Genomic DNA, 144,179 nt, shown 5'->3' on the forward strand with positions numbered 1-144,179 from the left:
TGAAGCATTTTTAATTCAGGAACTACTTTACTATCCTTACTATTTTGACCTTCCACCCACCACAAAATCCCAAGTGGCAAGTTTTTTATTTCCATTTTGCAGCCGGGAGACAGTCGCACTTGACCACAGCCACAGAATGAGCCCATGAAGAGTGGATTCGAACTCGGATTTCCCAGCTCCAATTCTTTAACCCCAAGGCTGTGCTTAAAACCAGGCATAGGCAAACTCGGCCCTCCAGATGTTTTTGGGACTACAATTCCCATCATCCCTGACCATTGGTCCTGTTAGCTAGGGATGATGGGAGTTGTAGTCCCAAAACATATGGAGGGCCAAGTTTGCCTATGCCTGCTTAAAAACAGAGTATTTTTAGTTTCATATAAAATAGCAAACACTACATGAATTTGTCAAGATAGCCGCAGAAAGGAGTTTGGAGCAACCCGCTAGCACAGTCGGTGCTAAGCTACTATCTGCTACAACTATCTGCAGCCAAGGACCCTTGAAAAGGAAGGTTCCAACTTGCCAAACCTGGAATATTCACGACTACTTTATCTGCTTGTATGTAGGCACTCACCTTCTACTTCATGGGTAGGCAACCTAAGGCCTGGGGGCCGGATCCGGCCCAATCGCCTTCTCAATCCGGCCCGCGGAAGGTCCAGTAATCAGCGTGTTTTTACATGAGTAGAATGTGTCCTTTTATTAAAAATGCATCTCAGGCTTATTTGTGGGGCCTGCCTGGTGTTTTTACATGAGTAGAATGTGTGCTTATATTTAAAATGCATCTCTGGGTTATTTGTGGGGCATATTTTTTTTTCTTCAAAATATATTCCGGCCCCCCACAAGGTCTGAGGGACAGTGGACCGGCTCCCTGCTGAAAAGGTTTGCTGACCCCTGTTCTACTTGATACAGCACTGGGCATTTGATGGAGTTCATTCCTCCCCCCCCCCAAGCTGTGAGTCATTGCTATGTCTTAAAAAGCAATGACGACAAAGTGCACTAATTCATGTACTCTGTGAAAGGAGGCGGGAGCACTTATGTGGATAGTAGCCTTGCATTTTCATAAACTACCTGTCTCCACCAGCAAAATAGGCCCCAAATTGTTCAAACTACTGCCAATATATATTTATGCAAGCCTGGGTTAACTACAGATATCACTGTGTGTTACATAACGCACCATGTACAAATTAAGAGCGGGTATTGGGGTAATGGAGTCCAGCTATCTGGAAACCTCCTGTTTTGAACCAAGCCCACATTCCAGTCAACCTGGGGATGGTCATGATCGTTAGCTACTGTTTTATGAGCTGCGTTCCAACCTTATCTGGTTGTTCTCTAGGGTCAAAATCCACGAGGTCACATTTTCTTAGATAGGCAATCCTAGCTAAGTTAGATACCTGACCCATAATTTCCTGCTGTTTCAAGCTTTCAAAAGCCCCCTCAGGAAGCCTTGGTGCAAACAGGATTCCAGGGTTTCATTTCACCCATTTTGCTCTGTGACTCACAAGAAAGGAAGGCGTTTTCAGTTCTGTACTGGTCTACCACTTTAACTTACAGGGATACACTCCCGACTCACCACCCCCACAAGAATTGTCTTCAGTGAAATTATATCAGAATATCCCAGACCTCTCTCTCCTGCCTTCTGAAGAGAAAATAGACCTTTAGCAATGACACTCTGGGAGGGGGGTTAATGTCTGTCTTTGTAACAACGCAAGCAGCATTTCTTGGCTCTCTGAATTAAAGCACCAACCATGTGTATTTGATGCATTTTCTGTAACTTGTATACATTTATATTTTTGAATGTTTAACATATTAATTCATTTTTTTTAAAAAATCATTTCTTAAAAAGGAGTAGTCGCCCTGCAGTCCACAAAGACATGGTGTTGATTGCTCAGTTTGAAAAGTGTACAACTGTCACAGTGGCATTTTTAGACTTTGGTCCTTTAGATGATTAATGTCCCGCATAAAACATACTCCATCCTTGTGTGGAAGCAATCTAAGCAATAGCCCTGTGTGTGGTCTATAAGTCACCCAAAGGAAGAAGTCCATTCAGTCAGAAACAACACAGAAGACTTACTTAAATAATCTTTAATGATGGATCATGCTCATGTTTGATAGGATTTCTAACATCACATTTCAGCACAGACAAGCAGATAGTTTATCCAAACTACGTCGAAATTATCAAGAGTGTGTGATAGGAGGATGCAGTGCTTGCCAGGGGGATACGGGTTTCATCTCCATCTGACAACAAAGCAAAAACTAACATGGTGTGTGCCGCACCAGATACCAAAGAGAAGCAAGGCAGGTTGCGGCAAGGAAGGAAGGAAGGAAGGAGGGAGGGATCTGTGGGGAGGGGAGAACCCTCTTGACATAGACCAAGGTACATTCAACTCCCTGAGTCGAGATTCCATTATCTTCACAAAGATACAGACCAAAATGCTGTGGCTCCGATCCGCAAGGCTAGCTGAATCCAAGGCAAAACACCTCCACTGCCCTCTCTGGGTACCCAAACAAAAGCACAGAGGTAGGGGAGGAAAGGGAAAAAAGGTTTCCCCCTTTCAGGCCATGGAGGTGAGATGCCAGTCATACAAAGAAAACATTTTGACCCTTTAAGAATTCTCCCTGTCCCTCTTGTACACACACAAACACACGGACACGAAGGAGGGCAAGTGCCTGTTTCAGAGGTAGAAGCTCAAGGGGAAATCTACCCAGTCTTGGCACACTCCATGTACTACTTTAAGCAAGGCACTGGCTGCAGCATGGATCTTCAGATTTTGGTCCACAGCAGCCTAGAGGGAGGGCTCCGCAAGCTCCCTGCCCAACCTTATAAAAAATAAAAACCCCATTTCTATTGCTGCTGCCCATCTAATGTTTAGCAAACACATTTTTCCATTGAATCAAAGCTGCTTGCAACTACAAGGTCAAAGGTGCCTTGGCAACAGCAAGGGAGAGGTGGCGCCGTGCAATCGACTCACCACCGAGAAGCCTTTTTTCGTGAGCAATGCAGACTTTGCCCGAGAGTCTGAAAGGAGTGAGCACTGTCTGAGACTGGTCTTCTACTCCAAGCGGCTGTGCTCACGAGGAATTCCTTACTGCGACTAGTTGCACACAGACTGCTAAGGGGGCCACAGAGGCCCAATATGTCAAGGATGGTGAGCTGCACACAAGCAAGATTCAGAAGCTATGTGATGGTGAACAGCTTGGGCCAGAGATCTGTGGAGGGGACCCTTCTAACCGTTATGAACCTTTCACAGGGCGGGACTCAAAATGGAGAGCTGGGAAAGGCACGGATCCATGTTCCTCTGGGCGTTTCCATTTTGAGTCACATGGCTTCAGCAGGAAGTATAAGTTACTGCCTGTTGCCTCCTTGAGATTCATTACCCATTCGCAATAAGCAGGAGGCATCAAAGTCAGTTCCCAGAACAGCAGCAACTTTGCTGGTGAGAAAGCTAATTCTAATTCTATTTCTATGGCATGTTTCCTTGCCAAATGTAGAAAGAAGATCTTGACATACATATGCATTATTGCAAGGGCAGACACAAGAGGCTGTTCTCCTCAACCCAATGCAGAGGACACAGGAGGTTGCCCACGTGGTCTATGCCCAAGCGTGGCAAGGCGTACTGAGAGCTAACGGCTCTCCCCAAGCTCAAGCAATTGGCAAGAAACCGCTCTTTGACCCAACAGGGTGGGGTTTAAAAACAACAACACTATTCTAGAGCAGGGAGGAGGAGTCAGATTTTGTTTGGAACAGTGATACTGAAGTGGGCACCATTTTACTGATCCAGTCCCCAAACAGCAGAAATGTTCCAAGAAAATAATACAAATATGATGCAGATACTGTTTTTTGCCCTGCTCCTGGGCTAAGGGCGGCTTGTGGGGTGAGGGGAGGGCACCAGTTTAGATCGGATAAATGGATTAACACATGCACTCTCAGTGACACTGATCCAACCAAAAACAGATGTTTAAGGTGTATTTTTTGGTGTTTTTTTGTTTCAAAAGGACATAAATAAAGGAATACTCAAGATGGCTGATCACAGAACACCCATGTCACATCCATTTCAACCTTAAGGCAAAAGCCCCTGCTAGGATGGGTGTTACGGCTCCTCTTGTTACACTTAGATAAAGACATCTTTGTTACATGATTGTAGAGAAGGATAGACAAATGCTAAATATGCCAGTTACCCGGCAGGCTACTTTCTCTTTATCCTGCTGGGCTAGACTCGAAGGCCCACTATTCCCCAGCCACTCACAGTATTTTGCCTCCCAAGGCAGGGGGGTTGAGAACTGGCGCTTTCCCCAAGCAAAAGACACCAGAGTTTAAGGGCTTGAGACAGAAAAGACTCTCACCACGTGGCCACGCTGCACTGGAGGCTGCAGCACGGGAGAGCTGCGCCAACATGCTGCTCTGATAATAAAAGGCAGGGCTGCCTAACCAAAGAGAAATAGAGATAGAGAGGATGTTTTATTGGCCAATGAGAAACTCCAGCTGCCAGCAGCCAAACAGAGGACAAACAAAAATCCAACGTAGCAGAAGGCACCACCACTCTGCTCTATCCCTTCGCAGAGCCACACAAACACTCACAGCATCTCATTCCAAATACAACTGGGACACATGCTTCCATGCTGGTGCTTCATTTGGCCTCCATGCAACTGTCGCCAGGCGTCTCTAAGGTCCACTCAGCAGGTCTCTGCCACAGCCTTACTCTTTGCTGTCCAGCCTCTGCTCAAAAACAGCACTGCCAACATCTGCAGGATGCTCTTCCCCCTTTCTGGAACTCATTCTAGAGACCCCAAAAGGAATTTCTCTGACACCCCCGCCTCCATTGCCCCAGCAGGTTACCAAGTGCAAAAAAATCCCAACCCATTAATGCCTTTCCAGGAGATAACAGAAGATAACAAGATGCTTAAAAACCAAAACACAACAGGAAATTAAAACGGTCCATGGGGCCGGGATCAGGTGGGTGGGTTGGTCAGGGTCTCTTCATGCTTGTAGGACAGCCCCACCTTGGCAGGCCAAGAAGGGGACGGAGGGGAGATTGTGAGCCGGCCATCCTTCAGCGAGCATCCAGGCTGGAGCTCATGGTCAGAAGGTCTTCCTCCTGGATGGTCTCCAGTTCCTCCGTCTGCACAGCCTGCGTGATGAGGGTCAGTTCCTGGGAAAGTGTCTCATAGCGGTAGGCCACCCGGATGTCTGGCACGTTGGTGCGCCGGATGTCGTTGCCCTCAGGACCCTCCTTGTGGTAGTTGTGCCCAAGCCACTGGCTCTTCACCTGGGCAAAGAAGAAAGAGACCAATCCATTGTTAGGACAAGCAACAACTTATGCTTTTCCACTGTGCCATTCAACTGCATGGTAAGATCCTGTGCCCATGAGCACTTTAATCAAGGCTAGCACCAAGCATAAAATCCCAGGATACCTTTGTCTGTCTTTAAGCAATCTGTAAAAAAGAAACCTTAGAAAACAAAGCCCTGTGGAAGCTGTAAAGAGCTGGCGACAAAACTGAGCATACGTCTGGGCTGCTAGGATAATGGGCCACATCTCTATAGTTTCTCATCAAGGCTACAATGCATCTTTTGCAAAAGAAAAGAAAGGCAGCTACATTTATGGTTCTCTATACCCTAAGAGAGAACTTGTCCTCTGAGTGCCATTCCTTATGAGGCCAAAATGGCACCTTCCACATACCAAAGACAGGTTATCAGCAGACCTGGGGGTGAAATGTCAATGCTTTGCAGAAGTACAAACCCGAATGGGTAATGCAAGAATAGAAACAGCTGATTAAGGACTGAACATGCTCAATGAGCGCAGAATAGCGACTGACTACTGGGTGGATGGGCAGAACTTGAAAATCGGGGGGAAATGGAATGGAGCACCCTTGAAAATGGCAGGAACCATGAACTGGAACACTCCAAGGTGCAACAATTCCTTATATTGCAAAAGTAGGACATCTTTGTGCAGACATCTCAAAACCTAACAAGGGCAGAGGAGGAGACAGATTAGAACCACTCTGATTCCCACCTCCTCAAATCCCACAGGGGCAGAAAATGTGAGCTGCTCTCCGCTGGCCTGGCCTGGAAGAAGAATCCTTTTGGTAAGGAGGGGGACTTCTTTCACATAAAAGGACTGCAGTGGTATTGAGTTGGGAGAAATTGGGCTCAAGAGGCCACAGGGACAGCATTATCCAAAATCAATTCCCTCTCCCATCCACCAGGGTCATATTGACAACCAGGAGGACAGATCCTTCATTACTTAAACTTAAAGGGTCACAAAGTCCGGAGAGGAGCAGGGAGGTTACAGAATACCCACCTCATGACACAACTCACAGCTCAATTTCTGAGCTCAATCTTTTCCCCTTTCAGAAGTGGTCATGCTGCAGAAAAGGCCAGAGAGTGGAAGGAATTGGGCTGAGAAGAGACGCTCTGGGCCTGATCCCAGCCACTGCCTTTCACAGAGCCCAGCTGTCACAGGACAAATACAAAGATCTTCAGCTGGAGCATGTTCATGTTTGTGTAAAGGCAGAGTTGGGCAGGAGACAGTTCTAAACTGATCTTAAATTTCCAAAGCTGGAGACATCAGGCCATGAACCGATACGGAAGGGAGTTGCTGGGGTATTCTTGTGTACTGTATTCTCTGAGAGGTTAGGGAACAAAGGCAACCTCTTTTCAGGGGGGGGGGGGAGATGTAGCATTACCTTGTGGGAGAAGCCACTCATGAGCACACTGTTGCGTGCAAGTTCGCACATATCACAGGAGCTGAGCTTCCAAACCTGTGTGGCGATGCTGTACTCTTCCATCAGGGGTTCCTGTAAGAGATGGTTTTGTCAGTCAGGCTGCATCATGGACTATATTGCAGATGAGAACATACAGTGGCCCCATCAGGTGTCTAGGGTCCCACTCAGAAGAACAAGCAGGAGGGTCCCCCAATGAAGCAGGGCTGTCTGACCACATTTTGAAAGCAGCGAAGTTATACACATTGTCTTCAAAAAAGGGCACCTCCACATAAACTCCAAAGTCTAAAGTAACCTACTTGCACCCTCTGTTTGTATATAAAGAGCATTAAGACATGCCACTGAGCTCGGTTTGGAGATTCTGGTGCACACTGGACCGGATGGGTAGGAGTGTGAGATTTATGAGATCATGGGGCATATTCTAGCTACCCCTACCGCAATTTCTCTGTACTAGACAATTAGGAGAACAGCATGTACTAGGAAAATCAGGACAACGGCATGCGGCGAACATAGCTGAAAAGATGAAGACAGCTGAAGCAATATCTCCTGTAAATAAAGTTCGGTTGTAACCCTGGCCTGGCTTTCCACTACTATCCCTCCAGGCTGAATCAAGCTCAACACTACAGGCTGACTACTACGTTCTTGCTCTGACAGCTGTAGTGGACAGGCATCTGTCCAGACAACTGAACAGCCACTAGGTGGCAGCATTCATGCTGACTTGTTGAGAGGAACTTACTCTGTGCTTGCACAAGCAGAAAAGGAATTAAAAGGAAAATCTGCCTACAAAGTGGAACCCAAGAAATGTACATATATGACCAAAATGGAGACAGAATATGATTCCCGCCCCCACTCCAACCAAGAACAGTTGCTAAAGTTACTTCTGAAGTCTTCCACAAGGTCCCAGCCCTCAGATCTAAGTTCTATAAGCGTCTGTCATGCAGAAAAGACATTTAACTGACAGCTATCAATACATCTGGCTAGGTAGGAAGGTAAAATGTAGGGCTTCTCCAAGGTAGCTTGCTCTGAAATGCTACCCATTCCATATGTAGGTGAGGTGGCAGGTGAAGTGGAGGAGATTCAGTGAATGAATGAAGTATTTGGAGAAGAGCTTTGGAACTTCTTAGGCACTAGGGAATGTCTTGGGGCATGCCAGACCTCTGCAAAAAGGCCTAGGCTCTATGTGAACTGAGATGTAACTTATCAGAAACATTCCAAGCAGATTTTAAACTGATGCTCCTAGGGAAAAGCCAACAGGAGCTGGGAAGCATCTGCTTCAGGGCGAGGGTGAAAATGTTTCTGAGCATCCAAGTTAGTAGAATTAGGCAACAAGAACAGAGCAGGATGGGAGAAGCAGCCAAAGGACCTCAGGGGGAAACGGAAGAAATGTGATAATACTGTGAGAGCTTCCAAGCCAAGTTGGGGGTTGCGGTGGGGGAAGGAACTGGAATGCTTGCCGCTAAAAGGAGAAGACTGCTATAGTGGGCATAACAGAAGCTTAGTGGAATGGAAAGAACCCAACCAATGGATTAAAGGTACAAGAAAGGAGATTCCAATTAGGAAGGACATTCTGACACTAATTGCTGTTCGACAGTAGAGCACACTGCCCTGGAAGGTGGCACTCTCTCCTTTAACAGAGGCTTTAAAGCAGAAATTGGATGGCCATCTGTCAGGGATGCTTTCATTGTGATTTCTGCATTGAAGGGGGTTGGACTGGGGGTACCTTCCAACTCTAGAATTCTTTGAAAAGAACCAGTGGAATACATATTCATACAAACTTTACAAGAAGGAAAGGCTTGTCAAAAAAGCATTTTGCTTGGAGTGGGTAGTGGTTTTTTGTGGGGTTGTTTTTTTTGCAAGGTCAGAAGTTACATGAGACAGGTAAATGGATGCCATCTGCCACAGGGTCACGGCCTCACTTGGCCTCCGCGACATCACACTCACCTTAGTGAAGTGGAACTGCAGTGGGTCATCTGTAGACAGGGAGACCATGAGGCCCCGAGAGAGGTACTCTGGCAGAGGGTTTCGATGGTAGCTTAAGAAGAGGCTGTTATTGCTGAGTGGGGACATGGCAATGCCAATCTGGGCCAGGTAGTAGAGGTACTGCAGCACAGGTGCCTATGGAAGAAATGCAGGTTTAGGAGCTGGGCAGCACATCTGGGGAGTGTTGAGCTTCGTCAAATCCTTGGCTCAGAAGTGAATAGCAGCAATACCCAGGATGTGCCTCCTTCAACAAGTTCAGAAGGCTCATGAGATGCCAGGAACTGAACCTGGAAGCTTCTGCATGTGCTCTGCCACCGAGTTTGCACATGGGCGCACACGCTCTTGTTTTCCAAGTGTGCCCCCCTCCCCTTCTTACTCTCACCTTGCGGAGCAGGAGGCCATGTGATATGTTCTCAGACAGCATGAAACCAGATACCAGATGGTGGATGGGCCCTGCCTCTCCACAATGGGGGCGCAGCACAAAGGTGTGAAAGCCTCTCTTCCTAGAGAACCAGCGGCAAAACACACAGTTCAGTGTCACTGTATAGTGCCTTCATTTTATCTGCCTATTTATTACATTTATATCCTCCCCAGGGAGCCCAGGGTGACAAACAACAAGTGATAAAACAATAAAAGCATCTTAAAAACTATTCTAACACAGATGCAGGTTAGGACCAATCTCAGCTTAAAAGGCTTTTTGAAGGAGGATGGTCTTCAATAGATGCCTAAAAAGACAACGGAAATGGAACCTGTTCAGTGTACATGGGGAGGGAATTCCAAAGTGTAGCTGCAACAACACGAAAGTTCCGATTCCTATATTGAGCAGACTTCCTGATAAAATGGCATCTTGCAGAAGGCCCTCAGCTGCGGAACAAATTGATTGACTGGGTATATAAGGGTTGAGGTGATCTTTCAGGTATCCTGCTCCCAAGCTGTAAAGGGCTTTATGTACCAAGACCGGCATCTTGAACTTGGTAGCTAACTGGCAGCAGTGTCTTTCTTTTCTTTTTTATCCAAATTTTTAAAATTGATTTTCCAAGATTTTTAAACAAACAAAAACAAACAAACAAACAAACAAACAAACACCTTAACTGTACTTAATCCAATCTTAGTAACATTGTTAAGTGACTTTCTCAAATCCCCCTAGCTGAATTTCAGTGTATTTCATTGTAACAGTTTTCCAAAACCAATTTTCTCATAAAATTAACTTAATCACTTAACATCTTTCTTTCTTTTCATTTTAACTTTAAACATATTATTCTCTAACATCACATATTTCAATCCTAGGCCTATCTGATATTTGCAAGTTTTTCCAATTAAGTTATCTTAGCATATTTAACTAGTCTTTGAATTTCATCCATTACTGGCAGCAGTGTCTTTCTGTGGGAGGAGTAGGCGATGAGCCGTTAGAATGAGAAGTGGAATGGGAACTGGGACCCAAGCAACAACATGAAAGGTGTGAAGCTAAGGCAAAACCCAGCAGCCACCTCCAAGGGCTCTGTGCACCTGCTTATCTAATAGGGCACAGTGCTGCGTGCTCAGTCAGCAGGCACCCAAGGAGACTTGGCCCAGGAGGTTGCGCAAAGAGCCTTAAAGGAACAGGACTGGGGAACCTCAGGCCTCTAGACCTCTCTGTCTGGCTCTGGGGGCTCTCCTCAGGTCACACTGCTTACTGGCCCTCTTTGACGTAGGCAGAAATGGATGCTTCTCTGGATGGAGAACAGAGACGGGCATGCAGGGGCAGAAGCTGTACAAAGGCAAAACCCGCTTTTGCCTCTGGTCTCACCCACCACAAACAAGTGGCTGCCAAAAAAGAATGTGGCCCTTGGGCTGTAAAGGTTCCCCACTTTTGCCTTTGAAGCTAGCAGGGACAGGAGTACCGTTCTGGAGTCTCATCCATGTATACTGGGGGGGAGGGAGGGAAGAAGAGAGCCTCCTACCTGCGCAGGTGATTCAGAACCACCATGTTAGCATATGTGTAGTAAAGGTAGTAGGAATAGGGCGGGTTGTCCTCCTCCACCCAGTTCCCAGGCAAGGGGCTGTCTAAGTTGAAGATGTGGTGCTCTGGCTTTGATTCGTCATCCACGCTGTCAAATCCATCCACCTGCCCATCAAGAAGCCGAGGGAAAGGAAGGAGAGAGAGAGACAGAGAGTGAGGATGAGATGGTCCCACTTATCTAAGGATTTTCCGCCCCATGCAGAAAACTAAGGATTTTTCTGAATCCTCTTGCTCCATGCAGAAAACCTGCTATACAGGTGCTGAAGGAGATGCTCATCCTCAAGAGCCTTCTCTGAGAAAGCAGAGGCAAGTCTGTTTCTTAGCTAAGACCGAAATGCTAAGACTGAAGGTTCAAATGGCTTAAGATCTGGCATAAAGCCATTTCCAACCAAGCCAAAGTCAGTCCCCCAGGACTGAGTGCCCAAGACAAGGGGCACCCAAGCCCCACATATAAAAACATAATCCAAAGGTATAGCTATCCCTTTAGCCTGTTCCAAGTCTAGAGACCTCGCCAGTCTTCCCCTTAGGAAGCCACACCAGATCAGCCAAGCTTTTTTTGGTGGCAGAACTTACGTGCTCCAAGAAGAGGTGCAGCTCCGGGTGGCTGGCAGGGTGGATCGTAGCTTCGAAGAGGGGCAAGAAGATGTTCTCCAGCATCTCCTGGAAGTTGGCCAGCTGCTTCTTTGTCTTGTACACATCGCTGTCGGAAGCAGAGATACACGGAGGGCACAGTTGTCATTCATAGAAGCTTAAGACACAGGCCTTTGCAGAAATCTCCATATTCTGCAGTTCACCAGAGGGTTATCACTTGCAGGGGTTGCGTGAGCCACTCCACATGCCATTTGGCCAGAGTAAGACCTAAGCCAGTATTGTGACCCTGGTTCAAATCTCATCTCTGCCATAAATCTGCTAGGTGGCCTTAGGTGAGCCACACCCTCTTAGCCCAAACCACACCACACCTTCCCCATTTGCAATATGGGGATCACAATTCTGAGCTCCACTGATTAGAATGGCATATTAAGAAAAGAAATGACATTTGAAAAAACGGCTATAAATTTATGACTGTGGAACTAGTCTAGATGGTTTTGATACTACAATAAACCACTTAGAAAAATCCAAAGCAATTGCTGGAAGCTACTTAGAAGAGGGATTTAAAATCACTGGAGTTAGCAGAAAATTTAAAACAACAGAGCCATTTGAATATTCAGATAGTAACATTTGACCTAAAGAATTTGACTGTTTGGGACATAAAGAAGCATGTTGTGGCCTGGACACACAAGATGATCTCTTACCACATCTGTCCTGTAATCGAGTGCTGAGCAAGCTAGGACTGAAACAGTATAATTAACAGCTACATTCTCAGAGTTTGCCAACAGCTTCAGGGACTGTTAGGCAATGGTCTTAAGAATGTGATCCAAAACACAAGCTTGCAAAAACTTGATCCAAAATATATCCTTGCAAACAAAGTGGGGGGCATGACCATAAGCATTAGTGTATCTCCCCCCCAATTCATTGCTTTGGTTAAAACATGATGGTACACTATGTATCTTCTCCTTTCTTTGCTGAGGCAGGCTGCTTGTTAAATATTGTAACGGATTTCTTCTCTTTTCTTCCTTGTGGACAACAACTCTTTTTTAGGACAATAACATTATGTATTAGGATAATAACATTATTTATTTATGTATACATTGATGTATGGAATTGAAACTGATTACAGTTAGTGATCTATATTATATCTTTTTATTAAACTTTCAATCGAAACTCTCTTAATATATATTTTTAAATAAAAATGAAAAACAAAACAACTATTTTTTAGGAACAAGTGTTTGCTGACTGCCCCCCCCCCCGTATTTCAAGAATAAAGGTAAAGGTAAAGGTACCCCTGCCCTTACGGGCCAGTCTTGACAGACTCTGGGGTTGTGCGCCCATCTCACTTAAGAGGCCGGGGGCCAGCGCTGTCCGGAGACACTTCCGGGTCACGTGGCCAGCGTGACAAAGCTGCATCTGGCGAGCCAGCGCAGCACACGGAAACGCCGTTTACCTTCCCACCAGTAAGCGGTCCCTATTTATCTACTTGCACCTGGGGGTGCTTTCGAACTGCTAGGTTGGCAGGCGCTGGGACCGAGCAACGGGAGCGCACCCCGCCGCGGGGATTCGAACCGCCGACCTTTTGATCGGCAAGCCCTAGGCGCTGAGGCTTTTACCCACAGCGCCACCCGCGTCCCTATTTCAAGAATACCTCATTACAAAATGCCGAATTTTCTCCTGCCCCAATATCAACTTAAAATACGGACTCTACTAAACAGGGTTGTAGGGATAACCAAGATAATGTATGTGAAATACTTTGGGCACCCTACAGCACTACACAAATTCTAAGTATCATCATCGACTTCCAAAGCAGCATTTGCATGGCTTCCTGTTATCTTTAATCCATAAGAACACAGGGAACGTCTTTATAATACATCAGACTAGTTGCCCATCTAGCCCATTACTATATCCTCTGATCAGCAGCTGCAGCGCTCCAGAGCAGAGAGTGGCCTGCTACCTAATCATTTCATTTAGAGGTGCTGGGGGTTGAAGCTGCCTTATTCCAAGCCAGACCCTTGGTCCATCTAGCTCAGTACTGTCTACACCGACTGGCAGCAGCTCCCCAGGGTTTCACACAGGGATTTCTCTCAGCTCTACCTGGAGATACTGTAGATTTAACCCTGGCCCTTCTACATGGCAAAGCAGTTGCTCTACCACTGAGCCCCAAGAATGTTAGGCTTGCTTCCCTTTCATAGCTTTCTTTTTAGAAAATCCCAGTTTACTCTAGTCTCTGCACAATTTAAGAAACTCAGCATGTTGCACTCCTCAGGTGCCCACCAGGCCCCTGTTCTTTGCATTGTCACCTGAAAGATCGCTGGCACACTCACTCTGTTGCTCTGTTCAGACAGGGAGGCTTTTCATTCACTTCCCCCAGCCAGCGAAACAGGTGTTCAGCTTAGAACGTGCAACCCTATCTGAAGGTCTTGCAAGCTGTGTTGATAGTGTAGCTGAGCAGCTAAGCTTCGAGTGCGCTCTCCTGCTAAGCTAGGATTACAAGCAAGCACAGCTAAAGCCCCAAGCACAGATCCATCAAAACAAAGTCCTCCGAGTTCCTCATCAATTTAGCTTTATCCATCAGTCAAACATGCAAAAAAGAAAATTATGGGCACCAGCTAAGGAATAAATGGACGTGGTTATATGATGCGTAGCCCACTTTTCCTCCATTAAAGCAGCTTGGCAGCTTTGTTTACTTTGTCTTAAACCATAAATTAAGAGGGTTGGAGGGAGCAGAAAATACTAACACCATATCAGAGAAGCAACAGGAAAGCAATGGTAAGAGCAGCTGCAATGTAAGGTACGTTTGCAGGCCAATCACATCCGTGGCTACACAGTGTTAAGGAAGGACCTGGCGGGGGCTGCAAGAAGAGAGCAAGCTGGGAACCAAGGGAAAGGCGGCAGAGAGGGAAGGAGCTGAAGGGAGAGACCTAACTGAGCAGGGAAGGAAGCAGACAGAGGAGGGGAGAACAGGAAGCAAAGTGGACTTTGATAAGCTGGGAGAACAAAGGCAGAAACTGCCACCTGCATGAGAGCAGTTAACTGACATTATTGATTTATTCATTCAAGAAATTTGCTGTTGCCAGGCAACTGGTGGCAGCTTGTTCATTTACTGGCGTTGTTAAGTAATCTGCTAATTTTATGAGCTGGTGTTTTTGTTTTTTTTAATAAGTCCTACTGAATTCCATGCAAGTAAGCGCATGTAAGATTGCTGCTTTGGAGACCTTGCCTAAAGAATACCTGCTCAGGCAGCACAGTTTTCACCATTCTTTTATAAATGCAAAATAAAAGGAGCAAGATGTGTCGCTTTATAAGGAGGCTACTTCACAATCCGGGTGCCAAAACAGCAGAGGAAAAGAACCTCATGCAGGTGCCTATGAGAGATCAGGGTTTTTCTGCTGTTGTTTTGGTACCCAGATTGCTTTGCGGGTGAGGGAAAGGTGCAGAAACAAGAGCCGAAGGAGCAAGATACTGCTTATGGAAGAAACTTTTCCATTTCAGATTCCACCTTAACTACTGGGGTAGCTATTGCCTAGTTCGCAATACAACAGCTGCAGGGGTGTCCAAACCCCCCATCCCGCCAGCACAACAGATTCTACCCCTCTAGCCCTCGCAAAACCCTTTCTAATAATTCTAGCAGCTTGCTACACTTTGCTAAAATAGTTTCTCCTCCATATGACTAGGAGAAAATACTGTGATCAATTCAAGCCACACAAGGCAGCACAGTGGAGTACCCGTCGCTTGGAGGCTGTTTCCCCTGCCCAAGGTTGGCTCCCCTTCCTGGAATAACACAGGGGGAGTGGCACTCACAAGAGGCGAGGCACCTGCACCAGCCAGCGCACGTTGTTGGAGTGCACTTTGTGAGCCACAGCCCACTTGGCCAGCTTGTCCCACTCGTCACGGGCTCGGCCATAGATGGAGAGCCGCAGCTCCGCATTCTGATACTTGCTCTCTTCCAGATCAGACATCACCTCCTGCCAAGAGAGAGAGAGAGAGAGAGAGAGAGAGAAAGGGCTTGTCAGCAAAGGAGCCTCATCAAAGACATCCCTCCTTTGCTACAGAAACACTCTCCTGTTTTTGCAGGATGAAACGCATTACAAAGGCAATCCAGCACTTGGACACCTTATACCTTCTTTGCATGCAGGGTAGAATAATTTATCTGCCTGCAATTGATTGCTTGGGCTTCACATGTGCTCTTTGAGACAGCCCCTACTGTCTGAAAATTGACTGCTTTCTTTGCCCTATTTTTTATCCCCAGACAGGTGTGTTGTTATTCCTAATATTCTAGAAAGCAGGCAGAGTGAAGAAGATCTTGAAACTTAGAATCTTGACTGCCTTTCATTATTCTCCTGGGAAACCTGCAAGCCCAAATTGAGATGAATAGAAGAAATCATACTGTGCCTTCCCCTTACTTCCTCAAGTATGGAAGCTGGCACCAGACAGATTTTGACAGCCTAAGAATGTATGCTCTCCTTCAAAAGCTACATTGCAAGACCTCAAGTCTGAGGGCAAAGTTTGCAAAAAAGCAATACTTAATCTGGGAAAAACTCAGAAACCAGGAGGGATGAAGTGGGCTGCTAGTAGTCAAGAAATCTTAACTGCCCAGCATGGTTCCCTTTCTCTGCCCCATCTCCTGGTTCACTAGATGCCCTAACTCAATTTGAATGCTCCTCCCAAGTTTTAAAACCACACACAACGCAAGAATAGGGATACAGAGTTTGGATAGCTTATTCAGCACTCTGGCAATAAGTAGAAGCTCCTGGGTACAAACTAAGGACAGATCTGCTTACCTTGATGATATGGGCAAAATATTTTCCAGAGACTCTGTTGTCTGTCTTGATGAAAATCTCCCGCAGCACAGACTCGCCTATGGGGTTATATTTGGCATTGAACTTGTCAAAGCGATGGAAGGTGTTACGATCCTATTAGAAAAGGCAGCAACAAAGATTGTTGTAATTAAGTAACCATGAAGACAAAAGACTGCAATTCTCTTCGTCCCCATTTGGCAAACTGCAAATGACTATATAAGGCCTATATAGGACGTTGTTAAGGCTCTTATTTGACATACCGCATGGACATCAAGCGTGTCTACGCTGAGATCATAAGCTGTGAGATTCATGGTCTCAAAGACCTCCTTTAGAGTTTGCTCCTTGCCCTTCTCCACATGCACAATCTCCTCCAGGTGCTTCTTCATAGCCCGCTTGATGAAGCGCAACAGATGCTTCTGGTTCATGCAGGATGATGCATGGATATGCGTGTCCACCTGCTCAAGAGATCAGTGGTTAAGAATGTGGGCCAGGAAGTCCAGAGCTCAAGTCTGACCTTGGCCATTGACCCACCAGCTGGCTTTAGGGAAATCTATTATCTCTAAGCTCCAATCCCTAACCTTAAAACACGGGCAGAGAACCTGCTGCCGGACTACAACTCCCATCAGCCCTCATCACTGGCAACACTGGCTGGGATTGAAAGGAACATGAGTCCAAACTATCTGGATGGTCATAGGCTTCCCACCCGTTTTAAGGACTGAAATAAAATTTAAAAATATATCTGTATATAAATGCTTATTATTCAGCCACCATGACACTTCTTTCCACTATGGTTGCCTGGAAGACCCTCAAATGGGCAGGGAACCATTTGCCAGGCCATCTAAGGAAGCAGGGTGCAAAAACAAGCCTTTGAAAGAGACTGCCTGTTTATTAAGAGGTACCAATGGAGAGGGGCCCACGTCTCCATCAGACTTGCTGTTCCTTCCTTTGGCATTGCAGAGGCCAGGCAGTTTGGGCTGTAGCGACTGAGCATTCTGCAGTAACTGCTGGGGTTCCCCAGTTACAAGCATTCTTTGTAATGAAAACTACAGGCACATACTCCTGAAACACAGAATGTCAGTACCTTCCGGATATTGTAGAAATCGCGGTGCGGAACCCTCTTCTGAGCTGCCAGTTCTTTCATCTCATTGAGCAGGACATGCATCTGGAACTTGGAACTCAGGTACTGCAAGCGTCTGTAGCAGAAGGATTTTCTGGCCAAACATTAGAAAGGAGGTTTAGTTCACCACACCAAAGTCAGACCTTCACCTTCTCAACATAGTAGCCAGCACTGTAAATCATGAAAACCTAATTCGGGGTTTAAATCTATGCTTGCAGAAGGCTCAGGCTAGTGCATTTGTCAAGTAACAGCCAGCATTTCTAATGTGGTCTGGGTGGGTGGGTAATTACCAAAGACATAAGGGAGCGAATTGTAAGGAATTCCATAACATCAGAATACATCGCCATGCGAGGTCAGCTCAAGAATGATCAGACATATACTGCAGAGAAATTCCAAAGCAAGCCATGTTGATCCTTACTGTAAGTTCCTGGCATCTCGTAATCAAAAGTGTCTCAGTTTGACCATGAAGTTTGTACTTCAGGTTATCATGGCAAGTAGCAATCACCAGAACTACCCCTCATGAATTTACTCAGGCCTTTTCATTGAAAAAAGGGGTTTGCTGCTAGTTTTCCATGATAGTTACCAGATAGGCTCACATCCACCCTGCTTGGATGTGAGCCTAACCACATTTAACTGAATTGTCATTTGGAAGAAGGAGCTTGCTCCTGCACGTAAAGATGAAAGAAATAAAAGAATGGCATCACTTACATTGGACCATTGATGATCAGAGCCATTAGGACATTCATGTCAGCAATGAACTCCTGCAGGTCAGGGTAAGGCAAGTCTAGTTCTGTGGTCCTTTAAAAAAAAAAAGAGGCAAAAGATGAAACAAGATCACAGACACAAGTAAACAAGAATCAAGAGAGCTATGTTGTCCAGATGTGTATTTTGCATAGTTCTATGTGTAAAATGAGAGGAAAAGCCAAGATCAGCACTGGCAATAGCACAAAACGAAGATCTTTCTCTAAAATCATTAGTTAGAACTAAAGGGGAGGAAGCTACTAAAGAAAGATAAAACTGGCAAACAAGATGCTCAAAATATAGAATTTGGTAGTTATTACTACTGCTTCAAATTGAAATTGCCAGAATATCCACCAACTCTGTTAAATCAGGTTAATTGATATTTCCATACGGAGTAGAAAATTAAGATTCCTGAGAATTTTAAGGCATTAGCAGTTACTATTATAGAAATGCATTGAGGAAAAACACAGATTGTTTCTGGGACAGACTCCTGTTCTTTATTGTATGTGTGCTCTTTTATTGTATGTATATTGTATTTTCCTCCCTTATCTATGCCCGTTTTCCTACTATGTCAATATTTAATCAAAAATCACAACTAGGGTTCAAGCTTGAGGAACTTCCATTTCATCCAAAACTATCCCATGCAAGGTTCAACCTTTTGTCCAGGAAGTCCTGTCTAGCCGTATTATCGCGTTCATTCCTTCACCTTGGTTGCTTGCAAGGATTTACCTAGGTGTCTGAAACTGGTTAATAGCTATTTTGCTAGAATATGATGTTTTTTAAATTCAGTTTTATTGTATAGTACTCTGAATATGTAAGAAGGGGAAAAAAATATAAGAATAAAGTTTTCATACATTTTACTGATTTGCTTAATCTAGTTTGAAAACAGCATGTGCTGTTTGGTTCAAATAACGAACAGGCCCAATTAAAATGTGGAACTGTCTTTCTGTGCTCTCAAAGCTGTGTAGGCGGTTGTCAATCACACCTTCTTCCCCAGCTCCTGTAGTATAAATATTCCCTTCTATACTTTCCAAGGGCAAATGGATACAGGGAAGAAAGCACAAGATTCAGTGATTTCAACAGTGTTCATTATCAGACATCATGTGTGCATATATTACGATTTGCATGAGAACAGTGTTTTCACAAGATGCTGCATAAGAATATGGAGCTAGACTTCCTAAAAGCTCAGGATGTCTACTGATGAATTCTCACTTTCATTAGGCATATGCCATTTCTATAGATACTTGAGCTAAATGCATCCAAGATTCCCAGCTACAGAGAAAACAGGGAATAACTTGGCCGTTTAGGTGTGGGCCATGGATAAAATCACCGTGGATGACCTCTGCTCACCTCCAAATTTTACCTGACACTAAAGAACACATTTTCCTAGAAGCACTGTTAGCATACCAAGGCATCTGTACCCAGCAAGATATTGCCATGCCTTCTCCCATTCCCCCTTACTTGTCGGTGATGTCCTGCTTAGTGTACACATGGACTACTCCATTGACCATCTTCAGGCCAAAGCCAAGGTCTCCAGGCATTGATTCAGGGTCACACTTCTCATAAGGATGCTGGTTTGTAAATGGCGAGTGCCCTGAAGCATCTGCAACACAGGAAAGAGCAAATGAGAGGGTATACTTTTGCTTCATCACTACGGATATTTCACCTACTATTTTAAACAGAAAACCAAAATACAAAAAAAACCTAATTATTCTCAAGAACCATTTCTCTCCTTGAAGTTAATGGCACATTCCCTTATCCAGTTATTGTTTGTCTGCTTGCTTGCTTGTTTAGCAAGAGTTGGTGAGAAAGAAAAGCTAGCACATGGGGCACAAAACAAGCAAGCTCAGTGATGGTTGTTCGGCTACAGAACATGACGGATCAAGTCAATATGGGACGGCACAGTCTCACTGGGTCCCAGTCACACCATCTCTCCCAATCATCCAAGGCTGACTCCACGGGAGCACAGAAACCTTGTAGAATGTAGTTAATGGGTACAAAGTTCCATTTTTCTCAGAATCTCTGTACTTTTTTTTTTTTTTTTTTTGAGAGCAAGCAAATTTCTAGTTCTCATGACATAAAATACATTTTGAAACGTGGGGGCAAAGTCTACTGAACTCTCAGAATCCAGAGGGGTGGCTGCCACTGAACATTTGCTAGAACTTCAACACCCCACATAAGCTCCTTGCTCCCCAAAGACTAATAAAATCTGAATAAAATGAATCGGGGGGGGGGAATTACCCAAATGTACCCAACTGGAACCCAACAATTGCAGAATTCAGCATTTCTCAGCAAATGGCCCTACACTCACCCCATAGCTCTAGCATCTTTCCATGGGATCACTTAAAAATTATTTGTAGTTGAGCCCTTGGAGACTTGAAGAGATGCCCCAATAGATCTTGCAGCTACCCAGTCTTGCCTACCCCAAAGCTGGAGGCAATGTACGACTTGCCCTCACAGCTCTCCTTGGGTGTGGGAGAGGAGGGGAGCTGCCTCTGGACCATGCCCTGGCTTCCACTACCTGCTGGCCTTGCAAGGGCATCATCAATACCATGACCACCTTGTAAGTAGACCAATCTAAACCTTCTCCATGTTCCTCTTCCTGTCTGCCACTTTAGGCACCTCCATTACTGGAATTACTTTGCTGAAAGGAATGCCCTCTCACACACAGGCCCAGATTCAGACCTCACCTCCAGCCCCAGGGGTCTCGGGGATCTCCTCATACATCCTGGGGGCCAAAGGCCTTTCTGAAAGGTCTTGTAGGAAGCGGGCTGTGGTCTTGCAGAAGCTTTGCAAAGAATGCCCCATATACTTCTCCCGAATGAACAAGGCCTTCACCACACTCTTGGCAGCATCCAGCAGGTCTGTGAAAGGCACCTGGGGGGGGAGCCAAAGAAAAACAGTTAGCTGAACTGGGAACAGCACTTATCAAGGAATCATGATGGGCAGGCTAGGAAACAGACGGCGTGAACCGCTAGACAAAAATATATAACATATCAATAATAATAATGTCTCCAGTAAGGCAAATCTATCAAGTGCAAATTTCAAATAACCACAAAATGATAATTGATCCATTCAAACTATATAAAGAAGGCCAGAAAATCAAAACAACAGCCAGAAGGAAGTCTTCAGAGATTCAGTGCATAAAATGGAAAAACACAGGGACTGAGTTAGGTAACTCTAACTGCTTCGCAAGATATCGATCAAAAGCCAGTTTGCACGCAGAACTTCAGTATCCATAAATAAACACAATGAAAGTACAATACAGGTGCTGCAGCTTCTTCGTGCTAAATCAAATCACTCCAGGGGTTCATACCAGACAGTTCAGTTAACAGTGGCGTAGCGTGGGGGGTGCAGGGGGGCCCGGACGCACCGGACGCAACATCTGGGGGGGGCATGCTCGCACTCGCAGCTCTCTGCCCCTACCTGGCTCCACAGGTTAGGGGGCGCAAATTACTTGCCTTGCCCTGGGTGCTGACAACCCACGCTACGCCACTGTCAGTTAATCAAAGTTTAGTGTCATTCAAACCATAAACTGGGGTTAATGTTGACTATGGTTTGTAGTTGGCTTGTTTCAAACAAACCATGATTAACTTTATCCACAGTGAACACTGAAACATGAGATTAAGCAAAAACAGAAGTAAAAGCGTCTGAATTCCAGAAGGAGGGGGAAAGGGGGAGCATGTGAGCCAGAAGCTCACATAGGCTCATTCACAGCACACTAAGCTGAAGTTTAGTAAAGTATCCAAATGGAACCACTGGGTGAAGTTAGGCGAGCTCCCCTTCTTAGCCCCAGACTCCCATCTGCAATTTTTTTGGGGGTATAACACTTACAACATGGGTGTTGAAAAAAATCAAAGTTAGAAAATTATTTTAATACTTGAAATAAATTAATAATAAACAATTTTCCACAATGGCTGTGCCCAAAGTAACTCACAGCAAACATTCAAAACATCAAACTACAAAGCACCAAAAATACAAAATACAGAGCCTGTCAGTAAATTCTATTTGTCCAGCTGGTTTATTAGATGGGTTGCATATTTTTACCAACAGCTGCTCTCCAGGGGCTCAGGCAGACAGAGGCCTTTCACATTCCCTGCTACCTGATCCTTTAAAGTAGAGATGCCAGGGATTGAACCTGGGCCCTTCTGCATGCAAAGCACAATGTGCTCTAGCACTGAGCTAAGGCCCTTCCAGGGCAAAACTGGAGTCATTTCCTGCCTGGAGGCTATCTGATTGCTGTCAGAAAGCAGCATGTTGTAGAGCAGTGGTTCCCAACCCGCCCGCTCCCCCTAAACATTGCGGAACACATTGTCAGACCACGGAATGATTTCCCTGTCTGCTGAAAAGTTGTAAAGCACTGTGCTGGATGCTGCATGGTTTTTAATTGCATTTTTTTACAAACATAGCATGGATCACTCGCATGAAGCTTGTAGACCACCGTCTGGGAACCCCTGTGGCAGAGCCTTTGCGGGAGATTGTGGGTGGGTGTGCGTGGTTGGGTGCAAATGGATGGCTAGTTTCTGAATCCGTCAGCCTTACCCCGCACGTCTCTTCTCCGGAGATGGTGACCCTCTGGAACTCCCTTTCCAGAAGCACATCCCGTTCTTTGGGATACTGGTCCACCAGGTCCTCTCCCTGCTCCTTAAACAATCTGGGGGGAGAGGAAAGAAAGAGGAGAGTTGAGGAAGCAACAGGAAATGACAGATTTGGCTCTGCCGGTATCCTGCCGTGCTCACTGGAGTCCCCTTTTCGAAAGAGGTCCTTCAAGACATCAAAGCAGGACATACCACACACAAGACACGTTCAAAACAGGGACAACCTCCCCGCCAACCACAGGGAGAGCAGCCCTGAACTACGGAAAGGGGTGGAGACAGTCATGGACACTTGACAGCTTCAGAACCTTGGACAGTCAAACAGGGTGCCCACGTAGCAGGAAGGTGGTTCCTGCTCCTCAGGGGAGGGCTCTTTCATTTTGCACAGCTTCACCAGATGACCAATTGCCCCTTTCTGCACTGTATGAAGTCAATCATATGGCAGAACCAGAAGCAGAGCAAGGGCCTGAAGAAGCTGGCCTCCAAGGGACGCCCTGACAAGGACCTTGCTGGGCTTACTAGGGATCTGAGCTGCTCAGCCAGCACCATGAAAAGAGGGGAGGTGGGGGAAGAAATATAAAACACAGAGACAAGAGGCTGGCTCCACCCACTGCGCCTGCCATGAAAAGAATCATCACCGTTATAATAAAAAGACAGGAGGGAAATGGAGCTCAGAGCAAAGGAACAAGGGAAAGTGACCAGCAGTGGAAAGGGAGGAATCCCCCGCTCAGCTGTGTCGAGAGCCATGGTGAGCTCGGGATCAGAGGCGCTTCTGCCTGCCCTAGTGGCCATAGGGCTTCCCAGCTTCTGCCTGCCCTAGTGGCCATAGGGCTTCCCAGCTTCTCAATCTGAACAGCATCTACTTCTCAGAAGGGATCGCCAAACTTGACACATGCACCAAAACAGTGGCTAGCTTTGGCCTTTCCTCCGCAAGGATTTCTCCATTCTAAAACACCGAACTTTCATTCTCCTCCAGGAGGCGAGGGGAGATTCACTTCACCCATTTACACCAGGCAAGCCCAACAGTTAGATCGTGGTCTACCGGTAGATCACTGGCTGCCTGTGGTAGATCACTGGTAGACCACTGGCTCCCCCCAAAGAAGTTCAGCAGGGCTTTCCTCCCTAAAAAAAGCCCATTAACTTTGACCTGAACCCCCCAAAATGGGGTAGATCACTGACAGCTTTTAACTCTGTGAGTAGATCGTAGTCTCTTGGGAGTTGGCCACCCCTGATTTACACCATCTTTCCACTCTGAAGTTCAGTTCCAAGCCTGCTCCCAGGCTGTCTGGCATGTTTCTCAGTCACTGCTGGTAAGATCAGAGCCCTACTTGTACATTGGGGGCAAAATAATGTGGACTTAAGATGGAGAGGCGAGGGATACAAATGCAAGCCCCACCCCACCCCAACTTCCTTGTGCCTCCTGGTCCCACTTCGGACTATCCCATGTTGTACAAGGTCTGATGGGGGATTTCTAAGCATGTTCCACATAGAATCCCCCCACTTTAGAGCTTTGCACTGATTGTAGGAAGGTCTGAACAGGAGCTGGCATGCACTGGGGTTTTGAGGGAAGGTGCAAGGGTTGTGTATGCATGCCTCTGCTTCCTCCCCATTTTAAGCCTGCACAAGGCAGTCCCAAATGCCTGCACATGTCTTAGTTTGACTTAGCAGTATCTGCACCTAATTAATTGACCACACACGCAGCAGTGGCATGATTGAGAGTGGGAATGTGCCACATGCAGGTGGATAGAACTCTTGCAAGAGTGTCATTTCCTTTGTGCCTGCCAAGGTGGGGAGAGGATGAGGATGCAGCCTGCAGGGTGCTCCCGCTCCCACCCCTGAGTCAAGGGCAGAGAGAATTAATGCCAGGCACTCACTGTAAGTCAGCAGCACTGTCAATTTTCAGGAAGTCCTGTTTGGCTCTGAGTAAAATGTCAGGTTCTAGTCTGAGGATAAATGGGAAGTGGAGGCCAAGGCCAAGACAGGAACAAACAGAGAGACAGAAAGAGAGAGGGGGGAAGAGAGAGAGACACACACAAACAGAGAGAGATGAGGAAATGTGGAGGAAGAAAAGGAGAAGAGGAGGAGAAGAAAAAAGAAAACACTAGCATTAATACAGAAACCAACACCAGAAATGGCAGACACTGTACAGCAATATTCACCAGCTATGGGAGACAGAAGAGAATGGATTCAAAAGGCCTAGGACAGACATCAAAACCAAACCATGGTTTGGCCATCAGGAAAGTGCTACTGATTTGAATAGTAAGTTCCTCCTCATCCATGGCAACCAGTTTGCCATGAAGATCTGGCAAACCACCCCCACCTGAACCAGAAAGTATAGCTCAATGTGAGTTTCTGGTTCTGGTGCGGAGGCAAACTATGGCCAGTGGTAACCATAATTTGATCAATCCAGACATTATGCCAAAGCATGGTTACCACAACCCAGGAAGCAGAGAAGGGAAGCAGTGTGTGCATAGAGAAGAGGGAGCAAATGCTCCTACAGCACACTTCCAATAGCCTAGGCATGGTTAGGTCACAACATCTGTACCGGGCCATATTTGTCCTCTCTCCAGTCCTGGTTTCTAAACGAATCTAGCCACCTCTGGGCAGATAGAGCTGGAAGAAATACAGAGGCCTTTATTTGCCTGCTGGTAACGTGGATAACCACAAAGCAATCCCACCAGTGAAAAGCCTCTGGGCACCCAAGACAGACCGTAAGCAGGACAAGCGTTGTGTAAAACTGCCAGCTACAAACGCACACACATACAGTTATGTATATGCACACACACAACCATGTCAATGGCAGGCATCCTAGCCAACGTCCGATGTGCACCTCTTTGGACCACCGATGTCTTCTCCAACAAGCCTATTCCCCGAGTTATAGCAATCTATTCTAGGTTGCAACTAAGGGTTCCCCATTTGGCTTCTTGCCACCTTTCTCAGTTCTCAACTGCTCATATTCATCCAGTAGTCTTTGTTCATGAACTTCTCTGAAATGCACCTTCCTACTCTTGGAAATACCAAACAAAGGAGCCAGAAGAAGACCAAGAAGCATCACAGCAACTTACTTCACATCCTGGCTGATTTGCCGCTCCAGCCGCTGGCGCCTCTCCTCCAGCTGTTCAATGGGGCTGTCTTCTGGGAATTCATAGGGGGCACTGCGCATATCACTCTCAGCCAACGAACGGCAGAACAGCTCCTGTGGGCACAGCAGCACAACAGTGCAGTCGACCGAGGGTGGGGCAGGGAGGAGTAGTTAAGCCTCCCACATAACAAACCTCTGACAAGCAATGCGGACACCAGCATGGAGAGTCCATTAAGAGGGACTCCCTGGAGTCTGTCTGTTGAGATGGGAATACTCTGCCAGCATCCATGAAAGTATTGTGGGTGGGGATCCATGCCACAATGCCTGCATTTTCAGGACAGGAATTCACAATGGGGTCACCAACGCAGTGACTTACAATTGCCTGAGTGATGACTGTTAGATGAACTTCACTGCTGCTGGTTTCCCATTGCCCAGGTCATCGAAAGGTGCATTAATGATTAATATATCTCAAGGTCCCCGTCTTCCCTGCTGCCTTCTCCAGCATGTTTCTGACACACTGATGTGTCAACATCAGGAAACGACAGCTGCTGAGCCATCAAGCAGGCCCTAATTTCTTCAAACACTTCCATACCACCACCAGTGCTCACATCCAGTGTCTCTGCTTAGGACCATGCCTCACATTTAAGTTGTAAGATATACACTTTACAGACCTGTACTGTGAATCCACTAAAGCCATAACATCTGAAGTGTATATTCAAGCCTGTGAGGTGGGGTTAATCTACATCATGCCACAATGCTTTTCTACGGTGTGCATACGACATTTATGTACTTCAGGTATTGTGATTTTAATAAGTCTGTACCATGGACCCATTAAAATCAGCACGTGACGTGAGCTCCACCAACAGGCTCTATGACACTTCTATCAGTCTGGGACCAGAAAGAGTGAAGGCAGACCTAACATCTTCAGTGTGGCAAAGGTAGATTGAAATGACATTTCCAGCCTTGAAAATGAATGCACATTTTAATGTCCTAGACCTGGGGTGAGATACCCGTGGTCTGGCCAGATTTCATACAGCCCTCCGGGTGCCCTGCCAACCATCAGCTGCTCAGCAGAAATGGAAAGAGGATGTGTAACCGTGGCTCCTTCCTCTGCAAGGTCACAGCAAACTTGTATTCTTTGCAGAAATGCAAAAAGTAGTCCACACATTTTGCAATTGCTGGATCTCAATTTTGGGGAAAGACTTGCAATTCAGCTGTGAATTGAACATATTTGCATTATCACACTAGAATTACTGAGCCTTTTAGATAGGCAGTACAAATACAGTGGCCCCTCGGGTTAAGAACTTAATTCATTCTGGAGGTCCGTTCTTAACCTGAAACTGTTCTTAATCTGAGGTACCACTTTAGCTAATGGGGCCTCCCGCTGCCGCCGCACGATTTTTGTTCTCATCCTGAAGTAAAGTTCTTAACCCGAGGTACTATTTCTGGGTTAGCAGAGTCTGTAAGCTGAAGTGTCTGTAACCCGAGATACCACTGTATAGGAAGTTCAATGTATTTTTTTTTAAAGTCTATGAAGGAAATGGAAGGTATAACTTAAAGAGAGCTAGTAATAATTAAAAATATGCCTCTGCTTCCATGATATGCATGGTGTTATGAGAGAGAAAGAGAAATTGTGTGTGCATCAAGGGTTTATGATTTTGTGTGGATCTGGCCCCACCTGGTTCAGGTATATGGCTCCACAGCTTTTCTACTAGGGCAATGTGACCCTCAGCCCCCCCCCCCAGAAAGTCCCCCCACCCACCCATGTTCAAGAGCAAGGTATGAAGGAAGGAGACAGACAGCTCTCATGAAAGGACAAGATCTTGCTATGGACATTTCCATACTGCAACTAAAGAGCCCTGAAGCACAAGCAGCAAGAAAGCGAGCTGCGTTACAAAGAGACATGAGCTGGGAAGTGCTGAGTCAGGCTTGCTCTGCAAGGATTTCCCCCAATAAATCAGACAAGCAATTCAATTACTTAGCCTGCCAGTAGGTCGATCAAAATGCATTTTCAATTAATTCACTCGGGTACCCGATTCTTGAAAGCTTGCCTGTGGTAAGTTCACTCTTTAGATAGCTAAAGGCAAAAAGCCAAATTTCTGTGCCAGCAATTACAATGGAAACATCTGTTGCACAGGTTAAAGGGTATCAGCATCAGAATTACTGGCGAGGCAAGTTGGGACCGCTTGCCAGTGACCCGCAAATTCCCCAGTTGAAATTATGGACCTTTTCAGTCTTTCCAACTGGGAGAGAATGCACCCAAGAGCCCATCCAGACAAAAAGTCTGGCCAAAGTACTCCTGTAATCGCTCTCCCTGACAATGGCTCAGTTCACACTCCAGCAAGAGATTGCTCACCTATTACTGAGGTTGAAAAAATTGTTCTGATTGCCTGAAACAGGAAGCCTGGAACTGGATCACGCAATAAGAGGAACATAACAAGAGCTTCTCCTTTTTCTTGCGCCTCCTTTCTCTTGTAATGCTGTGATTAGCAGGACAGTTCATCACTCACAGAGATTCCAGCTACTCCAGAAACCATTAAGTGCACATGGGACAGACTTTGCCAGGCTTTGAGGCTGGATTTAGGCTAATGCACATTTGCCGTGAGCATGCCACGTCTGGACTTGGAAGCAGCAGAGTCCCAGAAGATTTGCCTACCTTAGAATCTGGCATCCCCAAACAGTGGACGAAAACAAGCAGTGTGGGCTGCAAGCAATGCTAGGTCCACCTTTCCTTTACACCACAATTAAAATTGGGAGACGGTGGAATCATTATGGCAGTGGAGACCACGTAAGAACACTTTATGCCTCAACTGCAGGGTGGCACTAACTGGCACAATGTGGCAACCTGGCCCTCTGGGAAACACCCCAACAAAACTTCACAACAAGCACACTCAGTGAGAAATAACTCCCAAACACCGGGTTGGAAACAGAGGTGATCCTAGGAAAGCAATACTGTACTTCAGCCAAGGCGTCAAACCAGCAGAAGCTTCTACAAACAGAAGGGGAGGGTGATTTATCCCCACCTCCCACCCACCCACCACCACCAAGCACAATTCCCAGGGGCACAGGAGATTACAAGAGGAACTGGCAAAGATCACCTCCCTCTCACCTTCCATTTGCAGGAGTTGAAAGCAACCTACTCATTACCTCCAACAGTGAAAGGCTGCATGGATTATCTCTCCCCCCTCCCCACAACCTTTGCAAATGGCAAGAGGAATCGCATGCATTTGTCAGAGTTGAGGGTTACAAGCTTGTTTCATAAAAAAGCAATCAAAGGAAAAGAGGAACTCGGGGCCAGGTGTAACTCTGAGGTGGTGTCCTCACAGGCCTGGTTCCAAGGTTATAAAAGAGGAAAGCAACAGCAATGAAGAAGTAACATTACCTCGGCTATCTCTTTGTACTTGCCATCCATGGAGGTGCGCAGGTCAACAGGAAAATGCTTCAGGCAGTGGGGAGGCCCCGGGAGGGAACGCGCAGGCTGCAACTGGCGGGACCGCGGCCCTCCGTGGATCTCTGTGGAAAATATGAGACAGCAGTCAGGGAGATGAGAGAAAGCCACGACCCTGATCAGAACAATTCAAGGGAAGAGGAGAAATTTAATCAAACACAGCCTTTATCAGTTCTCTCCAACCTGGTGCCCTCTAGATGTTCTGGACTATGATTTCCATCAGTCCCAGTCGGCAGCGGCTAGTAATTCTGCCTGGATCAAAACGGAGAACTGCCGTAGGACAGTCCTGCTTTCCAAGAAACATCTGCAAAAGGTTTCTGCAGATTAGCAGACACCCCACCACCATCATTTCGTTTGAGAAACTGCTAAAACACTTGGCTTTACCATCACTCCCTTCTCACTCCACATCATGCATTTGAAGGAAGCAGGTTGTGGCTGCTCGTACTGTAATTAACAAACAAACAACTTTATTACCCTGCCTTCACCCTAAAGTCCCAGGGGTGGGCTACATTGATTAAAATTACATCAGAAGTTTTTAAAACTTACAATAAAAAATGCAACCACACCCACAAATAGAGTGGGTCCTGAAAATATACATCTCAGGTGTCAAGGCCAGGGAAAAGGGGTGATAAGATGATGATACTATAAAAGGTAAAGGACCCCTGGGTGTTAAGTCCAGTCAAAGGCGACTATGGGGTCATGGCGCTCATCTCTCTTTCAGGCCGAGGGAGCCGGCGTTTGTCCAGGTCATGTGGCCAGCATGACTAAACCATTTCTGGCGCTATGGAACACCGTGATGGAAGCCAGAGCGCACGGAAATGTCCTTTACCTTCCCGCCGCAGCGGTACCTATTTATCTACTTGCACTGGCGTGCTTTTGAACTGCTAGGCAGGAGCTGGGACAGAACAATGGGAGCTTACCCCGTCGCAGGGATTTGAACCGGCAACCTTCCAATCGGCAAGCCCAAGAGGCTCAGTGGTTTAAACCACAGTGCCACCCACGTCATATATAAGCCAATGTACTAATTCTACACTCTTTCCATCCTTTTGCTTCAGGAAGTGGCTCAGGAATGTATTCAAGCTAAGATGTTAGAGCAACTGGTGCACACAGAAATGGCAAGCACATACTACCTCTGCTGAACCTCACCATCCTTCAAAGGAAAACTAAACTGCCAAGTTCACTTTCTGGCAATCCTTCCCAAAAGCCTTTTTCACATCTGTGCACACTGAAAAGTATGAAGCTGCTAGAACTCAGACTGGCCCAGGGCATCAACAGAGCGAAGATGCTACTGAAAATTGACATTAGAAACAGAACTAGTCTTGTGGCACCTTAAAGACAGATGTGTTTATCATGGTGTGACCTACTCTGGATTAGTCACCAGATGCAACAAAAGAAAAATAACAGAAACAGAGCAACTCTGATTGCCGCTCGTAATCCATCCCTTACCATGTCCAATGAATGGCAGCTATTGACAAAAAGCAGGAAATCCTCTGTGAAATATGCCCAATTTTATGCTGTTTTCTGGTCTCTGTTAACATAGCCCAGTTCCTGAGCTATATTTACCAGTTCCAACAAGAGCCCACCATTTAAAATAAAAGGAAATGGCACAAGCACTATTTGATCCATTGGTTCACCATCCACCCCCAAGGGTCGCTCAAAGCCCACACTCAAATTACCAGCTGCCAGCCTGTGTCACAGGGCCCCAGACCTTGCAAATGCCCAAGAACTATCTTATGATCCACCCGCCTCTGTTTGCCATTTTCAGCTGCTCTGATACCAGGGACAAGGGTTGGGTCTGGAAGCCACCGTTATATTGGCATTATGAGAAGAGTTCCCAGACATCTCCTTCTATGCCTGGCCATTCATTTCCTGAATATGTAGTCACATATTAATTTTGGCAGATTACATAATATGCACAATTGTTGCTTTATTCAAGCTCACAACAGCCATGCAAAATAAGCCACTCCTACTCCCATTGAACAGATGCAGGATTGAAGGCGAGACCTCCTCAAGGGAAGCGACTGTATGTTCCTGGCCCAGCAGGGATTTAAGGTCGGACTCTGGATAGGCAACCAGCATATGCTATTCATCTGGACCCCACCATGTCTCTCAAACGTCCGTTCTCAAAGTGATCCAGCGACCTCAAAATACCGGAAATGCCACTGAGCTGTGGACCAGATCTCCTTTCAAATGGGGAAGAATCCCTTATCAACTGGCATCACCTTTTATTGGGCTTTTTCAATGCCATTCTTCCTAGCATTTGTGACAACCACAAACCACGTTGCAGATGGAGGACTCCAGCCCAGAGATGAAAATACTTACTGCCATGTTTAACAAGGAATTTCTGGCAGAGCCAGGAACTGACTATGCTAGCTAAAAATGAACAGATGCTATTGCTTTTCTTGAAGAACAAGGATGCAGAAACTGCGGCCCTGAGGATGTTGTTGGACTACAACTCTCACAACCCCTCACCAATGGGCATGCTGGCTATGGCTGATGAGAGCTGGAGTCCATGGAAGACCACACAGTCCCCATCCCTGCTGTAAAAAGCGAAGTCTCCTCACCATCATGCCCAGTTAAAAGGATCCCATTTCTCACCAGCTTCAAGACTCTAAGCATCCACTTTGAGGTTGAGAAGCACTAAAAACAAAAACAAAAAGGGGTATCCCATCCCTTCTAAAATTTTAAATTAGATGGTAAGGCTTGCCCCACCACTTGTCTGATGTAGAAATAATAATCAGCTTCCAGCCTGGAGACGAGTACCTTAAGTTGGCTTCCAGAGAGACTATTAAGGGGAATAACACATCCTTTGTTCTGTTAAAAGGAACCTGGCAGAGACACATTCTCTCTTGTTTGCGCCTGCAGAGGCTGAAGGCAAACACCATGGACCGATCAGCCAGACCCTACGCTGAGCCTCACAGGAGAAACTGCTCAAAGTCCATTTTATAGGGGTGACTGGCTTTCAGCTCTCAGGCCTTAACGTTCTAATGAGAGCAAATGCTTGCAGACCAGATCTTTCCTCCCTGCCGCTGCAGCAAGAGCACAACCACTCCTAGCTCCCCATGCAGAGCACAAGGGGAACAGATAATCAATACAAACAGCCCAACCACAACACTTTTGCTGACTGTTGGCCAAGATCTACCATGGAGTGGCCTCTCTGAAGCCACACAGGAATCCAGGGGTGACCCAACTTCCTACCTCTGCAGACTCTGGGGCAAAGCAAGTTGTGAAATAATACAGAGTCATAGGCAATTACTTTGTTCCCTTCTGCTAGAATCGACATGTCTTGACCTCAAAATTCCTAAAAATAAAGCAAGGTAAACAAAATAGACTCCTCAAGGGAAAGGGAGCGAAAGAATGTAGTTACTTGAGACATTTTTAAAGCAGATCAGAGTCCCAACTGCTGTGTGCTCAGTATGTGTTGTAGAATACACTACATTGGTCCATTACATATCTTGTTGTTTAGTTCTAACTTGTGACAAGGTTGCTCATAGATCTGTTTTTAATGTCTCCCAAGGATGCTTCACACACTACAGAAAATATGGGTTTTCTTTGCTCCTCTGCATGTCTCTGTGGTGCCTTTAAACCATAAGGTCTCCAAGTCCATGCCACCAATTTTTCACACATGTCTGCACCGTCCACACATTATAGTAGTCACCATGTGGACACAGTCAACAAACAAGAGCTCATTTCCCTCCGTAATAACCCAATGTAGGTGCCAAACTAGCAATCTTCTAACTCATGTGAATTCTTTCCTTTCCGTGGCTCATGTAGACATCTTGACTGGCACTAGCCATGGTTTGCAAACAAGCTTCCATCCCTGTTTGTGCTGCTGCAGATGTTAATGCTGCTGTGCCAGAGTCAAATCTAACCAGGTGAGTGAAGTTAATTCTTGAGGGTGAAAGTAAGGAAGGTGATGATGGACAAGAAAGGAGATGCAAACCTGCAGCACAGCTTTGATCACCTAACCATGGTTACATTTTCATTGGGTCGATTTGAAAAGCAGCTCTAAGCAAGACGTTTCACCTACTAAGTAGAGAATAATAAGCAACAGACTGGGGCGGGGGGCAAGGGAGGTTCAAAGGTACAAAGGAACATGACACCTCTAGCGGAACTGGACTATCGCCAACAGCTACTGGCAATTACATAAACTGATACTCTTGCATGCTGTCAATAGACAGGAAATCTACATAACTTGTGTGGTCAGCTATGTCACAAGTAAACACTACATGGCTTTGTCAGACCTTTTCTATTTAAAAGTTTCAGGTATTCATAGCCACACAAAAGGATTTGGCTCAGGAGCCAAAAGGATCCATTTCTAGGTACCATTTTCCAAGCCATACTGCTCCAAGTGACATTGCTGAATTAGGACTGGGGAGACCCAGGCTCAGATCCCATTTCAACCATCATGAAGTTCCGAGTGACCTGGGGCTAGTTATTCTCTCTCAGCCAGATTGAAGTCACAGGGTTGTTGTGTGGATAATGAGGTGGGGGGACCTCATCATGTATGCCACCCTGAGCTTTTGGATGAATAGGATAAAAGTGTCGAAATTAATCAATCAATCCACAGTCCCTGCAAACATTTTTTTATCACTGTAATGCCTCGTGTCCTTACTTCTTTTCCACTCTCTCTGTCATGCGATACATCACATTCCATTCTTTGAAGAGGATATCATAAGTACACACATTCATGAAAATTCATGGCTCACTTGCACAGCCCACACTAAATCACAGGATCTGGCATTCCCTCGGTTGAATCGTACAAGTCCTGTCTATAATTACTGACATCACCCACTACGCAAGGAATTCCATTTGTCTTCCCATCCAAACCAGCTATTGTCTATCTAGAGTCACTTTTCAACCCAACTCAGCTGGCCTGCAAGTACTGATTTCCTTTTCTTGTCAAGAGACAGAATATCTTCTAAATCGTATTTAATATCAGCAGAGTGTTCAAGTAAGTTTGTTACTGTCCATGAAAAAGTTGAAATTACTTTAGGCGAAGGGTGAAAGGCCAACAAGTGAGGATGGGTGGAAGATGTCTGATGGCACTGGAGGTGCTTGACTGGTGAGCAATCTGTCACTCACTGTTGCCCCTATAAATCGCTCAAGAATAAATACAAGATAGATTATTACTTTAGAGAAAATCTCCAGGTCAAATTGCCACAGAAGCTGCTTTATACAGAGTCAGACCACTGGTTTGTTGAGCTCAGTGTTGCCTACTCTACAATGATTAACAGTGACTCTCCAGACTTTCAGAGGAGACGACGTTGTCCAGCTCCACTGGGAAATACCAGGGATTGAATTTGGGATGTTCTGCAATGCAGAGTATGTACCCTACTATCTAGCTATGGCCCTTCCCAAAAGGTTGCCTGATCACAATCTAGAGATCCTGCCTGGGTCTAAACATCCCACAGCAACAGGAACACAAGGAGCTACCGCATTTCCCAGTCCATTCCTCCTCCAGATCCTGCATCCATCTTCATGTAGCAGTGTGGGAAAGGGGTAAGGGCAGATAAAAGTAACAGGCCAAAAAGAGCCAGAGGAGCTGTTTATGATCCTGTTGTTGCTGCCTTAAGAGTGTTCAAAAGAACAGGCAGGATCTCCAGGGCATCATCCGGCAATGAGACACGTGTGTTCCTACCCACCAGGGTCTAATAAAGCATTTCATAATTATATACCTGGAAACGTCATTTCTGAAATGATATGATTATTAGCTTTTCCCCATCTAGTGTTCTTAGCTGTTACATCTACAATAACCGGAATTCTTGTCGTGGGGGCACTTAAAACAGATGCTGATTCTGCCCCAAAAGCAGCTACACTGCAGTAGCTGGCAATATGCATTTTGTGCACTCAGATTTCCAGTGCTCATTCCTTCAGAACGAAACTTGTCACAGAAAAGGAAAAATTGGCCCTGCTGTCCTTAGCAGCCTATTCCCAGAAACCTCTGCACAACACATTCCAGTTTGTGGGGGAGGGGCCACTTATCTTAGTAGATGCTGAGCAAGTTTCACAAGTGTCACAACTACCCGACGAAAGGGTGACACAAGAGAAACCAGTCCCTTCGAGTTCATTCATATCCTGAGCTCACTGGAGACACGTGAGAACTCCATAACTACACAAAGGTCTCCCCCACCACCACCCCACGACGAAAGCTTGCAATGCCTGCTTTGCATCTGGCCCTCAGCGGGTCACCAAGGTACACACCACAAAGCAGAAGCATCAAGCCCTGTTCTAGGACAAGGAGGAGAGCATTGCCATCAACTGTCAAACCTGATTCAGAGTGTTTTTGCCTGCCTGATGCCCCAGAGGCTGACTACCCGCTCCATCACAGTGGCTTATGCAGAAGGAAGAAGTGTTTGCTTGGGTTCCCTCCCCCCCCCCGCCCACTGCCCCTCTCCCACTCCCAATCCAGGCACTGCCTGAATAGTCAAGCTCCACTGTGCCTTGCTAATGACCCTCACATGTCTCCCTAATGGGCTCCCTGTGCACAGTGCAAACAATCAATTCATTAGGAAAAAAACAGCAAGAGCTGGGGAACCGCCAGGCCAATTGCAGGGCTAAGCCTTGGCAGCCCCATCAAAGCCAGCATGTGTCTTCAGCTCATGAGGGGGGCAGCCAAGAACAGCTGCTCCTGTAGCTCCAATTGCTGGCTGGGCAACACCACGGATGGCAACACAGATTTCCTCAACCTTTCTTCCACTGCCACTAGCAGCTTTTGGATGTGCAGCAGTCTGGAGCCCCAGCTTTTGTTGGGCAGCCTCCCAACACCTGCCAGAACCAATGGGGGAGCATCACTTCCAGGCCCAAGCCCTCCATGGCAAAAATCCCCTTGTGACGTTGCAGCAAAAGTTTAGTGGGGTCAGCAGTGTAGCCTGCTCCTCCTACACTCAGATACCTAGGAGAAGTAAAGACAGGACATGGCTTCCCACACTTCGTCACATCATCATGCTTGGTTCTGAATCTGCAATGGTCTTCCCTTAAGTCAAGCTCTGGGCAAATGCTGAAGCTCCTCCACCAAGACTATAGCTGCGGATGCTGAGTCGGTCACATGCCCATATTGTGACACTTGTTATGCCACTCTTTTGGAAATCCTGAGCCTACTACACACAGAGCAGCAGAAATGTGGCTAATTCAGACATATGCCGATGCCGTAATATATAGCGACGGCTTCATTCACATGTATGTAATGGAGACACTTTATTGTGACATCTCGTTGGCGAGAGGTCACTAGGTGTTCCATCAATCCGACTCCAAGGACCAGATATTCATTTTTCCTTTATGCAATTTACCCCTTGGGGGTTTCCCACAAGCACTGGGGATGCAATTATGGTTAGTTTAATAGTGGCTTAAAGGCTTGCCCTGAGAAACTAGAAAGCTAGACTGTCTCTCAGTAGTCCTCTGTTGATCACTGAAATGCCTGTTCCGGCAACATGAGACAAGGTAGCACAGATAAATTGCCATGTGACTAGTTCCTTGGGGTGAAAAATTAGGCAGTTTTTATAGAATGTATTTCAATGAAATAGTGGAGCCTCTTCCAAACAGCTGTATTTTCACAAGTACTAGAAGATCACAGAAATATGCTTTAAAGAGTACTAATAAGTATCATAGTTCCCCGCCCCCCCCCATTTTTAATTTTATTGTACATAGTACATGCAGGTGGTTGTGACTAATGGCTATCAGATTTATACACATTTAATTAATTAAAGTACGTGTGGCTTTGTTTGTTTTTAAACTCCCTTTCTCACAAGAAGCCTTGCACCACCAAAATACTAAAACAGTGTGCAAGGGATAGAAGTCCTGCATTTTTTGTGGGTATCATCGCAACAACTTCTCATCACAAGGAATCCAAACTCTTGCAATGCATCTGAGAACATGATAGGGATAAAAACAACTGCAAAAGAAGCTGTCATCATTACCCACTTCCCCCACTCCCCAAGACAGACATTTCAGCATCTGCACCAGGATAGCCAGTGGAGGTCCCCTTCAGTGATGAGCTGTCAGCTAGCCCAGCTTCAGAGAATTGCCAGAGGTTTACACACAGAGACACACAACACCTCCCACTCCCCGGAAAAAAAGAAACCTCAAGCCTCAATCAATACAGGAATACCTTGCCAGTGCTCCTGCTCTAACTTTCAGGGATTTGCCTTCTGCGGCAGCCTGAGCAAATCACCCCTCTCTTTTACGTTGAGTGCCACATGCCCATCTCACGTCAAAGGCTTTTAAATCGCATGCCCCTTAACAACACAGCATTGCAACTCCAGCCCATTAAATAGAACAGGCAGGCTTCACTTTATCCTTCAAGCATCTCAGAACTCCTGATTAATACGAGCAGCTGCAACTCAAAACCATCCAGCCCCAGAGGGGAGAAAGGAAAAGACATTTCCAAACACTTACAGATCCGGCAGTCTTAAGGGCCTCACTAAGCCTCTGCCTTTTCTCCACCTGGAAACCAAGATGCTGGCAGGCTAGGCAAGGAGCATCCCATCACCTTCTGCCCCCTGAGCGTGGACCAAAAAGCCTCCAAGGTACCCTTGGGGGAGGCAGAGTGCCCACAAGAAGGCAACGAGGACGAAGCAGACAGAGGTGCCTGCTGCCGCTGCTCTTGCCGGTGTTTCGCAGCCTCCTCTCTGAGAGCTGCAGTCCCACAGGATTCCAGCTCCAGAGCCGGCTTGGGCTGTACCAACCGTAGCTACATGGGGGGAGAGGGAGGAGACAAAAAATATATGACAGTCTCTTCCAAGAGGCAGGCAGAGCCAGACAGGCAAAGAGAAGCCACCCTCCGCCACCAGTGGCCACGCAGCAGAGCTAACTCCTGGCCTCAAAGTAAGGAGGAGTTAACCCCTAACGTGCCAGCCACAGCTGCAGACGTGTATCCCAGCGCCCGCCCCCATCTCTCTCTGAAAGTAAGCAATGGCAGAGATCTACCCACACACAAAAGCACAGAGCACCACATACTGGTCGTTCATGCTGTAAGAAAAGGGGGAAATCGAACAAAAGCTAACTCAACTTTAAGAGTGTGTTTTCATTATGTACTGGTATAATAAGGCACAAGAACACTCCAAGCCACATACTTTGTAGGGAATACATTGAGATTCTTATTTGGTTAAGCTCAACGTTGTTGTTATTATTGCCCCTCTCTGTTTTTGTTTCACATTGTCTCTGTATGATTTTAAAACAGAATATATCATATTCCATGGGTGGGGGGGCAAACAGAGGGGTGTCTTGTGCTCCCCCCATCTTTTTCCCACTAAAGGCTATGAGGAGTCTGGTAAACATACACACAAATTCCATCCAGCAGTCAGTTTGCAAGGTGTGATTACCTGTCCCTCTCAAACATTAAACCCCACTCGGCTAGAATCTGAGGGAGGGCGCTCCCCTTTGCCCAATTTCTCCTGCACCAGTCTGGAAAATATTACTTTTCTGCTATCTGTAGCAGATTGTCTCTATCTGGCTCACAGACCATCCAGCTCTAACCATTAGGAATCGTTACTTCCCAAATGGCACATTCTAGCCCTTACGGCACAAACTCCATTGCTGGCATCACCCAGGTGTGTTAAGACAACTCCAAGCCAGATCTCGTTTGGTTCCAAGGTAAGGAGAGGAAGTGGAAGAATCGAAGCTGTGCTGCATACTGGACTGCAGCTCAGTGGTGACGGGGATGGAGGTTGTCTTGGCAGAAGCCGCCTATAAGCTTTGTCTCCAAGCGCTGCAGCCGCTGGTTAATTAAGAACAATAAATGGCCTATGAGAAGCAGCTGTCCTTTCCTGATCCCGCAGGACGTAACGGAGGTGCCTGTGCTCAGAGTCTGCTGTCACCAAGATGAAGGGCCTCAGGGGTGACAGTGATGGGCATGTCATTCCTCAGTCTCGATCCTTCGAAGACAGACTGGCAGCAGGTTTTGGAAGCCTGCCCAGTGATCGCTCTCTTTCTGAGGAAGGCAGTGGCAGCAGCGGCAGCAGCAGCAGTGCCCCAATGTTGCTTACACAGATTTTCTCCAGTTCTCAACAATCTGGCCAAGGATCCCACACCTCTTGTTGAGAGAGCCAAATCCAACCCAATGCGGTACTTGCTCACAAAGCCCTTAAGTGAAATGTGTTTTCAGGGATGGCACTATAGCAGCCAAGCCCCAAATCCCCAGAGGCAAGCTCCAGGCTGAACTGCTCAAAACTGGGTTTTGAAACCCATGGAGGTAAACTTCATTATTTCCACATCTGGGAGGAGTCAGCCTTTCACTGTGGCAGCACCTTTGGAACTCCCTGCCTATTGACATTAGGTAGGCACCCTCACTATACCATTTCACACACCAGCTAGTTTCTTTGTTTCAGCAAGCCTACCCAGATATAGTGTTGTGTATGCACTTGTTTCTAAAATAAAAACAAAAATGCTGCTCTTATCGGTGTATTGTTGTCAATTATTTTATTATACCTAGATTAAATATTTTCCATAATTAAGCAGTTTTGTATTGCTTTCCGAAATAAAATAAAACTATTTTTGTAGTGGGTGGACGCGGGTGGCGCTGTGGGTAAAACCTCAGTGCCTAGGGCTTGCCAATCGCATGGTCGGTGGTTCGAATCCCCGCGGTGGGGTGAGCTCCCATCTTTCGGTCCCAGCTCCTGCCCACCTAGCAGTTTGAAAGCACCCTTAAGAGCAAGTAGATAAATAGGTACCGCTTTATAGCGGGAAGGTAAACGGCGTTTCCGTGTGCTGCGCTGGTGCTGGCTCGCCAGAGCAGCTTCGTCACGCTGGCCACGTGACCCGGAAGTGTCTCCGGACAGCACTGGCCCCCGGCCTCTTAAGTGAGATGGGCGCACAACCCTAGAGTCGGACACGACTAGCCCGTACGGGCAGGGGTACCTTTACCTTTACTTATTTTTGTAGGTATATAGCTTTCTTTCAAATGAATATGGGGTGTGTGTGGAGAACTACAGATCAGCAGCCAAGCCTTTGAGGAGATTGACACCTAAAGACTGGCATCAATCCCTTTCAAAATAGAATGGCTAATACCTTTTTCCTATCAATATTGTTATGTCCACAGGTGAGAAACACCTGTATTTTCAATAATAAATAATATATATCAGTTATTGGGGTTGCAAGCAAATGAGGCAGATAAGAGAAATATGAAGCATGGGGATATATTTACACAGACCTTATACTCAGTGTTGGATGAATTTCAGCAGCTTGACAAAAACAGCCTTAGAGCCAGATGCTTGGAAGCAACAGAAGTACACTGAATAATAAGTCTGTGGGCCAGGGAGGAGGAGGAAGAGGAAGAGGCATTTAACTCCCTCTGTCAAACATTAGTCGCCTGTTTCTGGATTACTTGCATTGTGCAGATGACAAAATAAATCCCCGGAGAAATGATGGAAGCTGCATAAATGATGCCTTTTCCACAGTTGTTGTTGTTGTTGTTGCTTAGTAAAATTTGGAATTATTACTTGGTTTTGATTTGACAACAAAGTCACAGCCGGCAAATAAGAAGCATATGTGCAATATGACTGAAAGTTAAGCAAGATCTAAGACAGAATGTAAACAAAATGTAAACAATTAGTTCTTATCATCCAAGGAGAACAAAAATCAAAATACTATAGAAAACACTGTACTGTACTGAGTATTCAGTGAGATTCGCAAACACTTCTGTGCACTAGAACAGCACAAATCCAGCAAATGCATATGGCTGTCATTATCTAGGTGTAAATAAAGATGGTGGAGGAGAGAAAAAGCTAAGATCCTGCTGGTCTATCAGGTGGACTTGTGAGTGGCCTTAGGACAGGAGACCCAGCTTCAATCCTCAACTCTGCCTGCAGGTTTTAGCCTGTTGTCATGGAAATAATTTTATACCAACCAGGGAGAAAATAAAAAGATCCCACACAGGATAAAAGACAATAACAGTGTAAGCCTATACAGTGGTACCTCAGGTTAAGTACTTAATTTGTTCTGGAGGTCCGCTCTTAACCTGAAACTGTTCTTAACCTGAAGCACCACTTCAGCTAATGGGGCCTCCCGCTGCCGCCACGCCACCAGAACACGATTTCTGTTCTCATCCTGAAGCAAAGCTCTTAACCTGAGGTACTATTTCTGGGTTAGCGGAGTCTGTAACCTGAAGCGTATGTAACCTGAAGCGTCTGTAACCCGAGGTACCACTGTAAATATTTACTTAGAAGTAAGGCTCACTATTTTATATGGATGCTACTCCCTAGTAACCTTATTTCAGTAAGCCTAGGTTTTCTCTTCTGTTGGAAATACTATAGCTTTGGACTTCCTGCATCAAGCAGGTGGTTAGGCTAGATCAGGGGTAGGCAACCTAAGGCCTGGGGGCCGGATGTGGCCCAATCGCCTTCTAAATCCAGCCCGCAGAACGGTCTGGGAATCAGCATGTTTTTACATGAGTAGAATGTGTACCTTTATTTAAAATGCATCTCTGGGTTATTTTTGGGGCATAGGAATTTGTTCATTTCCCCCACCCCCAAATATAGTCCAGCGCACTACATGGTCTGAGGGACGGTGGACCGGCCCATGGCTGAAAAAGGTTGCTGACCCCTGGGCTAGATAGCTAAACCCTAGGGCAGCAGCCTAAAGAGGGTTGCAGTCATGCATACAAAAGGAGGGCAGGCAGCCTAGACCTCTGGAAATATAATTCTGATTTTAATCAAAAGGATCTGTCATTCTTTGCCTCCCTCTTAAAATCTTCTGTTCAAGACAATTTTCTCAGATCACACAACTGACACAAGGTGCACACTCTGCAGGAGTTTCCAACACTGCACTGGGAAATCTCCCTTTGAAAACTGTGCTGTGCTTTGTACATCTGCTGAGAGTAACAGAGGGAGAGTTAACAAGAGGCACACACTGGAGTTGCACTATATTCTGCCACACTTAGCATAGGAACGTAGTGGGCTCCTGGAGAAGAAGGGGAGCTTTCCATCATTCCCACCTGCAAGCTCAAAACGTTTTGCAGGCTAGTAACTTTTGTGGGCTTATTTGCAAGGCTGGTTCAGTGGTTTTGTCACCACACCCTAGAGAGAATTCTTCTTCCAAACAGCAGCTCTTCAACATCTGGCTTAGACCACAGGTTATTGTGTATCCATGACTATTTATAGGTTTATTACTCGAGTTTCATTTATTTATTTTTACCTGAATTAGTTGGACGGGGGGGACGACACTTTTTAACTGCTACAGAACTAAAAATAGAGAGCACAAACTCAACTGACCAGTAGTGACTCAACAATAACTAAAATACCCTGCTAAACAATGAACAACTATATGCTTGCTCCATGTGGCTTTGCTTCTAAGTAGTCCCCATTTTCTGTACTGTAGTTAAAAGCAAGAGGTCAAGGGCTTTACATATGTTACTCTGTTGCAGCAGAAAACACTCTTCTTTACTGGCTTTTAGGAAGGGTGCAAAGCAGTGCTTTTTCTGGGGGTACTCAATGGTATGCAGAACCAGCACCTTTCCCCCAAATGTTCAAAGTGTGGCACTTACTGTAACAACTTCATGGTGACTACCAGCACCTGTTTTTCTATTTGAAAAAGCACTGGTGCCAAGGCAATACCTCTTTCACCTAGTTTTTAATTTCAATAGATAGTTCACTGTTATTTTTCTATACAACCCCTGTTCTTCACTATTATAATGTTTTGCTCATTTTTACTATATTTTAATATTCGCTGTGGGCTGCTTTGAGTTATGGAAAGGCAGCTTAAAACAGTTTTAAATAAGTTTTAAAAAGACAAAAACGGGTGGAGGAAACATCAGGAAATTCACTCACAAAAGGTTAGAATTCAACTTAAGGTTGCTGCACAACAGAACTGCGCTGTAAGATTTCTAAAGAAAACAAAAGCAGCATTGCCATCCTTTTACTGCAGATTTAGCAATAGAGTAATTTTGAAATGCTCTCACACACACATAAATACACATAAATGCTCTCTCTCACACACATAAACACACATAAATGCTCTCTCACACACACATAAACACTCTCTCTCCCACACTTCCCAGATCCCTCCACATGGCATGAAATGTTCTTTTAAAACATACATTTCCCTCCATTTCCTGCCTTTGACTGCTGTACCACCACTCACAATCCCATGCTTGGAACCCCCAAATCCTGCCCTTGCTCAATATGCCAAAGCATCTCCTCTTGGATCCCCATTACCTTATTTCCCAGGTCCTTATTAGCACCGTCTAATAAGTTTGGTCCCCAACTTGTCTCATCTTTTCTAGCAGTCACTTCTCATTTGAAGCCTGGGGAAGATTCTCACCTTCTGCACGCCAGTCCTCTTCTCCACTGTTTAGCCTGAGGTTATTACCACCAGGATTCATAGCTAAAGAAGCATCCCCTGGTTGTTATGTGACTGTAATATTTGCTTTTGAGAAATGTTTTTAGGTCACACAGTATGATCATCCTGTTCTAGGAATTTTACTCCCATGAGGACCACAAGAGTAAATATGATTATGTTCTCAGGATTTTCTCCCAAGAGGACTAGTCAATATTATTTGTATTATTTTTTTTTAAAAAATGAGATTCTCAAAATATTCTGCCTGCCCAAAGGAAACTAAGGCAAGAGGCATGATCAGTTTGCTATTTAACATTTCCCTGTTGCCTCAGATACATAGACTTAAAGGTAAATAGTGGCTAGGAGATCTCTATCAAGCTCTAATTTTGCTGGTTATAAGTACACGCTCTCTCTTTTTCTCTCTCGCTATATATATTTGTGGGCAGCTATAACCCTTCCATCCTGTTTCTCCAATATTCCCTATACTTTTCAAAATAACATGTATCTCAAAAAACAACAACAGTAGTAAGTTTATTTTCCTTGTATTTCATGCTTTCCTCCCAAAGAACAAATATTATTACAGTAAGGAAAACAGCAACAACAAAACCATCTGTCCCGTACATGCACAGAGCTCCACTACCTCACAGCTTTAGGGGACAAAGGTGGGTCATTTAACAAAGGAAAGCTGACTGCAGTGGTTAGAGTGAAAGACTCAGCAGATTTGAATGCAAACCTTTGCCATACCCTGTTTCTATGTGATCCTGGACAAGTCAAGGACAGGACAATTCCCAAATTGCTCCAAAGTGAATGCAATTAAGTTTCACTGATGGATAAAAAAGACTGAGCATGGGGACAGGGACAGCAGTTGTGCTGCACAGACTCTACTACACAGTTACGTCCAAGGGCTGTATGCACTTCTGTTGGTTTTTTTTAAAAGATTCCAAATTCTACACTAAAATAATCTTGAAAAGCCAACTGCTGCAATTAAAATATATGGAAATGTGAACCGTTTTGCTCAGTTTGAACACTGTGGTCTGAATACCAAAATGATGTTTCTGAAGACTGATGGGGGGGGGGAAATGCTGTGAGAAATGAAGGGTATTGAAACAAAATAAGGAGGAAATGATGCAAAGCTGTTTAGGGCACTAAAGTACCAACTCCTTGAAACTGGAAATCCTGAAGCAGGAATAGAGACCCTGTGACCCTCTAGATGTTGCTAGACTCCATCTCCCACCATTCCATTTGGCCTTGACAGCTGTCAGACTCAGGGATGACAGGAGCTGTAGTCCAGCAACATCTGGAATGTCTCCAGGCCTAGGCTAAAAAAACAGGCTTTTTAAAAAATTAAAGTGAAAACTAAGGTCATCGGCAAATCAGGATTTGCACCTTCTATCAGATCTTGTGCTTGTGTGACATTTTATAGACGTGCACAACACCATACACAGCCCTGCCATTATTCCTCCTATGAGGAGGGGGGGAAACTGGAATTGTAAGGGTACCATTACAGATGAGAAAATAACTGAAACCAAGTCTGGCATTTTGCGAGCTGTTTTTAAATGTGACACCCTAAGCAGCCAGGCACGCCTCGCTGTCACTTAACAATGGTCTTGGCTGTGCAGAAGTATTTTACTTCCAGTTGCAATGTGGTAATAATGATATTCTCTCAAGTACTAGAGAACATAGGAAGAAGCATGCTGTTTCTTTCAGAGCTTACTTCCACAAATGCTCAAAGGGCCTAGAGATTCTGCCCACACACACACACCCCTTGAAACAAAGGTAGGGCAGAAAAAGATGCAATGTCTATCTCACACTCTGAAGAGCACTGGCAAAATCATTTGATTTGCACTCAGACAGGCTGGTGTAATGTAATGAAGTGTTTTGTGTCAGCTTAAAAACTATCGGCAGGGACGCAGGTGGCGCTGTGGGTTAAACCACAGAGCCTAGGGCTTGCCGATCAGAAGGTTGGCGGTTCGAATCCCCGCAATGGCGTGAGCTCCCGTTGCTTGGCCCCTGCTCCTGCCAACCTAGCAGTTCGAAAGCACAACAAAGTGCAAGTAGATAAATAGGTACCGCTCCGGCGGGAAGGTAAACGGCGTTTCCGTGCACTGCTCTGGTTTGCCAGAAGCGGCTTAGTCATGCTCGCCACATGACCCGGAAGCTGTACGCCGGCTCCCTCAGCCAGTAAAGCAAGATGAGCGCCACAACCCCAGAGTCAGCCACGACTGGACCTAATGGTCAGGGGTCCCTTTACCTTAAAAACTATCTGCACCGTACAGAGAACAATGTGACAGAAGCCAGTCCCAACACACTTCTGACTACAGATGTTTTTCAAAAAACGGTTAGACAACTTCATGGAGGAGAAGGCTATCAATGGCTACTAGCCATCAGGGGTATGTTCCACTTCTGCTAGCAGAGGCAACATGCCTCAGAATACCAGTTGCGGGAAGTGACAATAGGGGAGAGTGCTGTTACACTCAGGTCCTGCTTGTTGGCTTCCCATAAGCATCTGGTTGGCCGCTGTGAGAACAGGATGCTGGACTAGATGAGCACCCTCTTCTTACATTTATATGTGGGATAACTCAGATTGTTAATGTCACCATCACATAAGCAGTGAAAGGAAGACACCAAAGCTTACTCCCTCGTGTGCTGGTGTATGATATATCGGGAGTTTTCTTAATTAATATACAGCAAAGGCAAGCTACAAAGATTTTCTTAAAAACAAATCCTAGATCTGTCCTCCTTTCAGTAGCAGTAGCAGCAGCGTCTGATGGAGAATGGATGAAGCCGCCTCAGCTGCAACACTGGGATGGATAGCTCTCCAGGCTAGTCTGTCTTCTTAACATTCCAGAGGAATTCTATAGAATCGGGATAAGAGAATCCTGTCCATTTACTACAGGGATGGGGATAGAAGGCAAACCCAAGGAACATCGGAAACTGCCTTACACCAAGTCAGAACATTGGTCCATCTAGCTCAATACTGTCAACACTGACTGGCAGCTCCCCAGGGTTTCAGACTAACAGTCTTTCCCAGCTTTAACAGGGGATGCTGGGGATTGAACCTGGGACTTTCTACATGCAAAGCAAGTGCTCCCCAATGGAAGCTCTTGCTATTTTCATTATGTGCTTGGGTGCCCAAAACCTCATGGTAAGAATCAAGTGGGGAATAAAAGGAACAGCCTAGAACAGCATTATTAATTATTATGGTACTGGCCACAAATGCTCAGTCAAGAGCCAGTAAAAGAAAAAAGAGTCCTTAGAATGCAGTTCAGGAAGAATTAAGACTCGGGCTACTAGGAATGCTGTATTTTAGGGAAAGCATTACTGGATAGTTTTTTGAGGCAAAAACCCCATTCACGCCCCTCGTCTCCAGCCTAAATAAAGGAAAGACTATGAAGTGCCTGCAATAATTCCAAAGTGTCCAATGTTTGCAAGCCTAGGCAATCTAGATGGTAAACATTTTAGGAATATAAAACAAACAAACAAAAAGAGGAAAACAATGTGTAAATATATGTATTTCTTTTATCAATAAACAACCATTCAATTCAGGCACCTTATCATTAACATGATTCCCATTCTCAAATATATATACCTCTGTGCTTATGCACATCACAAGCTTATCTAACCCATCAACAACAATCTGTATGCACATATTGCACAGCTACACTATATGTATGTTCTGTATCAGCTCCTGGGCACTCATAGCTCCAAATGAAGAGAGCCCAGGAGCTGATAAGGATACAAGAAAGACAGCCATATGGAGCAGCAGCCTGCTTCAGTAGGAGCGAATGCCACGTACCCTATCCTGCAGTTGCAGTTCCTACATACCCACACACTGCAGATGTACTCCCACATGAAGGAGGGTGTGCTTTTTATGCGCAAAGACTCCCATGCTTCCTACAAAAGACATATCTAACCCAAGAGGTAAAATACTCAAAGTAAAACTGTCAAACTTGGGAATATACCTTCTCTCCAGTTCTCACAAATAACCTGTAAAGCACTGCAGATACTGGCCCACTTACCTCAAATTAAGCAACAAGGTAGAAGCCAAGAAAGGAAAAGTACAGACAGTGCTGAACTTCTCAGAAAAGGGGATCCAGGGTTTACACATACCTAGCCATACTCCATGGCTGGAGGTGGCTCACTAGAAATGGCATGCTCTCTGCACATGCTCAGAAGAAAATTGAGCATTACTATTTTGCATTCACCACACCAAATTTCTGGCAAGCTGTGATTAAAAGTAAGCCTGAATCTAAGGAACTAGGAAAGATGAGGCAAGATATCTTTCAGATGTGTTGTATTACACAGGAAATTCACAGTTCTTACTATGTTTTTTGTGGGCAATCTAAACATCCTCCCCTTAGCTGGCGCATCTGGTGGGAAGGGGGCAGATCTAAATGCCTTTCCCCCAGCTAGCATGTCAGTTGTAATAAAAAATCTAATTACAGAAAGGTAGCCGTGTTGGTCTGCCATAATTTTTTTGTTTTAAAAAATTTAAGACATAATTAGAAGGAATCCCAGGTATTGCTGCCTTCCAAAGGCTTGTATACAGAATAACAAAAACAAAACACCCAAACCCAACAAACAAACAAACAAACAAACAAACACAGAGTATAACTATATTATCCTAATCAACAACAGCTTTAAATCCAGCATTCTAACACCTCTAGTCTCCACTGTACAGATAGTCAAAGATGTTCCTCCTCCCTAATCCAACAACCAAGCATATGGCTATCCAAATTTCTGCTCCACTCAATAGAACGGGGCTCCACAACACAGAAAGGGTGGCACATGGATGCTGAAGCTCTTTGAAAGATTTGCCATTTTATGCCTCAAAACGCGTGTACTCTTCATGCCTCTCTGGTCCCTGAATTCTCACACAATCCTATGCATGCTTAGCGGGACTTGTTTCTGAGCAAAAAAGCACAGGATGATGCTCTTGTCTCCCTATCATGGTCAACAAACAGCCTAAAGGAGCAATCGTCTGCTTAAAGATGAAAAAACACATAACCGAAAAACAGTATAGAGTGAAGGAATGCGGGCTGGACTCGGAAGGAAAAGGGGTCGTTTCCATTCCAGGACTGCTATTTTCCCAGCTTCTCTCTCTTTTGATAGCAGCATCTAGTGGCTAAAGAGACAGTACCACGCCCTGCTCACCTCCTGTGATGGGAGCCTGAAGACTGGCCCGCTTCCTCAGCGGGGATCCGCTCTTGGGGGGCCCAGCGCCAGATGACATTTTTGCTGCCTCCTGGAAGCTCCACCGAAGTCTCGGAACCGGCGCTGCTGCCGTGCTCAAGAAAGAGGCGGGGACTAAGCTAGGCCACGCCTCTTGCCGCTGATGGATGGAGTGTGGTCCTCCCAGACCAGGGGTGGACAAAGACGCCCCCCCCCGCGCCTTCCTAAGCCGAGGATCGAGGTCGGATCCTGCGCTAGAGCGCACCTTGTCTGCTCCCCGATTCGTCAGTGGGGGTGCTGAATGAAAGGCAAGGCCTGCGATCCCTGTCCGCTGTTACTTGGGAGTCGGTCTCATTGGAATCGGGGGGATTTGCTTCCGAGGGAACAGGCACCAGGGGATCCCTGGATCGGCTGGTTTCCTTGCAGGCAGCCCAGACCGCTGCCCTCCCCCCACCTTGCTTCAGTCTCAGGCTCACAAACACCGCCTCTAGTGCGGGGCGTTTGGGCTCCTTGCACCGTGAAGGCCACACGCACGAGATCACGCCCCACGAGAAATAATTAATCCAGAATAACTACCACCCCGGGTTCCATTCCTCACTAGCACCCTCCTACCTGGAAGTACAGTTTGCATTACAGAGGGGGCGATATCACCATCGGTTAGTCATCCGATTGTTAAAAGTGAGGTGTGTTAACGCGATTTCGAACATACGCCCCTTCTTGATCCTGATCTTATCAGCCCGATGGCAGAAACGGGATTCTAGACACTACCGGGCTTGCTGTTCCCAAGGGGCAAAAGCAATTGCGGCATTCTTCCTGGGTTTCGAAGAAAACGCCAAAGGGTTAAATGAAATGTAAAGTCGGCAACACAATCGGGTTAAACCGAGGCGACTGGATCCCACAAAACTGTATTGAAAGATACTGATGGAAATCAACGGATTTGACGTGTAAGTGTCTCTCGAGCTAGCTTGTGCACTATAATAGGCTCCCGGGTCCTCTCCCTCCGCAACAGGCAACCAGCCAGACCCCTTTTCCAGGAGTTCGCTTCTACCGGAAGCTGTCTGCCTCAAGACCAGCCTCGACCACGCCGTCGGCCCAAGCAAACGGCGATGGCAGGGCAGGGAGCGCAGACAGCCCCCCTTCGCATTTAAACACAGGCCAACTTGGCACAATGGACCAGATTCCGAAACGCTTGGCTCCTCCCCCTCCGAGGCCTGCCGGGCTCGGCGGCTCCTGCGAAGATGCTGAGCGCCGCCCTCCGCACCGAGCTCGGCGGGCGGAGGCGGCGCTTGCTGCAGCCGAGGCGCGGCATCCTCGGCAGAGCTCCCCGGCCCTGATCCGCTGCGGGCATGGAAGCGGCATGCGAGGAGCGCCAATCGCAGCCGGTTTCCCTGCCCGGGGGGGTGGGCGAGTTTGCATAACCAGCCCGTTGCGCAAGTGCCACTTAGGGGGGTCGGCGGGGGAAACTTGGCTCGAGGGGACATCTTGCATTTTTTCTGTGGAGCCGAGCAGCTAACCTGGCTGCACGCGAGAGAGGCCGGCTTGGGGGGGGGAGGGAAGGGAAGTCGGTTACAGGAGGCAAATGGCGGCGGAGCAGCCCTTGCACTTGAAGCGAGTTTCCGGCTAACTACGATTATTCCCCGCGAGCGCAACGGACGGCAGCCGTCGCCTTCACCCCAAACTCTGGCCAAGCGACCCTGCTTCACGGCGCCTTTAAACGTCTGCCCTTGCGCAAGAGATCTGCTAGGAAAGACTTCAGCTCGCTACATCCGCTTTTTACACACACACAAAACTTTCCAGCTCTTTCGCCTGGAACCGGCTCCGCCCTGGAGATCTGAACCTTGCGCGCGGCCCTCCTTCCACACCCAGCCGCCCGCGTTACTGGGCTGGGTAACTGGTGGGGCACGGGCGCCCCCCGGAGCTCCTCTGGCTGCGGCCGCCTTCACCCTCCGCTCCCGCTTTCTTTCAGGCATGGCCCGATGAAGTTTCGGGCTGCGCTGTAAGAAAGGAGGAGGGTCTGCGGGGCAGCAGTTCGCGGACCCGAGGTGCTTTGACGGCGGCGCGGAAAAGCCCTCGCGTCGTCCTACCTGAAGCCATCGCGGCCCCTGCGGAGGCGTCGGGCGGCAGGTACCGGGAAACGGAGGGGGGTCTCTTCTTGCCGAGCCGCCGCCGCCCCGCAGCTGGAGAGGAAGCCGGCCCCTGGGAGCGGGGGCGTTTCGCGAGCACTTCCTGGCCCAAAGTCCCACCCCGGAGCAAGTGCTCGGCTTCTTTCTGAGAGGTCCCCCCGAGAAACTACTTTGACCCGGCTGAGGGCTTCAGGGCGGCCGAGTGCTGGCGGGGAAGGTGCTGCTGTCACTGGCCCCGAGGAGAAGCAGCCGCATTATATAAGAGCAGAAGTGAAGATGCTACACCCACTGGGCATGCCGGCATTGCAAAATCAAATCGTGGCGCACAGGTAGGGCGGCCCAAGCCCCGCCCCGTGGCCGGCGCCAGCGGCGGCGCCGAACAAAGGAGTTTTATCCGGCTTGTGGAAGTGCCGCCATCTCGCGGCGGTGTAACTAGAAGTCAGCCGCGCGTCAAGAAAGGGTGCGAAATGTGCCATATCCCCCCCACGCGCACAAAGAATCTTGGGAACTGTAGTTTCTCCCTCAACGCGCTACATCTCCCAGCCAACTACAGTTCCCGGGGTTCTTTGGGGGAAGTACTGTCCTTTCAAGGTGTTATGTACTGAAGTTCTCACCCAGGGCCAGCAGGGGGGTTACTGTAGATAGTTTTCACTCAGGTCTACATATGCAAATAAGGGATTGAAAGTGACGTTCAGTGATTGGATAGTTACAGAAAATGGTTACTGTTCTAGTGGAACTCTATATAAGTAGGCTGGCTGAACCCTTCAATTCAGTTCTGTTCTGGCCTGTGAATAAACAAGAGCTGTTTTAAGAATCGCTTTGTTGTCTGATATGTTCACCCACAACTTAACACAATGCATGGTGTGTGCCTCTTGAAACTGACCTCCTGAACGAAGGAACTGAGAAGGGAAACTGCGACCTGAAAGCGCCGAATTGCAGTTCTTTGAGAGGTTCTGCGATAACAACTGTAACTTGAGTCAGGATAAAGTTCAGTCACGTGCACACACACTTTATTTATTCATTAGCTCATCCAGTGCCAGGATGCCTGATTTATCATCAACAACGGTTTACCCAATCGCCAGTGTTAGATTCCCTTCTGTACTTGCCGCATTTCATTTTCGTCTGACCTCACAGTTCAGAATCCCTTCATCATTTGTATATATAACCTGTGACTCTGGGTAACACTTCACACATCTGATGAGGTGGCTTCTGAGTTAATGCCAGAATAAGTTCGTTGATCTTTTAAAGTGCCACGGGACTCTGTTGTTTTTGCTGCAACAAACCGCTGTCCCTCCGGAAAGTGAAGTGTGCAGTCCTCCCCGGCAGGGCTTCTCAACAGCAAAGTCTCCTGGCATTTTTTAAAAAGTGGAGTTAGTGTTGTGATAAATTACGTGTTGGTGCCCTTCCCTTTTAGTCATAGGGACATCATTCATCTTGAATAACAGCTCCTTTTCATTTTGAATTAATCCAGAACAACAAGTCTTGCTTAACATATCACCTGGATTACTGTCCTCTAGCCCCAGAGTACCAAATGAAAGAAGGGAGTGGGGAGGGATTTAGAGGACATGTACAACCCCAAACAAAGGCAGAATCAAGCTGCAATCATAATCATACTTAGAAATAAATCCCCTGTATTTAGACAATAATTAATATTTATTCAATGATATCAAGGACAATAAAGATTCCATGGGAGAGTGACCAAGTAATGAAATCACAGATACAGCTTTGGCATTAAAATGTAATAAACACAATAGCATCTGGTTTCATTTAAAAATGTTTTGCACTTTTAGTTTTCATAAAACTTGCATGTTTACTCATGTGGGCATTTTCTTTCTTTCATAGGGGAAAAAAGAATTTGTATCTTTGTGTTTCCTAGTAATCCTTGGCCTCATAACCCAGTGTTCTCCACATCTTGTGCAGGCATTCACACAGCGTGTGAATTGCTCTGCAGCGCTCCATAAATCATGCATGTCACAGTGAATATTATCAAAAGTTATACTGTACAACATACAATCTGGAGTTTAAGGATAGTAGTCAACGTAAGTTTTATGCAGAGTAGATATATTGAAATGAATAATTTTGTTCATGAATTTCAGTGGATCTACTGTCCCTCAGATACTCAGAGTAAAATTTGGTTGAATGCCACTCTAATATATTTGTCCTACATACATACATAATTTATTTGTATGCCACCTTTCCACAGTTCAAACCGTGTTCAAGGCCGTGTTACAACATGAAAAAAATGCATGACTACAACATAAGTTGTCATAAACAATAACACATTTTTAAAAATACACAACCAAACTGAACAATTTCCAAATATGATGTGCCCCTCGTCAGCTGACTTCCTAAGGCCTCATTTTTTGTAAGCCCTAGAAAAACTTGTAACACAGCATACCACAGTCTCATGAGTCATGAAATAAAAGTTTCTATTTTCATTCTGAAATAATATTTTCTACATTTCTCGAATTGCATAATGGCTCACCTTAGGTGTTTTCCATTATGCCTGCTTTTATTTTTATTTTTTTTGCTACTTTTAAACATCCAGCCTCAGAAAGGGTCCCATGTACATGTGTGAACTAGGACCTATGTATTTTGGCACTAATCTGGAAATCTACCGGTGGAATTCAGCACCATGCTAAGGCAGTTGTTCTGTCAGCCCAAGCATTTATGTTTGTGGGTGGGATATTGTTTTTGCTTGTTATGTATTTTTATGTTGTGAATCTCCCTGTGATCCTTGGGTGAAGGGTGGTACAGAAATTTAATAAATAAAAATAAATCTATAAAATGAATGTCTGTTTTTTAAAAATGGTACCCTCTAACTCCTACAACCAGCACTGTTCTTCTCACTAGAATAAATGTTTCCAGTTGTTATTATTGTGCTTTATCGCACCCTCCTCGTTATGCACTTAAGAATACCAGGACTCATAGTCCTCAAGAGAGCATGTCAGATAGGGGAAGCACAAATCTTTCTGTTTTTCAAGCTACAGGTGAACTTAAAAGGCACTAGCACACTTTCTCTGTTCTAGCGAAGATCCTATTGTTCAGAATGTTGTTCTCAACACTGGTTCTGATTGGCTCCAGCAAATCTTATCAGATCTGGACAGTAAGGTACAAAGCTAAAGGAAAATTAATTTAGCATCAGTTTCATGGTCAGGAGGTTGCAAAATATGTGCTGCGTTGCATCACAGGTGCAACCAGTTCTGCTTGCCTTCAAATAAGAGGGGGAGGATTAACTCTGTCCTGGTCAGCAAACCAGACCAGCCAAGAGCTCAAATGCTTCTTTGGCGGGTTGCCACCTTTTTGTGTTTTCATTTATTTCAATATAAATTCAAAATATTACCAGTCATACATTTTCAATATGCTCACATTCTCAATTTCATGCACAGGAGAAGACATTTCTGTCAAGTAGCTTTTAAGTACTGTACATCACATTTTACATCCACAAATATAATATCAGTTCTTAAAAAGGTAAAGGTAAAGGGACCCCTGCGGTGTTTATTAATTTTGTCCAGTTAAAATTCCCTCAACCTATATTGCCGTTATAATGATTTTTATATTTTCAAAATAATTTGTCTCAAAACCTCCTTGATTCTACTACCCTTTTTTAATCCAATAAATTAGCTTTGCTAGTTTGATCTACAGCTACTTCCAATATCTTCCCTTCTTTCATTGCTGGGGCTTCTGCCTTTCAAAAGTTCTGTGCAATTAAAACTTTGGCTGCTATTAAGAAAGAACATATTTGTTCATTTCCTGCTTCTGCATCTTTCACCTTTATGCACCCTACCTTTCATTGGAAAATGAGGAATACAGACTCATCCCTGCAGATAGCTAGCAATTCGTAGGTTCTCTTGCATAAGGTTAACCACCAGTCGGGGCTAGAGGGTATTTCCTTGAAGCATCTACCTAGGAAGACATGATTAACTGGAGCACTGCATTTGTAGAGTGATAAAATCTTACAACGCACCCATTCACTACTCATGCACCTAGGCTTATGTGCCATGTCTTGTAATCAATTATGTAATCAATCAAATGGTGTGCGTGTGTGTATCTTGTAATTGATAAGTATTTTATTCAAGTTGGCACCACTGGGCAAAGCTGCCATACGAAGACGCAGGAAGGGACACTGTGTGGCTGCATGTTTGCATGGAAGCACAGGGACTGGCAAATAATCCTCTAGAAAAGGATGCTTTGGAGAGGGATGGAGGAAAGGATTGCCAATCTCCTTAAAGAGGAGGAAGAAGAGGATATGGGGTAGGTGGGAGATGAGGAGAACTGTTGTTTTGGAATGGAATGGCTCCTTACTGTTGAGATTCAGGAAAGACCTTGCCTGAAGTGACACTTGTCCCCTTAGTGGTTTGTCTCCTCATGACTGGAAAGTTTATATTGAGCAATAATGTTGTGGAAGATCCCTCTCCCTCTGTGTGTATGTATATAAACATCTGCAGCAAATGTGGTGAGGTTGCTATGTAGCTCCTAGGCAAAGCTACAAGGGAGACTAGGTATGCTTTTGCTCGACTTCCCAGCCCAAAGGAGGAGTAATTTAGAAAACAAAGAGAATAAAATGTATTCGCTCCTCCCACAAACTACTTAAACTCAGGAAACATTTGTAAAGGATAAGGTACAATTGTTGAATATGTGGGCAATCCAGTGCACATCGCATTGGAGTAGGTCAGAGGCAGTTTTAGGGTAGCCTGACCAGTCCGGCCATGGTGGGCACCGGTGCCACAGGGGCCAACGCAACAGTTATGTAGAATGGAGTACGAGGAATGGGGGGTACCAAATGTTAGTGTTGCACAGGGCACCATTGACATTTGAGAGCCCAAAGTCCGCCACTGAGTAAGTCCAACTGAATTCAGCAGATCTTAAGGAAAGAAAGACTCTTTATCATTATATGGTGTGAAACCCTTTTGATCGAATCTTGACAATTAAGATACAAAAATGCATTTGCAGACGCAAATATTACTATTCACAGCATCATCTTCTGAGACACCCAGCACGCAGCAGTCCTCCCTCCAATTAGTGAGGTTCCATTTTTAGGTATCTTTTTACTTTCTTGGGCTCCATGATCACTGCAGATGGTGACAGCAGCCACGAAATTAAGAGACACCTGCTTCTTGGGAGGAAAGCAATGACCAACCTAGACAGCATCTTAAAAAGTAAAGACATCACCTTGCCAACAAAGGTCCGTATAGTAAAAGCTATGGTTTTCCCAGTAGTGATGTATGGAAGTGAGAGCTGGACCATAAAGAAGGCTGATCGCCGAAGAATTGATGCTTTTGAATTATGGTGCTGGAGGAGACTCTTGAGAGTCCCATGGACTGCAAGAAGATCAAACCTATCCATTATGAAGGAAATCAGCCCTGAGTGCTCACTGGAAGGACAGATCGTGAAGCTGAGGCTCCAATACTTTGGCCACCTCATGAGAAAACTCCCTGGAAAAGACCCTGATGTTGGGAAAGATGGAGGGCACAAGGAGAAGGGGACGACAGAGGACGAGATGGTTGGATAGTGTCTTCGAAGCTACAAACATGAGTCTGACCAAACTACGGGAGGCAGTGGAAGACAGAAGTGCCTGGCGTGCTCTGGTCCATGGGGTCACGAAGAGTCGGACACGACTAAACGACTAAACAACAACAATTTTTAGGTATCAGGGCAAATAGCCAATGAAAGAGGTCTCTCCCATCAACTTGAGCTACGACCTGGTTGATAAACATTTCAAGGACAATTTGAGTTCTGCACCACCAAAAAGAAAAATATATGCATCCTTTAAAAAAAGAAGACCCCAATCTGTATAATATTTGCATATGGTAATGTTTAAGTATATGTGCAAAATTAAAAATAATTACTATAATTTAAATATAAATACAATACTTCTTGTCATAATGGGGAAGACACCCTGTGCCTGTTTAGTCTGATGACCAGTAGATGCTAACTGTTGATGGGCAATGTCTGCTCTCCCTTTTCATTCCTTCTCTTTAAACCAGACTTGGGACACCCTCAAATAGAGGGCTGTCCTCTTGACTGCCCTTCAAAATAGAGGACTGTTGGTACAGACTTTGAAGGTGACCTTTAAACTACAACTAATCCAGAATGCAGCAGATAGACTAGTGACTGAGAGTGGCTGCCGAGACGACATAACACCAGTCCTGAAAGACCTACATTGGCTCCCAGTACATTTCCAGGCACAATTCAAAGTGTTGGTGCTGACCTTTAAAGCAGTAAACGGCCTCCACCCAGTATACCTGAAGGAGTGTCTCCACCCCCATCGTTCAGCCCGGACACTGAGGTCCAGCTCTGAGGGCCTTCTGGCAGTTCCATCACTGCGAAATGTGAGGTTACAGGGAACTAGGCAGAGGGCCTTCTCGGTGGTGGTGCCCACCCTGTGGAATGCCCTCCCATCAGATGTCAAGGAAATAAACAACTATCTGACTTTTAGAAGATATATGAAGGCAACCCTGTTTAGGGAAGCTGTTTTAATGTTTGATGTTTTATCGCTTTATTATTATTATTATTATTATTATTATTATTATTATTATTCTGTTGGGAGCCATGCAGAGTGGCTGGAGAAACACAGCCAGATGGGCAGGGTATAAATAATAAAGTATTATTATTATTATTCACAGTTGAAATATTTATTAATTTTTATTTTTCATCCACATATTTAGGAGGCTTCACAACCACACAACTCCACTCTAATGCTCCCTTCGTGTGTTTACTGCTACTAGTTATTTTCTCCTCACCTATTTAGGTCTCCGCCCCTCACAGAAATCACAGGAGGCTAAGCAAGGTCCATAAATTAAGACAAACAAATTTCAGTGTCAGGATTAGAAACCTGTTTCAGGCAATTGCTTTGTGAAATCACTTTAATCCTTGGACCGAGAACGGGGTATTTTTAGAACGCCAGCTCCGAGCAAAGGGAATTCCACATGCTCACCAACATGTGGCTGCTTTCAAGGCCTGGTGACAGACTGATTCTACAGCAAAACCAGGGGAGCAGGTAATATAACAATAACTGAATGTCGACTGGAACATACAGGAGCTATAATGAAACTGTAGAATAATCCGCAGCTGGGAGGTGAGCATGTGCTATACATGGGGAGAAAAAGCTGGGGACTGAGCCATCCATCGCTAGATCACAAAACAGGCCTAGTGTAGAGCACACCCTTCTGTACCCCCTGGTTTCCCAGCCAAGCTGTTCTCCGCCCCTCACCTGGCAACATTTACCAGCCTCCAATCTATTGTTTTTGCGTTTGTAGTCAGGAAGAGGGTTCTGCAAAAAAAGGTGATCTCCCTTTTTCCAGGAGAGGAGGCAACATGATCTGTCCAAGGTCACAAACAGTTATGCCCCTGATCACCACTCACACTGTCTTTCCATCAAATTGTTTGTTGATTAAAGAAAGGGGGGGGAAAGCACATTCAAAGGATATTTCGCCCCTCAAAGAATTCTGGGCAACCCCTCATAATGTTACAATCCCCAGGGACCATTTATAGAGTGCAAAGAATTCTTTTGAGGGCGGGAAATGTGGTTCGAAAGTGCTATAAAGCCATAGTTTGTGTTCAGATTTACAACCCGCCCCATCTCTCAGGTTCAGAGGAGGTCATATTGCAGTGTTGTTCTCCACAGCAACCCAGAAGATGGGGATCACCATTCCCATTTTTAAAAGATACAGAAATTGAGGCTGGCAGATCCTCATACGTACAAGACCGCCTAGTGGGCCCACAGTTGAAGTAATATCTGAAATCAGATCTTATCTTCCAGCACTTGGTACTGGGAACACACTAATCTGAAACCTGGGAGAAACTGATACAATAGCCTATTAATAGTTTTAGCCCTTTAAAACCATACCTGCACAGAGAGCGGTGCTGCCGTTTCCCTTCTTCTCCCCACACCTCAGCCAAAAAATGGCTAGGATTTTCTTTGCAGAACCTCCAAAGAAATAAAAAAAACACCATGCAGATGTTGGATGGCTATAGATGCTTTAGTTGAGATTCCTGCATTGCAGGAGATTAGACTAGATGATTATTATTATTATTATTATTATTATTATTATTATTATTACTACTACTACTACTACTACTACTACTACTCCCGCCCACCTGGCTGGGTTTCCCCAGCCTCTCTGGGTGACTTACAGAACATATAAAACATAATAAAACATAAAACATGACCCTCAGGGTCCCTTCCAACTCTATGTTTCTATGAACATCTAATTCCAGATTCTAATTGTGGGCTAGATGAATATAACAATTAGTGGCCCAGATGGGATACACATCATATTGCTATCTTTTTCCTGATTCAGAAAGGAAGATCCGGACTTCCGGAGGCGGCGCAAAACCGTGATGGCGGACCTCTTCGAGCTCTGAAGAGGGGCACCGCAGAAAAGGGTTGCTCGCGACGGCGCAGCGGCAACCCATCAAGATAAACCACGGGCAGAGTGAGTCCGTGGCCGTGGGACCCGGCGGGCACCTGGAGCGACCCCGAAATCACAAAAGGAACCCCGTAAGGGGCTCCGGAGTGAAGGAGGGGGAGCGGTGCTGTGGGTTCATCGCTCTTTCTGCGGAGGCGAAGCCGCGCGGCTGTCACGGATGAGCGCTGACCTTTCTTCCAAGAAACATCGGGCTGAAACATCAAACCCGTGAGTAAGGACCTAAGATTCTACAAATCAAATCGGAAAATTTGGCTAAAAACGGGAGACGAGAAAGAGGAAGTCCGTCTTCCGACACTGCTTTCAAGATCAAAGCAGACGGTCTAAAGAGCGGAAAGCGCTGTGAACAGGGAAGCTTTGAAGCTTTAAATCGGGACTTTCGTGCACATTTGAATTTTACTTTTAAAGAATAAATACAGCATAAAATTGACCTGGAGCGGACACCCCAAGGGCAAGGGAAGACTCTAACCCCAAATTCCCGGGTGGCCGGGTAAAGTTGTTTAAACTGCGGAACTGTTGCAAGCTTCCAGATACTTTTGTAACTGGATAGTGTAATTTTGAGCTCACCTAGCTGAAGTGGATACAATTGCAGGCACCTTGCTGGAACTTTGTTATATGTTTAAAAGGGCTCTGCAGGACCTTTCTTTTAGCGTGCTGGAACTAATTTGCTTTTAAAATTGTTTTTAAAGTTGGAACAAAGAGACTTTAATTGCGGAAAGTTACCTTCTTCTTACTAAAACTTTGGTGGCACTCCCCCTAGAGGACATTGGGAATATAGAGGCCTGGGAAAGTTTCTCTGTTTACCTTCTCTCAATAGACTGTTTTTAATTCTGGACTTGCCTTTCCCATGGGATTACAACACTTGACCTTGAACGTTGACTGATGAGTGGCACAGGAAAGACAAGAGCAGCCAAAGCTAAGGAAGCTAAGGAGAAAGAGAAAGCAAAAAAGCAAGCACAGCTTTTGCAAACAACTTTAACTCAGGGACGTAGATTATCAGTTCCAGCTGTGCTTGCGACACAAAAAGTAGAAACCGAAAAGCCTGAAAAATCTGAAGAGGAAGATATGGCAGCAGGAGGAGCTGAGGCAGTACTGAAACAAGTTTTGGAACAATTGTCAGCAATAAATCAAAAAATTGATAACCAATCAACAAAAATTGACCAAGCAACATCCTCGATCCAGAAATTGACAGATCAGGTTTCCCAACATACCCAAGCAATTGAAAAATTGCAAGGAGCAACAGAAGAGAATCGTAAACTGGCAGGGGAAGCCGTTCAAATTGCAACATCAGCTAAAAAAGAAGTCGAGGAAGTTAAAGCGGAAGTCAAGCCTCTTCATAAACAGATAGGGGACCAACAAACCTATCTCTCGTTGGTGGAATTGAAAAATCGCGAGACCAACCTCAGACTAAGGGCAGTCCCAGAAATTGAACAAGAAGATTTGAAAGGACTTTTGACAACAGAGTTTACAAAGTTCTGGGACTTAAAAGAAGAAATTGATTTCAAAATTGTATCGGCTTTTCGGTTGGGAAGATTAGTAAGAAAAGATAGATCCAGAGACTGCTTAATAGCTTTGAGATCAAGGGAGGAGAGAGACAAAATACTAGGCCTACACTTCAAAAACTCAATTGTGATACAAGAGAAAAGGGTGGAAATTTACCGAGATATTCCTAAACAGTTATTGGACTTGAGAGCCACCTACTCAGATTTGGCTAAGTTGCTGAGACTCAACACAATTCCTTACAGGTGGGAGTTCCCACAAGGGCTATCATTCACTTACAAACAGAAGAAGGTTAAAATAAGATCACCAGAGGACTTACAAAAGTTCCAGCACGATCACGGAGAAGACCTCCAAAAAGAAGCAGCAGCTAATTGGCCTATACCCAACCCAGGTGGAGCAATACCTGCACCTTCGGAACCAGAGGAGAAAGAAGATACACCGCTCTAGGTGTAGCAGAATAGTTCAGGATGTCTCTGCGGCTACTCAGTTGGAATATAAATGGCGGAAATTCCCCGGAGAAAAGAAGGAGGTTATTTCACATATTGAAGAAAGAACAATTGGACATTATTTGCCTACAAGAAACCCATGTGACCAGGCTCCACAGGAAGGTTTTGGTAAATAAAAGATTAGGCCAAGAATTTATTTCGTCTGACAAAGTAAAGAAAAGAGGAGTGGTGATCTACGCTAAGGAGAGCCTGATACCCAAATTTCTATTTAAGGATGAACAAGGAAGAATTTTGGCAATTGAAATTCAAACCCAAGGAGAAAAAATATTGATATTAGGAATTTATGCCCCAAATGACGGGAAATCAGAATTTTTCAAGAAGCTGCATGAGACGTTGCTGGACTATCTGGATTATGCTAACATCATAATGATGGGAGATATGAATGGAGTGGTGTCTACACATATGGATAAGTCTTACAACCAAAACTTAACATCAGACGGCAGACTGCCCAAAACTTTTTTCGAACTGACTGACAATCTGGATTTGATCGACATATGGAGGACAAAGAACCCCCTAGGTAAAGAAGGAACTTTTTTCTCTGAGGCCCACCTGTCTTGGTCAAGGATCGACCAAATCTGGACCTCCAGGGGGCTGGCACCCAAGACTAAAAAGGTGGAAATCTGCCCAAAAACATGCTCCGACCACAACGCCTTGAAAATAGAACTTAGATTAACTCAACCCGGTTCCTTCAGATGGAGAATGAATGACACACTACTAAGAGATCAAGAGATTGTGAAAAAGGCCCAAAAAACATTAAAGGACTATTTTGAGATAAATCTGAATACTACAGTTGAAAAAAGAACGATCTGGGACGCAAGCAAAGCTCTTATGAGAGGGTTTCTGATACAACAGAATTCAATCAAGAAAAAACTCTGGAACGGAAAGAAGGACAAAATATTGGAGAAAATACACCAAGGAGAAAAAAAACTGAGAACCAAACCAAAGTCCAAGGAGGTGCTGAGAGAAATTAAATTCCACCAAGCAGAATACTCAAAATTGATTAATCAGGAGATTGAATGGAAAATAAAACAGATGAAGCAAAGATCTTTTGAATCAGCAAATAAATGTGGAAAGCTGCTAGCTTGGCAGCTGAAAAAAAGACAAAAGCTAAACACGATAACAAATCTAGAGATTGATGGAAGGATCGTACAGAAACCAGAAGAAATTAGGAGGTGCTTCCACAGATACTTCAAAGAACTGTATGCACAGGGGCCCCAGAAAGAATCAGAGATAGATCAATTTTTAAAGATAAATGGACTATCAAAAATAACTCAAGATAAAAGATCAATCTTGAACTCTACAATAACCTCACAGGAAATTGAAGGTGCCATTCAGAATATGCAACTAGGCAAATCTCCAGGCCCGGATGGACTTACCTCCAAATATTACAAGGTTCTGAAGGACTATTTGATACAACCTTTGTTGGAGGTATGTAACCAGATTATGGATGGGAAGAGGGCACCAGAAACGTGGAAAGAAACCTTCATCACATTGATACCTAAGTCAGAATCTGAAAAGACTCAGCTTAAAAACTACCGTCCCATCTCACTCCTAAATGTGGATTACAAAATATTTGCAGACATTTTGGCAAATAGACTTAAAAAAGTCTTAAATGAAGTAATTCATAAAGACCAAGCTGGCTTTCTCCCTGGTAGACATTTATATGAGAACACTAGAAACATCATTGACATTTTAGAACTTTTGCAGACTAACAGGAACACAAGGGCGGTGTTAATCTTTATTGATGCGGAGAAAGCATTTGACAACATATCTTGGATGTTTATGAAGAAGAACTTGGAAGGGATGGGAGTGGGACGGGGGTTTGAGAATGGATTACATGCAATCTATTCAGAACAAAAAGCTAAATTAATAGTGAACAATGTGGTGACGGAGGAATTTAAAATTGAAAAAGGGACACGACAAGGGTGCCCTCTATCCCCTCTGTTATTTATTTCAGTCCTGGAGGTGCTATTGAATATGATCAGAGAGGACCGGTTGGTACAAGGGATAGAGGTCGGAGTGAAACAATATAAACTGAAAGCTTTTGCAGATGACCTAGTTTTGACACTGCAGGAGCCAGAATCCAGTACAAAAAGAGTTCTCGAACTTATATCTGAATTTGGTCGGGTGGCGGGATTTAGGTTGAATAAACAAAAAACTAAGGTTCTGACCAAAAATTTAACAATTACAGAAACAGAGGGGTTTCAGAGAGAAACAGAACTGAATGTGGTTAAAAAAGTGAAATACCTTGGGATCTATTTGTCCTCCAAGAATTTGAATTTATTTAAGGATAATTATGAGAAATGTTGGTTGGAAGTTAAAAAGGATTTAGAAATTTGGTCAAGATTGAAACTTTCCTTGTTGGGAAGAATTGCAGCTATAAAAATGAATGTGTTGCCGAAAATGTTATTTTTGTTTCAAACCTTACAGATCGTGGACAGAGTGGATTGCTTTGGAAAATGGCAGAAGGATATATCTAGATTTATCTGGCAGGGCAAAAAGCCCCGAATAAAGTTTAAAATATTAACAGATTCGAAAGAAAGAGGGGGGTTTGCCCTGCCGGACTTGAGGTTGTATTATGAAGCTGCAGCCTTCTGCTGGCTGAAAGATTGGTTTTTGTTGGAAAACACCGATGTCCTAGATCTGGAAGGTTTTAATAATGCTTTTGGATGGCACGCATACCTATGGTACGACAAGGTTAAAGCACATAAATTGTTTAAAAGCCACATTGTCAGAAAAGCAATTTTTGCAGTCTGGATGAAATATAAAGACTTACTAGAGAGTAAAACTCCGAGGTGGCTATCACCAGTGGAGGCCAAGGCCCGAAAAAGACCCAATATGGAGGCCTATTGGCCGAAATATTGGGAATTGACTGAAAAAATTGGAGACAATTGGAAGTTGCAGAGCCAGGACAAACTAAAAAATAAGGTGCGAGATTGGCTACATTATGCTCAAATTCAAGAGGTTTTCAAAATGGACAAAAAAGTTGGTTTCCAGGTGGAAAAGTCGAAACTAGAGACAGAACTGTTAGAACCAAAGACAAAGCTGTTATCTAGAATGTATAACTTGCTGCTTATGTGGAATTTACAGGATGAGACAGTTAAATCTGCTATGATTAAATGGGCACAGGATGTTGGACACAACATTATGTTTGAAGACTGGGAAAGGTTATGGAACACCGGAATGAAATTCACGGCCAGTACGGCCTTGAAGGAAAACATTATGAAAATGATATACCGGTGGTACATGACCCCAGTCAAGTTAGCTAAGATACATCACCTGTCTGACAATAAATGTTGGAAGTGTAAGGAAGCAGAGGGGACTTTCTTTCACCTCTGGTGGACATGCCCAAAGGTTAAGGCTTTCTGGGAAATGATTTACAATGAGTTGAAAAAGGTATTTAGGTATACCTTTCCCAAGAAACCAGAGGCCTTCCTGTTGGGCATGGTAGACCAGAAAGTGTTAAAGAAGGACAGAACTTTGTTTATGTATGCTAGTACAGCAGCAAGAATACTCATCGCAAAGAACTGGAAGACACAAGATTTACCCACGCTGGAGGAATGGCAGATGCAGTTGATGGACTACATGGAGATAGCTGAACTGACCGGCAGAATCCGAGATTGGGATGTAGAAACAATTGAGGTGGACTGGAAAAAGTTTAAAGACTACTTGCAAAAGTATTACAAACTGTATGAATCTTAAGACGGTGCATGATTTGGAAATGATACGCTTTAGCAATTATGATTAAGTAAATAGTAAACTAAGTGATAAAAGAGAAAAGGAGATAATATGAAATTGAACATGTTACGTTTATTTTAAAGGTATAAAAATTGTGACATAATACATTGAATATAGATACATAACATGTAAAAGTTACAATAAGGTATGACATAAGGTAACAAATTGCTGACATTGTTAATATAAAGAACGCAGAATCGGAAGGGGTGGGGAAGTCCAAGTTGGGATTTTTGTTAAAAAAAAAAAAAATGGTTTCTTGTAAACTCCTTATTTGTTTGTAATGTATAAAATTTGGAAAGAAACGTAATAAAAAATATTATAAAAAAAAAAAAAAGAAAGGAAGATCCGTGTGTTGCCTTTAGATGCAGATGGGAACCCATCTGTTTTGGACCATAACTCCCATCGGTCCCAGGCAGCATGCTCTGCGATTTGCAGCCAAAAACATATGAAGAGCACCAGGTTGGGGAAGCCTGGCTTAATGTGGAACGAATCCCTCACTTTTTCCAATATAGTAATCCTAAAGCTTATGGCTCATGCGGCTCCATTCCCTAGCCTCTCTGATCTATCTTATAAACATGCCCTTCTTCCTATAACTACTTAAGATCAAATGACTCAAAGCAAACGTTTTATTATCTATCTACAGTATTTTAGAAAGTTATTTGTTGTGCACCTCTTAAGATAGTGTAGCCAGATTTTGCATGATTATTCCTGAACTGAGATCAAGGAACAGGCTTTTGTCTGTGTTTGGATGACAACAACAAAATTTATACCCCGGATACAATTGGATGGTGTTTTGAATCGAGATGGCAGCATGAACCTTTCAAAACTGTGTGGGTTTTAAGTACTGATTTCAAAACTGCAATGACCTTTTGGTTTCTTAGAATTCCTGATTAATGCTGGGTATGAGGCTGCTAGTATTCAGTTATACCGTACTAGTCAATTGGCACCATATACTCAGACTCCATTAACACAAAGGTTCTATGAAATAAGTGGACATCAGCAGTGCATTTGTAAGTTCTCAGCCAAATCACCTTCCAGGGCATGCATCCAATTAATTGAAAATAAGATTCAATGACTGACAGACAGAACGACAGACAGACAATGTGTTCAGTGAGAATGAGGCTTCCTGACGTAGGACAGAATGTCCCTATTTCCATCTAAGAAATGTTAGGAGGGTATGTAACAGAAGGGGGCAGGAGTACAGGGCTGTGGGGAAAGTGGCTGGGGAGAACACCTGTCAGTGGGGTTATCAGACTGGGAGCATTAAGAAGGCCTCCTCCAACAGGCATCGGCCCAGCACACACAGAGAGAGTGCGCACAGAGATCTCCTGATCCTTCTAGAACTGCGAACCTCCCAAGATGTAGGAGTTTGCTACAGGAGGGGGGAGGATTTTGTGAGCAAAGCCAGCAGTTTAAAGAGCTTAAGTAGCAGGATGGAGAGAAGCATGATTAGCGGGTGCGATTCTGCTTGCCAGCACTTAAGGATTAAACTCACTCGTTCCCCACCTCAGTGAATTATCTTATTCCTCAGAAGAGCCAGGGCTGCACAGAGGAAAAAGGAAAGAGAGGAGTGCATTTTGTTCTTCATTTATCCCAGCCCTAGTGCCCAGAAACACAACTGTGCACAAGGGATATACCCCACCCCGTTTCAATGGCTGATGGTTGCTTCTAGCACTCTATGCAAACAGAAAAGCAAACAAAACCCAGAAGCTCACCATCTTCCCCTAATATGCTGAGCAGCTCATCTATTTTGGCCTTTGTGCCACTGTGTGTGTGGGGGGGGGTCACCTCACATTTTCACAAGCTCTGATGATGGCAAAGCCAGGCCTATGGGGCAGTTCATGTGAAAAGCACCAAAGCATTCCTTGAAGATGTTGTTGCATAGGCATGGTCCTCCTGCTATTCTCAGCCTATTGGGAGGGAGGAAGCTCTGCCACCTTTTCCTTGGTGAGCGAGAGAAGACTAGTGTCAGAATTCTGTACTCTTCCTGACTGTGTGGGGGAGAAGAGCAGTAAAGGAACAGAAATAGATGCATCTAATTACACATGCATTTCAGCGATGCCATCTCCATGGTCAGTCCCTGGGCGGCACCTGTTGGGGATAAATGTTATTAAGTTTACTGGGTTGTAGCTGCCAAAATGAGACTAGCTTGTACATTTGGGCCTCAACCAATTCTTAAGCCACCTGGGTCCAAACTATTGAGAAAAGATCCACCTGGAGTGTGTGGGTGCTTTGTATACTACTTTTTAAATTTCTGGTTAGTTTTAAGCTGTTAAATTAGGTTACTTTGCATTATTTTATACAAACTTGTGTGGATTGATTTTTTGGTAATTATTTATTAGTGTTATATTTCTAATTGTGTGTGTGTGTGTGTGTGTGTGTGTGTGAGAGAGAGAGAGAGAGAGAGAGAGAGAGAGAATGGCTATATTTGTTCACCCAATATGTTATGAACCACTTTGGGCACAATTTTGTGAGAAAATGGCATACAAATAAACTGATGGTGATGATCAGCTCTGAGCATTTGGAATATAAATTGAATGAATAATAACTATTAGTTTATTAATTAATCCCCCAACAGGCCTCCAAGGGGAGGAGCTGACTATGAGGCCTCCTTTGGGAATTAAATATCCTTGCCTAGTACATAGGTAGAGAGAGTTGTTAGCATCCAATCGTAAGAGTAGCCCTGTTCGATCAGAACAAAGGCCCATCGAAGGCAGGCCTTCTGCTTCACACAGTGGCCAACCAGATGTGAAAAGGAAGCTCAGAAGCAGTCGGAGTGGAATAGCTCACTCCTACTTGTGGTCCTTGGCAGCAGCTATTGAGAAACACGCACCTCCAATACTGAAAGTAGTATACAGAGCTATCATGACCCACAGCCATTGATAGCCTTATTTTTCATGTCATATCCCATTGAAGTTGGTGGTCATCCTTACACCTTATGGGGGGGGGGCAGCAAACTCCATAGTTTTAATTATGTCCATTTATCTGTCCTGAATCTCCCCACATTCAACTTAATTGGATGGCCTTAGGTTCCAATATTATAAGAGAGGGAGGAATGCTCATCCACATCCATTTTCTCTGTACCATGTACCACTTTATGAACCTCTATCCTTTCTGTCGCCTGCTCCTCACTCACCTATTTTTCTAAACTAAAAATCCCCAAACGTCGTAGCCTCTTCTCACTGGGGGAGCTGCTATGTTACATCCTCGTGTTGCATAAGCATCTTCCCCTACACCACACGGCGCCACAGCTTGGATTCAATGTTCTGCTTTGCCAGTCATTAATCTTTGCCATCTTGGGCTTTTATAATTGGATTTCCCAGGTCACATGGCGAGATAAAAAGCCCTCAAATCCACCGTAACAAAATTGGGTTACCCACGAAGACTTAGCAGGGAGTGGGGGAGGGGAAAAGAGCACAGAGCAAGGTGAAGAACTCTGATGCTACCTTCTTAGCAGTCTTGGACCAGCTGCCTTGCCGCTTGCAGCTGCGGAGCTAAGGCAGCTCCGTGGAATACCTTCTTCATCACCCTGGAGGATTCCACGTAAGATACTTTTATTTTGGTCTTTTTCATCTCCTCCACCCGGAAAAGGGTGAGTCAACCAATCTGAAGAGCTGGAACAAACCGAAGAGCTAGAGGGGCTTCAGGAACCAACGGAGGAGGAGGAGGAAGGAGAGGAAGAAGGAGACGGTGAGATGGGGAGTGGAGCAAGTGCAGAGGATAAGGAACTTGCCAAGAGGTCCAAAGAACTGGAAAAGAAGCTACAGGAGGATGCAGATAAAGAGGCAAAGACAGTCAAGCTGCTACTGCTCGGTAGGTGGGCTGTAATGAGATCTTGTAAGGGGTGGGCTGCAAAGGGAACACACCACTGGCAAGCAAAATGAGAAGGCAGCTCTCTCCAGGGCTTCCTATACTATCACACGTTTCCGAATGAAGAATTCCAAAGGGAAAACACAGCTATTCTGTACCAACAGCTGTGGATGGGAGAGGAAAGTGTTTCATCTCAGTAGGGTGCTGGTGGTAAAAATAATAAAAATGGGAAAGTGCCTTTCAGTTCTGATTTAACCATGACGCACATGGAATGAAGGCAGACACCCTCTGGTATGCCATTTTCCAAATTAGGCTTTTCCCTAACTATGGTTGACGTTGCTGCCAAGCAACAGATCACTACTGCCCAAATAGCCAAGGACCTTGAAATATGGCAGAGAAATAGCTTGTTTCAGCACACACCGAGAAACAGAATTCAAAAAATAAAAATAGAAAGTATGTTTTCCTAAGTAGCACCAGATGGTTCCTCATTAGCTTGATGACCTCCTAAGTCGGCCGATCAGCCGGAACTCAAGATCTCTCAGCCCATTGGCTAGAACAAGATGTCACAAACACCCCTCTCCAGCAAAGCAGTCTCAGGCACCACAGTTGTCAGAAGAGATTAAGTGCTTCCAAGGAGAGTCAATGGCTGGAGGAGAACAAGGAAAGCTATGGCCCATGTTATTTTTGAATGTGCAAAACCATGTCTCTCGCATTCAATCTCCCTTCACAAGAAGAGGTGGCAAATTGATCTGTCAGCCTTTTCACGGCCTTTTGGAAAAGAAGAGGAATGGAGCCTGACATAGGTCCCTATCCTCTCAAAGGTGGATATATAAACACCCTATCTAAAGGACATTAGGTATTCTCAATTGGCTCTGCCAAAATAATACACCCTGAACTTGCCCTTTAAGCCATCCTAACCTTATTTTCATCACCAGCCCATAAGGACAGTTGTGAGGCTCGAGAGATGAGGTTATAATGTGATAGTTATTTGCAGTCAAGTTTTCTTTGAATGAACAGCAAAGGCTTTTCAGATCCTTGGGTCTGTGGTGCTGAAGGAAAGGCATTGGTGTCAATCCAGGTTTGCTTTCTTATAGGACTTAGAAATGAATTCATGTTACAAAATTCAGCCTTTACTTGATAATAGCTATAGAAATTGAAAGCATTCTGTCTGTTTATATTGATGTTGACTTAGGCATTATCCTTTTGCTGAAAGAGTATTGATTGATTCCAGGTACCCTTTGTGCTTTGGGGTTGGTGTTCAGACCAGCAATGGAGGTTTGTCCCTATGTGGTTTCGGTGTCTATCCCCTGAACCTCTTGTCACTAAACATGAAAGGAGACCGGCAGAAGGCCAGCATCAAAATAGATTGACTTTCATTCTGGACAGCTTTACTGAGAGGCAAGAGTGGGTCCTCTCCCACCCCCCCCAAAGTTGTAATTCCATGCAATGCTGAACATTCCCACTTGATATCTTCAGACACCTTCAGTGATGCTTCATGTGCCCCTCAAAGCTGGTTATTGTCATAGACTGGCTGCTGACAATTACCGTATTTTTTACACCATAACACTCACTTTTTTCCTCCTAAAAAGTAAGGAGAAATGTCTGTGCGTGTTATGGAGGGAATGCCTACGGGTGGCATGCCTACGGATTTTCCTCCTCTAAAAACTACGTGCGTGTTATGGTCGAGTGCGTGTTATACAGCGAAAAATACGGTATTTAGTTTGGTGCGTGAGGTGGAGGGGAGACAAGTATGGGAGTATAAAATTATGCATTGTGCAGAGAAAATGGATAGAGGAAAGGTTTTGCACCTTCTCTCATAATACGAGAGTGACACTGAATGTCCAGAGATACAGGACAGATAGCAGGAAGTATTTTGCACAGCACATAAACTGCAGTATTTGCTAGCACAAGATGTGGTGATAGCCACCAACCTGGACAGCTTTGGAAGAGAATTAGAGAAGTTCATGAAAGATAAGGCAAACAATGCTTGCTCATCAATATGGCTGCATACTACCTACAGGATCAAAAGCAGCAGGCCATCTGAATAGCAATTGCTAGGGAGCCACAGCAGAACTGGAATATTACCCTCACCTTCTTCTGTCGGCTTACAATAGGCATCTGGTTGGCTGCTGTGAGAAGCAGGATGCCGAACTCAGTTAGCTCTTTGGTATAATCCATCAGGGCTCTTATGTTCTTATCTGTGGTTTTTGTGGCTGATGACTTTCCAAGTATAACAAGGATGTGCAGTGCTCCTAGAAGTGTACATCTTCCCAAGCTCCTGATTGCTGCACATATAAACTCATCTGAATGATGCCCTACCTGTGTGGCTCATAGCTGTGAGCTGTTTCCATAACCCAGGGATGGGGAATCTGTGGGCTACCAGATGTTGCTCTTTGCCATGAACTAATCTAGAATGTGAATTAGTGGGAAGAAAGTGACTAATGGAGATTTTACAGGAGGTGGCACAAAAGAAGTTTAAGACAAGAAAGCGCATGGTTAAAGAAAGTAGCTGGACATCTTGTAAAGTTGTGCGAGCTCAGTGAATTTTTGGAGTCCCGTAGTGGGTGACCGTAGGTGCAGTTGAGATGCAGAAACGAACAGCAGTGCACAGTTTATTACTGGGCAAAGGAAAGGGAACACCTTGTGCCAGCTCATTCAATAGTGGTCTGAAAAGCACAGGCTTCTCCAGACACAAAAGCCTAGAGGATATAGGAACACAGATGTCACACCCAGGCCAGAAAGCCTGTTCACCCACCCAGCCCCTGAGAATTCAAAGATCAAGATAAAAGCACCTCTGGCATTCTACATGCAGCAGGAAAAGATGTTGCCACTCCCGCCTTTTAGCTCAGCTAAGTCAAAGTTTGAGAAATTAGAAACCACTGCTATTAGGAGCAGTGGGTTGCATGGAAACTCCTCCTGCATGGGAAAGAAGCAGGATCCCATGTGCTTGCTCCAACAAAATGGCTTCTTGCAATAAACCTTCCACCGGAAGAAAAAAAAAGAAGAGCATAGGTCAAATAGCTGATGTAGCATATATCAAATGTGCAGATAGCTTGTGCTTGCCTGCCACTGTGCAACATGGGTTCCTTCAGGTGACAGCAGGGAGGTTAGGATCAGGGTAATTAAGTCCTAATTCTAAGCAGCTTCCTGTTTTGGAATAAGCAGCTTAAGGTGATGAGATGAGGAAACATACTGTGGCTGCTGAAGAAGACTGAAGGGCAAGCGAAGAAGATAACTGTTGAGAAGTAGAGCTGGGTGGGGAACCTCAGGCCCTTTATCTGGCCCTTGGAATTCCCATCAGACCCATACCTCCTTTCCAGCCTTTCTCTGCACCCTTCCTTGTGCTTTTGACTAGCTGGAATGTGTCCCTGAAGTATGATAGTAGTCAATTGCCAGGATGGAGGTGGAGGTGTGTATGTGTAGCAACCTCTTGACTACTGTTCAAGCATCTGATCTGTTGCTCCACCCACTTTGGCCTCTGGCTCCACCCACCACTGAGGGCTGCCCATAAGGCAATGCTGCCCTCAGGCTGAAAAAGCTTCCCTACTCCTGAAAAAGTGAGCACCTAAAGAACACACACTTCTAAGCCAGCACATCTAAAACGCAAATATCTACTGATGTGAGGTAAAATATGAATCAGTCCCAGTGGAAGTTACTATTATGAATCTACTTTGCAGCGGTGAGAAGGCCTCTGTAACTAAGCCAATTTTAAAACATAATTGGGACTATATTGTTGCCTTTTTAAAAATAGCCCACATTGGCTCCAGGTTGTCTCAACTTAGGGCTGTTGGCCGTCACTAGAATTGGAATACCTGTAGGTGGAGGTATGGTTTGATACAAACGTGGAGAGGGGCATTTATAGTGTAATCCTATGCAGAAGTAAATCCTATTGATTTCAATGGGGTTTATTCACAGGAAAGAAGGTATAGGAATGTGGTTCACAAGTGTGCCCTACTTAGCAAAACCCAGATACTTCCCTTAAATGAAAAAGTTGTCTAGACAACTATCTTGAAGGACTGATTTTTTTGTGTTTAGTTCTAGTACAGAAGGGTGAGGAACCTTCCAGAAGTTGTTGGGATTCAACTCCAATACACAGTCTGATTTGGCCCTAGGGGTAGTAATGTACATGGGGTATTTCCAGCTGACAATAAATTCATGCATCATTAATTCAATATGGGAGTAATGCTAGCTCCCATGCAACATCAGCTCCCATGTAACAGAAGTGATGGTGGCCTTGCCCAGAGGGCAATGGTAGCTGATCCTCATTAGGACTGGTAGGGCGGAAGGCAGATGTGCCAACAGTAGGTGGAGCCAGAGGCAAGGACAGGCAGAGCAACGGCCTGATTGGTTGCACTGAACAAGACAGGCAGGTAGGGGGTGGCTTCTGGGGCAGACTGAGGTGGAGGGGCTATTCCCCATTCGCCTATTAGACCAGCCTCCATTGCTGAAGGGGGATATCTGTACTCTGGTTTGCTGACTGGGGTTAGCCTAATTGGCACATCAGTAAAGTGCTGAACCTGCAAATAAAATATAAAAGTAGGGGTGCCAGTTGAGCGGCAGTGGAGATGGTGTCCCTCCCTGATTCCAGGCCACATATTCCATGGGAGCACCCCATCTACAAGTTTACTGGGCAGCTTTTTTTGGAACTAGATCCAGGAGCAAACCTTGGAACCATGCTGTGAACTGCTCCTGCGCACCTGCCAGGGGTGATATTCAGCATAGGCCTGGCCTACCTAGTAATTTCAAAGGCTGGTCTTAGTTTACCAAGTCATTGTTGGCTTCAGTATTTACCGTATTTTTCGCCCCATAGGACGCACCGGCCCATAGGACGCACCAAGTTTTTTTGGGGGGAAATAAAGGAAAAAAAATTATTTCCCCCCCAGGCGCTTGTGGGGCCGGCTGTCCCCGGAGCTTGCGGGGCAGGCAGTGGGGAGAAGCGCTCTTCTCCCCACCGCCCGCCTGCAGAACAGGTCCAGGGACAGCGGGAAGACGCGCTGCACCTCCCAGCTGTCCCCAGAGCTTGCGGGGCAGGCAGCAGGGAGAAGTGCTCTTCTCCCCGCCGCCCGCCTGCAGACCAGGTCCGGGGACAGCGGGAAGACGCGCTGTGCCTCCCCACTGTCCCCGGAGCTTGCGGGGCTGGCGGCGGGGAGAAGCATGCGTCTCCCCGCCGTCAGCCTCCAAACCACATTTGGAGGCCGTCAGCCTCCAAACCACCCGGGAGACAGCGGGATGGCGGTGTTCCGCTTCCCCGCTGTCCCCCGACCTTGTGGGGCTGGCGCTGCAGCTCTCCTGAAGCCTGGAGAGCGAGAGGGGTCGGTGTGCACCGACCCCTCTCGCTCTCCAGGCTTCAGCGAAAGCCTGCATTCGCCCCATAGGACGCACACAAATTTCCCCTTCATTTTTGGAGGGGGAAAAGTGCGTCCTATAGGGCGAAAAATACGGTAACCTTCTACTTGTGCTGGGTTAACAGACAGCAATAGAAATGTTTTGGGGAGAGAGAGAGAGAAAGAGATACTGAGATCGCCTCATCTCTTGACCTGGGTGCTTAAGGCTGAATGCCAGCCTGTGAGGAACCACAATTTGTCTGTGGCCTCATATCATCTGTAGACAGTCTACTTTCTCCTTGAGTTAGATATAATTCCACAACTACTCGATTTTGGAATCTGAAATGGCACCCTAGGATAGAGTTGTGTTTCTTACTACTAGTGATTTCACAAGCAGAATCCAAGAGCTGCCATGACAATCATACAATCAAATTATTGAGTGCATTTAGCATACTAGCTTTCTCTCTGTGTGTGTGTGAGAGAGGGGGGGGGAGATGGACAAAAAGAGAGATATCAGTGAGAAATAACCAAGAATAGCCAGGTGAGGATAAGAAAGAATCTTCCTGTCAGGGCACTTTGCCATCTAAAGAATAGGAACAGTGTACACTGCAAGCACCAAGACCACAAATCCTTATTAGACTGAAGTTTTGTCTCCTAAACAGTTCATGCACAATACTGGGAGGAAACCTAAGGCATTTCAGAAATGAAAAATCAAAATATTAAAGCAGCCAGCCAAAATATTAATTCCAGCCTCCACTGGATCAAAGAGCTTCTATGATTGGTTGCAATGGGGGCGGGGGGACCAATGGCTAAAATGTTTTGATTTGAAAGGCAGTTAAATTGAACTTTTAATCTACTCCTTGATGATACCTGATGGGTGCTTATTTTTATATTTTTCATTACAAATATTGTGTATGTGCTTTTAAAATTCTATTTTCCCTCTCTGATTATTTGCGGGGGGTTATTGGGTTGTTCTTGTTTTTATTTTGATTATGCATTTTGTGTTTTTATATTGTGATTTTATCCTGTGAACTGCCCTGAGGCCTGTGGGTATGGGCGGTATATAAATATAATCAATACTGTAATAATAATAATAATAATAATAATAATAATAATAATAATAATAGGTGGATACAGAAGGATCTGCTATATGAAAGAGGCTGTGTTGCTAAGCCCAGCATGGGGAGGCCCAGCAGAATGATTTGGCCTCTATCCAAATCCATTCCCTTGGTAACTTCCTTAGTAATTACTTTGCCTCTTTATTCTTAATGCATGTCGTAGGAACACTCCCAGCATTTCCTCTTTTGCTTTCTTGCCTGACATCCTGGAAATGGCACAATCCATACCCTTTTGCAAGGAATACTGCATTACCAAAGGCTTTCTACTTATAGAGACTGACGTAGTTGCACGGGGGGGACGGACCAGATTCCTCCAACTGTCTGCACTGTTCCTTTAACATGCATCCCCTGAGAGGCTCGCATAATGCTTTCTGTTCCAGCAATAACTGAAACATATTTAACACTTTATTAGCAAGGCTGTGTCTTCTTCCGTGCAAGATCTCTTCAAAAAATCAACACCAGCATCTTTAGTAGATACTCCAAGAAGCACACAATGCTGCTCAGATCCGAACTATTTTAGATTTTAAAAGTTTTTGGGGGTTTTTTAAGAAAAAAAATGTTTACCCCAGCATAACTGCAGCAAGACACAAGTAGACAGGGCATCTTCTCTCTCTAAAACAAAAAAAACCAAAGCCTCAAGATAAACATGGAAAGTGTCTGAAGTATCTGTGTCCAAGAGTATATTCCCTAGTGGAAGATTTGCAACAAACATCCCATGTCATTGGCACCCCTCTTCATGCCAATAGGTCTCTCTAAAGATGTCCTTGTATAGCCAGAGAGTGTAAAGTGCATTTCTTTCAATTTCCATATTGAATGCAACAAAAACAATTTATCAATAAAATTATCTCTTTCGGAATGGTATCTCTAAGTTCCAGTTGTTTGGTGGATTTCTCCATGAGAGTTGCCACCCAGACCTGCACAGCTACATTTCCAAAGAGATGTACTCTAAAGTCTGATGGGAAATTTTCTTGCACTTATTTCAAGCTCTAAAAAAAAATCATACAAATAATGAACTGCTCCCACTCTCTTTTCTCATCAATGAAATAGACACGACTGGTCAGACTGGCAAACAACAGCAGCTCTTTCATTGGCCTATGAAGGAAAAAAGCAGGCATTTTCTAGTTAGCAGCTGGAGCAGTGATTTTGTGCTTAGCAGTTTGCATCAAGAGGCTTTACACATTACATTTTCAGCAGGGACACGTTACATGTTCCCGGTAACTCCTTGCTCTTCTAATCTGTTGTAATTACAGTGGTACCTCGGGTTAAGTACTTATTTCGTTCCGGAGGTCCGTTCTTAACCTGAAACTGTTCTTAACCTGAAGCACCACTTTAGCTAATGGGGCCTCCTGCTGCCGCCGCACCGCCAGAGCACGATTTCTGTTCTCATCCTGAAGCAAAGTTCTTAACCCGAGGTAATATTTCTGGGTTAGCGGAGTCTGTAACCTGAAGCATATGTAACCCGAGGTACCACTGTAGTGTATACACCATTTTAGAGAGAGAGAAATGTAGCTTCTTCAAGTGTTAGTTTCAACTCATATATGGTAACATTTAACTGCAAAAACAGAAAGGCTGCTGAGGGGCGGGTTCCATTTTATAATAGTTTCACATATTTTTGTTTCAACTCCCTGCAAATAAAAAGACAAGGAAATTAGTCTGAGGGATTCAAGGCCAATCTGTTCCTTACTGTGCTAGTTTTCAGTTAGCAGGGATTGTGTGGGTGTTTTTAACACAGGAGAACATTAAATCATTGAATCCTCACCTATAATCTGAAGCAACAAAACCGTTTCTACCTTAGAACATTAGACTGTAACTACGGAAGAGAATGGAGGGGGTCAGGGATTGAAGGAAAACTGAAACAGGTATATTCTTATTCCTTAGCAAATATTCTAAAATATATTGATGTTTAGGAGGGAGAGAAAAATGTGAGCTAACTTGTCCTCTGTTCATAGTCCCTACCTGTGGAATCTTAATTGAGAGCATGTTGAAACTCTGCAAAGGAATTCTATGGAGGATAGTATTTTAAACTTTGTTGTGCTATGCAGTAATGCTAGGAAGGAAAGACGGGGAGGGAGGAGAGGGGGAATGGAAGCAAGACTAACACCATATCTTCTGAAACTGTTTGCCACATCATTCTTCTGCATGTGTGGATTAGGCCCAATCAATAAAGTAGTCTTTCAGAATAATTTCATAGGGAGAGAAAAAATATTACTGGTACATATTATTGGTTGATGTAGAAATAATATATGAAGGAGTCAGGTCCAACAGCAACAGGCTTTACTGCAGTTATAAATAAAGTTGTAGACAGGTCTTCAACTTGAATTAGGAATGCTTCAGTATTCAGGGTAGGATGTCTTTTAATAGGCCAGGACTCCTCTTTGGGATATATATCAAGACACATCAAACAATGCACACACCACCCTGCTCATATTACTAAGCAAGCCTTTGCCCTCCCAGATATCTGGGACTGGACTTCAATGCTGGGTTGACCCTCAGTTACTGCACAAAGAATGGGATGTGTGGTATTGCCAAGATGCAGGGTAATAGTGAGCAACAACGCATGTCTCAAGCTCTTTGGGCTGTCGAGTTTGCTAGCCTATGCTCGTGTTCCCCACAATGTGTAATTTCCTCTCTCTCCCCCCCCCCAAACCACCATGCCCACCTTACATCCCATCCATCACTTTCAAAATGTCAAGTTAAAAATCTGAATTAGGTGCACAAAATTGCAAAACACCACCTTTCAGAAAGCCAGCTGGATATAAGCATCAATGAAGTGTGCCAATTTGACTTATCTAATATCATCTGCAGTTTCTAAAGCTTCTGTATAAATACTGCTGTATCATTTACCCTAGGTGTTGCTTAAGGAGGTGTGCAGCTATCTTGCTCAAGCAACTAACTGTCCACGTGAATAGTGCATCCATATGTGCATCAGAGGAGGAGGTGGTGATCACTGATGTTCCTCCACAAACACGAAGCCACATGTCCCCTCTGATCTTATGTCACCCATATGAATAGACCACGGGCATTTATTTGCGTAAGCCTGGTGACCTAATGTCTGAACTGGGGAACTTGGCAATGGAAAGACATTCCAGTAAGAAAATATAAAATAGTTAAGTGCCAAGACAAAACGACCCCTGTCTTTTTGCAAAGTGATCTGCACGTGTATCTTTCCTCATATTCTGCCATTAATCTGTTTCCTTTTACTTCTTCCAGGTGCTGGAGAGTCAGGCAAGAGTACAATTGTCAAACAGATGAAGTGAGTATTGCCTTCTAGACTGGGGACCAAGAGCCCTAAAAACAGGGGCGTCCTTCAGCCCTTTCCTCCTTCGTTGCTATCCCACACCAACCCAGAGTAGCACATTTAGAGGCTGTTGTTGGCAACAGGACTGAGCTGGGACAAATAACTTAAACAGATTATGGAAGGCTTAAAACACAAATAAAAATAGCATTTAGTTAAAAGCAAGCTAGGGCAACATGGAATAACTGCTTCACAAGCTGATCCTGAGCAGGATAAGGAAGAAATAATGCTTTATATGCTATAGCACAGAGATGGGGAACCTATTGCCCTCTAGATGTTGCTGGACTACAACTCCCGTCATCCCTGACCATTGGCCATGCTGACTGGGACTAATGGGAATTGTAGTCCACAACATCTGGAGGGCGCCAGATCCCCAGTTCCTGCTATAGCGGATTCATTGACTAATCTACATTAATTTCCCTGCACATGGTTTTAGTAATCCTCATAATAATAAGCCTGCAATAAAGGCTGTTGACAAAGTCCATAGTGTCAGATTTCTAAGCCCTGTGGCTTATGAACTGACAAACAAACAGCAAAAGATGAATGCAGTTCTGTTACTCTTCCTTTAGTAGCCTTTAGTATTCCCTGGGATACTCAAAACTTTCTGGGAACTTAGATTTAACACCAGAGTGAAAGTGCAAACCATACAGGAAGAGGCATCTTAAACTGTACCAGTAACCAATGTGACTACACCCACACCCACCCACCCACCCACCTACCCTACTCATGAATTTCAACAATAGAAAAGTGACCTACAAACTTAACGGCCATCATTTAATACACAGGCCTTCAGTGGAAGGGCAGCTAATTATATATCATGAGGCATCTTGGCAACATTTTCCTACAAGTCCATTATAGATGATGACCTTATACATCATATCTGTCCATGTATCTAGAACTTGCAGCCTTCACATTCAAGTAACATACAAATAAAACTCAAGGCCTTTCAATGGGACAGGCAGTATTCTCATTTTTGCTGCACAATTAATGGGAGCCATTTATTGTTCTGGGGAAATGTCAAAACTGCTGCCCCAAAGAGTACAATCAGGCACGGGGCAAAATGTGTTCCTCACCCAGACATGGTCATCTCAGCCAACGTGATTTGGGGCAGGTTTAACTCTGTGATGTCTTAGATTATGGTCCTTTTAAAAAACTTTCTTCCCCCAAAGCAAATAATAAATGGCATCTCTATAAAATGGGTAGATCTTCTCAAGAAGATCCAGAGTGGTTATTTCATCTATGGCAACTGTTCTCTCCCCCCCCCCCTTCTTACCCAGGATTATCCATCAAGATGGTTACACGGAAGAAGAATGTTTGGAGTTCAAAGCAGTTATTTATGGCAACATCTTGCAGTCCATCTTGGCCATCATCAGAGCCATGACCACCCTGGGGATTGATTATGCGGATTCAAGCCGAGCAGTTAGTATCCTTGTGCATGACAGCAGCATGTTTTCGTTGAGCGAATGAGGATCTCTGGAAAAGGGGAGGGCCAAGGCATTTGCAGCTACAATGTGGCTGATGTGCTAAAAAGGGACCTGCTATTAAAGTCTGTTTATTTGTGTTCAAGGTCAATATGTATAATCATACAACAGGAATGCCATTGCCGCTAGATACGTTTCCTATCTTTATTTCCATGGGATGTTCTGAAGAAAAATAGGTAGGAAAGGACAGGTGGAATATCCAAGCACCAGAAAAGTAAGAGTTAGTGCAACTGTGATCTCAATGCACTGTGCTGCACACTTCATAAGATATCAAAAAGAGATAGATTTGAGCTTCAGCCTCAAGTCGAAGCAGCTGTGGGATGATGCCACCTGGTGGCTAAAGACCACTTTTCAAGAGCAGTAGCCATAGATTCACCGGAGCTGTAACTCAGCAGTAGAGCAGCTGGTTTGCATGCAGAAGGTCCCCAGCATCTCTGGAATGGGTTGGGAAAGATTCTCTTGTATGAGATACTGGCGAGGGCACTGCCAGTCAGTGCAGGCAATTTGGAGAGAGATGAACAGCTGGTCTGACTCTGTATAAGGCAGCTTCCTTCGCTCCTAGAATTATGGTGTCAGAATAAGACCTCCAGTGGTACCTAGGCTGTGGCCCCTGTTGCACTTTACCTTCTCCTACCTAACACCATTAATGGTGAGAATCAAAGTACTTACTGAAAAGGGTAAGAGTGAGAGTGTGCTGGGACACCACCCAACGCATGATGTTTCTGGAAAGATGCCATGTTGGAGCAGATCACCACACAGAAGGTGCCAAGATGATAGCACACACACCTGCATCCATGTGGAGTAGTAATGTGGAAGCACAGACACATTTCTAGACCAGCTTTCCCACTACATGTTACAGCTTAAATCATCCCCAGCAGATGCTTACTGTATTTGCACCTTCTCATAATACTTCGCAAGAAATGCTCAACTTGAGAAACCATCGACCAACCATAGGAGGTTTTTCGTTGTTTTTTAAATCTCCAGACCAAAGTTGATGTGTTGCAATTTGGACTTTTTCTTCACTTGTCAATAATGGCCCTGGGAAACAACTGTTCCTCCTTTTTTTTAATGCATTGTTGTCCTCTGATTTGATGCATGCCCAATAAGAAGACCTCTGCAAAGTCAGAAAGGAGGAAATTATGAAGTGCCCAAACTGTGCGGCTAAAAACAGGTTGTGAGGGTGAAAAATACAAACACTTGACTATGAGGTTCTGACATACCCTTGTCACCAAGGAAACCACAGTCTCCTTACAGGCTTTGTATCTTTACAGGATGAGGGGCGACAGCTGTTCAACTTGGCTGACTCCATCGAAGAAGGAACCATGCCTCCAGAGCTAGTGGACTGTATAATCAAACTCTGGAAGGATGCAGGTGTTCAGGCCTGCTTTGAGCGAGCCGCTGAGTACCAGCTGAATGACTCTGCTGCCTAGTAAGTTGGTCCCTGTGGAAGCATATTGGGGAGGGGAGAGGCAATATTACCAGCACAAGGGGTTGTGGCAGGGGGACTTCAGAGAGAGAGAGAGAGAGTGCCATGCATTTATATAGTACATTTCAGCTTTAGCTAGTGCCCTCCAGATATTTTTGACTACAAATCCCATCAGCCCCAAACATATGTAGCACACAAAGCAAATGAACTTGCCCCGTCAGGCTTCTCCATCTTTTGAAATGCAGCAAGCTTCTGCAGATCACTTCTTTCCTTGTGCCTTACCATAGCGTTCCATTCAATGCTGCACAAGAGCTCTACTTGTACAACTAGACTTTTCCCTCCTCCTCTCTCCCCATGCTTTGGAAGGACCCCCAATCCTCCAGAGCAGATCTTGAGGATGGAGAGGGTGAGGATAGAGATGGAAGAGTAAGCTCCGTTGTGCAAGCGGAAGTCTGCTGTGGGAATGCAACAGGAACCCTGCATGCAACCCACGATCTCCAAGCCGGTAGAACCCTTCCCATAGATGATAAGCAGCATGGGAGTCACTTCCCTGCAGAGAGATCCCACATCACTGGAGAGAGGGTGTGAATGCAGCAACATGGGTAAGACTAGTCATTTAAGTCTTTTGCACCTCACTGGCACTCGACAGGGTTGAAATCCACCATTTGGCTGGGCTGTTCATACTTCCCAGGAGTGTGGGATCAACTCACAGGAAAGAGGCTCCCATGCAACTGGCGAGTATGGATAAGAGAGGTGACCCCACCCAACATGTGTGTTAAGATGCTCTTTGCTTGAAGTGAAGAAGAACAGGAGCATGACAAATGGTCCCTAGTCTGCAGACCTCCAGTGCCACATCACTCCAGGGTGCTCTGCAGTTGTGCCACCACAACCAAGCCTTCTAACAATGCAACTGGAAGCTTAGGGCAGGTTAGATGTGCACTGCCTACTTGCTTTCTGCTGTACACTTCTTAGGGCAGTTTAGGGCCTGGGGAACCAAAAGCGCTGGCTATGCCCACAGTAAATATAATGGCTGCCAATTTCCTTGTGGAGCAATTGACCAGGAGCCATCCCTTTCTATTTTTGCTAGCTCTGTTGGCGGAAGTTTGAAACAGAGGTCTATCCTAGCCATGACCAAAGGGCCTTGTATGTTTTTCTGGCAAAAGCAAACAGCTGCAGATTTAAACAGATCCAACCAAATACAACAGCCCAATAAACTGCAAATTAGTAACCCACAACAATTGCACAATTCTTGCAGTACCTCAGAGAAGCAGAGAGCCCTGGTAAATGTTTGCATGTGTTCTAAGCCACTGCATTAGCAGAGACAGTATTGCTGCTGGAGTCCTCTTTAACCTGTTACTCTCCATTTTTGTACAAGCAGAACAAGCCATTTCCTAGCTGCTCACATATGGTTTTCTGTGCATATAATATACACAGCACCTAACACTTCCAACCATTTGGCTCTAGACAAGTCAAGGGGAATTACATTCAGCCAAAATGATGCAGTGGTCCGATCGTGCAAGATCTGGGTTCAACACCTTGCTAAGCCATGAAGACTCCAGATGGCTTTGGGGAAGAGTCACTCGGCCTCAGCTTCCCATCTGGAAAATTGGGAGTACAAATAGTGGTTTACCTCCCCAATTTGTGAGGATGAACAATTTATTACAAAGCCCCCACATGTGCTGTAGATGTTACAGCATTACTTCTCCATTTCCTTCTGCAGCTACCTGAACCAACTGGATAGGATATGTGCTCCCGGCTACCTCCCCAACGAACAGGATGTATTGCGATCACGAGTTAAGACCACAGGTATCATAGAGACAAAGTTCGGTGTCAAAGACCTCAACTTCAGGTGAGAAAGAAAACCCTTCTAGGTAGCCCTCCTTGTTCTTTATTCAATCATAGCACATTCCATATGTTTCATCTGCCAAATGGCAACATGGATAAACTCTGTTTATCTTAAAGATTGTCTCCTCCTGTATATGCCTCTGTGTACCAAGTACACTATGCTTTATTCTCATGTGTGAAGTCCTACTCACTGTGCCACTACAGCAAAGAAGTATAGCAGGGCCTTCTTAGTTGTGTCCCCTTACTCTTATGGGATGCCCTTCCCAAGGAAGCCTGCGTGGCCCCATCACTGAGTGCCCTCAGTTCTCAAAATGGTCTGTGGCTTCTATGATTTTTATATTTACTGTCTCTCTGCAGCAACCATAGGAGTTATTTCCCCTTTTAATTGACCTCAGCTTGATTTTTGTTGGTGGAGCTATTCTACATATTCTGTTTTGCTACTTTTAGCCTTCTGATTTCTCTTTGGACATTTACTGTTTCAATGGTTGCTTGTTAGCTATTTCCCTGAAGATCAAAAGGGATATACATTTTTTCTAAATAAATATTTTGCCAATCTGTGTCAGTTTTACATTTCTGGTATTATCTTCAAGTTTTTGTCTGAACTGTTGCATTGTGCCTCCGGCCTGATGAACGGTAAAATATTCATCTGTTGTGAGTTCCAATCATATGTTCATTTAAAACTACAATGCTGAGGAATGACTCTTCCCTTCTAGCATGCTGTTTCAAACAGTTACCTTTGAAAATAAATATCATAATCACGACTCTTCTTTCTGCAGGATGTTTGATGTAGGTGGGCAGCGGTCTGAGCGCAAAAAGTGGATCCACTGCTTTGAAGGGGTGACCTGTATCATCTTCTGTGGAGCTCTCAGTGCTTATGACATGGTGCTGGTAGAAGATGATGAAGTGGTATGTTTTCTAGCTCAAACTCTTATGAGATTAATTATCACTCCACAAACATGCCTGCATCCGCTTTGAAATCCAGCAACCACCACAACAGCTCCCCTGTCCCACAGAATAAAAAATAACGCCAGGATCTTACCCTTACTTACATAAAGAGCCTGCCAAAAGTTGTTTTTGAGTAGAGCAGGGAGGAAAATTAGAGCCTTGGGGGAACTAGTAGTTTGTTTCCAAATTGTGCTGCTCTGATGCAAATCCAGGAAGCATTGGCTTAACCCCTGCCTGAAAATAAATATGTCTCTGTGAGCATACATCCTAGAACCAGTTGATTCCAATCCTTCCTGTGCACTTTAAGGATTGGTAAAAGCCTCCAATTTACATCAATGTTGACATCAAAGGCAGGGCAGGCTTTTCAAGGCACAGGAAGGGTAAGAATTTTACCCCTAGTTTTACTAAGAATTCCTCCTGAAAACCCCAACGATTCTGAAAGGAGAAGTATACATCACAAACACTTCCCTATTGCTGCAAGACCTATAGGTCAAATGCTGTTGAACTGTATTTCTCTGAATCCTTCTAAGGGAAAAGGAAATTCTATTACTTTCGCCAGTAGAACTGGGCTGCTGGAAATCTTACCAAAAGGAAGACATAGAAGTTGTGCCAAAAAAAGTGCATCAGCTATACAGCCCTCCCCCCTGCCCCCAGTTGATCATAGGCTTTCCATCAAGACTAACTAAAATAAGATAAGGAAGCAATAGATGATTTACCCCACCATAAGCAAATTTAGTCGCCAAGCACAAAAGGAAAAAAGCAGCATGTCTGCAGCAACTGTCCACTGAAAGGAGGGAATCCAAGCTTGTTTTGCAGCCTGTTCCATACTCTGTAATTAAAAGGATCAAAACCTTATAGATGCAGTGCTTTCTAACTTATTTATATCGCTGAGAGAAAAAAACAACACAGGAGTTAGAACTTTGGCTAAGAAGAGTAGGCCAATACTGGTAAGACAGTAGATTAATGCCACAGCAACAGCAGTATTTTATAATGTGGGTGTGTTTTTAAACCCCAAAGCCCGAGGGCATTTAGGAAAAATCCATCTATTACAATTAGATTAACCAAGAGAGGCAAGTACATAGATGCATCAACCACTGAGCCAAACAGCTCCAGTATAGACTTGCTCCAATTTCAGTTTAAGAACAAGAACAAACCTGTGCAGAAAATGCCATGACACATGTACAAACGTTGCTACTTTTGCTTGGTCACCTCCCATTTGACTTCACAATAAATGGACGTTTTAAAATTCTGTCTTTCAACATTGTTCTACGCAACTTTTACATTTAGAGTTGCATCCCAAGCTGCAGGAATGGAATGGATTATCTGATCAGACCACAGGACTTCTCCTTCCCCTGTAGCTCCCTGCTCATCCTCAGGGCACACAGGGGGCTATAAGGGGAATGTTTTGGAAGTAATTGAGAAGCATTTGGGGGTAATGGTCAAGTATTGTGTCTAGAAGCATATCCTACGGACAGAAAGAACAGATGTTTTACACAAAGTCTTTGAGCTTGCTTGAACTGTGTGGTCTTCCCCTCTAGAACCGCATGCACGAATCCTTGCATCTGTTCAACAGTATATGCAATCACAAGTTCTTTGCTGCCACCTCCATTATTCTCTTCCTGAACAAGAAGGACCTCTTTGAGGAAAAGATCAAGAAAGTACATCTCAGCATTTGTTTCCCAGATTATGATGGTGAGTTGGTTGACCGTTTCCTCCTTACAGTAGCCAGTCATCAAGAGCCAAGAACTGCTTCACATATGATGTAGAAACACACACTAAACATGGGTGACACATCATGTGCCATCTCTGACCCACTTCCTCCTCTGCTATAGGAAAGGAGGACTCAACAAGCATCCCCTCCTCTGGCAGGAGACTGCATTCGATCAAAAGCCCTTCTCTGAATGAGGAACTCTCCAATAAGCTATGCCTCTTTCAGCAACATTTATAGCCTCTTCCTTGTTTCTCTTACGCACACAGGTCCCAATACCTTTGAAGATGCAGGCAACTACATCAAGCTTCAGTTCCTCGATCTGAACATGAGAAAAGATGTGAAAGAAATTTACAGTCACATGACTTGTGCCACAGACACGCAGAACGTCAAATTTGTATTTGACGCAGTCACGGATGTCATCATCAAAGAGAACCTCAAGGACTGTGGCCTCTTCTAAGACTCCAGCTTTTTAAGAAGGTAATTTCCATTCTAAGGAACATAATCAACAATAGTAGTCCTCCTATGGAAGAGACTGGTGAATGGGTATCTTTAGCACTCACTTAATTCACAGAGCTGCTCCTGTAAATTTAAAACCACACTTAACCTTGCATTTGAGTTAACTCCAGAAGCCCAAGCTCACCAATGTTCCTTCAACAAAAAACAAAAACCACTTATTTTAGTAGTTATCCTTAGCTTCCCCAAAAGTGCAGCAAGTTTTGACTTTGATGTTAATTCATTTTTAGTAAGAATTTACTGTTCATTGCAAGAATTTGGAAAATGTTTCTGAATAGGGAGAGCTAACCATAAATTCTGAGGCAATTCCCATGCAGATGAATCAGACTGCCCCCCACTACAAAGTGTAGCAACTACATCCGAGTATTTATAATGTACATCAGCCTAAATGAGAAATAAAATCATTAGCAACCTGACATTATAATTTGTCTCATGTGTTTATGTATTTGTGTAGAAGTCTTTTGTGGTGTTGCAGGATCTAAATGTCATGTTACGTTGTATCTAATTTCTCTAAATGCTCTCTCGCCTTCTTCGTCAATTAGGAAAAAGGACTTGCAGTTAGCTTCACTGTTCTGCTTGAGCAGAGCCAACGGAGTAAATAAAAGCCACTCAGAGTCCACATTTTTCTATAACCTACCCATGGCACAAACTGTATACTTCCAAGAACATGCCACCAAAAGGGCATGAAGGAACAAAAGCTAAGAGCCTCCCATCTCTAAGCCATTTTCTTTGGTAGTTTTCCTCCTTTCTGAAATTCTCGGCAATCTGTAAACCCTGATGACAACTTGAAAGAGAGCCAACGCAATCTTGTCTGCAAACAATGAATCATGCGATACACTGGACGTTTGTGTGTGCATACAACTGAGATCTTTAAAAAGCTTCAACCTTCTGTGGGAACGACACAATCAGTGCTTTTGTGGATTCTTCAGCAGAACTTCCTTATCTATAAATGGTCTGGTGATTCTCAATGAAAATCCTAAAGGGTTGAATGTGCAAGTCCAACAATTTCTAGATTACACATGAAATCTAATTATCAGTGTGCAAATTAACCAGGAAAGTTAAGTAACATTTTTCAAACCTTCCAAGTAGATCAGTTTCAGATCTTTGGAACTGGTGCAATTTGTCCCTACAGCCTTAAGTAAATAATTCATTTTCTTTCTAGTATCCAGCTTTCCCCATATTAGAAGGCCTGGTGAACTTAAGACTGATTTTCTTTCTCTATACCAACTCACCCCACTGAGTACAGCAGTACTGATCCCAACCCATTGCTTTACCGCTTGCTGTGAGACAATTGCTCTTGCTGTCTCTCTGGTCCCCGATGGAAAGAGGTCACAGCAATGTGTACAAGCAACCTATTGACATCACAGAGTCAGAAAACTTCTCCACAACATAGGAAATAGAAAGAAAACATACAAACTGGAAATTGTGACGTCAGGATTTTCACTCTGCTATTTAGCACTGTATCGTTCTTGATCATTTGTAAATAAGTCGTATGTTACTGTAGATAGGATTCTCTTTGTTATCAATATTTACTTCAGAGAATGGCTTAGGCAGCTACAACTGAATGTAGAACATTCGAAAATAAAGAAACGTGCATTAAAAATGTGGATACAGTGTTACCTATTTTGAAAAGTAACAAATTCCTCTACAGGTTTTATTTGTGTTTTCAAAAGCCACCCAATACTTTTTCAAACATTCTACCAGGCCAAATATTATAAGGATTATATGTTTAGGTGGTTTAATATTGTACCTGGAAGACATGGATTCAAATTTCACCTGAGACAGAGACTCACATACCCAAAGGCCACCTTCAGAAATAATGCAAAGTGTTCACACTTCATTTGTCTCCTTGCCAAGAGCGGAAACAAATCACAAAGTAGCTAGTGCCTAAACCTGGGAGAAGTAAAGTGTGTAGAATAGCACACAATGCATCCACAGGATGATTCGTTTAACCATAGTTAGTGGCTTAGCACAGGGGCTGGCAAAGATTTTGTGGCTTGGGCCAGTTCACGGTCCCACAGACGCCACGGTGGGTCAGAGTGCATGCACATGCATGCACAAACACTATTTCCGGTGCTCCTTCTGATGTGGAGGAGGCGTGCGCAGCTTCCCATTGGCTGCAGGAGCTTCAGCTTCCCATTGGTTGCAGAAGGCGGTCCTCGCTCTGCTCTGCGCCGGTTTAGCACGGCGCATGGGAGCTGACCGAGCGGGCAGCGGGGGTCCATGGGCCGGTTAAACGACCCCCATGCCGCTTGTGGCCCATGGACCTTAGGTTGCCGACCCCTGGCTTAGCATTACATCCAGACATGGCCAGTGAGTGAAAAACCAAAGGATGTCTTGCACATGCACATTTATCAAACAGCAAACCTCAAGTCAGGAGGTACATTCAATCTCAAGCAGTTCTTTCCAGTTGAAGTGTTTTACCCATTTAGTTTGCAATTCATCTCTGCAGGTGAAATATGCATGTATGAAATCGGCCCTCACAGAATGGCCTTGGGCAAGTGACATCGACTCTGTTTCCATTTGGGAAAAGTGAATAGAGTTGATGCAAGCTAAACATTAATTCACCAAGAGTATTTTATAATAGTGTGTCCACAGAGAAACTGATTAAGCTAGTGATCTGCAATATTCTACCATGTAGTGAGAATTTTACCACTCTTTCCTGTTAAGAATCATCATCATTCTTGGTAACAAACAGTCATAAAGAAATGCTTTAGAAAATTATTGCTGTATCTTGCTGATATGACTTAATGGTAGAAATAACTTGCCACAATTCTCAGCCTTATCTGTGTCAATACACAGAAAATACCTGACACCATATTCTTCAAGAAACAAGACAGGAACATTTCGGTTATTTATATGAAGGTTCAGCACTACGAAAAAGCTAATCCAGCTAACTAAAATCTTTATTTGCAGAACCTGGAAATGCTATTAAGAGAGACTGACAAAGATCCCTAGATCATTTCTAGAAATGGCTCCAATAAAGTGAGGAACATTAAGATTTTTAACTCACCATTTTAATATTGCCAATAACTACATCAGGTTGAAACTGTACATGACAAATTGGAAAAGAGTCTCAATGTAATGGTTTCAGCAAATAAATGTACTGACTCGGGTTAATAACATCACTACAGTAAAAACAATGGCAAACAGGAACTTGGCACCACATTTACAAAGTAAAAGCATGCGGTTGATACATTTTTGAAATCTCCTATGAGAAAAGGCCCTGGTAAATGCAGAACAAATTGCACTGTCTACAAAACTCCCCACTGGTTTAAGACCAAACATACACACAAACAATTAAGTGGTTGATTAAGTAGCTTTGTAGCAGCACTCTCTCCCCACCCCCTGCAGTTTGTAATTTTACAACTCACCTTTCTACCTAGAAGCCAATTCAGGCATTTCATGTAAGAAGATTTCCATCTGCTACATTAGTAGCACACTCAGTGATTTGGTAATCAGCATAAACCAGGCTCACCCCCTCCCCCAGCCATTAAGTCTGACAAGACTTGTTACCCTGCTACAGGAAATCTCTCTTTCGGGGGTGGGAGCACCTTACAGTGTATGTAGCAGACTCATAACATTATACATTAGAAGAAGCCATTGCTTTAGCCATAAGAATCCTAAGGCCCTTTTAAGTAGTTGCAGTTACTGTATATCAAGTTCTGACCATACCAAGTTTTAAAAACAAAAGGTTCCTGCTAAGAGGAATACTTTCTGCGTGATCTGGTCACAATCATGTGCATAGTTAAGTGTTTTTTGTTTGTTTTTAAAACAAGTCTGTTTGCAAATAAAGAAATAAAATTTAGTAAATATATAGTTTTGATGGAAAAACCTTAAAAACAGAGCAGCGGTGGCTTATTAAAGAAAGAAAGCTACATATTGAAGGTCTGGGATCTCAACTTCGTAACAGCTGTACACATTTGAGACTATGCAATCCATATGATGCCTGGATGATTTAAAAAAAATCACACTTAACAGTAGTTCCATTTTTGGAATTTTAACTTCCGCATCCCATATCAATAAAAAGGTCCCTAGTACAGAAGATTGTGCTAAAGAATGCAAGGATTTTTGCATGCTGTTTTCATTCCCCGGTCCTGTTCATGCTTGCAGCTGTCCCACAAGGCAGCAAATAAACAGTCCAGTTCTTAAAACGCAACATCCTGAAATGGAAATAATTTTATTTCATTAGGTGAAGTTCATGTTATAGCCAGGCAGCTGTTTATGCAATGCTAAACCTCAGAAGAGACTACAAAGTTCATAAACTTACATTTCACTGTTACGATCTCTTTTTAGTAGAGTCCACATTCTTTCAGGTTGTTTTTAATTATAACATCTGTAACAGCATCAAAAACAAATTGCACATTCTTTGTGTCAGTGGCACAGGTGAAATGGGTGTAAATTTCCTTGGTGTCTTTTCTTCGGTTCAGGTCTTCAAACTGGCACTGAATGTATGCAGCTGCCTCTTCATATGTATTAGAACCTGGAGGGGGGAAATGACAACTTCTACTAATTAACACCATTTTAAGGACTTGCAATCGACTTTACAAGTCTTTGAAAAGAAAAGTAACTGTTTCCAGTCATCACACTTTGCCATCATTTTAGACTAAAGAAATGCATCTAGCCCTAGGAAACTGGGTCTACACCTCTTAGATGAAGCAATCACAAAAAAGCAGTTCATTTTAAAGAAACACAATCACAGTTCCATTTCCCCAAACAGGGCATATGCGAATCTTTTGTGATCAGAAATCTTTACCATTTACTTCTTTGCTTCTTTAGTGCAAATAGTGCTGCAGTCACTGGGTGCCATTAGCAAAGTACTAAATTGAATCAGACTGAGTACATGATTGCAGCCTCCAATGTATGAACATATGAAGCTGCTTATAGTGAGCAGACTATCTAATTTATCTAATCCAATACCATTTCCTTTGTCTGGTAACAGCTTTCCTTCAGCCCAGTTTGGCTATCAGGTATCTCTTTAGCTACAAATGCCAGGGACTGGTCCTCAGACCTCATGCATGCAAAATATACACTCTGCAACTGAGGTATGAGCCCCTCCTATCCATGTTTTAAAACTGTGTTTATGAAAAAAAAAATGTGGTACTCGGGTACCACAGAACTCTCATTGTTCTTGAAAACCTATTTCTTTCTTGGCTTTTGTAATAAATTATCCTACACTTGTTTTTAAACTAGCTATTAGCTCCACCCTCTTTTTGTTTTTAAAGCAATGCTTTTTTTTTAATTAAAAAGCTCTAATACTTTAAAAAACCCAAGAGGCTTAAGAACTACCAGTTTCAATTGCAAGAGAACATAAACAGGTGTCATGAATGACAGTACTTTGCACCTAAAGCTGTGGCTTGGGTTTTGACTGCTTATTTATTCCCTGCAAGAAGCATGATTCATCTTTTAAGAGTGTTTGACTAAAAGGCCTATCCATATATCTCACACAGTCTGATCATTTCTGATTGGTCTCGACTTCATCATTACAGCTAGAGGCAGAACCATGTGGTAACAGAAGCATAATAGTTGGCTACAAAGCCAAGACACAATTTTAGGACCGCTCTATGAGGAAAATAGCAAACAGTCATGAAGCAGTAATTTGCAGCTGTTGGGACTATCATGACTTGCTTATTCATAGGAAGAAATTCTGTGGAAATAGGACACAACAAAGCAGTGAGGGAAGACTACACTGCGCTATAAATTTTGACAGTTTGGGCAACAGAACTCACAATGAAGGCCATAATAAATTGCTGGTAATAGGGCATCAGTTTCAGAACTAGGATTATAAAAATCTAATTTTAATGCTGAGAGAAACCACCACTTTCATATCACACATAGTGAAAGGAGTCAATTTGGGGGGAAATGTCTAGGTGTCTCCTTCCATCAGAAAAGTCAACCTTGGGCTTTAAGAGAGAACATGAAGTATTCAAGCCAGCATGACAATAAGTAAGCAGAGCCAAGCTAATGCTAACATATTTGTTTTCATCTAGCAGGAACATTATCAGACAGGGATCTGTATTTTTTAAAAGGTTGGATAGATGATGGGACAAAGAAAAATATGGTGTACTGAGGTCACAAATACACATTAAACCAAAAGCAACAAGCTGTTTTCATCCTATTTTCCCCATTATTTTTTTACCTTACCTGGGTATTCCGGGTAGCAAATTGTTAGTGGACTCCTCCTTATCTTTTCCTCAAACAGATCTTTCTTGTTTAGGAAAAGAATGATTGATGTGTCTGTGAACCACTTGTTGTTACAAATGCTGTCAAAGAGTTTCATACTCTCATGCATACGATTCTGGGAGGAGGAAAACATCTCGTTGAAAAGGTAATACCCCAGCAACTTTGCATAATCACTAATGAAAACAAAGCTACTAGTGCAAATAATGTGATTTAGTCAAAGCTGATGCTCAGATAAGAAAGTACTAGTAATCATTTGGGCAAGTATCAGAATTCCTAAACTTTGGCAAAAAATGGGTCACAAAAAGACTTTTCAGTTATCACAATTACATAATGTTTCACAAAAATTCATCCAGATGCTTTATTTCCTTCTCAGCTAAGAACTACTGTAGTTTTCAGATTCAGTGGTGGGGGGTGGGAGCAAGGAAGATTTTATTAAACACAGCCTGCCAATTAGTGCTGCTGCCAGCGCTCACTGAAGGAAATTTGAGGAGACATACAAGAAATGTTTGCTTCTATGCCTTAGTAATTTTCAAAACACAAGTCATTTAAATTAAGTTGTCCTAAACAAACTACATAAAGCTTAAAGTCAATTTCCACCACAGTTTACGTAATGCAGCATGTAACCAACATTTAACTCTATGGCAACCTACCATTTCTTCGTCCTCAGCAAGAACAAGGTCATAATCACTGAGAGCTACGCAGAATATAATTGCTGTTACGCCTTCAAAGCAGTGGATCCATTTCTTACGTTCTGAACGCTGGCCGCCAACGTCAAACATCCTGGCAGAAAGAGAAATTGCTTTTATTATTATGCTACATTATGCCATAAAGTACGGTGCAGTGTACAGTGTTGTCAAAAGCACACCATAGGGTTGTTACAAAGCTGAATGAGCCTTTGCCACTAGCATAACCTATGCTGCTCTAACACTGTTTTACTGAAGAATTGAAACATGCTGATCCTAGCAAAAACTATGATAAGAGGGTTTCTAATAATCACTAAAAGCCAGATGAGTCATTGAGACTACTAGGCCAAGTACCTCTACAACTAGCCTGCTTGCATGAATGCAGTGCTCCCACAATACACTATCTTCCTCCTCCGCTTAGTATTACCTCTACTGGCAAACTCATGCTCTCAAAGTCAAAGCCCAAGAAGATAAGAGTATGTTCAGTCATGATAATTATGGATCTCCTAATAATTTGATCATGTGAAATTGTCAGCAGTAGTCACCACATATCATGGTTTCCTTACCACTTCAGGTTAATGAGTGGGAGTCAGGTTGGGAAATAAGAGAGAATGATTTTGACATGGGGTAGGATTCAGCAGTGTTATCAATCTGCTTTAGCAGAAACATGTTATTGCAGAGGCTGATAAACTGCTAACATATGGTATAATTTAGTAATATTGAGAAATATTTAAGTAGTGAACAGTCCAGGGAAAACATTATTTGTTTATACAGTCTGAACAATATGCGTAACTCCAGACAATTTCCAGTGAAGTCTATTGAGCATAGTACTTCATTGGACTGCTATAAGAACAAGATTAGCATCTCTTGGTAGAGACTGAATGGGCATTTGATCCAGGAAATCTAAGAGTCACATGAAATAACAGGATCATAATAGCAGCAATGTGAATTTTATCAAATATTCAAGGTAAGTGGACCGGGAAGACGGACCTGCCTACTTCTGTAAGGGGAAGGCAATATTTACCTTGAAGTATAAAACTATTCTGCCTCTAACAGCTGGAGAAAGAACCAAAAAAATAAATAAAAAATAGCACTTTTGCAATGTGAATTCATATTCTCCAACAGTAGACTATAACAATTTACCCCATATTCAGCACAATGATTTCCTTTTGGAGTGAAAGGTGGCATAGAAAGGAGGAAATGCCACAGAAAACATAAGGACATCTCTCTTGACATATCACACAGGTGGGTAAGCTTGCACAACACAGAACCTGAATGTTATGCTAGCATACGATGTTTATCATCTTCTGCTGCTTGGGAACAGCATTTTGTTTGGTGGCTGCTAAACAACAATGGCTGATTACGCAACCTCCTGTTGCAGAATGGTCAATGCACTTACAAAGTGGTTTCCTGTGGGAAAGCTAACTAGCAGCAAACATTTACAAGCCATAACACCATAGTGCAAGATGTTGCTAGTTTCTAGTTAAATTTCCCCTAAAGAGTAATATGGTCTTATTTTATGTTTAGCTGAATGGCACAACAAACCAAACAGACACTCCATAACATTAAGACTGGCTAGCTTAAATGAGGAACCTACTTAAACAACATACACACTGCTGTGTGCACATAGTGCATCAGGAATTCTTTAAGAATAGGTTAAACTCTCCCTTTATGTGACTGAAGTTCTGCATCTAGCAGGATAGAATTAGATACACACACAGAAAGAGAAAGAGATAGAGAGAATTTGCCTTCTACCCATCCTATCAGCTTGTGCATGAGATTATTTAGTAGACAAAAAGCCCACTGCAGGAATGGATACAGAAGTCCTATTAAATCTTCTTTGTTCTTACGGCTGTGCTCTTGACAGCTTTTACTGCCTCACCTACATTGAGGTGGCCAGCCTCCAGATGTTGTTGGGACTCCAACTTTCACCAGCCCAAAAGTGTGGACAATGATCAAGGATTATAGTCCAACAGCTAGAGGCACTATGTTGGCTACCCTGACCTACATTCATACGGCCAACAAGGCTGCCTCCCAACTTGGTTAGGCCCTCTGGCAAAGGTGTAAATAGGGCAAGACAGAAAATGATATGCTGCTTTAGAAAAAGTCTTAAAATACTCACACCCTTCTTTAACTGGTAGTTTAATAGCCAGAACATGCTATCAAGCTGTGCCACAATTTACAGCATTTTGTTAATTATCATTACATCTGATTTTGGATACTACATACCAAAGCAATTTTGGGCAACTAATTCATATACTGGAAAGGTGAGAAGCCAAGGAGCTCCAAAAATGTTTTATTTAAGTTAATAATTTAAACAAACTTAAAAACTGTAGTAACAACTGCTGATATAGTCCAGTTCTACATATGCGGAAAGAAGACTTGAGATAACGTTAAGAGAAGGGAAGGGAGGTGTTGAACTGCCCAAGTTCAAGGCTCAATTTACTGGACCAGAGTGCAGAGAAGCAGATCTGATCCACTAGTTATGTCACACTCATCTAATACAGCATATATATATTACGGAGTTTTTCTCATTCATCCTCTCTATATATGGGGTTCATCATTCCCACTTTACATATACAGAACACAAACTCATGAACGATAATTTTCCAAAGGCCATTCTGTGATTTGATGTCCAGAACCAAACTTAACATGACATTCACCCAATCCTAACTTCCTTGGGTTTGTTTTTTGTTTTTGCTGTGCATTTATAAAATAAACACAAGAGTATTCTTAAACATTATCACAACCAACTGGAGTGCAATTAAAAGACATGTGCAAGTGAGCCTTGTCAGCAGAAATCCAAGCAAAGGTAGTAACTCATTTTGCCATATATAAAATTCTTTATTAAAACATTATTAATATTATTATTATTACCATCTATCAAGATAAAGCACTGTAACTAGGCTATGGTGGAGCATATGATCAGAAATGAGCATTTCTCTAATAGCACAGTGGCAGGTAGAGGAATATTGGGTTTCAATGCATCCTTATGGCTGGCATGAAGGATGGGAGGCAAAGGGGAAGAATTCATACTTAAAGGGATACTGCCTAGGTCAGGCCCATTCTGTTAAGGTGGATACGTGTTCATAGAGCAGGGCTCCTTACACTTTCCTCCTGTAAACCTCAGAGTGTCTAACATTTCTCTGAGTTCCATGACCTCTGTAGCAAGGCTCCCACCCTACCACAAAACATGGTGGCATCTTGCAGCATGAAGGATGTGAGCTCTTGCTAGTCCCACTTATTCCGCATGGCAGTATATTTTACAGAGACATGGGACTTGATGGAAGTTATAGTCAAAACAGAGCCAAGGGACTTTAAAGGCTACATTTAAAGAGCATATGGCAATCCCTGTAGAGGCGATCAATAAAGATGGTGGGAAGCTACATTGAGGTACGTGGGTTGCAAGTCTCAAATCACTACGTATGTATTCCAGGGGGAAATACACATCCCCTGTCCTACATCAAGCTCTATAAATGGCAAGCATTTAAACACCTGTGCATGCTTCCGGCCAATGTTCTGTTCTATTGACTGGTTAGTACTCTCTCTACACAGTTTTGCTGAAAAAGCCATGCACATTTCACAAAGCCATGTTAATTTCAGCTCCAACTGCAACACGGGAAAATAAACACGTGGCAAATTGGAACGTCGGTATGGTGGGGCTTTCAACAAATAATGTAAAACAGTAGTCAGTATCCTTTTAGTATATATGCTCCTGTAAAGGAAGGGTTCAGTACCTGTGTCTGTGATCCCAACATAAAAGCAGCTGAAAAGAACAAAACAATGAAAATAAAAAAGTGAACTGATACCAAAAATCTTCAGCAAGAATAGAATTGAAGGACAGAGATACTTTACACTGTGCGAAGCCGGAGCCAAATTAAGCCTGCACAACATGAGGATATGTAAAAGTCGTAAATTTTACACCGCAACCCAAAGAACAGCGGAGTGTATAGTAATATGTAAGTGGGACCCTACAACCCACAATGTAACTCACTTGAAATACAAGTCCTTGAAAGTGAAGTGTGTTTCTACAATGCCTGTCGTTTTCACTCTGGTCCGTAGAACATCTTGCTGAGTTGGAATGTAACTTTGCTGGGATATTCTGTCCAAGTCATTAAGGTAGCTAAAGGGGAAAGAGAGATGCAGAAAGGAGATAAATACATTTTTATCCACTCTCTTGGACTAAGACACAGTTTTTGTGAGTGACTCCTATATTCCTCTTCTATGCCTTATTCTCATCTAGAGAAAAATCAAAAATTCTTCTGCAATGTTATTTTTCTTCTTCTTCCAGGGTGTCACGACTGTCATATAGTTGTAGATTACCCGAAGCCAGTCAAGCACTGGCTTTACTGGATGTAACTGTTGAAATTTATTCCATGTTAACAAAGTTACTTAAGTTTGCAACCTCAGTTGAAACTGGAGCCAATGGATATATTTTGGGTTCTTTATGAGAAAGCTACATTAAGAGCTGCCTTAAAATGTAGTTTTAAGATACAGGCTTTCCAAAACATCATTACTGTAGCAATGTTCACACTATAAATTCTCGAGTTTTACAACAATCAGTAAATATAATAGCTTGAGCCAAAGTAGTCCCTAATATGATGATGAGAATGTAAACTCCTTAAGGCAAGGTCCTGTCTTTTTTGCTTAAGTTATTCAATAAAGAACATTTATATAAACGGTGCTTATTTGAAACATTAAAAAAGAGTTATAATATATACATGTAGGAAATGCAATGTAGAAAGAATTGATAGTTACCTCTATACTGGCAGGCAAAGGGGAGAAATACAAGACACAAATTGAAGAGTATGCACTATAGATTGGTAGGATTGCAAGCTTGAGGTATGTATCATTGCCTGAGTTGCTGTGATGAGAGAAACTTCATGGAGATCAGTAGGAAGGAGTTGTGTGTAATGCAGCAGTTAAGAAAAGTGAGTGACGAGACTATGTCACCAATTAAAATCTTAGCTTAGTCACTAACTTGCTGGTTAACTTCAGGCAAGCCACTGTCCCCCAACCTCACAGATCCCCACTCAGTAACAGGTCTACATTAAAAGGGTTGTTGCAAGGAGTGACGACTATATACAGTATTTGACATCTTAGGAGATTTCCTCTGTCAGTCTTCCCCAACATGGTGTCCTACAGATATTTTGCACTAAAAAGTGTGCAGGCTCAGGGTGATGAGTGGTGTAGTACAAAAGGTATGGAGGGCAGCAGGTTAGGGAAGCTTGCACTATATTATTAGGTATTATTAGGTAATACTCCTATTCCCCATGGTTTCTTTTTACAAGTATCTATGACTTTACTTACTTCTAAATATGCATAAAGAACCAACAGACACTGTCTTGAAAATCACAATGTGCTGGAACCAAGGATGAAATACAGTAGCTTGCCCTAAGGGTACCATGAGCTTTATCAGTTAAACAAGGTTTGAATCTGGGTTATCCACATCCATATCCAACACATTAGTTACTATATAGTACTCTGGCTCCAGCTTAATTTTCTCCTGCAGCAGAAGGAAGGGCAGCCTTATTCTGCACTGCCACTTAACTGTATTTTACAGCTGAACCTTTTAACGGAGAGCCCAGTCTCATTTGGTTCTATAAAGTCTCACAAAGCAGTAAGATGACTTAAAAGTAACTCAAAGAATATAATTACTGTCTTGAGATGCTATTCCTTTGCTGAAGCAGATTCCTGATTAGGGTTTGATGTTAACAAATTATCTAGGGAGGGCAAAGTTTATGATCTCAGCTTCTTGTAATAAAAATACTTCTGCTGGGAAACAAAGATCCTGCGAGCTATACTTAAACTACAGCTATGCAAAACAGTACTATAACTTTATTATTTCATTCATTTATACCTCACTTTTCTGCCCACACTAGAAGGAAGAGCGTGTTGTCCTGCTTTTAGATTAGGCAATGGAAAAGCAACCTGCAACTAAAACCAAAATGTGAGTGGATTAAATGAAAACTCCAAGCAACTGGCTGTAATGTAAAATGCTGCCAAAAGAATACAAGAGCTACTTCAAGTCCTGAAAACAGTTAAGACCTTCATTTGAAAACAAGAAGCAGTGAATTATTTAAACAGATGATATGCTCTCTTTCCATGCAGGTTAATCATCTGTATACAGTATAGTCACGTTTCAGCAGCAAGCTCTGAAGAAGTAAAGTTGGTTTAGATCTACCTTATCTGGTAGTACAAAGACTTGGTTCGGCAAGTTATCAACCAGCAAGGAATTAGTGATTTTATTGCCCTCGTCCTATGATATGCTGCATACATTGGTGTAAAAAAAAATCTATCTCAAAATAGATAATCCGCAGGTTCTTAAGAATATCTTGGTTTAAATTACTGGAAAATGCAAATAAAACCATTGGTCTACAAAAAAAGGGGGCACAGCAATGCCAAGAAAATCTATTCAAGAATGATACTTGTTCCCTATAATCATAGCCAGCTTCATACTGCTGTTATGGGTATAAATGGCTTCTTTTATTGTGACTTCAAGCTAAATAGTAGTACCTCTACTTACATATCCCTCTGGATATGGAATCTTTGGGTTATAGCCACAGCAAACCCGGAAGTGTATACTTCCAGGTTTAACTGCATGCGCAAAAGGGCTTTGCACGCCTTGTGCATGGGCAGAAGCGCACCTCTATTTACGTTATTTTCAGGGTGTGAACGGATCCCCAGAACGAATTAAGTTCGTATCCAGAGGGTCCACTGTAAAGGCAAAAAAAGTCTCCAGGAAGTGTTGCTAACACCTATACCCTGAGAATATTAAGAACTGTTCTGGAATGAAATAACAGGTTCATGTAGTTTTGGAAAGAAATAATAGGTTCATGCAGTTCTGGAAAGAAATAATATGTTCATGAAGTGTCCAAAGGACTGTTGCCACTCCTCAATTGTCCTCAATGACTAAGTTTAAACAAATGACACGCCACAGTCTTTCTCAGTCCTACCTGAAGATGCCCAGGACTAAACCTGGGACTTTCCGCATACAAAGTAGATGCTCTACCACCAAGCTACAGTCCTTCCCCAAGTTCAAATAAGACAAAATAAACACGGAGAATTGGGGAGATGATATTTTTGTCAAAATGGAAAAGATTAGTACCACTGTTTTAGAGAAGGAGATCTCAAGAATACCATCAAAGGCAGGTTGCCAAGCATCCAGTATACCATAGACAAGAAAAGTGAGTGGTGTTGGGACTGATGGCTCCGCCCTTTCCTTTGACCCACAGAACTCGCTTTGATCAATTAAGCATAATCGATGGAGTCTTCAAAGCCAAGCCTTCATTAACTGTTCACTGTCCAGTTTGTCAGGCTTAAGGAATTTTCCTGAAATGCATTTTAGTATCCTCACATCAAGTTTCCCCATAGCCTTTTGAGAAATACCACAGAAATTATTTGGGAGTATTCATCGCTTTTGCCATAATAACTCTGCAAAATAAACAAGAGTTCTGACAAAACATGTATAACACCTATGTGGGTGGTTAAAGGAGCATGAGTTTATCTGTGAAAGTGCTTAAAATCTATAAAAAGCTTCTTACTAGGATGCAGAATCATTAAGCTGATATTCCCTTGATCTGCTGAAGCATGCTTGGACCCCAGGATCTCTCCATAACCGCTTAATCACGCCTGCCAGTTCAGGAGTCATGACTCCCTCCTCTGCACTTCCAGCTAGTACAAACAACTGACGGGCATCATCCTGCAGAAGAAGGCAAATTAAACACTGCTGTTATCATGTGCAGTATAATAACATATGCTTAACAACCAACATTAGGGGAAGTGTTTCAATGCAAGTTTACAATGGTATGGTTGATTACCTACTACCCACCAGCAGCAGACTGTTTCCTTCTCTGAAATGTGACTTCTAAACGACCAATTGCTAACTCCACAAACCATTATTTGATGTGCATCACAACCAGAATTCAAAGAATCAGCTATGCTGATCAGAACTACCAAAAATGAAGGTATACTGCAGTCTGATATGATAAACAAGCTCATCCAATAAAGAGGTTTGGGACACCTTAAAGATTTATTTATTATTGGAGATATCCACTGTTGCACAAGCAGACCTGCTCATACAATTGGACTTCCTCTCCTTTTCCTCCTCTCTGGAGCCCTCTGTGCCCCACAACCCTCCAGAGCAGATCTGCAGTGGGAGACTACAAGAGGGAGAAGAGGAAGCACCACTGCATGAGTGGAAGTCTGTTCTACAGACACAACTGGAAGTTGCCCTACGGCATAAGCTTCTGTGGACTACTTTAAATAGTACTACTCAGCTATGAAACACACTGTGATAAGAATGGCAAGAGCCAAATAAATAATAAAAGCTTATGCTTATGAATTAAAAAATTTTAAAGCTGCAAAACTAGTAGCTGAGCACTGTCTTAAGCTGGAAAAAGAACAATTTAAGCAAAACAAATATCTGCAAATACAAGAAATATAGCTTCAAATTAGGGGAAAGAAGTTGACGTTTTTGAAATAGATGCTCATCAACACTGCATACCAAACTAGTTTTTTAAATCATGGATAATTAAAGTTTTAAAGCAAGTATGGGAGAGCTCCAGTTCCTGGGACTAAATAGTCCAATCAAATCATGTTCACCTTTCCCAAGTCTTATGTCATCTATGGCGTGAGGTGCAAGAAACTTCAAGCCAGGACTAAAATGAGTAATTAGGAGCACACACTACTTGTGGTTGGTTGTAAGCTGCTTTGGGTTGCCTTGGGTAAAGCAACTAAAAAATTGAAATTATTATTATTAATAATAATAATAATAATAAACCACCAGCTTGAATTTAAATGGGAAAAATGACTGATATACAGGAAGATGGACAGTTTCAGCAAGGTGTTCTCCTACTTAATTATACAAAACAGTACTGATAGATTAATTAAAGAAGCACAGTGGCAGAAGCTACAAATTTGTCTAACATGTCTTGAGCTGTTTAAGAGATCACAAAAGAACATTCTCAGAGGTTGACAGCACTTATTTATTTAAGGAATTTGTACCCCACCCTTCAATGTTTACATGTCCAGGGAAGCTTACATAAGACAACTAGTAACATAAAAACCATTAAAAACAGTAATAGCTATAAAACAGCAGAGAGCAAACAAATCCATATTTTAACAGAGATTTCGAACTAGAACAGAATGCATCTAAAAGTTAATTAAGAGCTTGCAGGGGGGCGGAGTCAATGCTTGGAGCTGAAAAGACAAAATACACAACAGCACTCCTAAACATAAAAAGACCTGCTTCCCAGTTACCACCCACCACCTAATCATCTGAAAGCAGAGGAGTCCAGAGAAAGCCCTCAAAGATCTTAATGCACTGGCAGGTTCACATGGGAAAAGGTAGTCCTTCACATCTACTGGCAACATTACAATACCATCAAAACAACAAGAACACAGTTTACCAACTCCTCACATTTTTGGATCAAATGTATACACATAAACACAAGATGGTAGTGGTATTTCCACCACCAGTTTAATAGACAAGCACTTTATTATCATTACTACTACTAAATCAGTAGTAATTTTAAATCAATACAACACACTTACAGCTCTGGCAACTTCACCAAAGTCTATCTTTAGTCTTCCCATTGCTCTTATTATTGCAATGATGGATTGGATAGTATTGCTGTAGACAACCACTTTATACTGTCTGCATTCTTCCTCTGAATAGCCATCCTCATGAATGATTCTGAAAAAGAAAGAAATACTAACCAGTTGGTGCTTTGCCCAGAGTGAGGAAATCCCCATTCAGCCATTAGGCTAAGTAAGTACTGAGCCAGTCGGTCACTGTCAGTCAGATTAACCTACGGTACCTCACAGAGTTGTTATAATGATGAGAAGGGGGGAAGAGAACCATACAACCCCTCATTGAGAAAAGGCAGGACAAAACAGTAACAAATAAAATTTTATTCCTTACATCCACCTAAACATATTGGGTTGTAATTTAACTACTGCCAAGATAATGGGGCTTTCTTGCCTCTTGTTTCCCCTGCAGTCCCTTTGTCCTCTTAAAAACTGTTCCCTGGGATTGGGAAATCCTCTGGAATGAGGTGGGATGTGGAGCAGGGCCTGCAGCAGGAAGGATGAACCAGCAAAAAGTTTGGGGAACCCCACTCCCTTGCACAAGCAGAAGTACAATCTACTTGTGCAATAGCACATTAGCATACTTCACTAGCACCATGGGCAAAGCACCAAGAGAGGATCATGGCAGGACTCAATAGCTTTGTAATCTCACAGCCCCCATCCAATAAGACATCTGCACAAACAGCACAATGTGACAAGAAAAGGAGCAGCGTACAAACTTTCAAGTCCCCAGATGTCCCCTCACACTGCCTTCATGGCAGAGCTCTTTCAAACCCTGCAAAGATCCTCCACGTGCAGGCAATGTCTGCAGTATAATTGGATTAGGTACCGGTCTAAAAGATACGCCGCTTTACTTACTTCATCTGTTTCACAATGGTGCTTTTACCAGATTCTCCAGCACCTATAAAACAAAAATAAGCAAACCTGTTTTAATTTGATGTGGAAATTGAGAAAGCAGAATCTTGGTGAGTGAGTTCAAAATTTAACTATTTTTCTATATCAACTACCGTCTGTTCCAGAAGCATTCATGCACCAGTACACTACACACAATTTAATTCCCATGCCTCTTAGCAACAGCTGCAAGTAATCTTTGGCAGTTTAAGCCTCATTGGAAGTCAGGATTTACAAAATGAACATCTGCATTCTTTATACAAATAACTGGGATACCTACATATGTATACAGGATTACCCATCACCTACTTATAAACGTTTCTCATACTTCCTGCAGCAAAACACTACTGATCTCTCAAAGACTGTCAGAAACATAAAGACCAAATAATTATGAGTATAAAACACTTAAGCACACACTTCCTTTTGTGTGTACATGTGACAACACAGATGTATGCCCAAAGCCCGCAGCAGCATATACTGAAGTTTTGAGTTTCTAAATTAATTACCTAATTTTTGCATGGTTAGTACTGAACTATGAAACACGAATTCCCCAAGATTTCAAAGAAGGGTCATAAATCATTGGCAGAGCAACTGCTTCACATGCCGAAGGTCCTAAATTCAATTCTACATCTCCAGGTAGGACTGGGGGAAAGACCTTATCAGAAATCCTAGAGAACTGCTTCCATACGCGGTGGATAATACTGAGTAGGATAGCTCAATAGTCTGGCTTAGTACAAGGCAGCTTCTTATGTGTTTATAAATTGAATGTTGCTACTTGTTTACATACTTTAAAATCCCTTGGCTATAACCCTAGCAATTACTTTTCCCCAAAGACGAGAAGGTTGTCTCTAAAGTGTATTGCGCAAACCAAATAAAAGTCTCGAGATGGGAAGAGAAGCTTGCATGTATTTCATCAGCAGCTGCTTTTGCTTCTTAGAGCCAACTCTCAATTGCTATGCCTCTGAGCCACTCCTAATCATGTGGAAATAATATACTGTTTAAAATATTAACTCCCTTTCAGGTGGCAGATCACATACCAAGCTGCTTTTAAGTTCTGCTACAAAAAGAACAGGATTTTCTTTACACTGGGGTTGTGTTGCCAAATGAAGTCAGAACGGAATAGTAGTAGTAGTAGTAGTAGTAGTAGTAGTAGTAGTAGTAATAATAATAATAATAATAATAATAATAATTTATTTATACCCCGCCCTCCCCAGCCAAGGTCGGGCTCAGAGCGGCTTACAAGCAATAATAAAAACAAGATGAATGATTACAACTTAAAAACAAAAATAAAATACAACATTAAAATAATGGAACATTAAAATATTAAAATGTAGCCTCATCGCAGGAGGAGAAGGAAAAGAAAAAAGAAAGAGAGGGAGGGAGGAAGGGAATCAAATTGGCTCCAAGCCAAAGGCCAGGCGGAACAACTCTGTCTTACAGGCCCTGCGGAAAGAAATCAGATCCTGCAGGGCCCTGGTCTCATGAGGCATAGCGTTGCACCAAGCCGGAGCCACAGTTGAAAAGGCCCTGGCTCTGGTTGAAGTAGGGAAGGATACTGTAAGCAGAGTGTCCAAATTTTCAGGATCCAGGTCTTAAGATCACAATTACTGGTGAACTGTGTAGCATGAAATATACAGAAAAAACTACAATAGCTTCAGTAGTGCATTTCACATTAATTTCTTATTTTTAAAACGCGGCCTTCTATTGTCAAAGCAAGCAAACTTATTCTACTCATGACTTAGCAAGATGGCATTGGATCCCAAAGATACACTGACACCCAAATTGAACAAAAGTGCTTTGTTTAGATTAGGTTTGTGAGACCTTAGCCAGCCAGATGTTGTTGAACTACAACTCCCATCATCCCTGGCCACTGGCCATGATTGGTGGGACTGATGGGATTATAGTTCAGCAACATACAGAGAGTCAAAGCTTTCCCACAACTGGTTTAGATATTTTAAAAGACTAAACATGCAAAATTTAGATATTTTAGGTTTAGGTTTTAGGTTTAGATATTTTAAAAGACTAAAAGATGCAAACATGGATCAGGGACCCAGACAGGGGAGGACAGAGAGTGGGGCTTTGCAAGAGAAAGCCAGCAGAAAGTGGAAAGTTTAAGGACTCCCCCCCACACACACACAGCTGCTTCTTCACTGCAGTCACTCCTTCGGAAGTGACTTTGCAGAGAAGATACAGCAGTTGGGGTTTTATTATGCAAGCTGGCTTCATCATGAGTGGTTCTGCCATTTTTCCTTAAGTTCCAACTCAAAACAGAAGAAATAAAATTACAAACAGTCAACTTGTTCTAAAGAGGAAAAAGCTTTAGTTAATAGAAATAGTAATTAGATGAGGTTCATGTTGCTACATTAGACAGAGGCTTTACCTAGCTAGGTTCCCCTTCTTTTAAGAAAGCTTAGTTGCAGTGAAAGATAATATTACTACTCAAGGCCACAGCACAAAATTAGCAGGTACATTTTGAGTATACTACTTGTACGCACAATGACTATAATATGCACGCTTTTTTATCATTTGTGTAGATTGTAGGGATTATGCCATGGCACAAAGAAAAATCAGGTACAAATGCCCCCTAGCTCTCAATGGTGTGTGCCTGCAGTCAAAAAATGCCATCCATTCCTCACACGTCACAGGGCTCCACACTGTATATTCATTAATTTTATAAAATGTGAAGCAGCCTGAAAATTCACAGAATTATTCCATTTATGTACAATTATTCCCACTGAAGTGAAGGGAGACAGAACCTATTTACTGTACTGTGGCTCAACTGGTTTGTGAACTAAAAGTTATACTGAACCAGACAAATAATATACATTGAGTAGACAGATCAATGCAACTTCTGTAAATTTAACTATTTACGGCAATAGGAAAATCACGCAAGAGCTATACGTCAGCTAAATGGAGTGGCCCTTCATTAAAGTGTTTTTCCTAGAGGCAAAACAATAATGGAACAATAGAAGTGTTGTTTGGAGCAGAGAGATGTGGGGAGGATAAAGGAGGGGTAATAGCAACATTCTCTCAGTTGTATAGATTCCCTTTATCCTTGAAATCTTTTGCAGTTATCCTTAGTAACTGGTCTGTTACTAAGGATCAAATGCCAAAGGACTGAAAATGTGTCTACAATGCTGCCTCCTCAACTAAGTATTATGTATTTCAGAAGCTTGAAAGACATCTATTAGTAGCTGACTGTTGGTAAAACGCCAAATAATTTCTTCACACTTCGGTTGAAAGTGAATTTTGTACTTGCCTAATTGCGCTTATTGTGAGACAGACTAGAGTATTGTTTGTGGAAAAGTAAGTGACCTTTGTATGACCAGAGAGAAAGAAAAAGAAATTATGATCACACAATTCAACAGTTTACGCAACTGCTTCCAGAATACCCCCCGGCACAAAAAAGTAAATCTCACCAAGGACATACAGAACACTTTACTACTCCATCTGAGGAGCTCTGTTTGAAGACCACCAACACACAAATACAACAGGTATCAGGCATTATGAACAGCAACATAAAGAAAAAACCTTCCTAAAAGAATACAGTATCATTTTGAACTGGAGGCTGGTGAATGTTACAGTATTGCATAGTGTAATAAATCAGGATGATGATGATGCAAGAGGGCCTTTCTCAAAGAAGCCTGCATGACTGGGTGCAAAACTGTTAGGATATTGAAATGATACAGAAAAGAAATCTTTACTATCCAGAAATGTATGAAATTAATGAAGGCTTGGCCTACATCAAAGTCATGGCTTGACAAACGATGGGTTAACCACAAGTTGTCCCACAGACAAAGAAACCATGACTTGTTTCTCCAAAGTTTGGTTTGTTTTCCAGCTGCTCTTGTCTCATGCCTTTGACCACCCCACCTCAGACACTTGCCAAACAAACCACACTGAAGGAAGGGTGCTTGGTTAGTATGCAATGCAAAGCTGAAGTTAGAACATGTCAACAAATCATGGCTTCATAGTGTGACTTGCTGGCAGTTAACAAACCATAGTTAAGCTGCTGCTAGGCAGGGTTCACACGCAATGTTAAACCATGGTTTAATGGCCAATGGCTTAGTATTATATGTGTGTATCAGTCCTATATGACTAACTGAGGAATATTATGTAAACACCAGTCATTTTATGTTCACTGATTTCTTAAAAACAGCAACTAAAACCATTTCCTTTTTGCATGTGAATTTTCAGTGGTTATAAACACACAGTCAAGTGAAGTGAACTAATTACCTTGCTCATCGTTCCTTCACTGCAGGCTTTACTATATCCTTCATGGCAATAGCACCATCTATACAGAACACTTGATCATTTTTCTTAGCAACTGGTATTCAAAGACATGGAGCCTCTGATCCTGGGAGCATCTTATAGCCATCATGGCTAGTAGCCATGAATTTGTCTATATCCCTTTTAAATCCATCATGTTTATTAAACAAAATGAGTATTCTGCAAATCATAAACCATCTGTGGACCAACACTAATTAATGTACCCATGAACCTTTGGTTGTATTGTTTTGGTAATACAGGAAATGAATTTGCACACAAGTGCATGCACACTTACCCCACCAAGTTCAGTAATAAACTTATAAGTAGATTGATCAAGACTAGCTCCTTCAAATTAAGACTATGCCATACTGTCAAGTGGAATTTTAGTTTTAAAATAGTATTGAATCAAAGCCATTTATGAAGTCATTCAACCCAATCAATGCAGGTGTGCTCCATAAACAAAGTGGTTTGGTTTAAAGCTCTATTACAGATACTAGGAATTCTATCTTTACTTCTGAATACATTGCAAGGCAGTCACACATTTCCCTTCAGCATTTTTTAAAAAAATACTGTTTACATGCACAGTTACATGCAAGCTCTGTACAGCATAAAAACATGAAAGCATTTTGGGTCCTATGAACCAGTTTGTGAACTTACATTCTTTAGCCTGCAATTCTATACAAAGCTACCTGTGAAGAGTTCACGTCTGAGTAGAAATGTATACCACTGATCTATCAGACAAACAAGCATAAACAAGAAAACTTGGGATGAAGATTGGTGTAACTAAACTTTGGGAAAGTGTGCTGCCAAATTCCATGCTGCCAAAAAAGAAAGAAAAAAACGAATGCAGAGAAAGAAAGGATGATAATTCTTCTAAGGCACAATGGTAATAAAATTGCCCCCCAAAGGAGGTTTAAATCATGATTCTTCCAATTGAAAATACAGGTTCAGAACTCATAATATTCATAGTATTTCAGTTATGTGTGTGTTCATCATGCTGACTTCCTAATCATAGTTGGTTAGGGTGAAGCAATAATTGTAAACCGGATGCTTCATGGTTTCTTTCTCCACTAGAAAAAGGGGCAGAGCAAAGCAGGAGTGGCTGGTCTGCATGCAGCTGGGCACAGGATAGTTTACTAAACCATTAAATTAATGGCTTAACATTACATGCTGACATGGCCGTGTGACATAGTTCTTCTAAATTAAATGGAGGCATGGACAACCTGTGGTCCTCCAGAAGATGTTGGACTGTTGACCATGCTAGCTGGGGCTGAAGGGAGTTGTACTCCAACAACATCTGTAAGGCCACAAATTTCTGATCCCTGTTTTAGTAGTTTTTGAATAATTTTATTGTGCCCCCATCTTTCTCATTAAGCCAGTGTTCATGGGAAAGATTTCATAACTGTGATAATTTAAATTCTCCTTTTCTAGTTTTTGCCAGTTCTAAAGCTGCCTTTTTGAAATGGGATGGGTTACAACAGTGCACAGCATTAACTGTAGTTGTAGCTGATTTTTTAAAAATACCTTTCCTAATGCAGAATTTTGCATTTTCATTGCCACTGCAATTGACTTCTGGTGGGCTTTGATCACAATAGCCTGATTCACATGCAATGCTAAGCCAAACTCCTCCCTTGCCATTTTGTTGCTGCACTAAGCTAAGCCATGGTTTACTTAGCATGCCATCTGAACCTAGGCTTCTTGTTTAGTTATCTACGCATAAACTATATGCTGTAATCAATTGCAGCACAGCAGAAAAATGACAGGGGAGGAGCAGAGCAGCTGCAATCTCCTTTCCAGGAGCCCTTAAGTTTGTGCTAAGCTAAATTAGTGTTATGTGCAAATGAGGCCAATACCTCTTTCCACCTCAGTCTAATTAAGGGTTTCTCCCACCGACCCACCCCAACATGCATGACTTTGGAGTTGAATAAATGATTTTTTTAAATTAATGCAACATTGTCAGTACAACTAGGACCTTAAACTATAAAAGTGCATTAAACAATAACATTTTTTAAGAACAAAGACAATAGAACACACAATAAAATGTGGTAATAAATAAAGCATAGTTGTCCAACCAACAAACTCTTTAGAAACTCTTCATGGATTGGTTAGGATTCTACTCTACTATACCATATCATCTGCCATTATCTGTAAACATGGCTGTTTATCCTGGACATCATGGTTGTTTTTAAGCTAAACACCTACTCCTAGGTGAACACCCCCCAACAGGTTTATATTCTCTCAATTAAGAAAACTTATCCTCCGCTTTCTGCTTTGTTGTCCTCCAGTCATTCACTATCTGATCCTATGAGCATTGTTTCTTTAGAAAACACTGATAAGGAACTTCATCACCAAGTTTTTGAAAACTTTGTTTGGAAGCTACCTGTAGTTATAAAATGCTTATTTTTAATTTCTTGTTTATCACACCTGCTGTGATTTCTATTTTAGGTTTTTGAAAATCTAAAATTTTGTACTTTAAGAACTGGGTCATTTGTTACTTTTTCTTGGTTGCTTTATTTTAAAAGCCTGAAATTAAATAAATGAATGGCTACATTCATTCATTTAATGAAATAAAGAACTGAAGTGAATGATATGTGGCCTCAGTGACTTAAAACTGACAAATGAAAAGGCGATGCAATTTCAACTTCTGCCACTTGTTATCTAACATAGGTCTTCAGATGCACCACCAGGAAAAAAAAAGTTCAGGAGAAAAGGTTCTGGCTGAAAAGAGGGGTGGGGGTAGGGTCTAGAAAAAGACCAGGAACACCAAGTACACTTGCCAGATGCCACTAACAGAAGACAGGTAATTCTTGTGCTCTTTGCTAGAGAGAAACCATTCCACAGTCCCCTATACTGTACGTACAAGACAAACAGCTTGAGGCTAACCCTCTTTCTCACATTTATGGCAAAGGGGCAAGCTGCCCAAGGTTATCAGGGGCCTCTTCCTTCAAGCTTCTAGAGAATCAGCAAAAGGAGCAGGCGGGCACTTGGCATCAGATGCTGCCTATATACTAGTTCTAGGAATCTGTTTCTCTCTCATTTCATTTTTTGAGAGAGATTTGCACTTCTGCAAATGTGAAAACCTGGAAGAGGGTCTGAAAAGGGATCTTTAAAACACAAATGCAGAACAAACCCTTATCAACACACGGAACAAACAGCAAGGAGTTTTTTGTGTGATGTGAAAGGTAGACCGTTCTCCTTCCTCAAGGTCTACTGCAAGTGGGTGAGTGGGGGGCAGCTGTACAACTATTCAAAACCATCATCCTTCAAAGTTCCTTAAACCTGATCGGAAGGTTTCTATTTAAAAAAATAATTGGGGAAGGACTAGGATCTTCTCCCACGAAGTTTAGTCGCGAATGACTTCCTGGGATTCTGGCCTTAAGCCTGCAGGACTTTTACTTTTACTACTTAGGGCCTTAAAAAATTAAAACATATGAAAACCCTTTGGGTCAGGAAGCGGCAGCTGGACCAAGAGGACCTCTTGGGCTGGGCCGCCTCGCTCCCTCTTGCTCGCGAGTAAGCTGCGGGACGTGCCCGGGAGTCACGGGAGGGCCAGCCCGGGCCACCAACGGGGAGCGCCCGGTTAAAAGAGAACCGCCACCTCGGCCTCTCCTGACGGGGCCCGGCTGCCCCGTCCCTGCCCCTCGCCCCACCCCGGGGCCGCCGGCGGAGCAGGCCCCGGCCGCACCCTCCTCGCCCGCTTCTCCTTACCGAGCAGAAGCAGCTTCACCTCCTTGGACGCCTTCTCGCCGTCTTCGCGCAGGTTGCGGTCTATCATGCGGCTCCGCTCGGCCGCCGCCTTGTCCTCGGCGCTCAGCGTACAGCCCATAGCGGCGGCGGCGGCGACAGGACGGGAGAGGCGGGCGGCACCTCTCGCTCTCCTCAACGGCCGCGGACTCGGGAGGAGAACGAGCTGGGCGGAGGACGGGGGGGGGGGGAGGAGAGAGAAGCACCGGAAACCCGTCCAGCTTCCGCCTCTCCACGGGCCACTGACGAGAGCTTGAAAGGCACCCTGGGAAATGTAGTCAAAGGACGCGTCTGCCTCTCCCACTAAGGGGCGCGCGGGGAGACTGACTAAGGCCCCCATCATATATGCCGATTAGTTCCCGCAAAGAATCTTGGGAACTGTAGTTTGTGGGTGCTGTCAGCTCTCAGGGCATCACACCTTCCATGTATTGTAGACTATCTTACAAACCTTCTGACTGTTGGCCATAAGGGCTGGACCTGATGGAGTCCCATCAGGATCGGGGTATGGGGTGGGCACAGGTTTCTTATCCTTGGAATATAGGACTGTAGCATGAGAAAGATAATACCAACTGGTATTTCCTTGGGCGGAGGCGCACGTGTTTCAGGGTAAAAACAGCAGGGTTGTTCATAGGAAAACGTTGTGAAATCCCATCATTTTTTCACTGCAATGATTTGTCAGCAATATGTCTCCACTTCCACCCCAATAATTAAAGGCAGAGGGGTTCACTCTCTTTCAAACTCAAGAATTAGTGTGTTTGAAAAATGTGGATGTTTTCTGGTTATTAACTTTTAAAATGCAAATGCAAATATAGGTAAAGGTAAAGGGACCCCTGACCATTAGGTCCAGTCGTGACTGACTCTGGGGTTGCGATGCTCATCTCGCTTTACTGGCCGAGGGAGCCGGCGTACAGCTTCCGGGTCATGTGGCCAGCATGACTAAGCTGCTTCTGGCAAACCAGAGCAGTGCACGGAAACGTCGTTTACTGTCCCGCCGGAGCGGTACCTATTTATCTACTTGCACTTTGACGTGCTTTTGAACTGCTAGGTTGGCAGGAGCAGGGACCGAGCAACGGGAACTCACCCTGTTGCAGGGATTCAAACTGCCGACCTTCTGATCAGCAAGTCCTAGGCTTTGTGGTTTAACCCACAGCGCCACCCACGTAATTCACAGCTATTGTCCCTCTTTTTTAAAAAAGGAGGTGGTGGAGAAACTCAGGCTGAATCTTTCTATTTCAGGCAGTCAGGAAGGGCTGAGACTTGAGGATGATATCATGCTTATCACTATTAATAATTTAAATTGGTGCGCTTACAGCCAGTCTATACTGTATTTCATAATTTCCATATTTCAGATGAAGCTGGTAGTGGCTTGAAATAACTCTCTAATAAATGCTTTAAGAGCTGTTGCCCAATCTTTTATTAATGGCATGCATATGATTGATTGATTTTTAATAAGTAAATAAAAACATTCATATGATGTCACATGTCTCCACTACAATACTATGTACCGGGGATCCTCAAACTTTTTGAATCTATGGGGACACATTTGAAAGCTGTCTTGGACACCGATAAGTGTCCATTTTACTGAAGAAAGACCAGTGATTCTCAGAATTATTCCACCACACCAGAAAAACAGCTATATGCTCCCCCAAAATAAATAAAATACAAGAAAGCACCCCTATACAAACAAGCAGTCCCCTTAGGCAAACCTAAAACTAAATACAGTAAATCAATAAAGAAAGAGGGGCAAGGGGCCTTGGTGAGCACCCAGAAGGGTGTCTGTGCGGTGGGGATGCCAGCTGTATACAGTGCACACAGGTTATCATGATGAAGTCAGACAGCATTACAAAACAGGATACAAAGCAATATGAATCGCTCAGTGAAATGATTTTCTTCCGCATCTCCATGAGTCTGAGTCACCTAAAATTATTCAGTTATACTGAAAACAGAAAGCAGAGCAAAACAATACCTCTGAAATAGCTCAGGCTTCAGCAAAAAAATAATTATTTTTTTAAAAAGATATTTATTGAAGTTTTACAAAAAGAAGAAAATTACAAAGTAAAAAGTAAAAAGAAAGCAGAAAAAAGAAAAAAGTACAAAAAATACAAAAATACATAGAAAAAAAGATAAAAAATACAGAAAAAGTAGATAAAAAATAGTTAAAAACAAATCAATTTTTCATATCTTAAATTTCATTTGCTTATTTCCCTGACCTCCTCACACCTCCCTTTTTTGTATTCCCGTTCACATGATTAATTCAGCAAATCCTTACCCTCTTTCTTTTATCTTAACTCAATATCTCAACATATTATAACTTTATATTTTCATCCGTTATCAATCCATTTTTACATATTCTTATTGACCTTGTTGCTAAGGCCGCTTGATTTTAATCCAACATCATTTTAACATTCATTAATTTTACAATGTTTCTGCAAATAGTCTTTAAATTTCTTCCAATCTTCTTCCACCAACTCTTCTCCCTGGTCTCGGATTCTGCCAGTCATTTCCGCCAGTTCCATATAGTCCATCACTCAGCAAAAAAAGTAAAATAAACCTAAGCAGCAATCCTATACTTCTGGGGACGGAAACCTTTTTCTGCCCAAGGACCACATTCACTTGTGGGCATCCTTCCAAGGCATTGCCCGCCAGTGATGGGAGGGGCCAGAGACAAAATGAGTGGAGCAATTAATGTAACCCCTCCCCCCCTTCTATAGTGGGCTACTTTTCAGCCACCCAAAAGCCAATTTCCAAATAAACTTACCACTCCATCCTCAATTTAGGCAAGCAAGAAATGCTATCAGAATTCAAAAACATATTCCCACCAGCAGGTTCAGTGAGGGGTGCGTCCTGGGGGAGTCCTAAGGGCCAGATAGGGAAGATCAGAAGGCCACATTTAGCCCCTGGGCTTGAAGAGCACCATTGATATCAATGAGACTTACTTTTAAGTCTCAACCCATTAAGACATGGATTGTTTTTTGTGTTCTTGCCAAATCTGTTCCTGAGTGTGCCTTAGAGTGTGGATCTGCAGACAACAACATAAACAGAACCAGTCTGAAAGAACAAATCCTTGCATTCATCCTGGGTCTTTATGAAGACAAAGAGAGCCTGTGAAATAATTGAAGAGGGTGCGAAATAGATGCCATCAGCATTGCGAGTTGTCTCACCAGTGCAGCTTATTAAGAGTTATATCATAGAACTGTAGAGTTGGAAGGGACACTGAGGGTCATCTAGCCCAACCCCCTGTAATGCAAGGAGATGCAGCTGTCCCCTCTGGGGATCTGCAACCTTGGCATTATCAGCACCATGCTCTAACCAACTGAGCTATCCGGTATGCTTGATGAATATCCCAAATCTGGTGGGTCTTTCCCCATAAAGATGGGATTATGCAGATGTACTCATGAATAGTCCAGCTGTGTTAGCCCTGCCTGCTCCATCTAGACTATGTGAAGTTGTGTATCTTGGATAGTTTTCAGACTTTGACATTTTCGTGATTTGCACGTATAATACTCAGCTGGTAGCCAGAAGTGCATTATTCTGGCCCTAGCTTTGGCTACTAACTTCCTACATCCATAATATGCAAATACAAGCCTTGCATACATTCACACATTGGTGCAGCCCTTCTGGGGGTGGAAGAGAAGCCACTGCTTCCTCTTCCTCTTCAGTGCTGCTTTTGTCGGGTGCTGCCTGAGGCAGCTACCTCACCCTGCCTCATTGGTGGGCCAGCCCTGCAACTAAGGGATCATTTCCTTCTTCCTCAGAGGGACACTTTCTTTCTACGAGACCCTCCTCCATGACAGTAGAGGACTTATCCGCCTGTTGGTGAGACACAACGGCCCCAAACACCTCATCCACCAACCTCCCTGCTTTTGCTCACCTTTGCAGGTCAGCCACCTTCATCTCTTTTTTTAAAAAAATAATATTTATTAAAATTTCAAAAGAAATTACAAAAGTAATAAAGAGATAAAAAAAGGAAACAGAAAACAAAAGATACAAAATACAGAGGAAATAAAAACAATTAAAAATAAATCCATCTTTCCATGTCTTGCCTTTCATTTACTTGTTTCCCTGACCTCCTCACACCTCCCTTCTTTGTATTCTAGTTCAATTAGTTATTTCAGCAAATCCTTTCCATTTTTGCTTTTATCTTAATAATTTATCTTAATATATTTTAACTTTACATTCTCACCTGTTAACAATCCATTTTTACATACCCCTTTGTAACATTACTGCTAAAACCACATAACTTCATTCAAGCATCCTTCTAACATTCCTTAATTTTACAGTATTTCTGTAGATAGTCTTTAAATTTCTTCCAATCTTCTTCTACCGACTCTTCTCCCTGGTCTCGGATTCTGCCAGTCATTTCCGCCAGTTCCATGTACTCCATCACCTTCATCTGCCATTCTTCCCGGGTGGGTAGATCTTGTGTCTTCCAATACTTTGCGATAAGTATTCTTGCTGCTGTTGTGGCATACATAAAAAAAGTTCTATCCTTCTTTAACACCAATTGGCCGACCATGCCCAGGAGAAAGGCCTCTGGTTTCTTCAGGAAGGTATATTTAAATACCTTTTTCATTTCATTATAGATCATCTCCCAGAAAGCCTTAATCCTTGGGCACATCCACCAAAGGTGAAAGAATGTACCTTCAGTTTCTTTACATTTCCAGCATTTATTTTCGGGCAAATGATATATTTTTGCAAGCTTGACTGGTGTCATGTACCACCTGTATATCATTTTCATAATATTCTATCTTAAGGCATTACATGCCGTAAATTTCATACCTGTGCTCCATAACTGTTCCCAGTCAGCCAACATAATGTTATGTCCAACATCTTGTGCCCATTTAATCATAGCAGATTTCACCGTTTCATCCTGAGTGTTCCATTTCAGCAGCAAGTTATACATTCTTGATAAAATCTTAGTTTTGGGGTCTAACAGTTCTGTTTCCAATTTTGATTTTTCCACCTGGAAGCCAATTTTTTTGTCCAGATTGTAAGCCTCCCTTATTTGATAATAATGAAGCCAGTCTCGCACTTTATCTTTTAGTTTCTCAAAACTCTGCAATTTCAATTTGTCTCCTTCTTGTTCCAAAATCTCCCAATATTTCGGCCATTTGGCCTCCATATTGAGCTTTTTCTGAGCCACCTTCATCTCAAGGGAACGAACTCATTGCACCAAGAGCTCATTGCACCAAGGAACTTCTGTCCAACAGACAGTTGGTCAAAGCCCATCTGCTTTGCTTTCTCCCACCTGCAAACATCCTGGCCCTTTCAGTTGCACCCCAGTCCCCCTTTACATGGGGCAGAATGAGGATTTGCAGCTTTGTGAGGTTAATCTGTGTTTTAGGCAGAGGTACTCTTTTTCTTCAAAGGGATGCGGGTGGTGCTGTGGGTTAAACCACAGAGCCTAGGACTTGCCGATCAGAAGGTCGGCGGTTTGAATCCCTGCCACGGGGTGAGCTCCCGTTGCTCGGCCCCTGCTCCTGCCAACCTAGCAGTTCAAAAGCACGTCAAAGTGCAAGTAGATAAATAGGTACCGCTCCGGCGGGAAGGTAAACAGCATTTCCGTGCACTGCTCTGGTTTGCCAGAAGCGGCTTAGTCATGCTGGCCACATGACCCGGAAGCTGTACGCCGGCTCCCTCGGCCAATAAAGCGAGATGAGCGCCGCAACCCCAGAGTCAGCCACGACTGGATCTAATGGTCAGGGGTCCCTTTACTCTCTCTTCTGGTCCAACCATGCAAAGCCTAAGCTAAGTCTGAATGAAAGAGAAGCCTGCGGCTACCCAGGTAACCTCCCTCTTCCTCTTTTAGGAGGCCTACTTCCCATTTTGAGAACCACAACGAAAAATGATTGCAAAATAAAATTGCATTAAAATTGCCATCACAAGCTTTGGGGCAATTACATGTTCGCTGTTTTATATAATCCCCAAATGCTCCTAGAATGCTGCAGTATAAAACACACCCAAGGGAGCATCAGGTTTGAAAACAAGCGAAGCTTGGGAAGGATACATACTGCCTACGTGTCTAGATTAGAACAGCTGCCACAAAGGAAATGAAGGCCGCCACTACAGTTTCACCATTTATTCTCCAAAGAGGGAAGTTGCTAGCTAAATACGTCCTGCTATTGCCCTCTAGTGTCCTTTACGTAGTATGTCTGAAACAAAAAAATCAGTTCAGGATATGGAACAATTTCCATAGGGTTTACCAATCAATCCCTCTTCCCAAGGAACTCTGCAAAGTGTAGCTTTCTTAGGGGAATAGAGGGTCTCCTAACAACTGTAATAAACTACAGTTCCCAGGATGCTTTGGGGGAAGTCAAGACTGTTTAAAGTGGTATGATGGTGCTTTAAATGTCTAGTGCAGATGGGGCCTTATTTCACTCTTCGCCAACCTGGTGCCCTCCAGAAATTTTGGGCTACAACTCCCATCAGCTCCAGCCAGCTGTAGTCCAAAACATCTGGAGTGTGCCAAATTGGCAAAAGCTGGCTTAGTTCTAATCTGGAGATCAGCTAAATAAAGTCTCTGCTAGGTGTTGCATATAGCAGGGTACACACCAAGGATTCTGGGATACAGAAGCAAGAGTTACTCCCCATTTTTGGTTTGTAATCCAGATATGTCCCATACAATATAGGAAACACACACAGGTTCCTGGTTAGGCAGATAGCAGAAGAGGAAAATGACAGTTTTTTATATTAGCAAAGCAAGGGATTAATTTTGGATGGTGTACCATCTAAGTGTAAAGTGAAGCCAAATTGTGCAGTATTCCACAACTGAAACTGAGTCTGCAACTGACCTTAGGGCAAAGGTGGTTAATTCTCAGGTCGAAAGCCTAATCTAGCTCCCCAACAATTTTTTCCTGGCTTCCTAAGACCCTACTGCAGCCTGGGCAGGCCGGGTCGTCCTCTTATATACCTGCTGGGATTGACAAGTCATCTGACCCTCACCTGAATCTCATAGCTCTCCTATAGCTGCCTCTGATTAGTTATCATTTAACTCTTGGGGGAAATAATTAGCATCGCACACCATCACAACTTTTCTGCTTGTATATGTTGATAATATAATTTTGGTTACTGAGGACAAACAAGATTGCACAAAAACAAGATTGGGTGCATGCCTAGCCAGGACATAGGCCTCCTGACTGTGACAAAGGTGATCTGTGTGCTTGCTTGCTTGCTTGCTTGATTAACAGCTGTTGGAAACTTCAAGGTCCCTGCTCTCCCTTCTTATGGTCTTTGTACTGGACCTGGAGACTCCAATAGAGAGCATTCCATGTCAAGAAGGAGGGCAAGTGGGCACTCTATTAAATGACAGGGCAGGAGTTACACGGAGCAGGGCCTATTCACTGGTGGTTCCCATTGTATGCCTCGCTCTTCCCAGACCTGCTCTCTTTTGGCCTGTATATTGGAGCTTTATAATTTAGGAAGACTTTGGAAGAACTGGTTGACAAGTCTTATCAGTTGCTGACATATGAGCGGATTTTATTTGCTGCTATTCTGTGCTTCTGGTGCACCAGGGTTTACTCGAGCGTAATAGAGTTGGCCAGGATGCCAGAAGGGATACAATTTACGAGCTTTCTCCATTATCTGCACAGCAGGGGGTGTTCAGTCAACAGTGCAAAGGCTGAGCTGAAGCATTCCCTGCTGGTTACCTGCTTTCAGCAATATGGGTCGCTGTTTGGTAGTACCCAATTGGTTAGCTGTCAGATTCTAGAGCTCCCTATTGGTGGCTCTTAGGTAATTCAGAAAATACAGAGTCCATTCATAAAACAGTAATATAACAGTATGTTTATTCATAAAGCAGTAATATAAATCTCCATTGCTACATATTGGGTGTATATTTCAGTGGCTGAACGTACAAGTTTATGGCCATACTGTAGTGTAGTGCTGCCCAGGCCGCAGGCCTGCCCTCTACCTCTACTGCACTGCTGCTACATAACATTTCCCCTTTCCCATCACTCTGTGCACTCCATATAGCTGCATCACTGTCTTTTCTATTCAGACACTTTTGAAAGCAGCTTCACATTATGTAGCAGTCAGGACTTCGCAAAGAACCAGCAAGTGAAAGTGGTGTTCTTGCATGCAAGCTTTATGAATCACTACAGTAAGGAACCCAGAATGCATGTGGACTGATCTAGCCTGTAGTCCTTTCAGAGCTTTTGTTGCCTCTTAGCAGGGACTCCAAACAAAGGACTGTGTTGAAGCACTGAAGCCAGAAATAGCCCACACACCTGAGGCCTGCTTTTCTTTCAGATTCAGAACTCAGAATGTGAAGCACGGGGGAATTATTCTGGTAGCGAAAGCCTGTAAACATCTAAATGCATCAGAATAAAAGGTGGGGGTGCATCTCACAGTGTTTAACAGGCAACAGTTGGCTGTATTGTTCCAAGGGGCTTTCTAGAATTCGTAACATTACAGAAGGAGAGGAGAACCCATATTTTAGCTCAAGGGCCACATTCCCTCATAGACCACCTTCGGGGGGCCACATGGGGCCAGAGTGAACATGACCAGAAGTAAAAGTGGGTGGAGCAATAGATCTACTTCCCAGCCACACGAAAAGCAAAGGTTTCTGCATACACCTACCCCTCTCCACTCTTCAACTAGGCAAGCAAGAGAATATATCCCATCTAAGCTCAAGTTCTCAAGGAGGGCATGGAGAGGGGCTTGTGAGTGTTGTGGCCTGGGAAGGGTGCTGAGGGCCAGGCAGAGAGGCCTAAAGGACTGCAGTTGCCTATCCCTGCGTCAAATGAAAAGCTATGTCTATCCTGAAGGCTTGAACAATGGGCTGTGAAATTGGGCGCAAGAAGCCAGTTAATAGGAATCTTTTGCATTTGTTTTTCACCCTTCCTAAATCCAGGGCTGGATTTAGATGAAGAGAGGCCCTCGGCTACTCCACTTGTGAGCCCCCTCCCCCCCCACCCTCACAACTAGAAGAAAATGGAAGGGTATTATATACAAAATTAAGTGAAGCCAAGGATGATGACGAGTATTTAAAATTCTACAGTTCACAATTTCTCCTCTAAAGGACATAAGATATTATTGTTAAATACCATGGTGATTTAAAAAAATGCATAAAGTTAGCGTTGAAAAACTTTTGCAATAACTGAACTTTGTAAACCTTTGTGGCCTGGGCAGGCCTGGAACTAGTTCCCAGGTCTTGTTCTTCTCTAAGGAATCAAGTTCAGCCTTCATGGCATTTAACCATGGCTCAGCATCCTCTGAGGTTAAACTTTGGACCTCTTGGAAGCTTGAAGGCTCCCAAACCTTCTCTGAGTTACTAAGCACAGCTGGAGGGATGCAGGAGAGTACAGCTTCAGAAGTTATGACATCACTTACCTGAGCACCAGTTATGTAACGGATCCTCCTTATTTTGCCAAGTGAATAAGGTGGTAATAACAAGTTATACAGTCGTACCTCAGAAGTCAAACGGAATCCATTCTGTATAGCGGCAGGAAAAGGGGCAAAAGGGATGTTTCCCTTTTATATTGCTGAAGGATGAGCACTTTTAGTTCATAATGCTCTTTTATCTTCTGATGTATTTTAAATTTGTTATTGTATGGGCTTAAAAAAATATAAGACATTTTTAAACAAAAAGTTTTTTAGGTAAGGAACAAATAAATATAATAAACCAAATAAAAAATAAAGTAAATCCTACAAGCATGAAGTCTGCCCATCATCCTGACCTCCCCCTGCCCCCAGTCATCAATGGGGTGGGAAGCGGCGGCCAGGATCAAAGAGTTGTGGCTGACCTTTCAAACAGTTGCTCTGTCAGGTTGCCTCTCTAACAGGTATGGAAAGTTTCTTTCCTTCGCAGTTTTTGCATGGTAGAGTACGAGTATCTCTTCAGGGATCCTAGAGGCCACAAACTGCCCATAAGGTGAAAGGCCACTGGTTGACATAAAAAAAAGATTTTATTTTTTTATTGGTACCAGCAAAAACCAACAAGTTCCTGGTACTGTGTCCCCAGGGAAAGTCATCAGGCACCTATTTGTTATTTTTGAGGCACGGGGTTGAGGCATTTGTTATTCTCTTGGGTGTCTTAAATCAAAGGGATTTATTAGATCTGATGAAAAAGGAAGCTATATTTTAAACCATGGGTAGGCAAACTAAGGCCCAGGGGCTGGATCTGGCCCAATCGCCTTCTATATCCAGCCCGCGGACGGTCCGGGAATCAGCATGTTTTTACATGAGTAGAATGTGTCCTTTTATTTAAAATGCATCTCTAGGTTATATGTGGGGCATAGGAATTCATTCATATTTCCCCCCAAAACAATATAGTACGGCCCCCCCTCAAGGTCTGAGGGACAGTGGACCGGCCCCCTGCTGAAAAAGGTTGCTGACCCCTGTTTTAAACGCTGCAGCTGAGTTCTCCATCCTGATGTCTGATTCCGATGGTGTGACTTTCAGAAGGCATTTTTGTTTTAATTCTGCTTTTTGCACTATTTTCATTATGTAATTGCATTTTATTGTAAATCCTACTTGTGGCATCACATGCCCTGGGATATATTTTTATGAAGGGTGATGTACAACTTTCTTAAACCATGCGGGTGGAGAATATTTTTCAGTTTGAGGGTTCCATCCTCCCATAGGATAACTGGAGAGTTGCAGGACAACGGTGGGTGGCCCAGAGGCCAAAGTGTGTGTGGAGCGATGAATGCGAATCCTAACTTTGTACAGTAGGTTGCATTCCAGTAATGCAAAAAATGGAGGTTATGACACCTTGGACTCAGCTACACAGCTGCAAATAAAACGTTTTAGATGTGTGGTAAAGTGCAATATACAAATGTGACACTAGATGGCAACAGTGAGCTTTGAAAAATTCTATGTATTTTTCAAAACTTTTTTTTAAAAGCATCTCACAGCGTTTTTTAATATGTATGTAGATTCCAACCTTCACGCAACACACGCATCTCTCCATCCTCCATCCAGGCAAGCAAGCAAGAGGCAAAATTAAACGGTTCAATGAGACATTCTAGCCTGGCAAAATCACTCAAGGAGGAAGCATAGCAAGGCCACTAAGAGCTGTGGTCAGGGGAGATGGGGCGTAAGCTGAGGAGAGTCCCGAGAACCAGATAGAGAGGCCTAGAGGAACTCATTTCACCACCACCTCATCCCTAATTTAGAGAAACTATAACTCTCTTCTTGCCTAACGAAGCCTGGAGAAGAATTGGGTGTTGAAATAATGGGGAATGTCCACATCCTAGATCTCAGCCAAGGCCCCAGTCAGACCATGCATTTAAAGCAGCATCATACCATTTGAAACAGTCATGGCTTCCCAGAAGAATTCTGGGTGCTGTAGTTTGCTAGGAGACCCCCTATTCCCTTCACAGAGCTACAGTTATCAGATTGGTTTAGCAATCAATCCCTCTTCACTGGGAACTCTAGCAAGTGTGATTGGGATAGGGGGGCCTCCTAACCACTTAGAGCATCCTGGATAACTACAGTTCCCAAGATTCTCTGGGGGGAGCCACGACTGTTTAAAGTGGCATACTGCTTGAAATGTATGGTGTGCCTACTTCCTCAGTCTCAACGCTTCCCTCTGGCTGTACCCAGTAGAAGTCTCCTTTGGGACCCAGCAGCTTGCAAAACACTACAGGGCAATGGAGAGAGAGAGAAAGAGAGAACATAATTTCCTCTAGAATAGGACTCCACAGGCTGCAGATCAAAAAGAAACTAATGCTCACCGCCAGCTTCAAGTCACACTGCTGGGGGAGCAGCATCAGATCTGGACGATGTTATCAGGATAGCCGCTTTCCTAGCTGGAGCCCTTCGCTCAAGTTTCAGAAGGCGAGAGCCCATTACTCACACACAGGCAGGGAGCAAATTTCATAATAAATAATCGCTTTATTTGTGGCTCAAGGTTTCAACTGTCCCTCCTTTTCTTGCGGGGTCAACCAATCGGAAAGCGTGATGGCAGGTGGCACCTTTGGTGCAGGCCAGAGGGAGAGCCGCTTCTGTGCAATTGATCAGCTGCATACATTGTATATATTTGAAGCACATGATCCCCCCCCCCAAAACAAAAAAAATCATAGGAACTGTAGTTTGTTAAGGATGCTGGGAATTGTAGCTCTGGTGGGGCAATCTACAGTTTCCAGGATTTTTTTGGGGGGTGGGGAGTGCTTTAAATGTATGGTGTGGATGTGATCACCAGCATGATGCAGAGGACATGCCCCAAAGTCTCCATGATGGGAAGACTTCACCTTAGCCAAGAGGTTGAGAATTCTGGGTAGGGATAGACCAAATTTTGCAAGTTCACCTCTTCCTACCTCCCACCCGCCACATTTGCGCCTAAAGAAAATTCTGTAGCTTGGACAGATGGGCATAACTTTACACAACACACACAGCGCTTTCTAACTGCGGTATTTGGATCTCCACCCACGCCCTGTCTGAACTGTTGAAGAGAAAGTGTTGTGGGAGAGGAGGTGAAAGAAGAATGTGCATGTGTCACTGGGAGACATAAATGTGCACATGGAAGGGAGAAGTGCGCCAAGGAGGCCATAGGTGGGCTATGTGCAGTCCCCTGATCCTTGCCCTGTCCATTCCCCTTTAGGTTTGTGAGCCTTTAGATCTCAGGGCCCATGGATACCATTCACCAAACAAACACCATCCATGAAAGTCCTGGGGAAGGGCTTCCACTTGCACAACGGAATGTCCCCTACTTTCCTCCCCACTCCAATTAGCCTGGGGGGGGGGAGTCAAGAGAACCCCAAGAACATGCAGGAGGAGGGGTGAGGGGATTTTCCTTTCCAGCAAGCTGATATGCTTGCATAGATGGAACTTTTGCAATAGGGCAACCTTGAATTCCACCCCCTATGTTTTCTATGCAACAGCTGTAAGGACCATATATCTATATGTGTAAACTGAAAGCTGAGATTGTGGAGTCTGAAAAAGAAACAACACCAGATTCTTTACTAGAACGCAAGATGCCGTATCTCACAGTACAATCACATTCTTTCAGAGATGGTTAGGCCACCAAAATACTCCCGCTGGTCACCATCACAGGACCTTACATTGCCTACTGGGTTTGGCAGGTGTGCCTGAAGGCATCACGAGCTTTGGGTGCGGTTGTCATCCTCATTCCACATTCCCTGAGATGCCAGTGCTTCTGCTTGCTTAAGGGTGCTTGTGGAGTGTGTTTGTGCATCTGTGTGTTTTTGTGGCCCAGAAGGGAATCCCCATCTAGTCCACCTTAGAATATGATGTTTAGAAGCCTAGATTGTAGGAAACTGTTGTTGATCAGTGGTCAGAAGCCAATAGAGCTGGACTAGAAGTAATTCACTAGGGAATTAAAGAAAAAGTTTGCAGTGTGGTGGGCGGATGGGCAGGGTTTAACAAACACACCTTTTTTTTCCACCAAGGCCCCCTCAATAGGGAGGATGGAGAGAGCAACAAGTTCCTTGAAAAAAAGGGGGGCAGTAGGATGAAAGCTGTTCTAAGTCATTGCTTAATTTGAGCAGGGATGCAGGGGAAAGGCCTGTGTTTATTAGGTGTTTTCCAATTCAATTCTGAGATGGAATGATGTTGTACCTCTGTCAATGCCACCTCTAAACAAGTCTGACAGCATCACAGCTAGTTTGGCCGCTCTTGAACTGTATTGTTAGGAGGATCACTTCTAACAAAATTGGTGGTGCCAAATCAGACATAATGACTCTAAGAAGGAAGCATTGTCTCGTGTGTGTGTCTGTGTGTTTTGAAACTGTCAGTGTCTTGGAACTGTGGCTGCTTTGCCAATTGCTAGTCCAGCTTCTGTTGGCCTGATTTCCTTTAGATGCTTTGGACTATAGCCCCTGCCCCATCAGCTCCAGCCACCACAATCGTATTGGCTGGGGCTGATTGGAGTTGTGGTCCAAAACATCTGTAAAGAACCAAGCTGGCAAGACTGGACGATGGGCAGGAGGGCATCAGTGAGCATGCCACTCACCCACAAATGTCTGCATCTGGAAGCATCCCAAGGGGAACATCAATCTCAATCAGGAGGTGTGAAGGATGGAACAGGAGGTAGGGAATAGATAGGGAGCTGAGGGACAATGACACTCAATTCACCTTGCAGTCTGCAAACAGCAGGACCCCTAGGCCCAACTTTTAATCAATTGCTTGGTAGACTGTGTGGGAGGAAGAAGGCAGTTAATGATCAGGCTCCCTGCTGATTCTGGGTAAATATTACAGAAACACATGGGGAGTCTAGTGGGGCAGGCTGCTAGGGAGAGGAGGTAGTGGGCTTCTGCGTGCTCCATGCATCAAGACTGTTTGCCTCCACACCACAACCGTCTTTTGCAAGAGCCCTTACATTTTCAAACTAGCAAACTCAGTAAGGCAGGTGGCATTTACTTTCCCTTGCAGAAGTCAGTGGCTTTGGTTGACTGAAGACCCAGGTCAAGTGAGGCAAAACCTGGCTCCTGTCGCTGACCTTGAGATTGCCAGTGTCTGGTTCACATTCTGCCATAGAGCATGTTCCCCGTGCTTCACTGACTTCAGCAACGGAAAGGAAATACAGAGCTAAACGTTCCTAGTAGGACATTAAAATGGTTTTTTAAAATCTTCCTCCATCATAAAGGTCAGTTGTTCTGCCACAGCTGCCTCCATCCACCCCTGCATGGCTCAGTCATGTGGGGCCCCAAGAACAATGGGCAACCTCACTCCATCCTTTAAGTCAAGGGACACCAGCTTAACAGAAGATAAATGCAGGGAGGGAGCCCTGCTTGGCAGGCCCTTTGTTCTTCAACAGGGCTAATTTCGCCCACACAGAAGTTCAAAGCAAATGATAACATTGCTAGGTGGCAGCTATCAAATAAACTTTTGTAAACTGGCAGGGGGTATGGATGGATGCTGCTGGACTCCAACGCCCATCAGCCCTTGCCAGCATAGCCAGTGGTCAGAGATGCTGAGAGTTGTAGTCCAGCAACATCTGGAGAACCTGTGGTCCCCGAGACAGATGAAAACTTCTGGAAGTCTTGAAACATGAGGCTGCTTCTGACTCCAACCCTTAAGAACGAGTTGAAATGCAAGTGGGAAGAGCAGTTACCATCAAACGGAATGAAATGACTGAGATACTAGTAGGAGCTGTTTCTTGGAGCGATAAGTTTCCAAATGCCATGGTTGTATTTATTAAGTGCTCCCAATCTCCCCCGCCCTTCATCAGCTGTTATGTTCTGCATTATTTCACACACCAATGAAACTAGATTGTCAAGTGCAAAAAGAGCTACAACTCAGGTTTGGGTGAACGTGCAGCCCTGATGTAGCTGTCGGATACAGTGATGTCACTGTTCATGTGCTGGTCCAGGAACTCCGAGGTCTCTTCTGCAATTTGACCTGGGATCCGGAAATCAATGGTCGGCTGGTCCCTTTTAGGGCTAGGATGGGTAAGAGTGTTTCTGGCCTCAGCATTGCAACCCGTCCCTTGTAGGAACTGCAAGAAGTTCTCCTCAATGGAGCCTTCTCTGCTGGGTAACCTGAGGTCTTCCTCTGGTGGCTGCTTGAAGAAACAGGTGAGGTGCTTACTCAGCTCTCCTCGGATCTGTCGATTGAGGCACCCGTAAAAGAAAGGATTGGAGGTGAAGGAAAAGTAGCCAATCCAAGTAACCACATTCTCTGTCTGCCGGCCGGGGAAATGGGAGCTCAGCACAGAGTAGAGATGAAAGGAGAAGTATGGCAGCCAACAGAAGAGGAATTGGCCCCCCACGGCCAGGAGGATGATGACAGCTTTCCCACCCCCAAACGTCCTCTGAGGGGTAGTCCGAGGGGCTCCTGAACTAGTCACCATAGTGGATCTACTGCTAAGGGATTCTGACCGCTGCCGTGGGGTCTCCATCCAAGTGGGGAGTGGGCCATGGTGCATGGCAGCCACTCTGGCCACTTTGAACATGCTGCAGTAGACAACCAGGATGATGAGGACAGGCAGGAGGAAGTAGAAAAGAGCAAAGAAAGCCACAAAGAATTTGCAGTAGGCACTCCGACTCCACTGCAAGGTGCAGCTCTGTCCCCCATAGGCTGCTGAACTACTGGCACGGTCTTGGGAGAGCCAGCCCAGGATAGGGATGATGGACATGACCACAGCCTTGATCCAGACACCAACCAGGACACAGACAACCAGGCCCACAGTCATTTTCACCTCGTAGCGCATGGGGTGCACCACATAGTAGTAGCGCTCAACGTTAATGGCCGAGATGGAGAGGATGCACATGGTGATGAAGCAGACGCTCAAGAACAGGTAGATGTGGCATATGGCATCCCCAAAGGCCGTGCCGTCAAAGAAGGCTGAGCTGGACAGCATAGCCAGAGGCATCAGGGTGACGGCAGCCAGGAGATCCACCAGGCAGAGGTGGAACACAAAGACGAACTTCCTCAGTGCAGGTGTCTTGATGATGACCGTCATAATGGCTACATTGCCTACAATGGCTGTCAAGTCAATCAAGAGCATGAAGAAGAGGCCCACAGACTCAGAGGCCACATCTCTGGTCTTCGTGTCGAGGCTGGAATTGAGGAGCAGAGAGCTCTGGCTTGTCTGCAGCAGCCTCCTGATCCTGGCGGAATTCCGCACCCACTGGGTGGGGAGAGAAGGCTCCATGGAGAATAGCACCTCCCTTCACAAGTCCATCACCCATCCTATTCTGGGTCCCCAGGGAGTGATCAGAGAGAATCGACAGTGGCTGTGGAGAAGGAGCAACCCCAAACCCTGGAATCACATTCTTGCCCGTGTTAAGAGCAGAGCAGGAAAACGGCTCTTATGTCTCCCGTTGCCATTCAGTTCTGTACGCCATTATGTTCTTAATTAAACACAGCCATTTTGCACCTCATTTTGATTGTGCTTCTTTAGATAGAATATCATGGCAATGCAAGAGGACCATGGGATTGGTTCTCGTGATGGAGAAGGGTCTCATTTTGCTGCATCTCATGACAGGCTTTCCCCCAGGCAAATGTCAGCACCTACAAAGAAACACAATTACAGATTAATGGCTTTGTCAGCCAAAGAGAAAGTCCTGAGATAGGTCTTGTTAAGTTCACATGGTGGTTCTTTGATAAATCCCTAAACAACAAAGAAGACCTTTTCAGTTTGCTCCCACATTTCAGGGTACTGTTCAAGGAAGCTTATTTGCTTTCAGTGACCAGTGTGGATTGAGTAATCCTGCAGGTATGCACTGCAAAGGCTTAACATTGAAATAGCACTTACAACCCCTGCTGTTAGCTGCATCTGAAATACCCTAGTTCTGATGGTATCTAATCACAGAGCAGGTTATGAGACCCCTTTCCTAGGGGGCTTTTTACAGCTCACTTTCTTTGACCAATGAACATGCCATTTCTACTCATCAGTTACAAGGGATCCAGGTGTCTCCCTCCCCAAGTTGCTTTTCTATTGCAGCACTATACCTCAAACTGCAATTTGCTGCTACTGAGAAAATGTAGTTTTACCACCATTACTGAGAGTGGTTATGCAAGGCCTATAGGTGCTTATTGCAGCCATTCTCAGACTGTGAGCTCCATTCAGATAATTCACAGAAAGGTAGAGGGAAAGCAGAAATATCAGCCCCGAGATTGATTTTCTCCTTCTTTTGACAATGCAGAATAGAGGCTGTTTTGACCAGATCTCTAACCTATATCCCATGGATTTCATAATACAGTGCTGGAGCAACATTCTAATTTCCCCCTTACAGGAGAAAAAACTATAAATACTTAAAAGAGCCCTTCTTAGCAGCCTGGACTAGCACACATGCACACACATACCACCTGTGATTTTCATGTTATAGCACTAGTCCTTGTGATGATGCTGGCATTGAAGAAGGGGGGAAAGTACAGTGGTACCTCGGTTTAAGAAAAGACCTGTTATGAACAATTTGATTTGTGAACTCCACAAAACCAAAGTAGTGTCCCGGTTTGCAAACTTTTCCTTGGTCTACGAATGGAAGCCGAACGGTAGAAGGCCACCGGTAGTGGGACTTCTGGAATGGATTAAGTTCCTAAACTGAGGTACCACTGTAGTCAATTAAGGGATGCACTGAGATTTCCACCATGTTTCAAATGGCCCATGTGCTGGCCTATTGGATAGTGCCTATGATGCAAATTATGATAGCTTACACATGACATTTTTAAAAACACTTTACTAAATAAGCACTCACGTGCTTTACAGGTCTGGGATGGGAGCATTCATTCAATGTCTGTAAATTAGAGCAGCCTTTCCCTCCCACGGCTGTTGTGCCATCTCTCCTGAACACCCCTTTATTTATGTTGCATTTATTTGTCCGTTTCCAGAAGAAAATGTCTCACGGTGACTCACAAATCCATAAATCACAAAACAACGGCGATCATTTAAAACCAGATACATAAGGAAAATGCAATAAAGCAAAGACGTTCTAGAAGTGCTCCAGTACTTTTTACATCTCACTTTCTTTGACCAATAAACATGTCGTTTCCACTTATCAGATCTTACCCCACACTACTAAAAGAGTGACACTATGAAAGAGGTCAGACTATGAAAGAGGTCAGAAATAAAACCACAGTTCGACCTCAACTGAAAGTCTGGGATGTCTATACCATTTTGTTTCTATAAACAAAGTGGGGGCAAATACAGACATGGCTGCTCCTTTGCAGCAGAGTTCAATCCCACTGCCTATAATAGATAGAATGAAAAATGCCCTATTAAAGAATCATAGGTGTGTAGTGGAATAAAGGCATAGAACCAAGCAGCAATAAAAACGAATATACCCAGGCAGTGCAAAAAGCAACCTCTGAGGTCTAGGGGAGACTAACTGTGGCTCAGATTCTCTGCTAGGCCAAGAAATCTTCTGTGCTCAGCAATGCACAGGTGTGGCCAGAGGGGGCATATGAAATGGGTAGGCCAATGTCACGGCCCCCAAACCTGCTCTCCCACATTACCTTAAGGAAGACACAAATGATGAGAAAATATAGGTGTGTGGAAGGCTCAGCATCTCCCCCCTGGGCCCTTCTGGCCAGAGGACCTAACTCTTCTGCCCTCCTCAGACTCAGAGGATGGACCTTCTCCCTCAATAATATTTCCTTTGTTTACACAGCATGGAAGTCATCACCTGTGGAATTGGACAACCAGCTCCACAAGGAACTATAGTGTAGGCCTTGTCAGAAAACATAATGCCTCAAGGTCCCAGCTCTTGACTGAGGCTAACTTCACAAGCACACGATATATCTAAAGCACATTTGAAGCGCATTGCTTCCCCAAAAGAACCCTGGGAACTATAGTTTGCCCATCACAGACCTATAGTTCCCAGTATCCTGACCTGGATAAACTACAGTTCCTATGACTGACTGATTGATTGATTATTATTTGGGGGGGGGGAGAGCAATGTGCTTTAAACATATGGTGTGGATCCAACCAATATTGTCAACTAGCAAGGTCCACTGGGAGCTGTCCAGGGTCCTGACCTGTCTTTTGCTTCCACCACAAGCCCAGGACAGCTGGTTCCTGCAGCTGTTCTACAGCAGAGTGCCTGATAGTGGTGTATTCTGCTTTCTTTCCACAACATGTTCTTCTAGGTTGATGGGTGTGGCACAGATGTCCTGTGCAGGTGAGACAAGATGGGTGGGGGTGGAACTTCCCCCTTGGACATTGATGGGTGCACCAGATCATGGCTGTCCTGCTTGGCTGGTTATTTGGCTGCCACCATGTGCTCTTCTCCCTTGTCAGTATTAAGCTGCCCCACTTCTTGCACCCACCCACAGATTGGCTAAGTTGCCCCTTCTCATGCTGCAAACTAGATAGCTGCATGCAAGGGGGGGGGGAGTCTGCAAGGCCCCTGCCCCCCAACCTCTAGCAAACACAGGGAAAACACACACAGCATGGTAGTGGTGTTTATTGCACAGTTAGGGATAGGGCAGATTTTGAAAGGTAAAGACAGATGTCTGGCCTTGATGGTCAGATGCTCCAGCAGGGTTCTTGTGCTGAGGGCAGTTGAGGGACAGCAGACAAAGTGTCCCCCACAGCTTGGTGTCCATACTACAGATAGCATCACCTGTTGGCTGACCAGCGGCCATGGAGCTTGCCAGGGCACAGGAGTCCGCCTGGTGTGAGTATATTGACGGGTGCTGTTGGACTTCCTTCACAGCCTGCATGGGATGGGGCAGTCCCATCCACTATGCCTGTGGAGAGTAAGAGGAGACATGGAATCAGCAAGCAACAAGCAGAGATCAGCAACTGGAGGGTTAGAGCAAGAGACTTTGGATGAGATGCAGTCTTCGCACATGGCAAACGGGATGAGGGGAGATATTGGAGGCTGCTGCTGCTGCAGTTAGTCCATTATCACAGCATTTCCCTGCTTACCTACATGCAGAACTCTGACCTGGCTACCCCAGTTGTTGAGTGGAGTTGGCTGTCTCTGTTTGGAATTCCAAGGCGACATCTCTGTTGGGGTTCTAGGCAGAGGAGTATTAGCTTAGGTTTCCATCTGTGTTGCAAGGTCAGCTGTCTATGCAAAATGCTCCTTTTATGTGCATAGCACCCTTTCTGCCTCACCCTTGTGAGCAATAAGTGTGTACACCATGTACACCTGGGGACAGAGGGATATAATCCCATGCCACCTCAGGCCACATCTGTACCATGAATAGTAAAGCACTGTTATGCCACATTAATCAGTCACGGCTCCCTTCCCCAAAGAATCCTGGGAACTGTAGTTTAAGGGCATGGAGACTTGTTAGAAGACCTCTATTCCCCACACAGAGCTGCAATTCCCAGAGTTCCCTGGGAAGAGAGACTGATTATTAAACCACACTGGGTATTGTACCTCTGCAAGGGGAATAAGGGGCCTTCTAACAAGTCTCACCACTCTTTACAAAAGTCCGTTCCCAGGATTTTTCAGGGGAAGCCATGACCATTAAAGTGGCATAGTAGTGCTTTGAATCATCGACTCGTATAGTATAGAATCAAACGTATAGTGCAGAAATGGTTTGAGTTACGGACTTCCTTTGTGGGGTTCCTAGCCCTCCCATCAGATGCCAATGAGATAAAGAACTAAACAACTTTTAGAAGACATCTGAAGGCAGCCCTGTTATTGGGAAGTTGTTAATGTTTGATGTTTTATTATCTTTTCATATGTGCTGGAAGCTGCCCAGAGTGGCTGGGGAAGCCCAGCAAGATGGGCAGGGTAAAAATAATAAAATTAATATTATAGTGATGTGCCTTGATTGCATGGCATACCTGAGTACAGTTAGGGATAGGGGACCAATTTGCTGAGGTTCACAAGAAGCATCTTCTGTACTGTCCTTCTTGGGACATTTGCCCTCTCAGGGAGCAAGAAGCCAACCTACTAGCTGGTCCACCCCATTCCACATATCCTTGCTCTACAGTTGTGAACTGTTAGATCAAAATAAGCAGACTACCATTTACGTGACATGAAAAGAGTAGGTCTACATAGCATGCTAGTGAGCAAATGGTCAGTGAAAGCCAAATCTACGGGGTCGTACAACCCCACAAAACATGTTGGGTATTTTTAAAAGTCATTTTATTGATTTTTTTTCTTATTTGACAAATACATCCACCAAAACCAATAAAATAACACAGAACCTCACGTGCTCTACCCATGTTATTCATTACAAAACTGCCGTAGCACCCAGCTTACTCATATTTATATATTAAATGCCACACATCTTAATTTTGATGTGTCATAAAATTAACTCCCAAATGATATAATTTTCAGAAGTTCAAAATGAGATATATCTGCCACTCTTGGAGTTGTTAGATAACAGGAGGAGAAAAAGAAAGCCAAGTGCTCTTCCTAGGCCAGTGGGCGGTATTTGAGAATATGCTGCAGAATTAGGTATAAATGAAGATCATGCCAACAGGGGGTCCACTTACAGACCGATGCACACTCGACTTATGATTAATTACATTTGTTTCAGTCAATGCAACCTCTCTAAAGCCAGTGGAAATAAGTCAACGCTTTCAAGTTATGGATCAGGCCCCCACAATGATAATTTAGCACTCTTAAAACATCTGCAGTTGACAAGTATTTGGTGGGAATCTGAAGTCAGCTGATAAAATCTCAGCACAAACCTCCATCAAGCAGAGTGAGCCAGTCATTATGAGCAGAAGAAAATAAAAATAAGGAATTCTGTAGACAGAAGACAACTGATATGAGAACTAATCTTTGTGTTCAGAGTCCTGGGGCACTCAGAAATAAGAATCTCAATACAGACTAAGCTTTGGAGATATAGTTTTATCCTGAAGTTTCTTCCTTCCTATTTTGGGGTGTGCTTCGATCGCATTGCAGTAAATTCAGGTTGCACAATTATAGGTGATAGGTCTTGCAAAAGTTCAGACGTCTTGTGATGATGATATATTAATTTTATATACCACCCTTTATCTAAGGGTTACAGGGCAGTTTACAGCATAAGTGTCAAGGAAAGTGATGGACAGAAAACACAGTGTGGGACAACTCTTTGTTTGTCTCTCTGCACGCAAATCAAGATGAATGCTCAATAAACAGGTTGTCCAGAAGCACCCTAGAAGTTCTTCCTTCCAGAATTCCCTTTGCCCTGCCAATCTAGTTTAAGTCCTGTGATAGACTAGCCTATGCTTAGTCCAGGGCATTCTGAAAATCCTGACCAAGGAATGGATATGCCACAACCATTATACCAATGAATCTGGTTCAGAAGTAAAACATTCAGTTTTCCTAAACAGATTTCCTTATCCATTTCCATGTGCCTCAAATCCATATCAAGAGCCATAAGAGCGCACGACTTACCCTCCTGAGTTACATGGAAACAGGAAACTTCAAGGACTGTGTTGCAACCCAGAAAGCACCTTCCCCCTGCACACCAACTCAACAAATGGGCTTGAAACATAGCACTGGGATTGAAGTTAAAAAAGCACCTGGCTGGTGATAATAGTTTTGACTTGATCCCAAATAATGCAAGCAAAGTCATCTGTGTTCAGCATAGCTCTGCTACACCCATACAGGCACAATAGCTGAAGCAAGGGAACATCTAGTGTGTGGTCTGCTGCCTGCTCACCTAGTTCAGTGCTCCTCTGAAGCATTCCATGGTTGCAATGACCACTTGGGGGACATGGCATTATTGGACAGATCCTGCCCGGTGTGGCAGCTCCTCATTCCTTTCAGCGTCGCCATCAGAGGGGGACTTTGGGGCAGATGTTTCATCACCCACTTGGCAGCATGAACGGGAGGTCCCACCCAAGGACGTAGCGTGGGTTGCCGGTGTCTGGAGCAAGGCAAGTGCTGCCCTGGGCAGCAGTCAGTCCCTTTGCTGGCCAGGGTCTAATCAAGGGAGTCTGTCCTTGCAAACAAGCTCCAACCTAGGAGCAGAGATAAGTCAGAGAAACGCTCAGCCAGGAGCGCCACTGTGTTGCCTCACCCTCCTGTCCTTGCAACTCTGGGCAATGCACATGACTCAGGCACGCTTTTCTGCCTTCCTCTTCCTCCTGCCCTCCTCTTTGTGTGACTGTTGCACCCTCTCCCTCTCAGCCAGCACAAGGGTGGGGTGTGCGTGGGCGTCCCTTCACCAGCCACAAGTAGTAGCAGGTGCCACCACTGTCCAAGCCCTGAAGGCCCAGCTGGGGCTTGGCTTGCCTCCCCATGGCTCCAGCCTTGATGGAGGAACCTGTCATGGGGGCACTTGGTTGTGCCCCCTCCAAAATTTGCACCTGGGACCACGGCCCTCCTGGCCCACCCTTGCTATGCCACTGGTCCCACCCCAAACACAGCAGAGCTGGCTTGCCACATTTCGAAGTAAGCAATGAGTGACACCTTGCTGTCTAAAGCTCTGGGGGACCATGAAGTCCAGGTCTAAAATGACTGAACTCCTCTTCTTCCCCATCTCTTCTCTTGTCTCATGCAGCATCTTCCTTCTACAGAGCAAAGAGGCATGGAAGCTGCAAGCCTGCTCTGCGATGTCCGCCCTGATCAGACCATGAAAAGAAGAGTCTGTATCCCACTGCATATTTACGTCCAACCACAGACATCCGGCCTCTCCCTCGAATTGCCAGATGACCTTTCATTGATAGGATGCCCCTTTAAGAAAAAAGTACTGCTCTTTATCTCATCATTGCACATCATAGGTTTCCCTCATTCCCATACTTCACACTTCCACATGTATGCTCCATATTTCAGGAAATGAACGGCCCGAATCTCTGAAATGCTTACCTGGCATGCCTCCTGATTCAGAAGCGATTACACAGGTAGGTGCAGCTCTCTATAGCCACACGACAGGATCTGCTCTGTCTAGAAGAGACACCCACTCTCTCACACATAGACCAACACCCTCCTCCCCAATTCCTGCTCACATGGGTTTCTGCTGTGCTGCCTTCAGCCTTGCAAGACAAAGAGCTCCCAAGTGCTGGACTTTTAATTTCTTTCAATGGAAATATCAACAGACAGTTTCCCACCCTGGGGGAGGAGGAGGCTGCTGCTCCTGCTGCCCACACCCTCCTGCTGCTGGGTCCTCCTTACCTTGAGCTACCCACCTGTCCAGTGCTTGGAGACCCACCTTACTACCAGTAGGCCTCAGCTTGTGCCAGGAGGGAGGAGAGCAAGGATCTTGCAATCGGAGGGGAATCAAGGCTGGTCCTGTTCATTCCTCTGCCCTACTGCTGGCAGATTAGCTCCTAGTTTCACATGCAAGAAGGAGCCTACCTGCAAAGCTCAGGATCTCGTTGCTCTTTCCATTTAAGTGCATACATAGATTTGAGTCCCCATGTTTCGCCTCCCCGGTGCTTATGCCTATATCCATCTCAGCTTCTTGGGGAGAATGGACTGGCTATATGCTTTTCTTCCACCGAACAGCACGTACTAGGCACCTGGGCGATAGGAAAGCACTGGCAATAACCTACCCTAGAAGTCTGCATGCTGCTGCCTGGCTACACAGTTGCCTATTCCCTTCTCTCTAATCCAGACTTCAGTTCTCATACCTTCCCTGTGCAGGCTTCCAGCATACTGGGTACCTCTCTGCTGCTTCTCCTCCACTGTAGCTGATGCACAGATCCACTGCAGTGAAGGGTGAGAGGCAGCCAGAAGCTTGGAGAGTGTGTCAGCTTCTGGGTCCTAGAAGCCTCCTCATTCCTGTTTCAGGATTCCAGGTTTTCCATGTGCATGGCCTGATATTCCAAAAGGGTAAGTAGGGATATGAATTCCCAACTTTAGAAATGCTTGAGGGTGGCTAAAGCATCCCCTCTCCGGCCGTCTTTCTTTGTTTGGTGAAGACATTTTAAAAATTAGCAGGATTTTTGCCTTGCTAAGTACCGTTTCATTTCCAGCTTGTGTTTCATCTGTGATCTCTGTCTCTGTCATATTTGTTGTAGTTTTATTTAATGCATTGCTTCATTATATGATGTTGCAAGCTGCCCTGAGCAGTGCATAGGCATTAGAAGGGCAGGATGGAAATTTCTATACAAATACAGTGGTACCTCAGGTTACAGACGCTTCAGGTTACAAATGCTTCAGGTTACAGACTCTGCTAACCCAGAAATAGTACCTTGGGCTAAGAACTTTGCTTCAGGATGAGAACAGAAACCACGCAGCAACGGTGCGGCAGCAGTGGCCCCATTAGCTAAAGTGATACCTCAGGTTAAGAACAGTTTCAGGTTAAGAACGGACCTCAAGAACGAATTAAGTTCTTAACCCAAGGTACCACTGTAAGTAAAAAAGATCCAGCTGTAGCTCTCAGAAACCACTATTTGAACATCAATAACTAATCTAAACGGAGGAACAGAGGAAACTGCCTCTGGAAACACAGGCCATTGGTGCATCTAGCTCAGCTTTATCAACACTGACTCGCAATGGCTTTCCTGGATTTCAGACCAGGGATATTTCCAGACCTAACTGGAGATGCCAGGGACTAAAACTTCAGCCTTCCACATGCAGAGCAGTTGCGCTGTGGTCCTTCCCAATGTTTTGTGGAGTTTTCCCACCTCTCTCCCTTCTTCCCTTTAGTTACAGCGGCGCACTATGCAGAAGGTGTTGGCTCTTTGCAAACCACAAGCACTATGAATTTGCTTTTAGAGCCAAGATTTTCACACAGGCACACCTACATGGCAAAATCTCTGCTGGAGCTCTGAAAAGGTGAGGGCTGCTCTGCTCCCTTGGCCCCTGCTTAATGCTGTGGGGCAAAGGCTGGATTCAAACTTCCTCTACACAGAGCAGATGGAGCATCTCTGGGAGTGAAGACATATGACCTGACAGGTTCCTGGTTACAGCTGCAGTTTCCTGGCAGCAACTCACATGAGTGCAAGCCTACATTTTATGTTTTATTTTTTGGCCTCTCCACTCGGGCAAAGCATTGCTGAAAAGCAGTGGCTGAATCCAAGGATGTGTCAGTTCAGTAGTTACTTCCTCTGTACAGCTGTATTCCTGGCAGTAATGACCGGGAATGATGAAAGCGGCAAACTTTTGAATACTTTCATAAAGCAGAACCGTTTGTCCTTTTGGAAAATTATCCAGTAAAGTGTGACCGTTAAATCTAGCACATTCAGCTTATGGGAGGGCTGGCCCTACCATTAAGAAGAGTGAGGAACTTTCCTCAGGTGGCAGATGCTGAGGCGGGGCAGCATCTCCATCTTTTCGAAAGACTGAGCTGTGTGTGCCATGCAATCCTGTTGCCCTCAAATTCAGTGGAAGATGCTGTCCCTTTGCCAGTGCTGAAGTGACTTTCAGTGGTTAGTCTAGTTGGCTTCTGTAGGTGGGATAGGGCATGATCTTGTCCTTTGCCTCAGGCAGCAAAATGCCTTGGGTCAGCCCTGCCAATGAGAGCAGCATTTCCTAACACCAGACAAAGACATTTGTGTGGTGGATTTTGATCTGACCACAGTTGCTAACCGTTCCCTTGGCGCTGGGCGTTTTTACAGCTGAAATAAAAAATCACAATGACACGCCCATGGTTTGGTTTAGAGTTCATTTTTCTTAATAAGAGACAGGAAAATAACATACCCTCTGGAATTTAACAACTGAAGTTGTTGCTCTTTTTGCTTCATGGTACTACAAATCCTTACCTGCTGCCTTGTGGAACATCTTCGGGAGTAAACCCTACAGGAATCCAATTAGCGTCCCTAAGACAGTTGTATGCCTCTTTCCGGCAACTCGTTCAGTCAAGCTGGTGCAAAACATATTGCTCTGCTTTCTTTTGGACCACATCAGTTGGCCAAGGGGAAGGGTCTTGTTGTCTGGGTAGCACAGTACCTCCATACACACTGTCCAGGCTTGCACCCCAGAGAGGTCACTCCAGTGTTGCTAATGCAGCAAAAACAACATAGGAGGCAGCACTTACAAGTCTGTGCAGCCACAGCAGGTGCTGTGATTCTCCAGTGGTTTGACTTCACCTCTGGAGATGCACACCATTGCTTCTTGAGACAGACGGAGGCCAACCACAGCTACAAATCCCATATTAATTTACAGTGGTACCTTGGTTTACAAACAGTCCTGTTTACAAGCTATTTGGTTTACCAACTCTGCAAAACCAGAAGTAGTGTTCTGGTTTGCAAACATTACCTTGGTTTATGAACGGAAGCTGAACAGTGGAAGGGCACCGGCGATGGGAGGCCTCATTAGGGAAAGCGTGCCTCGGTTTAAGAATGGATTTGGTTTAAGAACAGACTTCAGGAATGGATTAAGTTCGTAAACCGAGGTACCACTGTATAATTTCCACAGTTCAAAACTGTCTAAAGCAGAATTTGTAAGAAAAAACACTGGGGCCTAATTTGATCAATAGAATGTGTGGTATCTGGTGGGCAGGACCTGTGTGTTTTGGTCTGGGACCAACGGTCTCTTCCTGTTTCTTGCCTCAGACTCGCCTCATGTTATTGTATTTAGTTTTTCTCATTAAGTTATTTTGCTACCATTTTCTTTATTGTTTGAGCTTAGTTTACATTTACGTGAGCCACTTATTTTTCTCAAAGAAAAAGAAGCTCTGCTGAAGGAAAGTGTTGAATGTCCTAAACTGTGTGAGTGAGGGGATATTCCCAGTTTGCCTGGACGATTGATTTTGTTAATCTTTTCCCACCTCCACAACAGAATTCGCCAAAGTGCTGCTCTCCAGATGTTGGTGCACTACAAATCCCATCACCCCTCACTACTGGTCATGCTGGTTGGGGCCGAAGGGAGTTGTAATCCAACATCTTCTGGAGGGCATCACATTGACTAACCCTCATCTAAGGCAACATTTGCTGTTTCCATTTGTGTTCATATCATCACTGGCTGAACTGTTCCAGTACACAATTACAGTGGTACCTTGGGTTACAGACACTTCAGGTTACAGACACTTCAGGTTACAGACTCCACTAACCCAGAAATAGTACCTTGGGTTAAGAACTTTGCTTCAGGATGAGAACAGAAATCATGCAGCAGTGGCATGGGGGCAGCAGGAGGCCCCATTAGCTAAAGTGGTCTTCAGGTTAAGAACAGTTTCAGGTTAAGAACAGACCTCCAGAACGAATTAAGTTCTTAACCCGAGGTACCACTGTACCTATTGAAAGATATGTCCTCTCTTGCAGAGCACTGCTCCTGACGACACTTCGGGCACCAACTCCTTGGTTGCAACCATCTCCTTTCCGCACAGTCTTCACAAGGGTGTACAATAAATGTACCTTTTCTTTTCATTCCCCCCTCCTTCAAGGTTGCACTTCTGTTCTTAGGATATTGCATTTTCTAACAACTCAAAAGAGCGTGATTTTTGTACATGGTGAAATGTCATACATTCCTGAGGCTGCACTTCTCTTTGCTATTGTGTGTTTGCTATGTAGGATGTTGTGAAGCCCTCTTTCCTGAGTTCCAGGAGACAGAACCATGAAAGAGTCCAGTTCCAGGATAGTAAAACAGACAGGCTAGAATTTAATGAACTGGTACATTGAGTATATGTGATGCATGAACACCTTGTTGGCATCCCTTTGTCTTGAGATACATTGGAGAGCACCTCCAGGGGTGAAGTCAGACTGCTGCATGACTTCCCCAGGAAGCAAACCTGGGCAGTGCGTATGGAGGTCCAGAGGACAATAATCTGCTCTTGGCCTCACTGATGTGGTCCAAAAGAAAGCAGAGCAATACATTTGGTACCATCTTGGCTCCAGGAGTTGCTTGAAATGATGTATACAAGGCACAATCCAACTGTTTTAGGGACTCCACTTTGGATTTGTAGGGTTTAGTCCTTAGCCTTTTCTCCTCTTGAAGCTGTCCTGCAAGGAAGCAGAGGTTTAGGACTAGAGTTTTCCTTCTCCTAGATGGGCTACCTTCCCAGGTGGATGAGTACCCCAAACCCCCACCAAATATGCATTAGCTGAAGAAGACAAAATGTTCCATCTTGGAACAAATGTCAAATTAGCATTAGCTGTGCAACATTATTTCTGTCAAAGATTAATGGAAAAATATTTACTGTTTCCAGTGAAGAAAGAATCTGTTCCCTATTTTGGATAGTATATTTCTTGGAAGTTTATTTACTGCTGCAATATTTATTATCACAACCCACTGTAAATGAAATAAAATTTGATAATAATAATATCTGCCAGATGGGATTCCACTGAGTTTTAAACCATTGCAAAGAGTTTGTCCTGCTTTTATTGTACTGTGATTTTTTTTAAAAAAACAGAGAATGTTTGTTATGAGGTAGCATTCTAAAATATAAATAAGGTATGCAAATAAAATAATAAAAAATGAAAATTACATTTTGTTGATATGAAAGCACACTTAACAAAATTTAGTTCTGTTAAGATTTAAGCAAATGTCTGGAAAAAAAAGAGACAGTGCAAAGCGTTTTGTCCAATTTAGCTGTGGAAGCTTTCAACATCTTTAATGTTGCACAAAGTTTTGCATTCCCCCTCACCCTGCAACAAGTCCAGGATGTAGAGCTCAAAGCTGCTACAGGTAGCTTCCACACTGGGAATTTGCTGTTCACTCACTTTTTATGGCGCTTCTACATAATGCCATGAACAAAGCATCCCTCTCCCATGTTTTCTCTGTTTGGTTTCTGTTTTTCAAGACAAATATTTTTCATCCCAGAAAACAGGACTTCTTAAAAAAACAAAAAAACCAGTGGAATATCTGTAGAATTTCCCTATATATAGATGGCCTGTCACACTGCTATTCTGGCTTATTAGACTGCTCTGGGCATTTTCTATATAATGTTCTAGCCATGTCCTTCTCTGTGCTCTCTCTCTCCTGTCTCACTTTAACCCTTCTCTTTCCAAGCAACATTGCCTTAAATCCAGGGCTTTTTTATGGGGGAACTCACCAGAACTCAGTTCCAGAACCTCTTAGGTGGGTGTCATTGCCATTCTAAGACAAAGAGGCAAGAGTTCAAGGTGAGTTCTGGCACCTTTTTCTAGAAAAATAGAACTGCTTAAATGCATTCCTTTTCTCTCCCCTTTTCTTGCATTCCTTTTCTCTCCCCTCCACCACACTGCAGCACTGAGTGGTATTATAGAAAGCTCTTATGAGTCCTTGATGATCAAATTTCAGAAGCGGGATTCAGTAGTGTCGGAATTTGCTGGTCTGGCTTATTTAGGTTGAAGGAGAACACATAGATGTAACACATTAAGGATGGATAACCAAAAAGTGTTTTCAGCTCAGCCATTAGAGTACAAAAATCATGGGAACAATGAGCCCTTTTTGTTTGAAAATGAACCTAGCAAGCTTTTGAAGCACACTGCATGGTATGTGTTTTAATCTAGTGCTTCAGCAGTGCTCTGTTGAGGCTAAGGTCTATTCTTTCCCTTACAATGTTGTTCTTATATCTGGAACAGAGAGGGCAGCAGGATGATAAAGTTCCAAAGAAAGCCTTCTCTTTAAAAGGTTCACTTAAGGTTGTGGTCTCTGTTATTCTTAACACCACCATGTCAACCTGGTACCCTCTAATGGTTTGGCCTACAACTCCCATCAGCCCCAGCAAGTGCAGTCGAGCCCCTCCAAGTGTCCCTATTTTCCAGGGATGTCCCCGACTTAGAGAAACTGTCCCAATTTCTGATTTGATTCTGGAATGTCCCACTTTTCCTTAGGATGTCCGTATTTTTCATTGGAGAAATGCTGGAGGGTATGGACTTAACCAACCCCTGAGCCATCTGAAGGCAATCCTGTATAGGGAAGGTTTTTTTAAAAAAATGTTTAATGTTTCATTCTGTTTTTACATAAGCTGGACGCTGCCCAGAGTGCTCAGAGTTTGGTCACACACACACAGGGGCTATAAACATCAACAGACAAGAGATGCTTCTAAAAAGATAAACCCAACTAGAAGTATTCAGAGGTACTCTCATCACCTTCCCGTTCTGACTACTGAGGAGTTAATTTAAGGCTTGTGTGTGAAAACGCCATAGTTATGCATTGTTAAGACTGTTAAGCCCAGCACAATTACAAGTAGACCTTATGTGTCTGAGAGCATCCAAGGTCTGTTACACTGAACAACTGGTAAAGCTGTGAACTTGGGAACGTGCAGAGTTCGCTATGATAGTAATCGTCCCGTCCCCCCCATCAAAGTCCTGCTCAGTTTGCTGCCATCTTCTAAGCTTTTCCTAGGCATTACCCACAGCCTCGCAAATCTATCTTGGCATCTTACTGCATCTACCATAGGGACCAGGGAGATTTCTCCCCCCCCACCTCCTTTCTTAAACGAAAGCCGAGGTTTTCTGGAAGATAAATTCTGCACGCGTGACCAAATCCTGTGCTCGCGTGCTGTGATGAACTATGCACAACCCTATTTGTGCAACTTTGGCTGACAAAGGCATCAGCGAGGAATAAAACCTGAGACGTGCCAAGCACAGCTCGTGTAGCGCTGTGCTGTGGCCTCTCCCCAAGGGACCGAGGCTGCTATATAGGGATGCATGCCGCTGCTTATTTATATCTGTCCCTTCTCTTTCTCCTGCATCATCTCCTTTAATTTCAGGGAGACAAAAATAGCACCAGCCAAGGGCTGCTGGCAGTTTCCCACAGCAGTGGCCAGCCAGAGACTGCTGCGCTTTCAGCCTCCTTTCCACCCTAACCAACCCACACGGGCAGACATTTAGCAGCTGCTGACACACCATAGGGAGAGAGAGAGAGAGAGAGAGAGAGAGAGAGAGAGAGAGAGAGAGAGGCTGAGTGCCTCTCATCCTTTGTAGCTGCCAGCAGAGCCTCCGTTCACTGAGGATCTCTGCCTGGAGAAGGCTATGCATATTCATGCGGCAGCCACTAGTGGTCACGTGTCCCCATTGCTAGGTTACAAGGACCCAAAAATAAATCCTTCCAAACTAGATTAGAACAGAAGGACCTCAGATGAACTGTGTTCCCAAAACTGTAGTAGGGGACAGAGAGCTAGTTATAGCATGGATATTAACAAGGAAACAGAAAGAGGGAGACACAGGGAAACCTCTTCAGGGGGTGGGGGGTGGGAATGGCTCTCCCTGATCCAGGGCTACTCCTTTTGGGGCACATCCATCCTTGTGCAGCCAGTGTTCGTTCAGATACAGCTGACCACAGGTTGCTCTCTGAATCTCGGCAGAGCTATGTGGTGCTACACTGCCTTAGAAGTCGGCCAGGGTTCACTTGCTCCAGTGGGGGAGGGACAATGCTGGTTGTGCTGTTGACAGTGGATTGGTCTGTTAGAATTCCTGCTCCATGATTGCAGTCAT

General features: G+C 44.0%; 4 protein-coding genes across 13 annotated transcripts; 1 reads left to right on the plus strand and 3 right to left on the minus strand.

Moving 5' to 3' along the window:
* Positions 1 to 2,064: 2,064 nt before the first annotated feature.
* AMPD2 (adenosine monophosphate deaminase 2) lies at positions 2,065 to 51,059 on the minus strand. Of its 4 annotated transcripts, none has more exons than XM_053392829.1 (18): positions 50,591 to 51,059; positions 29,001 to 29,131; positions 25,602 to 25,732; positions 24,411 to 24,479; positions 22,484 to 22,595; positions 20,632 to 20,818; positions 19,403 to 19,544; positions 17,909 to 17,998; positions 17,165 to 17,294; positions 16,344 to 16,538; positions 16,066 to 16,197; positions 15,086 to 15,249; positions 11,267 to 11,393; positions 10,635 to 10,798; positions 9,077 to 9,197; positions 8,656 to 8,829; positions 6,679 to 6,789; positions 2,065 to 5,261 (listed from the first exon to the last, which is right to left on the minus strand). In XM_053392829.1, the coding sequence occupies exons 1-18, from the start codon at positions 50,598 to 50,600 to the stop codon at positions 5,046 to 5,048; spliced, it is 2,406 nt and encodes an 801-aa protein (XP_053248804.1). In that variant the 5' UTR covers positions 50,601 to 51,059; the 3' UTR covers positions 2,065 to 5,045. The 4 variants fall into 4 exon arrangements, with proteins under 4 accessions (XP_053248804.1, XP_053248803.1, XP_053248806.1 ...); XM_053392828.1 differs by lacking the exon at positions 50,591 to 51,059 and adding an exon at positions 48,489 to 49,389; XM_053392831.1 differs by lacking the exon at positions 50,591 to 51,059 and adding an exon at positions 37,461 to 37,701.
* A 6,360-nt stretch (positions 51,060 to 57,419) lies between these two features.
* On the plus strand, positions 57,420 to 87,871 carry GNAT2 (G protein subunit alpha transducin 2). Of its 2 annotated transcripts, none has more exons than XM_053392835.1 (9): positions 57,420 to 57,629; positions 78,265 to 78,307; positions 79,627 to 79,768; positions 81,102 to 81,259; positions 82,977 to 83,105; positions 83,878 to 84,007; positions 85,585 to 85,738; positions 86,024 to 86,234; positions 86,813 to 87,871. In XM_053392835.1, the coding sequence occupies exons 2-8, from the start codon at positions 78,303 to 78,305 to the stop codon at positions 86,212 to 86,214; spliced, it is 909 nt and encodes a 302-aa protein (XP_053248810.1). In that variant the 5' UTR covers positions 57,420 to 57,629; positions 78,265 to 78,302; the 3' UTR covers positions 86,215 to 86,234; positions 86,813 to 87,871. The 2 variants fall into 2 exon arrangements, with proteins under 2 accessions (XP_053248810.1, XP_053248808.1); XM_053392833.1 differs by lacking the exon at positions 57,420 to 57,629 and adding an exon at positions 68,236 to 68,615.
* Positions 87,872 to 89,265: 1,394 nt separating this feature from the next.
* On the minus strand, positions 89,266 to 111,820 carry GNAI3 (G protein subunit alpha i3). The gene is made up of 9 exons (XM_053392832.1): positions 111,596 to 111,820; positions 103,586 to 103,628; positions 102,692 to 102,833; positions 100,681 to 100,838; positions 97,131 to 97,259; positions 93,104 to 93,233; positions 92,415 to 92,568; positions 90,541 to 90,753; positions 89,266 to 90,433 (listed from the first exon to the last, which is right to left on the minus strand). Exons 1-8 carry the CDS (start codon positions 111,711 to 111,713, stop codon positions 90,563 to 90,565), a joined length of 1,065 nt encoding a protein of 354 aa, XP_053248807.1. The 5' UTR covers positions 111,714 to 111,820; the 3' UTR covers positions 89,266 to 90,433; positions 90,541 to 90,562.
* Positions 111,821 to 126,685: 14,865 nt separating this feature from the next.
* On the minus strand, positions 126,686 to 136,589 carry GPR61 (G protein-coupled receptor 61). 6 transcript variants are annotated; one of them, XM_053392837.1, is made up of 3 exons: positions 136,065 to 136,589; positions 131,602 to 131,728; positions 126,686 to 128,548 (listed from the first exon to the last, which is right to left on the minus strand). In XM_053392837.1, exon 3 carries the CDS (start codon positions 128,187 to 128,189, stop codon positions 126,825 to 126,827), a length of 1,365 nt encoding a protein of 454 aa, XP_053248812.1. In that variant the 5' UTR covers positions 128,190 to 128,548; positions 131,602 to 131,728; positions 136,065 to 136,589; the 3' UTR covers positions 126,686 to 126,824. The 6 variants fall into 6 exon arrangements, with proteins under 6 accessions (XP_053248812.1, XP_053248811.1, XP_053248814.1 ...); XM_053392836.1 differs by having other exon boundaries at positions 136,051 to 136,589; XM_053392839.1 differs by having other exon boundaries at positions 136,509 to 136,581.
* Between the last annotated feature and the right edge of the window lie 7,590 nt (positions 136,590 to 144,179).

This window comes from Podarcis raffonei, chromosome 6 (assembly GCF_027172205.1).
Source record: "Podarcis raffonei isolate rPodRaf1 chromosome 6, rPodRaf1.pri, whole genome shotgun sequence".
NCBI lineage: Eukaryota > Metazoa > Chordata > Lepidosauria > Squamata > Lacertidae > Podarcis > Podarcis raffonei.

Coding starts and splice junctions, on each gene's coding strand:
- GNAT2 (XM_053392833.1), top strand. CDS start 68,498: ATGGGGAGTGGAGCAAGTGCAGAGGATAAGGAACTTGCCAAGAGGTCC. Junction 68,616..78,264: donor AGTCAAGCTGCTACTGCTCG/GTAGGTGGGCTG, acceptor TACTTCTTCCAG/GTGCTGGAGAGTCAGGCAAG. Junction 81,260..82,976: donor CTGAATGACTCTGCTGCCTA/GTAAGTTGGTCC, acceptor TTCCTTCTGCAG/CTACCTGAACCAACTGGATA.
- AMPD2 (XM_053392828.1), bottom strand. CDS start 48,567: ATGTCATCTGGCGCTGGGCCCCCCAAGAGCGGATCCCCGCTGAGGAAG. Junction 22,596..24,410: donor GACAGTGCTGCTGACTTACA/GTGAGTGCCTGG, acceptor CTCTCCCCCCAG/ATTGTTTAAGGAGCAGGGAG. Junction 10,799..11,266: donor TGCACCTCTTCTTGGAGCAC/GTAAGTTCTGCC, acceptor CTTGATGGGCAG/GTGGATGGATTTGACAGCGT.
- GPR61 (XM_053392837.1), bottom strand. CDS start 128,189: ATGGAGCCTTCTCTCCCCACCCAGTGGGTGCGGAATTCCGCCAGGATC.
- GNAI3 (XM_053392832.1), bottom strand. CDS start 111,713: ATGGGCTGTACGCTGAGCGCCGAGGACAAGGCGGCGGCCGAGCGGAGC. Junction 103,629..111,595: donor GGTGAAGCTGCTTCTGCTCG/GTAAGGAGAAGC, acceptor TTTGTTTTATAG/GTGCTGGAGAATCTGGTAAA. Junction 100,839..102,691: donor TTGGTGAAGTTGCCAGAGCT/GTAAGTGTGTTG, acceptor CTTCTTCTGCAG/GATGATGCCCGTCAGTTGTT.